We start from the raw sequence: 144,179 nt of genomic DNA on the forward strand, positions 1-144,179 counted from the left end.
TAAAGCTCAACCATATACAGTCATTCAAAAATAGCAACATAAACGTCGTCTTATAAAGAAAAACAAAATCATAAAAACAGATTTGCAGAATGAGTGGTGTCTGAGGACGACCCAGTAACTTATATGACTCCATGAACCCGTCGCCATATTCTCAATCCGTGACGTTGTAGATCAACGGAACAAAAACCATGATACCATTAAGTAAATAGACAACTAGTAAAATATGTACTTGATGAAATATTGTCGATTTTGTTACATGGACTGAAAGACCAGTGGCGGGGAGGGGGAGGGGTGGAAAGGGCTGCCCCACCTACATCGTCAGTCGGGACATAACGTTTCATAGAGTGATTTTCTCAAAATTAAAATGTATTTATTAGCACAACATTGCGTTTATATAGACATAGTATAGCCTAAGTATTGCCTAAGAATAAACGATTTGACGTCTAAACTTCAAATGGCTTTCTTTGGGAGGTCCCCCACATCCCCTACATGGGAGTCCGTTTGAATGCCCCAAGTACCGAACCTCCTCATGTATATAATCCTTGATTCGACCTCTGCCCCTTCCATAAAGGTTCATGCCTGTACCTAATCAGTCTGGAAAATTTTGAATTTAGCCCCTCCCCCACTCACCACTGTTGAAACCCTGCGCACGCCACTGGTACCACCTATCTATCAACACACAACCCCCTAAAAATGATTTAGGTATATGCATCTGATTTCATCTTCAAAGTTTGTTTACATAATCTACCGCATGTTTGAATTACTCTCACAAAATAACAATGGCAAATTTATTACTCCCTTTTTCTTGCTAAATTGTCTACACTGGTTTAGACTTGGACGAATGACTAACCCTAAAGAAAATAAAAAGCTTTCCGTCTGCATAGGGATTGGTTGCTGCAGACGCAACCAGCTGCTTCAAGAGAATACGAAAGTGATCCGGAATCTTGAGTTCACTGTGTTGATATTTAATTCTTATCGATGTCTGATAATAATCAATCAATCGATCGATCGATAATCGATCGATCGTTTGTCAAAACGAACACAACTGTGGCTTTGGACATTTCAAAGCGGAGGAAGTGTGTGAGCTTTAAAGCTGTTTGCTGTGTTTGGATTAATCTGTACGCTGTTTACTGTATACTTTTAACCAAGGTTCGATGAGTTTTCAGTGGCGTGACTATATTTCATAGTTCATACGTGCATGCATGCGTAGAATGTCTTTTCGTCCAACTTGACACAAACTCACTGAGTTGGTAATTAGCTCATTACGTGAATCCCCCGATGGCGTAACAACCTTCGCCTAGATTTCTTGTATGCAAATTAAGATTACACAAATTACACACACACACACACACACACACGCACACACATGTTTGTGTTTCATTCAGACCGAGGACCCCATTGTATTTTCCATTGTTCTAATCCACGTACCCTAACCTTAACAATACCCCATACAATAGAATTCTTCCGAGGACGTGGTGATTCTTTAGAAATCACAACCGAGGACCTGGAATTCTTTTGTTCAAGTCCTCGGTCGGATAAAAAACAAACGCACACGCACACGCACATACACACACACACATATATATATATATATGTATATACGGTATGTATATATGTATATATATATATATATATATACATATATATATATATATATACACACACACATATAAATATATTCACACACATATATATACACACACACACACATATATATATATATATAAATATATATATATATATATATATATATATATATATATATATACGAGCTAACGTCATACACGTTGTAAACATATAAAAGTTTTACTACGGATAAAGCAAAATCAAAGAGTTCTTTGCCTGTTAATGACATTGGCATACCACATTAACAACATATATATTATACCGTCTACATTTCTGCAGATGTTGCCTTAATTGGCCGGCGCCGACAGACAGGTTTTTTCGCAAACACATTCTCATTTGTTCTTTGATGTGTATACGTATAAATACGAGTCAAAACAGATTCATTCTTAAGCACGTAAAGTGATGGATTTTTTTTCTTTTTTTTTTGTAAATCATGTATTCATCTGTTTATAATTCTGTTCTATTGATGAAGCTTGCCGGAATAATACAATTATTCTGCCAAACATGAAAAACTAAAAGAGGTAAAAAAAAAAGAGACCGAAAAGAAGAAACAAACATCTCATTTTTATGAAAGCCTCACCTCTTAGCAAGTTCAGGGTCGTTTTGCATGTTACTTTTCATACTATAGCCTTCAGGGTGTAAATACGTCTGTTTTAAAAGTGGAGCATTAACTGCCTTAGGGGAGAATGTTTATTGTAATGTGTATTAGTTTACTCTGTAGGTTACCTTCGAAGAGTGTAATTATGCGACTCTACGGTGCATCAGCCTTCTAATTATATAAATTAAACTTCAGTGTTATATTTATATATAAAGACGTTACGGCATCTTAATTTACGAGGCTATAATTGTACAGGGTTTGATTGCAGACACGAGGTAAAGATAACCCTGCACTGAACGCTATATATAGGTTCGATCGAAAACTTACAATCGATTGAACTTTTACCTCTAAGAGTAACTATGAAAGGTCTTGACGAAATAGCAGTATATATTTATATATATATATATCCTATAAAAGAAACGCATGTTACAGTTGGTTAAATGTAGGTTCGGGTTAGAGCTAGTACAGACGATAAAAGGTAGGCCAAGGTCAGAACCCTCGTCACATCAATTCTAAGTCAACAGAATATGGGACGAAGTTGAAAATGTCTTTCTAAAGAAATTGATGATTATTATCGCAGTTTACGTCACCGTGAATTGTTAACTCTCATGACACTACACAATATATACTATACCAAATAGAAAAGGAGCCGAAGAATAAGATGTTGGCTAGAGATTTCAAAAACGTGGAACTATTTGCGTTAAATAGAATTAAGTGATCGAAAGTCATTTAATATAAGCAAAACTTCTCAATATATTATTATTGTTATTATTATTTGTCTTATTGACGAAATCAACGTTGCTGCTTATTTAAAGTAACATATAGGCCTAGTCCTACTTTTTGACCTGCGCTTGTTGACACGTGTAAACTATATATAACTTTTTGGCAGTTCTTTGTGCTTCATCGAAAACAATTTGTGTTTTTACAGGGAGGATTCGATGATAGACGACGATAAAAAAAAACTATCAAAAATGAGAGGACAGAATAATTAGTTATGTCTGCACGGGTCTTCCAGTTTAGTAGATACAATGGTGGTCCAGATGGGATATTGAAGATTTCGACTATTTTATGTCAAAATGTCTTCTTTTCTAAACTTTTCGAATTTCATTGTTTCCGCTTAATGTTGATATTACACCTATAGAAAAACAATGATTGTCGACGTTTCGACTAAAGATTCTTGTAAAAAACAAATGTGTCATCGCTTTATAAACGAATAACAAAATATTATACAAATAATGAATGGTTATGAGTGCAATAGTGCAAATATTTCATGAGTTGAAAGATGGAATTTTCCATTCAACGAGGCGCAGCCGAGTTGAATGGAACAAATTACATCTTTCAACTCATGAAATATTTGCACTATTGCACGAATGGAAACCATTCATTATTTGTTTTATACAACATATTATATTAAGATGGATAAAATGCACTCATGCAACAGATTGCTTTGAACCAACAGGTTTCTCTGCTCTCTTACCATTGAAAAAGTGCTACCAAAAAAGTATTGCCTAACCATGGTTCTATTTCATAGAGTGGAATAGAGCGGATTTTGCATGCAATCAACGAGCAATTGACCAATCAAATGCCCAGAATACAATTAGGTGTTGTATAAATGTAAATAAACCATATATTTTACCACGCTGTCAAATTGACCCCTCCAGATTATGAATCACAACTCCCCTCCCCTCCCCCTCCCCTCCCCTCATCTCACCGGGTCTAACTGCCACGTAAATATTTCCCCGAGGTTTAAACCATTTTCATTACGTATATTATTATCTGCATAGACTCAAGTTCACGATTATAATTATAACCTTCCTTTATGAATATAGTTTTCAGACTTACAGAAGTTTGAGCAACTATCATATATCTTATCTAGGGCAATATAAATGACCTTTGACGAGAGGGTCCTGGTTCTACGAAACAGCAACTATCAAGGACACTGCAGGAGGTGTCGCTTCGGGTTGGCCGGATTTCACAGTTCTTTCAAAACTTGTGATCTTTGACATCTAGGTCAAAAAGTAGAACGAAGGATATTGCTAATATGGCTATATCGACATTGTATTCGTAAAAAAAACATTGGCGAAAATGACAAAAATAAAATTCTCACTTCAAAAACGTGTAGTAAATGTCATCAAAAAAAGTATTCAATACTATTCATTGAAATTTTGAAGACAAAAAAACTGATATAAAAACAGCGAATTTAAGCAAAACGCACCGAAAAACCATTGTTCTTAAACATTCTCAAAAAGACCTTGACAGTGGAAGTATAATGAAACGCTTTACAATGGGATACTTATGGGTGATTTTTTTTTTAAATACAAAATTCGTCGTTTTATGAACCTTATATATATATATATAACCTACGCATGAGATATGTACATTGGCTGACTTACGGTCTCGACAGAACAAAACAAAATACTAACACGCACCGTATACCGAATTAATATTCAAGGATCACGAAACTTCGTATTTTTGCACATTCAGGGGAAAGAAAAGAACGTGCTGGCTAACAATACACGTAAGTACAGTCGATTATTCACGGAGCCAATGTGAATCCCTCTTCGTCGTTGATATATAGGCCTACCTGACATGTGGCAACTTATTCCCTTCGCCTTTCGCAATTCATGCGAAGCCTGATATCTCGTAACATGAGGAAACGACTGGTTGTCAAAGACCTGTCAATTCGGCTACGCGGCGATCTCTTTGATCATTGGCTTGAGCGACGCTGGTATTACACGCTCGATTGGTGCGTTCATACGTTTACGCCATTTTGCATTTTATGCCATCTTTAAAAGTGACGGCGTCAACAACACTATAGAAGGCGGGAAGATTCTTAAATCGTCCGTGACATTATAAACACGGCATTCATGCTCACGTGATAGGATATATAGGAGTGCCGTAGAACAAGCATAGCTGGTGACATAGCTGGAGACGCAATCTCGATGAATGAAGCCTGCTTCAGCACCTTGTCGGCACTTTTAAAAATGTCTTTGAAGTCTTAATTCGGAGCGCGAAGTCACCTGCTTGCGATATCAATTCTTTAGAGCCTATGCAAGTGAACCAGGCGTAATAAATATCACTGCGCTAAAGCACCAGCACGGTAACTTCATTTGTATTATAGATGATCCCCAATCCATATAAGAAAAGATTGTTGAGTTATTGACGTCATCATTGCGTCACCGTTCACCTTCTTAATAGTTTATATGTTGAATTGAGTGATTCATATCGTAATATTTTGCTGGTGCTTGTATGATGTTTAAACTAAAATAAGGTATGTGTAGGCCTATAGCCATAATGCCTTCGACTTATCCAAAATGTCTTGTCAATTTAGAAGGCGTTGACGGTTCTGTTAGGTCAATATTTTATAGCCCCCCCCCCCCCTCGCAGTTTTCACTCCAACCCACCCAACCCCTCACTCTTGTCGTTCCAACCATCACCCGTATACGTAGACTTACCTGTGTAAAGTCCAGTATAAAATTCAACTCAATGGGGCAAGTGTAATTCCTGTAATTAAGGTATATACATCTTGCTTTAAATACTGTAGAAACAAAATTCGTAGTAGGTAAAATGAAAGAAAATTAAACACGTAAAATGCAAAAACAGCTAACCAAAATATTTATTATCAAACATTTCTGGGTTTCCTTTTCTGTCAATTTTGTAATTTATTATTATTATCGTTTTTCCGACCATATAATCAGTTTCCCAATATTCAGAAACACGTCAGTTTTGTCTAAGGAAAACTCACTGGAGGGAAGTTGGCTGATACTTTTCATTTAAATCTATATCATACTTATTATTTGTCGTAGAATTGATATGCCAGGGTCCAAAATAATTGAAAGTTTTTGTTAGCGGGTCATTTTTCTGCATGTTCATTTTTTTTATTATGCTTAAGTATATAAAATATGTTTATAATTGGAATGGTCAGTTCGAGAACATACTATTGAGGATAACGTCAGATTCTCTGTTCCGCTAATTATTAATTTAGCTTTTCTTTTTGCTCTACATTCGTTTTAATGATCGCCGTCACAAATATAGTGTATTAAATGAAAGTGAACCATATACCTACATTGTATAGCTAACATTCTCCTTTTACGTCTTGATGGGCTATGCAGGCCAGGCCGGGCACAAGAGCCCCCCCCCCCTCCCACATGTAGACTATATCCGTTCCCCATCTGTGCCACCATAATTACCATAATGTTTATAACACAAACTTCACAAGTTGCAAAATAGCGTTTTGTAACCCTCCTTCAATTATTGGTGCCCCCTTCATAAGTCGTTGCTGCGCCTCCAACTCATTCAGCATTCCTGGCTATACGTACCATGTTTTATGTGATAAAATAGACTCTACAATTCAGCCAATCAGATTGATGGATGAACTTTCGATTTTGTAATGTTGTTCAGTTCGCATTACCTCACCTGCATGTGAAATAATAAACTACAAATGCATAACTTAATGGGCCCTACCGTATACTTTAGTGCCAGTGCACGCTCACGCTGGTGTAAAAATCAATATTGTCTCCCTCTCTTCCCCTCTCCCTCCCTCTCCCCGTCCCCCCGTCCCCCCCCCCGTATGTATTGTCCAGTCTTACAATATTTACCAAGAAAATACATCCGGTCGGATATTAATGACATTATCTTGTACCAAGTAGTATGTGACTCGATAATTTTGAAGATTTTTGCGGTTTTTCCAATAATGAACAAACAGTTTGTGACTCGGCCGCAAACAATCAAACTGAGGTCGCACTACTTAAACTCAGATAAAAGGCTTAAGTTCGTGTGCATCTTCAAATCACTTCCCCCCGTAAAATCACGTTTATTTCAAATTTTAGGACGTTGTTTCCAGAAGGCTCAGATTCAGGAATTGAAGAAATTATAAACAGTTCTTATTCAGTAAAATAAGGAAATGAATAATGGAAAATTGACTGGGAAATAGTTAGACAATGAAAAAGAGCTCAACTTCTCACTCTTTTCCATGTTAAAAATCCCTATTGTTAATTGTACTCAGGGGTAGGAGCCGGGGGGGGGGCATTGGGGAAACTTTCCACCCAATTTTTTCCAAAATAGCAAATGTGCCCTACTGCCAAATAAAATGTGCCCCTTTGATGAATAACTGTCTTTTGGATATCTTATTCTATACATGCTATTTTATATAATGGCATATCATATGTTTGTAGCACGGTTAACAACAATCTCAATAAATAGTATTGATAGCATACTAACACATAATATATATTTAAGTGATATGGCCGGTGTGCATCGGTTTATAGCATAACGAGTGGTGGTTGTGGAATGAGAAAGTGCCCCTCTGATGTTGTGCCCCCCACTTTTTGGAAGCTTCCTACCCCCCTGATTTTACTGCATGTCAGTTCTGCTTTCACAGCGCCCTGTGAATCAATTGTAAGTTGAAACAGGTCCATCACTGGGAGTCTCATCTCACTCGAGTCGCATTTTCTATTGACTTGACTTTACTCGAGTCAGCAACCTAAAATGACTTGACCAGACTTCTAGAGTCGTCAAACCAAAGTGATTTTACTTTGCTAGAGTCATCTCATGAAAATGACTTGATTTGAACCGGACTCGACCGTCACTTGACTCGAGTCAAGGTAAGGACTCGTTTGAAAACAAGGGACTCGAGTAAAGTGAAGATCAAGAATAGGAATCAAAGTTGGAGGAGATTTAGTAAAGTCAATCAAATTTGCAGATGATAAAGCAATTGTCAATATTACAGGTATTTAGAGTATAGTGCACGTCCACTTGAGAGGTTAACCGAAAAATAATCAGAAAATAGCACTAAAGCGACCTACTGTATTGACTCTATATGTGTCATTTAATGAGTCATCATCATCATTCTGTTTAATGTTTGGATGTTGAAGAGGACGATATAAACTACTGATGGTCTAAAATTCTTGACGATTGGAGGCGATTTCAGGCATTTTAGAAAATCTTGGGCGAAACGAGAAGATTCCACAGAGAGAGCTGGCAGATGGGTTGCGGAGCACTATGATAATTTCTGAGCTCTTCTAGCTCAAAATCTAAACAGTCATGTATTGGCAAAAGTTGAAAGTGCTGTGATAGCCCAAGCCATCAGCTATCATATGGTGGGTAGGACATGTCAGGTGAAAAACTTCTACCTATGCTCTAGAGGCCTTGGAAAGTTACAAGTTGAGTGTGTAAGCCAATGGGAGCATTGTATTTTGATGCGACACCTACAGAAAATAGTCTGCAAAGAATGGTAGATGCCATTAATGGAGCAGCAGAAAGGTTAAGAATGAGAATCAATGAAACCAAGACAAGGTGATGAGGATTACAAGGAGAGATGGAGCTTAGATGAATGTTTGGAAAGGCAATAGAACTAATGATGAAGTAGAGCATTTCAACTTGTACATGTGGAGTATATAAACGAAGAATGGAGATTGCAGTAAGGAGATTAGAACTAGAGTTGTTTTATGAGGGAAAGAAGGGGTACTATTGAGACAAAGTTGACTTGAGTCTGAGGAAATGCAATGTGTATGAAGGAACATTAAATCTGCGATATTTCTCAAATAGCGTTTTCTTAGCTGTTTGCGATAACTGTTCTTTCGCGTAAAAAATGGTAATTGGCTTAGACATACGTCACGTATCAATCAGATCAGCCAAAAATATCCCTATTGGTATCTCTTGGCGTTCCATAAATATCTGAAAGGACTTGATCACGCAATGTTTGCGCAAGGTAAGAAAACACAAAACAGTGTGTATATTGTACGGAGGCTTAGAAAGAACATTGAAAGAACAACTAAAGTAGCGCTGCTAAGCCGTAATTTCGACATATATGCGGTCTCTTTCATTTTCTTACAATGCTCTTTCTGGGCCACCGTAAACTAACCTAAACTTACTGTAGGTGGTACCGTACGTTGTTCGTAGACTAGGAAGCTGTACTGTAGTATTCGTCACACACCTAACACTAACAGTACATAGTTACACTGCAACCTAAGTCGAAACAGATACGCATTTTAAGTCAGCGACAAGAGAACAGAAAGAAGTTGACAAATAATTCCGAAGAACTACCGGGGAGAACTAACAAAAAGAGAGAAGGACAAAATATTGGTTCACACATCACTGACCTTTGTCTTAAAATGAAGTGGTATGGCCTAACCTAAGCCTTGTGCCTAGCCTGAATGTCTACTTGAACTTAGTGTCTTTCTAACTAAATGTCTTTATAACTTAGTATGGCTTAAGTACTGTAGGCTATTTTAACTTTAACTTAGTGTAACTATTTGCTACTGAAGAGTAACATGGGCCTAATGTTAGTTGTAAATGAAGTTAGCTAGCCTAGGCCCCTAACTTCGGATACATTGTGACCAAAGTATACATGACTTACGCCTACAACTTACAACTGTACAAAGTGTAACTTGTGTAACATGCATAGGGCTAAGTTAGGCTAAGTGTGGTGCTGTAGGGGACCTTCGCATGTCCCCTAAAGTTGCATGACATTACTAGGAACTGAAGTTGCCTTGTTAGTAAATTATAAACACTTTATCAATCGCAATTTAAAGCCTCCATGAAAACGGCCAAAATTGCCACACTGAAACAAGGAAACATTAAGTTTGTAATTTGTATCTTGAGGCACTTTGGATAACTATTCCATCCATTTAGTGGAATTGTACAGTAAACTCTGATGCATGTAGTTTTCCTTGCTTCAAGCAGTTTGACACCCAACCTTTGCAAGTATGATTCTTTCTATTTGTAGTGTAATCTGGTCAAACCATGACATAAAAAAACTAGGATAGAACTAAACCAGTGAGCAAAATTAGCAACATTGTCATCACAACTATCCTTCACAAGAACCTTAATGCCCTTACTATTGCAAATTTTCTGTATACCATCATATCATGGTAAAAGGTCTACACTACAGTAGCACTAACAGAATAGGTAATGCAAGAGCATACTAACATTAAAGGTCAATTCATTTTTTTTGGTCAAAATCTCAGTAAATCAGGTAGAATATTGGTCTCCCGATCAACAAACAAATTGGTAATACCTATTATTTGAGTCAAACTCTGTACAAATTGAAAAGAACAACTTGATTAAAGTCAGATTGTTTGAGATTAGAACCATGTGCGAGAGCTGCTGACTGGTGGTCAAACGGCTACAACAATTTCAATGTCGAGCGTAAACCAAGAAATTATCCTACTGTAACTTGTAATTAAAATTGAATGGGTAAAAACAAAATCAATAACCTTTGAAAGAAAGAAGTTGTATTCGTGGCCTACGTTTAAAGAAATTAATAAGTTATATTGTCACGATAGGAGTGTAAGCTCAGGAGTGTTAACACGTAGGAGTGTTAGCTCAGAAGTTAAAGCCGGTGCCTTTCAGTCATAAGGTCCCAAGTTCGAGTCACTCCAAGATTAATGTTTGTCGTCCAGTTTCAGAGTTGTTGACAATTGACAATTCATAATCATGGAATGTGAATCTAAGAGACTTATTTCTGTCAGCCGGCGGCTTTGATAAGTCAATGATGGCTTCTTCGCGAGTTCGCAGAAGGATCTAAAATCCATACCTAAATACATGCAATGCCTACAAGAATGTTAGTTATGAACTGAAGAAATGGAATGTACCATTATACATTAGGGTATTGTTGGGAGATCTTGTATGCTATGGAAATGATCAGCAATAACTTCTACCTTGGTTAGAATATCCCCTCTAGACCCTTACCTGTTTATATGTAACACATTTCTGTACTGCATGTTGCTGATAGAGCCACTACATTTTGAAAGTGCTTATAGTTATAAATTGCTGCAAAATGGATTTGACCTTGTTCAGAAGATCTCGGTGAGGGACAGGAATAATTGGACACCACAAAATTTGACATCAAGTTGGCAATCTTTGGGCAAAATCTATACATGAGAAGAAACTTTTTTAGTTTGGAAAGTTTTAAACTGAAGGAAACGTTTTGAACTGAAGGAAATAGAACTAACAACTTAAGGAAATAAAAAAAACTTTGAGGAAATTTATTCTGTGCAGAGTATTGCTCAATATTTGTACCGGTTGATGTTGTTTCTAACAATTTGCCAACATTTTAAACTCCTGATCAAGCTTGATGGTGCAAATTGTGATTTTATTTATTTTTTAAATACAGTTTAGTATTCATTATCATCACAAAAATCTTAGTGTTCCAGAGATTTCTTAAAAATGCATATTATTTCTGACACATTTTGCTTCTAGATAGATTTGCTTTTTGCACACTTGAAAAAAAGGACCACAAGTGTCAGTAATGAAATGAACTTGGTCTCACATTTTAGGTTTTGTCACAGGTCAACTTCATGCAGGAATTATAGAAATTTCATATCAATATGTTGGGGAGACACACTACTATTGTTCAATTTTATGCATTGAGCTATGATGCTTGTTTAAAGCCTCAATTTGAGTGCTACTGTCCAAGAACTGCTGACTGTCCCAGAACTTCCGACTTGACCCTAGGGGTCATTAAAAGGTTTTTTTCAGAAAGGTATGACATTACAGTACAGTACATGTGCATACATTGTCTCTGTTTTGTGACTAGGGATAGAAGCCACTCTCATTTTAAGAAATTTGATACAAAATACAAAATCTGACTTGACAGGAATTTGAACGTGTCAAATTTTTGACTAATCATGTCAATCATTTCAGCCATGTGTGTCCAGAGGAGTTAGGCTAGCACATAGGTTAGCCCTAGTGTGATAAAGTGTAGACATTGCTTGTTAACCCAACAGAATTCAACGTTCATGATGCATTGTCATTTGACTTTGTTATGAGCCTGAACAGTCTTTAAATAATGACGTCAAAGAAGTTATTTTACGGCACTAGGAAACCACATGTGCATCTGGGGGTGTCCCAATAGCTTAGGCCTATAACTTACACCTCACGTCAGGTGGCTATCCAATTTAGTTTTAGATTTTTTTTTAATACTTGGAAGACCATTTCAGATGAGAAAACCAAAGATTTTTCCTGGATGAAAGAACAAACCTTACTTATAGCTGGTCAGGGTTTGAACCCACAACCTTCGAGGTGTTCGGTTTCATTGCTTCTAATACCACAGACAGTATCTACTGGAACATTTTCCTGGATTTATGTTTGAACGTGTAATTTTCATGGGCTAACTTGTGTCACCTTCATACTTAGTTGTAACGAAGCAAACCTACTTGGGCAACAGACTTATGGGTAGAGAGAATCGTTATAACTACTCACTCCTTTAAGGTAGTGTTGTCATCAAGTGGTTTAGACAATGGACTTGCGACCTGAGTATTGCAGGTTGGAGTCCTGGCTAAGTCAGTACGTTGTTTCCTTGGGCAAGGCACTTACTCTCCTTTGAGACACTTCATTCTGCAGGTGTATAATTGGGAAATAACTTGTAAATACAGTTGGGTGCGCCGGTGTGCGGCTGCACCCTGGAGTGACCTGTGGAGTGATAAATAAATGTGTGCTGAGTTTGTGTCATAGTCTGGTCTATTGCATATCACATTTTGAACATACCTTGTAAATTTGGTAAAATCACTGCATTAATAACTACTTAAATGACTGATCTACTATCAATGATAAACAGGAAACAGTCTGTCAGAGAAATTGTGATATTACCTTCCAAGTTAATCAAAATAGCTGACTTTCAGAAAGCAGGAAATGTAGACAATTCATGCATGTTTCCTGGTTGGGTTTGTAGGTTTATGATGTGATATATTTGAGTTGATATGATTTGATGATTTTTTGACCAAATTAGACTGGGCTCTTCTCTCATGTTGTAAGTTTAAGTGAAGCTTCATCAGCAGAAGTCTTAATTTTAGTTGGCATGGGTTATTGACGGTTGTCTGACAATTTGTGGTTAACAAGATTGGATTTACATGGCAGCACTGTAATGTGCTTTGGGCAAACTAAGGTTATGTCCTAATTCTGTATAGGATCTGGTGTGTTAGACTTGTCATTCAGGATAGGCTAATTTACAAATACTATGAATTTGTATGAAATTATTTGGATGCAATTCTTCCATTTTCTCAATTCCTTCCAATTTTAATGGAAGTGTTTATTCCACATCTTTTTTGTTTTCACCTTGGGAAGAAACCTGCAAACACTGCCATATGTTAAAGAGTGTTAAAGTAAGAAATTAACATGTAACAGTGGGGCAAACTTGCTTTGAGGTCGGCTTAAAATATGCTGGAATAAAAAGTTGAGTGACCATTATTTTGACTTTCCTAGCATATTTTAGTGCAGAACTAGTGACCTGTAGTCAGTCAACAGTTTCTGTGAGCTGTGATATGTAGTTATATGTTAATCTGTCAATATTCTGGATAAGCTTCCTACCGTCTGTCACTCTCCCGTAAAAGATTGACTTCTTGACTAACATTTGATCTCACTTTTTGGTTCACAGATTTTCATGTTTGTAAAGAAACTTCTCTCAGTGGACTACGCCATGTATTCTGTTTTTCAAGGTGGGTTTTCTTTGAATGTATTCACAAGCTTAGCTATTTTAAATGTTTTGAGCTTTTCTGTATTGAATCATAAAATCAAATACCCTTTGATTTATATCCTCTTCTATTTTTATTCTCTTGTCAGTATTTGTCATGATAACAAATTGCATGTGTACTATTTTGTGTACACTCTCTCAGTGAAAGGTGGAAAATCGCTGTGACTGATTCCACCACGCTCCTCCCATGCAGCTTAATTTCTATATGTATCAAAAAGTCGTCACATAAACAGGGTGACTAAACAGTCATAGTGTACAGTACAGGGCAAAGTTTTAAAGATTATTTTCTGCTTGTGCCTTGAACAACCAGGGTGTACCTTTTGATTGTCCTTGCAGGGCATTTTGGGTTACAAGTCCAAACATAAAGTGTAACAAAGTTACAAAGACTGATCAATATGGTAAAGAGCACTGAAGGGAAGATGTGTTGGTATGGGGAATGTGACACCAGTTTAAGGCCTTTATAAACTCCTCTTTGGTTGGATCATAGGCCTACCAGTATTTTGTTTTGTATCAGTAACTTTAGAGTAACCGAGGGTGAAAACAATAATATATAAAAAGGTAAAATATAATCAAATTTGATGCAAAAAACTAGTCGTACACCTGATGACCTCCAAAGCTGATTTTTAATAGTTGTCTGAACGGGAAATTAATAAAATTGACTAAGTTGGGTACAGTGTACACACGGAGGGCTAGGCTTAATGTTACCCCTAATCACTGTGATTGTAGATTGATACAGCACTGATGTATTTTTATGTTTTAAATGAAAAGGAGTTGTAACTTTGACCAGTTTTCTTGAAATTTAGCTTAAAGAACAGGTAATGGATGAATCAAGCAAAATTACTGTACCTATTGTATTACTTAACAATGGGACTTATTCATTGTGTTGATTGCAATTATTTGCGTTAAGAAGAGGGAAGGGGGGGGGGGCACCATACTTTACAGCATCAAGTTAGCAATATCCTTAAATAAAAATGCTAATTCTATGGAAATTCCTTCATTTCCAATGTGCTTAAAAAAAAAAGTGTGCTATAAAAAAAAAAAAAATAAAAAATAATAACCATCTTTTCATGTTGTTTGTAGTATTACCAATTTTTTCGTTTCATAACTCAGGTGTTTTACTGTCAGAATGAAAGTGCTTTGTGAGTGGTATCACGAGTTAGAAGATGTGTTCCCCTTCTCCCCCAATTATTGTTTCATAATTTTGTTATATTTTCCTACAACAAAAGGATTTTTTTTAAATGCTTTAACTGGCCTTAACCTGGTTTGATTGTAGTTAAGAATAAATTTCAAACTATATACATAGGCTATGAACTTCAATTTGTTGAACAAATTATGATTTACAAGTAACAAACACAAAACAAAAACTGAAGGAAACCAACTGGATGGACAACCTTAGTTACTGAACCACTGTCCTTTAAGCAACCGCAGAGACGGAGTGAAATTGAGTTTTCATTTGTCGTAAATATTGTGGTTGTTTAAATCCAATTAATTTTTCTCTATCTTTTCAGGTATTCTCTTTCTATATCTCATGTGCCAGTGTCATGGAAGTAAGTACAAGTGACTCATGTAGTCTTAAAGTATATAATTTTCTTTTCTGGACATTTAACTCTCATTTATTAACCAAAAAAAAGGAGAAATTTTACATTTTACCGGTTCCTAGTAGGGCAAGTTTTTTCAAGAATGAAAGTTGTGTAGAACACAGATTGGCATTTTTGTCGTGGGAGGTGTTTTGGGGGAATTTTCATGGTTTTGCTGTCAGGTTACCACCATGCTAGGGGAAACCTTGAAATTTGTGACTTTGCAGCCTCTGGATTGGAAGCTAACCTTTGCTGTGGCTTACAATGGCCATGGTACCACTTAAAAACCTTGTTGTTATCCAAAAGACTGCATTGCCCTCAGTGGTTGACACATGATGATTTTTTGCTGGTCTGCTAGGGATTAGCATTTCATTATGAATGACCTTAAATAAAGAAGAACCTTGCATAAATCTTTTGCACATGCATGTATGTATATCAGGATGTTATTTTTAACTCCACGTCTCATGCAAATAGACATTACCGACTTAATATGTTGTTTTGATTGAGTAACTACGTGCTTGCACATTAGATGTATACTGTCTATATAGGAGCAAACTGTTACTCATTTTGCTGTAGTTTAGATCCCTGAGAGAATACACTTCTTTTTTCACTGAATCAATCCAAATCCATATCTCACCTGATGAAGGCTCATATTTTTAATCAAATTTTCAGGCTTATGGTTGACTTAGAATTTGACTGAAAAAGTCTTTTTTTTTTTTCTTTAAAAAATAAATTAACAGGAAAACTAAAGACCAGACACAGTAGAACTTTATGTAATGAAATGAAATTAGCAAATAGACTTGAATATCTAAAATAACCTTGACTTCATGTTTTGAGTGACGTGGCCTTGATGATTAAAGCTTCAAGTTGAAGCCAGTTTCAAGTAATTTAGATCATTAAATTGATTAATATAATCACTTAAGTTCTTATTCATGGTGAATTAGTAATTAGTAGGATTAGTTCAAGTTTAGTATTTCCCAAGAGTTAGGAAGCCAACAGAAGCTCATATTAAATCTTATCAGTGATCATTTTTTCTATTTTTACACAATGGTATATTTCTGTACATTTTTCACCTCCATCAATGATTCCATTTTTACTCCCTCTCATCCCTGCCCCATATCTTCGCAATAGCCTTGGTGCCGTTCCATTTTGCTCGCTCTGATCAGTCTAATACAGCAGTCTGTCCTTCCGTCTCTGTTAAATGTCTGTCTACCTAGGTCTGTTTTTAGTTTCGATTGGCCCGGAAGACTTTTTTACCTACGCAAGCAGTTTGCAGCAGATAATGAAGCAGTTTGTTTGTCTGTTCATTATTTTTCTGAATCTTTTCTTGCTTGACAGTTCTTAAATGTGGCGATGGCCAATTAAGTGAACCCTCAGGCTACATCTCCAGTCCAGGCTTTCCCAATCTTATCACAGCATCTGGAAACTGCAAGTGGAAAATACATCTTGGAACAACAGATTTCTTAACCATCAGGTAACTTAGATATAGTATTTCAATCCCAGGAAGAGTTTTTTTTTTCTTCTCACAGAACATACAATTTTAGACTTGCTTGTGGTAGACAATATGCCTGAGAGTAAATTAGTTTATGATGGCTTCAAAAATGTTAAAAGTTTACCCTAGCAATCAGTCCAAATCTGCAACGCAAATTGTAATTGCAGTCAAAGGGTTGACTGCGTCTGGAAAAAAATTAAATAGAAAATAAAATATAATTGTTTTTAAGATTGCGTTTCAAATGTTGTGAAGGCCGGTCATATTGAAAGTTGAAGAAGAGAGACATGTTTTTCCTCAACAGAGTTCACATTTACTGAATTTCGACATGCAAAATGGGGACTTGGGAAAGAGATGTAGTTGATTTAAAAAGGAAAATGTTGTCGCTCATTGCAGTTTAGAGATAAGTAAGACCAGTCTCAAAAGTGTACATAGCATGGCTTCATGATAAATATTAATTTGACAAAACTTTCCAGCAGAGCTGCTGCAGTCCAGTCCATCAGGTCTGAGTTAGATTCTCAGATCTCCAGGTCTTGAGTCAAGAGAACCTGAGTCCAAACCCTGTCAGAATCCAGCCAGTACTCACAATTAATGTTACTAGTTGTTCAATGATATTGGTACCTTGATTGGTTCATCAGCATTATACCATTCACTGTTCTTTTCGTTAAATCCTGTAGGGTCAAAAATGAAGACTACTCCCACCTGAGTTAACTATAAATATCTTCCAATGTCAAAAATGATGACATAACATTACAACATAGAAAAAAAAGCAATGTAAAATTATGTTATTATATGTTATTATACTCTGCATTACAATCATGCAGTGCCCTACATGGAAATGAAATTGATAAAAGTTAAAAGTTAGATCCATTTGTTACAGAGGTGCAGATAGAGTCAGGACTTGTAGTAAGTATTAAGTCAATACAGTCATGCCCAACGGGAAAGAATAACTGAGAGTATGCCCATTTGTTACGCATGTACATGCATCTTGCTAACAGTTATTAACCGATGTTTATTAAAGGGTGCCATCCAACCAAGCCCAAAATCAACAGAGGATGTCGTCATATCGGTACTATCTAGAAACATAGGATGTTGCAGTCTATGACTACAGATGGTTAGGGTACCATGAGTAGATCTCTAGCAGTATACATAAAATTGTTAGGGTACCATGAGTAGATCTCTAGCAGTATACATAAAATCATTAGGGTACCATGAGTAGATCTCTAGCAGTATACATAAAATCATTAGGGTACCATGAGTAGATCTCTAGCAGTATACATAAGATCGTTAGGGTACCATGAGTAGATCTCTAGCAGTATACATAAAATCGTTATGGTACCATGAGTAGATCTCTAGCAGTATACATAAAATTGTTAGGGTACCATGAGCAGATATCTAGCAGTATACATAAAATCATTAGGGTACCATGAGTAGATCTCTAGCAGTATACATAAGATCGTTAGGGTACCATGAGCAGATCTCTAGCAGTATACATAAAATCGTTAGGGTACCATGAGCAGATATCTAGCAGTATACATACAATCATTAGGGTACCATGAGTAGATCTCTAGCAGTATACATAAAATCATTAGGGTACCATGAGCAGATCTCTAGCAGTATACATAAAATCGTTAGGGTACCATCAGTAGATCTCTAGCAGTATACATAAAATCGTTAGGGTACCATGAGTTGATCTCTAGCAGTACATATATAAAATTTCGTCAGTAACTATTGCAGCAAAGATCATCTGTAACATATTCTTGAAATTTCAAATCAATCGAACTGTTTTAAGCATGCCAACCTGGTTTTTCCCGAAAAGAAATGTTTTTGTTCAGCAAAACTGCACGAGCAGAACCAACGCATGTTCGCATTCTTGTGAGTGATTCGTTTGGACTTGTCACTTTAATTCAGTGATACGTAAGCGATGCAGAACACTCCCATTAGGACCGATATGATAGCGCCCTCTGTCGAACCGCTCGAGACAGCAATTGACCCCATCGTCTTTCTTGTTAATGCTGGAGTTTGTTATCATCTTATTTTTCACTCACATTTATTTAAATTTTCCATGTTCAGTTTTGAGACTTTCGACTTTGCAAGTACTTCAACGCATTCCAGATTAGCAATCTATCCATCCCTTGGTGTCAATGATAGGACAGGGTACTCCGTATCTGACCCACCAACGTCACCCTATTTTAGTGCCTCACATGGTTCCACTATTGTCATCTCTCTGACACTGGAAGCGTCTGATGTTGGTTCCAAATTTAACTTGACCTATATTAGAGGTAAGAATAATAAAATATGTTATTTCATTGCTAATATTTTTCTCATCAAATTCCCCCCCCCCCCCCCCAATGAAAAAATAGAAAACAAATATAGAAAGAATAGAAAAAGGGAGAAACCTGTTGTGTAAGATAATCTTTAAAATACATTAGGTTTGCCATATTAGGACTTTATTCAAAGAGTGTGGTTAAACTCTGTTGCGACAAACTGAAAGTTATATTTTTGTATGCTTCATCTTCCAAAAAAACAGTTTCTGTCGACACCAAGACCCAAAAGTTTGCTAGCATCACTACTGTAATACTAAACGAAACAGTGATATTATTTTTAACTGTGCAATGAGTGTCAAGTAATCGCTGCCTGTTTGTGGAATCAACCAGTCATAATTTAGAGATATTCTCTGATATCATTCTTTCCAAAGGACCAAAGGATCTGTTACAGAGCTGTCCCAGCCACCAGTTTAAGTGTAGCAATGGCAAATGCATACTACCCAGCTGGGTGTGTAATGGAGAAAACGAATGTGAAGACGGCTCTGACGAGGCCCAGTGCAGTGTACCTTGTAAGTCATCATCAAATCTCTCTATGTCAGTAAGGTTAAGTATGAATGTTAAAGTCTTTGAATGTCAAAGAGATTGTAACGAAATCCAGAATAATGGAACACTTAAACTTATAAAAAGTCAAAGGATTTTCTTGCGTCCATGGATATGTCACTGTTTGTCTTAGTACAATGTTCATCCATGGATATGTCACTGTTTGACTTGGTACAATGTACGTCCATGGATATGTCAACGTTTGTCTTGGTACAATGTTCATCCATGGATATGTCAACGTTTGTCTTGGTACAATGTACGTCCATTTACATGTCAACGTTTGTCTTGGTACAATGTTCATCCATGGATATGTCAACGTTTGTCTTGGTACAATGTTCATCCATGGATATGTCAACGTTTGTCTTGGTACAATGTACGTCCATTTATATGTCAACGTTTGTCTTGGTACAATGTTCATCCATGGATATGTCAACGTTTGTCTTGGTACAATGTACGTCCATGGAAATGTCACTGTTTGCCTTGGTACAATGTTGATCTATGGATACGTCACTGTTTGTCTTGGTACAATGTGCATCCATGGACATGTCAACGTTTGACTTGGTACAATGTACGTCTATGGATACACTGTTTGACTTGGTACAATGTGCATCCATGGATATGTCACTGTTTGTCTTGGTACAATGTTCATCCATGGATATGTCAACGTTTGTCTTGGTACAATGTACGTCCATGGATATGTCAACGTTTGTCTTGGTACAATGTTCATCCATGGATATATCAACGTTTGTCTTGGTACAATGTGCATCCATGGACATGTCAACGTTTGACTTGGTACAATGTACGTCTATGGATACACTGTTTGACTTGGTACAATGTGCATCCATGGATATGTCACTGTTTGTCTTGGTACAATGTTCATCCATGGAAATGTCACTGTTTGTCTTGGTACAATGTTCATCCATTGATATGTCAATGCTTGACTTGGTACAATGTACATCCATTGATATGTCAATGCTTGACTTGGTACAATGTACATCCATGGATACATCACTGTTTGTCATGGTACAATGTGCATCCATGGATATGTCAACGTTTGTCTTGGTACAATGTTCATCCATGGATATGTCAACGTTTGTCTTGGTACAATGTACATCCATGGATACATCACTGTTTGTCATGGTACAATGTGCATCCATGGATATGTCACTGTTTGTCTTGGTACAATGTTCATCCATGGATATGTCAACGTTTGTCTTGGTACAATGTACGTCCATGGATATGTCAACGTTTGTCTTGGTACAATGGTCATCCATGGATATATCAACGTTTGTCTTGGTACAATGTGCATCCATGGACATGTCAACGTTTGACTTGGTACAATGTACGTCTATGGATACACTGTTTGACTTGGTACAATGTGCATCCATGGACATGTCACTGTTTGTCTTGGTACAATGTTCATCCATGGAAATGTCACTGTTTGTCTTGGTACAATGTTCATCCATTGATATGTCAATGCTTGACTTGGTACAATGTACATCCATTGATATGTCAATGCTTGACTTGGTACAATGTACATCCATGGATACATCACTGTTTGTCATGGTACAATGTTCATCCATGGATATGTCACTGTTTGTCTTGGTACAATGTACATCCATGGATACATCACTGTTTGTCATGGTACAATGTGCATCCATGGATATGTCAACGTTTGTCTTGGTACAATCCACATCCATGGATACGTCACAGTTTCTCTTGGTACATGTGTTCTTCAGAAAACTGTCATATTTTCATTCTTCCTGCTCTCTAGCTCCAACCCCTCATGAAGGGTCCTGTCCCAACCAACATTTTGCTTGCACATCCTCATCCACCGGGCACATGACTTGTTTCCAAGAAATACGGAAATGTGACGGCCACCAGGACTGCGAAAATGGAGACGATGAGGAGAGTTGTGCATCCGTTTGCCATTATCTCCTGGAAGGTACAGTCGGTTCATTTTCCTCTCCGAACTATCCGGGGAATTACTACAGTGACCTGGACTGTGAGTGGAGGATTTCGCTAGGGCAAGAGGGCATTGTGCAACTGAGGTTTGTTCAATTTGATCTGGAGTCCGGCTTCTACAGAGACTATGTAAAGGTTTTTGAAGACTATATCCAACCATCGACTGGAGCCTACGTCCGGGTATGTTGTCAGTTATTCAACTTATCTAACTTACACCTTTTCTTTTTGAATTTGTTTTTCCACAAATACTAGCTGACAGTAGTAAGCTATGCAAGTCAGTATGAAAAGAGTCTGTGGCCGTGTTACATTACGGATCAGACTCTGCATTCGCTGTTCAGCATTAAACTTGACTTTAAACCCCCGGGCCTTTGGATTTAGATCCCCTGCTCAGCATCAGATCCAGCGCATGCAATCACTGTTATTAACACACTACTATTATGTCAAATTATGGGCCTAAATAACAAATATAATTATTAAAGGTCACCACTGATCCCAGGTCAACGTAAAACTGTGTTGACAGAATTCATATCCACAGGATCACATCCACCCTCGATCCTGGTCTATATCGCTTGATTCAAATCGCGGGGTCCGATTCTCGTTTACATTATAAATTAGACACCTAGGGCTGGGCACAACACCATGCTTTGTGGTCTAATGTAAATGAGGCCTGTGACTCTTCAACACAACATGGTCAGATTGTGGGGTATTTCTGAATTATTCCAGTACTCTAGGAAAAGAAATGGCTTGATATAGGCCAGTGTTTATCCAGTCTTCACATGGATAGATTTCATTTGATCTACTTTAGGCTTTGTAATCCTGGAGATTAATAAGGAAACGGAACCAAGGTAGCCATCATAGAGTTTATAAACTTGTCTTACTATTAGGGAAAGTGTTCATATGACAAACGAGAGGCCAGCTAGGATATTTCTTCTTCTTCTTTCCCCCCCGCCCCCCATCTTCTGTATTGATTTCACTGAGTTAATATATTTTTACGAAAGTAGATAGTTATTAAGTACATAGTTTATAGTACTTACATAGTACATAGTTGTTAGGTCTCTGAATTTTCTCTTGAAGTTAAAAGTTGACTATTTTACCGTTTTGGCCTATCTAGCGTGAGATTGACACCTACTACGGCTCAATGCAGGACGTTTACAGTCCACCTACAGTAGTGGAAGCATCTGGTAGTTCATTGGTCGTTCAGTTCCATACGGACAACAACATTAACCGGGGAGGGTTCAACGCTACTTTCCAAAAGAAAGGTAACTAAAATATGTTAACTATCTTGAGAATAAGCTATTTCAGACAGGGAAATTCTTGCTGCAGCTTTGCTGAAATCCATGACAAGAAATTTCTATGATCTCATGTGTTTAGAATTTCTCATTTGTATTGTTTAATTATACATTAATTGTTTACAGAATGCATGCATTGTTTCCTTTGTCCTTGCTCAAAGTTGCAGTCACCTTTAAATGGTTAGTGTGGTGGGAGTCACCTGTAGGTGTAATTTGGAATACCCTAGCTTCCCACTTCTCAATCACAAAGAAAGTTAGAGTCTGAGAGATACCTCAGGTGTTGAAGGAGGCTTGTGAACAACATAGGAGAATAGTAGTGATCAATGTAAGTGTACTATTCATGGGAGGATGTGATTAACATAAATGTATTATACATATAAATGTATTATTCATGGGAGGATATTTTTTTTGCAGGATACTGTATTGATCATCAGAAGAGTTGTGGTGAGGATGACAACAACTGTTATGATGTGGACAGGGAGATGTGTGATGGTCGCTATGCCTGTCAAAGAGGCCAGGATGAAGTAGGGTGTGGTGAGTAGTGTAATGGTCATTGTCCATACTAGCATGGTGTCCTCTAGAGAGGAGGGTGGTGGCCAGGGGTGGGGTTGGGGATAGAACAGTGGGTAGAAGCCAGTATGTACTAGGGTGTGGTGAGTAGTGGTATGGTCATTGTCAATAGCATGGTGTACTCTAGAGAAGATGGTGGTTGCCAGGGGTTGGGGGTAGGGGAGTGGGGTAGAAACCAGGATGTAGTACTAGGGTGTGGTGAGTAGTGGTATGGTCATTGTCAATAGCATGGTGTACTCTAGAGAAGATGGTGGTTGCCAGGGGTTGGGGGTAGGGGAGTGGGGTAGAAACCAGGATGTAGTACTAGGGTGTGGTGAGTAGTGGTATGGTCATTGTCAATAGCATGGTGTCCTCTAGAGAGGAGGTTGGTGGTCAGGGGTTGGGGTAGGGGAGTGGGGTAAAAGCCAGGGATGATGTTGGATCTAGTGCATATCAGAAGTGGACATTATACTAGCATGTGACCTCTGTAGAGTAAGTTGTGGATTTGAAAAAAAGGATTTGTGTAGAGGCCAGGGATAAAGTATGATGCAGTGGCCTTTATAGTACCAGCATATTTCCTATGGAATTGTGGGTGTCAGAAATGGGCTGGGGTATGGTAGAGTGAGTGTGGGTAGAGGCCAGGGGTGAAGTAGACTGCAGTGAGTGTCGCAGTGATTAGATTGTAAATGTAAAGAGGTGGGTGTTGAAGATGGGGGGGGCTGGGGGAAGTTGGGGATGTGAGGCAGGGCGTGGTCCACAGTGGTAGAAGTCAGAGACAAAGTAGAATGCATGTAGTAAGTGGTCATGACAATACTAGCCATATGTCCTCTGGTGATGTGGATATCAAGGAGAGAGAGAGAGAGAGGGGTGTGTTGGTCTGGGTAGGAGGCAAAGAAAGTAGGATGCAGTGCATAATAGAAGTGACCATTAGAGTAGTAACATGAGTACGTAGGGGGTTGGGGGTGTAGACAGGACCAAATAGGATGCAGTGTGTAGAATTGGTCGCTACAGTGGTAGTATGTGCCCTATGGAGAGAATAGGGCAGGTGTGGTTGGCAGAAGACTGGTCTGGGTAGAGGCTAAGATGAGTAGAATAAGTGATTACAGTACAATAGTTGTGTATGTCTACAATGGTAAGGAGGGCATGGCTTTGAGAGATATCAGGGCTGAGTAAAATGGGTGAAGGGTAGGGGTGTCAGAGTGGGTGGGGAACAGTAAAGTGGGTGAATTAACATACTAGTATGTGCCCTCTGGAATGGCAGGGGGTGGGGGGGGGGCTGTGTAGAAGCCATGATGAAGTAAGACTGCACTACAGTACTAGATTATGGTTTACAAAGTAAAAGGGTTTGGATGTAAGAAAAGGTTTCTGGGTAGAGGCTACAATAAAGTAAAATGAGTAGTAGAAACATTACAATATTAGCTTGTGAAGACAGTATGATTGTATGAGAGTAGAGTGGGGAAGGGGAGGGATGGAGGATGTTGGAGAGCTCTGCTTTGAAGGCAGAATGAAGTGTGGTGAGTAGTATAAAATACCATTATCCAAGTACCATGTATCGAAGTATCATGTATGAAGTATAATCTTGATTTGTTTGGGTTCAGGTAACTGTTCTGCAGAGAAGATACCCTGTCAGGGATCAGGTAGGGACTGCTTCCTCCCTGAAGACAGATGTAATGGGTTCACCACATGCAGTCCTGGAGGTGAAGACGAACAGTTCTGCACCGCTGAAATCTGTGGAGAGGCTCATGGTCTATTTCTTTGTAAAGATGGTACTTGTATTCAAGAGAAATGGATGTGTGACGTTCAGGTCGACTGTGAAGATGGATCCGACGAGTCAGATTGTCGTAAGTGATATTTGTTATAAGTTTCAACCGTGAAAAAATGAGAAATGACTTTAACCTGCTACCGAGATCCTACTTTTAATGTGATGCACTTTGTCATCCTCTGTTTGGTGTACAAATGTTTAGGTTCACTATCCAGGGTCTTCCATGAAGACTGAGCCATGACCCACCATCCCCTCCCCCCCTCCCCCCCACCCAACTGCTTTGAATCCATGCTCAGGATGTATGAAAGCTATAGCTAAGACTATGCACCGGAAATATATATAAATCCATCTCTGCCGGCAATCCTCTAAAACCATAGATAAGTTTCTGGCTTCTGGAATAAAATGTCACTTTTGGGTCTTCCCCTTTGGGTTGAGGACCATCGTTGATGTAGAAACATTCAATGTGTCGGTAAGGTGATGATCAAGGCAGAAGGTGATAATTTAGTGAATGGATTTGAAGAGATGCAGAAAATAGATATTATTATTTAAAACATTGGAAAAGTGACAAGGGGGGCGGGCATGTATTTGAAACAAACAGTGAAACACCTTCCAGCTGATACTATGATACTATGATCCATATTGCAATGTCATCAAGTGTTTTGTGGTTAGCGTTACCTTTGACCTTTGATGTAGGTATGTGATGTAGAGCAGTGGCAGTTCTTGATCTCAAAGTGCATCTTTCAAAGGAAGAAAAGGACATGTTAAGCTGCCCTTCACTCAGTCGAATTAGTTGACAGCTGCTTTAGTCAACACATCAGTTCCAATGATGAACTATTCATTCTCTGGGACTTTCACTGGCTCAATCAGGGTAACTTCAAGTATCCATCGAGCCAGAGACGTCACTAATATTTAGCAGGGAGAGGTTAAAACTAGTAAATATGCCAGCGTATTTGAATCCAAATGATTTGCGGTCTCAGACAAAGAATGGTCAACTTCAATTTAATTTTTTGTGAAATTGTTTAATTCTTTGTGGAATTTCTACATGTTTGTAGGTTATTGTAAATGGTATGATTGCAAGTTACCCCTCAGTACTGAAGAGATGGAATCAGGAGTTGGGTGTATGATGAAATGAATAATCATACCACATGTCATGTATCGACTTCATTCTGCCAACCAAAGTGTGTAGTATCTGGAGAAACCATGGATTTTTGCAAGTTACATTTTGTCTTGCTGTAATTTGTGTATAATTTTAATTGCAACTAATTTCATTTGTATATTAGCAATATTCTATATTTGATTGTATTTTCCATATTTTGTATGCATATATTTTTATGTAGTTTCAAATTTGCATATTTAACATAAAAGCATCTGTTTGACTGCATACGTTGGAATCTTTTCATTTTGTCAGTTTAAAACTTTGTTTCGTCATTTGCAATGACGATTTTACAAATTATTCTTCTCTATCCAGCATCTACTGTCAAAGTAATCACAGCTGCCGTGATTGGTTCGTTGGTGTGCGGGATGCTCCTCGTTGCTGCCCTCAGTTGTACATGCAAGTTGTACCAGCTCCGTCAGGTCCGCAGAGACGGAGGACAGTCACCATCCAGATCGTCCTACTACATCTACGGGGGAGAAAATGACCAGAGGGAAGCACCCCCGTCCTACTCAGCCACTATGGCATCTCCTCATTATGGAGACCTTCAGAGGGCATTCGTGGAAGGAGTAAGGGGAGGCACGACTGTATCCCATGGGATCAACAGACGAAGGTCCCGCTTTCTCAGAATGCTCTCTCGTGGCAGTCAAGGAGAATTGAATGCAGCCGCTACCCCAGAGGCAGCCTCGAATAGAAACACTCCAGAGGGTGGGTCTCTCGAACAAGAAACTCATGACATACAAAACTCAGTCAACGTAGAGGGTAGATCCTCAGAAAGTTCCGACCCACAGAATACCCTGGAGACATCCAGCTTCACCACATCGGACACAGACTCGGAAACTACCCAAGAGGTGGTTCAACAAGCACACCTTGACCACCAAATACTGAATGCAGCTGCAAACATCCACAGGATTAGAGTAGTTAACAGGATACTTCAGCGGCAAGCAACAAGCAGAAGATCTCCTGACCACCCCCCCTCATCTGAGGGTCCTACCACATCATCAAGTAGCACCCCTGACACATCAGTGGATGGTACATCGGGTGGGTCCTCATCATTGGCAGTCACACCAGAGCTTTCATCAACATCCCAAGACCATGCTGGACATGGTCATCAGGGCACTCCAGACAGAGGGGAGATAACTCTACCATCATCATCAGCAGCAGCAGCAGCAGCGGTCTTCGTCACCCCTGATGAAGATGAGTTTCCTAGAGAGCACGATCCTGCCATCATCGTTGGTGTGCATAATCCAGAGGAAAATAGGGATGATGTACAACTACTAGATGACGTATGAGAGGTGGAGGAGGAAAAACAGTATAGAAAATCATGGTGTGCATAATCCAGAGGAAAATAGGGATGATGTACAACTACTAGATGACGTATGAGAGGTGGAGGAGGAGGAGGAGGAGGAGGAGGTGGAGGAGGAGGAAAAACAGTATAGAAAATCAGGAAATGGAAAGGGAGGAAAAGAAATACTGAGATAAATTTATAAGGAGAAGGTTCAATTTAAATTCTAGATTAAATCTTAGGTGTAATTTCAGTGTGAACTCAAAAACAAGCGAAGCAGGTGTATCAAATTGAGTTGACCGGGTGGGTAGATGGGGTACTGGGTGGGTAGGTGGAGTACTGGGTGGGTAGATGGGGTACTGGGTTGGTAGATGGGGTACTGGGTGGGTAGATGGGGTACTGGGTAGGTAGATGGGGTACTGGGTAGGTAGATGGGGTACTGGGTGAGTAGATTGGGTACTGGGTGGGTAGATTGGGATACTGGTGGGTAGATGGGGTGCTGGGTGGGTGGATGGGGTACTGGGTGGGTAGATGGGGTACTGGGTGGGTGGATGGGTACTAAGAACATCTCCATCACATAAATCAAAGATAATGGTGAGTGTGTTTCCTGTATTGGTGCCTTATTACATGTTTCAAACTGATGTTAGTTCTTACTGCGTCTGTCTTAACATTGGTATAACTTGCAGTGGAGTTTAGGATTATAGTTTTTCATTTGGTCACAATCTACACAATCTTCCCAGTATAACTCAAAATTAGATCAAAATTAATCTAACTTACCTAACCTTGTAGACTTTTCCACCAAATGAAGCTAACATGGAGAAAATAATATTGTCGCGCAAACACTTTCCATTTGGATGAAGTCATTGGGATTTTAATATGAAATAGCATCCAGCTTTTAGAAGATTTGGTCATAATTTAAGGCCTGATTTTAAGTAGATTGTTACTTTCTTCCAAATTATTACTTGATTTTGTAAAGCATTTTCATAAAGTCAAAGAATTATATGCATCTTCTGCCCAAATGACAAAGAGTGCTTTATCAACCTTTAAACTATTGCCAGCTCAGTATTAAAGCTGATAGCAATACCTTATGTCAGGAATGGTCACATGACACCATATCATCCAATCAGAGCCAAGAATGTAATATCATAGATCGAGCATGTCATTTAGAAGTAGCTCATGAAGAAACACTGTCATAGTTGTTTTGTGTTATTTTATCAAAAGTCCTGAATGGAATGCCCCTCCACCCCCCTTCTTTTTGGGTGGGCTTTGTGGTTGACACATTTGCTTAGGTCACAAATATTATTTAGTGGAAGGTAGTTACAGAATAGTTTATTTTGGTACAGGCACTTGTGACTAAATGTTATTACATGAATTTTTACGTAGCCATAAAACTTAATGAAAATGTGTCTGAAGCATCGAGAAAAGCCTAAACTCAATGAAATTGTTGTTGATTTATGTTTCTTGATGACGCATCAGGTTCTGATCATTAAGAAAGTTTCCTTCCTGTACCTCAAATAGTTGAACATTTTTCAAAGTGGGCCTATCAGCCAAGCCATTTTTCTGACTTAATCATTTATATGAGATGACACATTTACAAAACAAAATGTTTGAAAAACTAGAGTCGTAACTAGCCACCTTATTTTAAGTTTAAGTCTAGTCATCGTCAGTGATTTTACCATGGTAGAGTTGTTTGCAACGTTGTGGGTGTTGAAAAAGACACCTTTGTGGGGTAACATTTTGAAAAAAACACAAAAGACCTCAACTCTTTATAATGAAGAAATTGGTTATTGGTTGCTCTGAATTCTTTAAATGTTGTCTCTGTTATGCTCAGTGTGTGTTAATGTGCGTGTGTGGCGTGTGTGTGTGGTCTGGTGTACAATCCATTAACAAAGAAAGAGACGTGTTTTACATTCAGACTGAGGACCCCATTGCTTTAGCCAATTTTTCTATTTTCAAATCCACATACCCTTCCTGCAAAAATATTCCTTAATAATAGAATTCTACTAAGGACGAGGTGATTCTTTGCAAATGATGTCTAATTACTTGGCATTGATTTGTCATGAGTCAGAATACTAATCAAGTACATGCATACTCGCACATAACATGAGTAATGTTTTAAGCTGGTCACATATTTTCCAGACCCTCATATATAATTGTATTTCCTTTCAGTACTTTTATCCAACATCCAATCTGCACGCTGTGACATACCCATCACTTTATGTCTGCAATCCTCACCCCTCCCTGTCTCTCTCCCCTTACCCTTTCACCACTTTGTTCCTGCAGATTAAAGCAGTTAAAAGATGATGCTTATTAAATATATCCTTTGCTTTCATTAAATTTCGGTAGAGTTTCTTACATTGGGGACTTCCTTGAAATTTGGAAACTATTGAAATGTTAATTTATTCCCCCTTTTTTATTTGGCGTCTGTTTCTTTTGTTTGTTATTTTTGTTTTAAACTCATGTCTATTCATATATTTTTGATTACATGTCTGTCATTAGAAAAGGAGTGATTCATATTTATACAGAATTGATGATGTAATTAGGTTTAACGACAGTTCTATTCTTTTGATCAGTTTTATTTTCATATTTGTTCAGCATTTTTTTCCCCCTGTTCTATCGGTATTTGGTTGCAGAAGCTTTCTATACAAACTTTTTAAAGAAATTCATTTTAGGTGTTTGTAGATATATCCAATGGTGACAAAGAGATGTTACAATTTTTACAATTTTATGGATAATTTGAAAATATAATTATGCGGATGATTTATATAACATTTGTTCTTGTTATTAGTTTCAATGATGTGAAACTTAATGTTTGCTATCATGAAAGCATTTGTGTATGAGTCTGGGATGCCTTACTTGTAACATAATTTCTCATAATCATAATCCCTACTTTGTATACAGATGCCCTAAGCCAAGGTTAAAGAGCCCATTGTTTTAGTGAAGGTCAAAGGTAATTTGAGGTCAACAGAATATGAAAACTTTAGAAACATGATATCTCTTGAAGATGAAGAGTTGTATTGATTTCATGGTTGCATGTGGTTGCCCCATATTGAGTAGGTGAAGGCCATTGTTTTGTTGTGTAAATGTCAAAGATCATTTTAAGTCAAGGAGGTCAAAATGATTAAATATTGTATGAAACACAATATGTCAAGAATGCGAAGAAAACCCTTTTTCATCAAAACATGACCCTAATCATATTGCTATGTGGAGCTTCATCATCGAGAGGAATTCAGTACTTCTAGAAAGGCAATTTGTCATTCCCTATTTCATTTTTCTTTCTGGTAAATTCAGTTACAGCGCCCATTGACATGATTTTCACCAACCCTTAAAGGCATTGAAGACTCGCCCCAAACCATGTGCAGTCATCTGAAAAAGTTAACTTTCTGTCGCTTGCAAGTGACATTTTGTTCGTGTCGCTACAAAATGCAGGCAGTAATGGAACGTGATACCTTAATTGTTATCTTTAGCTGGACCTGAGATGTCCATCTCGAGTCTTCACACCCACACTTTGAAGTCAGCCTTATCACCCCTTGCTATCACCTCCACTAAAACTAAATGGATGTACGAATTTAAGTGTGTGTGATAGAGATTTTTGTGAAGAACTCACAAAACTTTAAATAGCCAAGAAACCCATTAAAACTGTTGAAAAGTTCCAAAGGTCAGGTTGCCCGATGGATATGGCAGCGCCGTATGCGGTCTTTTCTTACACATATAAATCCGGATGGCGTTCGATACCTTTTATTGCATAAGTACGTGAAAACTGTCATGTGTCGCACATACAACTATCATTACACTGGTGTAAGTTGTAGGTGACCTACCGGCACTGTTCCATACATTGTGTACCTGCAGTTAGCGTGTACTTGTACTTTCGTTACAACTGCAACAGCAAAATTGCCTACATTAGGTGGCGAAATAATTTGAGCTGAAAGGAGACGAATTATTCCATGAATTTTGAAATCCTCCCGTCGCACCGTTGTCCACGAAAAGACGATCTCACAACAAGAAGTTGCATATTTTGTATTATTTGAAACAGACTAGGCCTAACCTACAATAGTAACAGAAATTACTTGAAAATGGCAGAGACAGTAACGAAGACATATACTCTCGAAGAAGTTAGCGAACACAGAACTACCGGCTCTTCTTGGCTTGTCATTCATGATAGTGTTTATGATGTTACTAAATTCTTGGATGAGGTACGTATGATCAAAACGAACACAGGCCTATGCTTCTGAGCTTCAGCTCCTAGCTAAGTTATACGTTAAACTGAATAAAGGATAGGTTTCTCGGTAATCTATATTCTAACGTTACTTCAAATACTGCCTAACGTTACTTTCTTGTTCAGGGTCTATCACTAGACTGTAGGCCTATCCGCACCGTCCATTTCTCGAACTGAAAATAAGAATCTCAAATACATATTCATATGGTTGACTAGTTGAGACTAGTGGAACAGTTCAACACTAGCCTAGTAGTTGTTATTCAGAGTTTCACGTGTTGAGCAATCATCAGGCAACTGGTATGTAGTGCTTGTAGTTGTGGTAGTCTCAACTAGTCCCAACCTATATTCCGCTCTGTAAACTGGACATACCTGTAGAGCACTCTGCGCCAAGATAGTCGCAAACCAACCAAATTCATCTAGGCCTATATATATATATTATATAGCAATTGACGCACTTAAGAATTTGATCAACAGTATAGAGGAAAATCCAAATCACTCAACTGAATGTGTTTTTCAATTTCACATGTGTAGTTCGTCAGAAGTGTAATGATCTCAAAATATTTATTGTTCTGTGCCTACACAACACAAATAATCTGCCATTTCAAGTTCTTTCATACCTCAAAATTGACAGATTTGTCGATAAGCTTACTGTAAGTATACATCCATTGACTCTGAATGTTGTTTGCTATGCTCTGAGCCTCTATAAGCTCAGACAGGTCAGGTCCCAGAGAGCAGTGGTATCATGTTGAGGTAATTTTGGTTATTTTTAGGGAGTAAGATTACCAAATGCAAAATATACGTGCAAAACTGGGCGGAGGGTGTTAATAGCTTAAAAAAACACAATTTGATCAGCTCAAACCTGAAATGGATTCAAACTCAATGAAATATGTAACTGCTTTGCTGCAAAAAGTTTAGGTTGCCTGCTGTATCATTGCTAGTAATATTTGAAGGTGCGTCAATTATGAAGCCTTTATACATATATAAATATACTATAACAATATATATAAAGGCATATGCATATATTATAAAGAAAATCCATGTGTATTCCAAAAGTATCATAAGATACAATTCCTAATTTTGACAAACAAGAGAAATAGGCCTCAAACAGTAACGAATCATACAACAATAGTAACAGGAAGAAGATGTTAGTGCCCACCCCTCCTCCCCAAAAAAATTAGAAGAGAAAATGCCAGCACACAGTTTCATGCATATCAACTTGTTGGGGAACGTGATCGTTCATTTAAAAAGGGGTTAGGACTAGCGTTATAGAATAGGCACATATTTTCTCACTAAATTTTTAATGGGATACCACAAATGAGAATTGTACAAGTGGTTACTGTCTGTGAGTTGTGAAAACGATTAGAACTTACAATATGAGTTGATTATAATTTTGATACTTTATATCAATGCATGACTTAAAGTGAGATTTGACCTTCATTCTGGCTGTTTAAAAATATCAGTATCAAGCCGATATCGGGATTGGAATATCGGATATTGTATGCATGTATGTAGTATGTATAATATAATATATAATAATAATAAAGGAACTCGCGAAGACGCCTCATTGGCTATAATCAAAGCTGCAAGCTGACCGAAGTCAGTCTCTTAGATTCATATTTTTAACGTCCATGATTATGAATTGTCAACAACTCTGTGACTGGGCGACATACATTACATTACATCTTGGACTGACTCGAACCTCATAACTCGAAATCAAAACTGAGGCCAAAGAAATGGGTTTTTAGAACTGATTGATAAATTATCGCAAGTAAAAAGAAGTGGCTTTGTTGTGGCAAAGAAATGTTCTATATCGGTTGCCGTTATCGGCAATAGGGATAAATTTTACCGATATGCCGCCGATACTGCAGACATTGGCCGATATCGATATCGCAAACGATTATCGGCGCGACACAAGGTCACCTTCTCCGTCAGGTCAGATCCTTTTCTACCAACCTATAGTAGGCAGTTGTTTCAGATCATGAAGATACATATTGCAAAGATGGAGAATGTTTCTCTAATCTGCTCCCCTCCCCTCCCCCATCTCTCTCAATTCCATCTTCAAGAAAGAAAATAGAAAATAATTCAGAATGCATGTACTGTAGGGAACAAAGCAGCATTGTATGCGTTTAAGAAATGTTGTCAATATAATTTTACCATGAAAGAACCAATTGGCTTATTACTTTCAAACTTGTACAAAAGTCTTTTCTCAGTCATTTTTTCCAGCAGTTGTACAATCTGAGTAGTATACAGATAGACCAAAAGGGAATGTAGGTGTGTAGGGTTCACACAGTCTATGCGGTTGCTGTAGCAAACTCCTACAACTTTACAACTTAGTGTATTATTTAAGAAGCAGGTATAGTGTGACTTACTGTACATGTGTAGACCTGCATTACTCTCCTACCATCAACATTAACTGATTCTCTTCCTGTACCAAACCACTTCAAATTTATCTAAAGCTCCAAACTTGTTTCGAGAGTTACAGTATGCCTGCTAAAATAAGGTATTATATGGGTATCCACTACTACCCACAACCCAGCAAATCTTTGAACAATTACGATCATTGTCTCTGTGTCACTAATTATAGACTAATTATAACTTAGTGTATTATTTAAGAAGGAGGTACAGTGTGACATACATGTGTAGACCTGCATTACTCTCTTACCATCAACATTAACTGATTCTCTTCTTGTACCAAACCACTTCAAATTAATCTAAAGCTCCAAACTTGTTTCGAGAGTTACAGTATGCCTGCTAAAATAAGGTATTATATGGGTATCCACTACTACCCACAACCCAGCAAATCTTTGAACAATTATGATCATTGTCTCTGTTGCACTAATTATAGACTAATTATAACTTAGTGTATTATTTAAGAAGGAGGTACAGTGTGACATACATGTGTAGACCTGCATTACTGTCTTACCATCAACATTTACTGATTCTCTTCTTGTACCAAACCACTTCAAATTAATCTAAAGCTCCAAACTTGTTTCGAGAGTTACAGTATGCCTGCTAAAATAAGGTATTATATGGGTATCCACTACTATCCACAACCCAGCAAATCTTGAACAATTGTCTCTGTTGCACTAATCAAAGAGTAGACCTATGAGTAATAATAAAGCAACTGACCTTCAGTCTCCTTGCCCCTCCCTGTCAATGACTTTAGTGGACAATTCTTTGTGTGACAAAACTTGCAACATCACCATTTGAAATCATGTTCATCTTAATAGCTTGCCTAATGTATATCACAAAGAAAAGAATGAAGTCTGACAACAGCATTGTTGTTGACAGAAATTGTGAACAAAAAGTGCAGAAAATCAAATGTTTCAATAATATCAAATTAAAAAAATCAAATAAAAATAGGAACACATTTAAGTGTAAGAGGTCTGAAACATCAAACATATATATTAATTGTTTCACATATCTAGAAAATAACAGAACTGTTTGAAATTAGCACTAACTTAGTATTGGATAATATTTCACTGTACTGCACATAGCTTGCAGTACTTACGGTAAAATGTTTGGAGGCAGATACAGTATGTAGAACAAGAGGAATAACTTGATTAATTTCATTTGAGATCTATTGCATTCAGGTGTATATTACGTAGAGTTCTCCAAGCTATCATGTATGTAAGATGTACAATACAACTGGTATTGCATTAGAGTGTACAGTACGTAGAGCTGTGACGCGATGAACATATCAAACTTGCCCCAAGTCATTTTGCAGTATGATGTGATAGACACATTGAACTTGCCGCAAGTCTTTTTGCACATCATTCTACTGTACTTGTGATAACAAAAAATAATAATGACAATGTGGCAATGAAGTCATTTCAAAACTATAATGTTAGTCACTTTTGAGTTTAATGATAAACTGGTTGTTTTTTCTTTCAGCATCCCGGTGGAGAGGAGGTTATGCTTGAACAAGCAGGTAAGGATTGTCAGTAATTTAGAAATACTTGAAATATTTTTAAATAGTTACATTTTTAATAGAAAATGTATATTTTGTTTTATGTGTGTTCCTTGCTTTGGAAATATGACTTTTTCATATGATAACATGAGAATACAGTTTAACATTTAATTATCCTTTACTTTTGCGATTAAATCACAAACGAGCTCAGGATTCATTCACCTGTGATGTCCTTGGTATATGTTGTCTGAGCAGCCTGGGCGTATAGTACATTAACCTACAGTGTACAGGTGTGCTCTTGTTAGACAGTAGTGTTAGACAGTACTGTATGTATTACAGTATAAACCAGGATCCAGAGTACAAACTCAGGGTTGAAGTCCATGGGATGATTTATCTACAGTACATGGTGTTAATTGCTTTAAGTACCAACCCTGGTATCAGTGGTGAACATGACATGACATAATTATCAATCACAGCTCATGTTTAATCATTAAAATTACATGAATCAAAATCGAAGGAAATAATTGTTGCTACTGTTAAAGTCTGTAGAGATAAGAAACAGAGAAATGAATGAATAGATATACTGTACATAACAGTGAGTTTAGTTTGACCTGTTTGTATCTTGAAAAGTATAAAGTCTAAGGAACTGACAAATTTGATGAAGGAAATAAGGCTAAATATCAAACTTCAAACTAATGGATGGAGTTAAAAGAGTATATAACTGATAGTGCATGCATGCCTGTACAGTGTGGTGCTGAGACTTAGGAAAGGTGTGACCTTTGAACCCCATTCTTGTTAAATTTTATATCTGTGTGTACAGAAGTAACTGAGGTATATATACTAGTAAGTAGGGGGTGGGAGGGGGGAGGGGGGACAAGAAGTACTTGATGTTTCAGAAGGAGATAAAATTCTTTAATACATGGTTGGCAGTGGAACTATCAATATTATAGTACTGTAGCATACCCATGGCTATTGAACTCATTGGACAACTTTTTTTTGGGGGGGGGGGGGCATGGGGAGCAAAAAGTAAAGCTTAGGTTGAGATGCAGACAGCAATAGAAGCATAAAAATGTCATTGATAACAAGCTCAGCTTGTTTTTTTTTATGAAGGCTAGCAATGTGCTGGGCTTTTGTGATGTAATGGTGAGCAAGCATGCCGCTATTCAGCTACAATTTACACTGTCTTGGCTCTTAAAGTGGGGTACGCTTCACTGAGTACAACCAAGCACTGACAGTCTCACACTATTTGGAGGTCAGCTTTAAAGTGCCTATGTCACTCAATGATCTTTCACCTTGATATTAACTCACTTTATCTGAATGTCTTCACAACTACTAGACTTAGGGGTACAAGCACTTTACATGGTGTTTTGATTGTTATCTTCAAGAAAAATTTGCAAAGTTCTACGTAGAAATTGTCAACCAACACAATGGAATTTACAACACTGTGATAATTCTGACTATTGCTTTGCTGGATGTGTTCTGGGAGTTTTCTTTATCAAAGTTTTCATTACTTAACCATGCTGGATGGTTTTAATGAATTTCTGAGACTATCCTCTGAACATAGGATGACTTTTGACTTGACTGTGCTATGCATGATATCTTTTTGGAAATTGGAATGATGTAGACACCCCCCCCTGCCCCCACCCCTGTTTTATGAGTGAAACTATGTAGACTGCAGGCTGTCATATCCACTGCTATATTTAAAGCAGACAGGTGAAATTATGGTTTCCATGATGAGAGGACACTGCAAGTGAATAGTGGTCCCTGGTCCACAGGCTTGTCATTGGCACCACACCAATTGATTATTACCTCGGACCAGTTTTCATTTATTTCCATCTTATTTACACTCCTTTGTTGTAAAGAAAAATTGGTTCATATACTTAATTTTACTAAAATATCACTTAGCAACAAAGTTGAACATATCATAAAGCGTTGCTGTTTCCACTTGTTTGGGAAAGACAAACAAAGCTTGTGTCAGAGAATATTAAGAACCTCCTGTTGTATTTTTAAAGGAGCAGGTTTCTTTGTGTTCACCGTGCTCATTAACCTGTCTGTATTCTGTGCGTGTTTTTGTCCCTTCTGTTATTGTTACTTGTCATTTAGCCTTTGAAGAAGATTCTGCTAGGATCGAAACGTCAGGCCAACTTACTTTTACACATTCTCTTACACAGGCTCTCTAGTGGATAAGCAGTTTGCTAACAGTTTTATTTTATTTTGTATTTTTAAAGGGGTGGGCGGGTTAACAAGTTATGGTTAATCAGATGTCATTAAGAAGGTTATTAAAAGATTTGTGGTAGAGACTGCAAACTGTGAATATTCCCTCAATTTCAAAATTAATTCCTTTATGTTCTTAATGTTATTTGAATGTGACATACAGATACAGTGCTACTGATATTATAGTTACAGAGTTTCAACACGTACTAATTGGGTATAATTAACTCCTCTCTATCAACATCACTATATTTGCCTTAATTCCTTCCATGTAAATGTCACTAAGTAATCATTTGTGTTTTTCTTTTCATTTCTCGCCTCTAGGTGGTAATGCTTCAGAATCGTTTGAAGACGTAGGTCATTCGCAAGATGCCAGGGAGCTGATGAAGGACTACCTTATCGGAGAATTAGATGAAGTAAGTGTCTACTCAGCTAAGATCATTTTGAGACGGTCATTTCATTTTAAAGCAAACTTTTAACCATATTTTCACCAACGTTTTCCAACTGAGGGGACATTTTTTCCCCTGCATTTTACTGAAAGGTCAGTGTTAGTGTAAGACCAAGTCTTCCATGCTATGGGAACACCTTGAAGCAGCTTTCAGCGATGTCAATTCCTTAGCTAGAGTAATCAAGTTTTATTTAATTAAAGTTAAAACAAAGATGGACAAAAGTGATTGAAAATTTATGCATGGCAGCAGATGATGAATTAGTTACCAATTAAGGCTTCATTAAGTATTCCATTGTAAACATGAACAAACCAATCCCTAACTCTACACTCTTGTTTGGTAACTACTTCTGGTAGTTAACAATCACACAATTATGGCAATGTACTTTTTTGCCAAAGTTTTGAACCATTGGACAAGTTTTATAGTTCAAATGAAATCAGATTTCCAATTAACTTATGATTCCTCGGTTTGATATGATTAAGTTTTATCTTGTCCAATCTTACATGTTTTGTCATTGATGAATAGGACCCAAAACTTGCGACTAATATTATAAATGTTAATCATAAAATGTTGTTTTTGAAATAATCAACATTTGGAAAATATATACAAAATGCTGGTACTGTAGTGAGATAGTCAAAGAAATACATACTGTATGGGATTTTATTAGGGCAGCTGTTTGGAGTCATGAGTTCTGTCAGGTAAACCTTAGATACTGTCAGATACCAACCATGTTACCCAAACTAACATTTGCTTTTGTTTCAAATATGCAAGAACAATTGTAAACTTGCCAAAAAAAATCTGATTTTGTTAAATGTTACTATGAAAGGTTGGGTTTTGGCTATGAATATTGGGAATCAAATAGAAGTTTTAAACTCAGGTAAAGGATCAGCTGGTGTATTAAAAGCTCAAGAGATTGTCTTAGTTTGTTTTGTTGCTATTACAGTATATTAAGTAACACTTGGCAGGTGTAGTGAAATTTACTGACTTAATGCAAAAAGACTTCTTTTTAATCACAAGAACAGTTCGGCTCATACAAATCTAGAACTACCCCCTTTTAATACTGTCAAGTAATGCAATAATCCAGCACTACTACAGTTATATATATATAATGAACTGAATTGTCATTGCTTCACCCATGGACGTGTGCAAATGTCATTTTAACATAGATGTTTGTATCTTTTACAAACCACACAGGATTACCGTATCCATGTTTGGTACTTGGTAGGGATTCATATTTTACTTGTCTGTTATTTGATGCATGGTAAGATACTGAACTAACATCAAATATTATTATTTTTTTTTATGTTCCCCAGAAAGATAAAGTGAAATCAGCTAAAGTAAAGGTAAATATGACGCTCATTAAGGTTTCTCCGTTTCGCTTAGATTGTGTGTAAATGATTTTTAAATGATTTTGTATTTGACATTTTCGCTCTGGTTTTGTGCAGCATGGGTGGAACATCATGTTGAAATTTTATTTGAAAGGTTTTGCTTATGCTGTATCTTAATTTGCAAAAGAAAGGCAAATATGAAAGGGGAACGCATTTTCTTGTTATACAGAAGAAGAGGGATCACTTTAGTGACACTGTTAACAGGAGGGGGCAGGGGGAGGAGGGGGAGGGTAATCCTAACGGAGGTAATAATAAAGTCTATTAACTCTTGTAGCTGAACATGTATGGCAGTGTTAGGTTGTCGGTATCTACTGTTGCTGTGGTAACCTTTCATATCCATAACAACCAACTGATATTGTGTTTTGCTCTCATTTGTTTCAGAGAGCAGAAGAACTACCATCATCGTCAAATGACGGCGGGTGAGGAAACATTCATTTACTAATTACATCACATTTAAGTTTTCTACTGTTTGTTAGGTCATACACCACCCATGACCTTCACTACAGCACCTAACTCTAACATGGGAATCAAACCATGCTCATTTTATGTTTCATCCTTTAAACCACATGCATCACATTTATCCCCATTTTTTCTGCAATTAAAAGTCTTCATGCATTAATGAATTAAGCTGCATCTTGGTATTGCAACAATAATTAGACTGTTATGGTAGAATTAGGTTGTTGGTTTAACATATGACTGTTCACGTTGTTTATTTATAAAGTAAACAAATACGTGCTCCATCATTGTAGATGATATGATTTCATAACATGACTAAAACACACAAAAGCCAAAGTATGTATGAGAGTGCCTGGAACACACAGTATAATTCTGGTTGTGTTGTATGAAGTTTGAATTGTCCAATTGTTGATGCAATAGAAATCAAATTATGACATATGAAGGAACATAAGCAATGTTTACAACATGGTCGTGTCTACGTCATCTTTCAAATTGTCCAATTACGAAAGCAAAAAGCAAAACTTGAGTTCTGAATCGAAAGTTATGTAACTCTGCAGTATCCAACCACTGTAACAATTCATTGTTTTACTTCCAATTAGGCAGGAAGGACACATATGGTACTGTACCTACTACCATAGAAAGACAAACCAATATATATATCTGTGGGTATTAGATAATGCACAGAACACTTGAATGCTAAACACGATACTGAAACCCATTATCCCACACCCCTTCAAACCCAGCGTGCCTCCTTAAGTAAGTGCTTCGGTCAGGATTAGATATATTCCACCACTGAAGTTTGAATACCAGAGGACTGAACATACCCTACCATCCAAGATATGCTGGTAGTTGTGTCTTGCACAACAGGGTGAAGGTTTGAGATTGCGAGAAAAACTGTATATGATACGGAGGTCGTGAAGTTAACCAAATCCTAGGTATTATAGGGATGCGGTGAACCCAATCCTAGGTATGATAGGGAGGTTGTGAACCCAATCCTAGGTATGATATGGAGGTCGTGAACCCAATCCTAGGTATGATAGGGAGGTTGTGAACCCAATCCTAGGTATGATAGGGAGGTTGTGAACCCAATCCTAGGTATGATAGGGAGGTTGTGAACCCAATCCTAGGTATGATATGGAGGTCGTGAACCCAATCCTAGGTATGATAGGGAGGTTGTGAACCCAATCCTAGGTATGATAGGGAGGTTGTGAACCCAATCCTAGGTATGATAGGGAGGTTGTGAACCCAATCCTAGGTATGATATGGAGGTCGTGAACCCAATCCTAGGTATGATAGGGAGGTTGTGAACCCAATCCTAGGTATGATAGGGAGGTTGTGAACCCAATCCTAGGTATGATAGGGTGGTCGTGAACCCAATCCTAGGTATGATAGGGAGGTTGTGAACCCAATCCTAGGTATGATAGGGTGGTCGTGAACCCAATCCTAGGTATGATAGGGTGGTCGTGAACCCAATCCTAGGTATGATAGGGTGGTCGTGAACCCAATCCTAGGTATGATAGGGAGGTCGTGAACCCAATCCTAGGTATGATAGGGTGGTCGTGAACCCAATCCTAGGTATGATAGGGTGGTCGTGAACCCAATCCTAGGTATGATAGGGTGGTCGTGAACCCAATCCTAGGTATGATAGGGAGGTCGTGAACCCAATCCTAGGTATGATAGGGAGGTTGTGAACCCAATCCTAGGTATGATAGGGAGGTTGTGAACCCAATCCTAGGTATGATAGGGAGGTTGTGAACCCAATCCTAGGTATGATAGGGAGGTTGTGAACCCAATCCTAGGTATGATAGGGAGGTCGTGAACCCAATCCTAGGTATGATAGGGAGGTTGTGAACCCAATCCTAGGTATGATAGGGAGGTTGTGAACCCAATCCTAGGTATGATAGGGTGGTCGTGAACCCAATCGTAGGTATGATAGGGAGGTCGTGAACCCAATCCTAGGTATGATAGGGAGGTCGTGAACCCAATCCTAGGTATGATAGCGTGGTCCTGAACCCAATCCTAGGTATGATAGGGAGGTTGTGAACCCAATCCTAGGTATGATAGGGAGGTTGTGAACCCAATCCTAGGTATGATAGGGAGGTCGTGAACCCAATCCTAGGTATGATAGGGTGGTCGTGAACCCAATCCTAGGTATGATAGGGAGGTCGTGAACCCAATCCTAGGTATGATAGGGTGGTCGTGAACCCAATCCTAGGTATGATAGGGTGGTCGTGAACCCAATCGTAGGTATGATAGGTTGGTCGTGAACCCAATCCTAGGTATGATATGGAGGTTGTGAACCCAATCCTAGGTATGATAGGGAGGTTGTGAACCCAATCCTAGGTATGATAGGGAGGTTGTGAACCCAATCCTAGGTATGATAGGGAGGTTGTGAACCCAATCCTAGGTATGATAGGGAGGTTGTGAACCCAATCCTAGGTATGATAGGGAGGTTGTGAACCCAATCCTAGGTATGATAGGGAGGTCCTGAACCCAATCCTAGGTATGATAGGGAGGTCCTGAACCCAATCCTAGGTATGATAGGGTGGTCGTGAACCCAATCCTAGGTATGATAGGGAGGTCCTGAACCCAATCCTAGGTATGATAGGGAGGTCCTGAACCCAATCCTAGGTATGATAGGGTGGTCGTGAACCCAATCCTAGGTATGATAGGGAGGTCCTGAACCCAATCCTAGGTATGATAGGGAGGTTGTGAACCCAATCCTAGGTATGATAGGGAGGTCCTGAACCCAATCCTTTAGTTGGATGAGCGCATTAGTGCAAATAATATGTGATGGACAAACACCGATTGCATCAGTAACTGCTTTTTGAAATTCAAATAAAGTAACAACAATTCCAAAGTTTCATGTCTTCTGCAATGGAATGAGCTATTAATATCGGAGAGAATCAAATCAAAGTAATTACTAAATTGTAGATGAACCCTCACTTGGTATATCTAACATGCTGTCTTAGTTTACTAGAGGGCAGCCTCACTTTGAATACTAATCCTTGAGTCAATGCAGAAAAGGTGACTTGAAACAGCAGGTTGTATTTCAAACCAAAATCCACCTTCCCCTAGATCCAATTAAGGAACAGATTTTAAGTTTCCAGTTAGTAACACTTTTTTAATGTTTAATGTTTTTCTTTTTTATTCTTTAAGTTATTTTTCTTAATTTAATTAATTATTTTATTCTTTACTTTTTACTTTAATTAGCCTTAAAGATTTCATACCCTTGCAAATTACATGATGGGTAGGTGTGTTAGGTTCAGAAGAGGGATTCCTATTTGCTCTGGAAAGTTACAAAGATTGTAAGATTCCTATAACCATGCAGTCCAACTAGTGTAAAAAATACATTGCAACACACTACCAGTAACTTTATCTTAATTTATGAAGATAAATGTGTAGTGTGGGTTGGAATAATTGGATTCTTTCTAAATATGGCATGTCTGAATAATTGGTACACTTTTATTAAAAATTGTTTTAGTAGAGCAAGGCTTTTTCCAAAGACCAAAGCAAAAAAAGATGAAAATTAGGCATTTTAACGGTATTTCTAGTAGTGGTGCTGTTCACAGCGTAAAATATACTTGTGCATTGATATCTATTGTGCTTTTTGTAAATCAATGAGGCTTCAATAAAAATTGAAGAAAAGTGTGATCCTTGCCATAAATTGAATATTTCAAATGGTGTGATCCTGTCAGACTTTTTCCTTTGAACACTTAAAGAATCACCTAAATTAAGGGAGATATATTAGATTGGGGGGGGGGAGGAGGTGAAGGCCCAATTTAATGAGAAGTAATTTGCGTTCAGATATGCTACAATAGGCTCACTTCAACACCTTTAAGTTACATCTTCATCATGCTGTCAAAATTTTTGTGAACTTTTCTTGTTAGCATTTTCCCCTGATGACCCTCGTACTAACATTGCTTCCACTGTTCCTCTGTCCGTCCGTCCGTCCATCCGTCCATGTGCATCAGATTAAATGTTGTGGCAATTATGTCGTGATGAATCAAATGTGGTCTGGGAGTGATGTTTTTCTTCTTTTTGTTTACTTACAGTCAAAAGACTTCAAGCAAATCATGTTGCATCATGTAGGATGGGCTTCATTTTGACAGCATTTTTAGGGTATGGCTTACTGTAACTGCTTTCGTTTCTTAAGGATGGTTGTCAGTCACTGTAATAGCTATGTTTGAAATCTATCTAGGTTAGTACTTCCTAGGGAAATAGACTTGACAACCTACCAGCCTATCCTATGCTCCAACTACAGTAATGTTTCTCTCCGGCCCATGTAAAGAATGAATTGAAAAATCTGTGTGATTGGATCCAAAATTTTGAGTATGGTGTTTGCCTCTGATATGTCTTTAGTGTGACATTATTAAAAGGAAAGGGAGTTTTATAAGTTTGTGTGTGTGTGTGAGGGGGAGAGGAAGTGGGTGGGGGGAGGAAGTGGGGGGGTTGAGGCAGGTGTGGAGGAGGATGAGGAAGAATAGGCACTGCTAAATAATATAGAGGCTAAATTTGTCAAACTGGTGAGCCTCCAAGATATGACAAAACAGCTCACCTGAGCATGTTGTAAAGTATGGCAGTGAATATCTCTGTACGTGTAACGCAAGTTGACAACATTAGCCTGGCACCCAAATAAATAAAGGTTGACTGATATTATCTTAAAAGGTATGACCATCAAAGCATTGAAAACAGTCAGTGTGGTGTTGAGCGGGGGGGGGGGAATAGTTATAGATCCCTTTCAAGTTAGTATTTTCTTTAATTTTGATTTCATGTTTTTGTCCATTTTGTTTTGTAGTGCTCGTTCCTCTATGTCGCACTAATTGCACCAAGTACATAATGTAGGACTGCTTCTAGGATCCATTTTATTTTATTCATGGTCACCACCATGGGCATCACGGTCACCTTTTTTCAAGAAAGGCAGCAAGACTATTCTATAACTAGACTGATTTAAAATATATATCCTCTGTCTAGGCCTGCCTAGGACTATCCCATTGATGTACCATTTTCAAATGCTCCTAGGCCAAACAATCCCCTGACATACGTTCCTCTAACATCCCCATCCCATGTGCCTCTTTTCACCCTCCTCCTTTGACCTCGATCCTAATGTCACACCCTGTTTAACATTGTCTTTGGAAGCCTGTAATTCATCTCTGGCAATTCCATCCAACACACATACTACCACAATAATATCATTCAGCAGTTTAATACCACTGCAATGTTGATTCTGGCTTCTGCCCTCATCAATCTATGAATTTTCAGTGTTGGTTTCTGCTCTCAATACCTATGAATATTCAATGGTGTTCACTCATGAATATTCAATAGTAATTGTAATATACTCTATGACACTGCACTCTATGATACTTCACTGTATGGTTTATATGTACAACCATGTTGCATTCAATGCATGTTAGTTCTGTTTTGCCTCTGCCATTGGTTTTGCATTGTCTGGCAAATCACTACAGAAAAGTGACTGGGAAATTGTAAACAGTCTTATTAAGGAGCACAGAAATTGGTGGCTAGCGAGGTATTTCTCAGGATTGCCCCAAAAAAAAATTGGTAAAGAAAAAAGATAGTAGAAAACCTGACATTACATGATCAATAATAGTTATGCACATGTGTGTATTTATTCAGCATGCATCTGTGAAACTGGACGTATTTGTGTATCTTTGATATAATTACAAGTGTTCAAAGGGATGGTGACAGTAGAGGGATATAGATAAGTTTGGGAGGGGAGGTTAGAGATGGAGGGGGGGGAGGGGGCAAGAGATAGGTTGAAGAGAGAGACTTCCCTCCGTGGTTATGATAGGGAGCATCAATTTTCATAGTGGTGCATGTTTCCCAGAAGTAGCAGTCCTTCTGTGATTGCTTTATCAGTTATCAGTAACCTGCACATCATATCAATGTTGTTTGAGATTGCTTGCATTAATGGTTGATACATAACATACTGTATGGTCAATAGTTTGATAGTTGCATTCTGTAATTTGTATAAATTTGTAGTAACTTCTCCTTTGTGTATAGTGTGACATTTATATTTATTGAAGTTTCTTAAGATATAAAGGCGGTTGTTGGACTTGCCAGAAATGTATTTGAATTAGAAGGCTATGGTGATTACTTATAGCTGCATACTGCATTGAAAGGATGTACATATGTATTATGTAATGCCTGATGAGAAAACACCTTCAAACTGATTAGTTTTCCTTTGGAGATAAGATGTAGTCCATGTGTACATGTATTTTCCTGCCATGCAATGTTCCAGTAATGGTAATAATGATAGAAATGGTCCTTTCAATTCTTGTAAATTAGGTTAACTAGACTATGATTAGATTCATCTTTGACACAAAGAAAACGAAGAACAAAGGAATTGACCACAAATATCAAGCGACAGACACATTCACAGTGTAATACCCTAATGCATTTATAGAAACACAATTTTCTTCAGGATTGAGTTGATGTTATGTTTGAATGAATAATGTGTAAGTGCCTGAATTTTGTTGGAACTTGGTGCAAATATTGCACAAGCATTGTAGATGGCTTCCCTTGTTAATTTATTGAGATGGAAACAGGCAAATGGACAGACAGACAGACGGATATCCTGTCAGTTACACTGAGAGTCACACAGACAGACACTCACACATTCACACAGTTAGTCAAATGAACTGACAGTTGTAGAATGATACATACAGCTATTTTGAATTCCATTTATTGTAATTTTGCTCTTGTAAGCTATTTAGTGTAGGACCATTGAATGATAAATACTTTATGGCGACAGTAAAGATGATTGAAGTCTACAATTAGTGGATTTTGCTGGTAAGATACAACACACACAGACACACACACACACATGTATAAACTGCATTAACAATATTTACATCTCAACTTAAGTTGCTATATATTACACAGACAAATCCAAAACATTTTTTTCTATGGGTAGTGCACTCATTACAATAAAAGATGTTCAATACATAAAGAAAATTCATGAAATATTCCCCTCCCCCAGAGATATATAGCTAGACCAAGGCTGATTTGCATATAAAAATTGGGCTGAAGTTACTCATGGAGTAAGCTATTCATCAAGTATGTAATATAATGCCAACACTTGAAACAATTTCTATTTTTGATTTCTTTCTTGTTTTTATTCCCTTTCTTTCACAGTGCTTTTTGGAACTGGATTGTACCAGGAATTATCGCGCTAGGTGTCGCCTTAGGTTATCGTTACTTCTTTGCAACATCCAACTGACGTCTCTCTTCTGTAAGAACATTCCAACCGCAGGTTCAGTTTTGATACAGTTTTTGAGTGGAGACAAACAAATTCAACATTAATGAATACAATTAATTGAAATCATTAGGAATATCTTTGGGCATTGAACAGATGTTAAACTTGATTTAATTTTAATGCCAGATGCTTAGCTTAATTGTTGCATCACCACTGTAACCATGACGATGCTAGAGGGAGGGGTTAACGAAAAAATTGTTGTGTATTGACGATGAATTTGAACTCAAGTGAATTGAAAGGACCAAGAAGAACTTTTCTGAATTTCAAGGTGGGGTATGGGACACAACACCATCCCCTTTCCCGATGGTAAAATACTGGAATTGACCCATTATAGTAATATCTAATAAATTTGGTTTTTCAGATTTGATCATTTTTCAAATTAAAGAAAGTAGTAATAGTTTTACTGTGTTATTTTAAAGTTAACTGCTACATGATAATTTCAGAATATATCAAGGGATGTTAAGTAATAAACTAATGAGGAGTGGTCTCTGTAAAATGTCTAGACATATATTGGTTGCTATGTGACGTGATATACCAATATGCACTACCATCATGTGTGATATTTTAATGTTGGCAAAACCTAGACAACAGGAGTATTAACAGTGATCATGCATAAATAATCATTTATAAACCAGAGACAGAAAGAGGTAAACTTTTGTGTTAGAGATGGAATTTTTGTAGCTTTGCTTTTTAAGCAGGTCTTGATGGTGAATTTGAGGTATAATGTAAACTTATGACCCTGTAAGAATCTACTACCAACTAATACTAAAAGCCCCAATTATAACAGACTATTTACAGAACATAATTTGGTTACCCTATATAAACGTAACAGGTCTGAATATGTCATCCATAGGCAAAATACAACCCACCAAAACTTGCTTGCAAACATTGCAACTGCTTCTTGTCCTTTGAATCGATAATGTAGAGTACAAAGATGTTTCCGGATTTAAAATGTTGTAAACTTACAGATTAACTTGCAGTGTGGGATGAGGGCTATGTGTCAACAACAGTTAATAATTCGCTTAGCCCAACCAAGGCTTTAACCAATAATTTAAGATTTCTGGTAGTTCTATTGTAATTGATGATTGGACACTGGTTTGTAATATGTTAGTCGTATTCCTCTAGCTTCTGCTTTTACTTTTGCAAGACTGATTTCAAACGTGACAATGATCATGTTAAGACGAGCTTTCCAACTACTTACAGACAGTGATAACAGAACCATGAGAAACATTTCTGTTTGATCAAATAATTAATTTGAAGCAGTTTTGGAGGTATGATAATTTGTAAATGAATACAGTAAGAAAGGGGCGAGGTAGATCAAACTGTGGTTGGCCCACTCTTTAAATAGTCGACCGATAGATTCTCTTGGAGTATTTGATCATTAACTTTGTATTATGAATAGCATATAAAGGGTCTGTTTATTATGCAGGTTTCCCTGTATCCCCAGAGACCTACCTTATGACATGTACTCAACTACCTGCATATATTTTGTCTGTTTTATTAACATCTCTGCATTCGCTTTCAAATATGGCAGCACAAGTTCTGCAGACTTTAGAACTGCAGATAAACTCATGCACAAATAAATTACTGGGTTTCTATTCTAACTTGTTGAAGTAGATCTAACAGAGTTGAACTAGATCTGTGGTATACTATGAGAAACTTTGATGCTTTGGGAAGTAGTGGGCCTGATGGAGTCTGGTTAACAATATTTACTATTGTAATGGTCATATAAACAATAATAAGAAATTTGGAAAGACTTGTCCCTTGACAAATGTTGTATTCATGGCATAGAAAAAATAAAAAGGTTTTCTGAAACTAATATGATATATTGTATCCAGATTGGGACTGTTGAATGTCAAACTGTTTTTATCCTAAAAAAAATATTGTTGTTGTGTACAGTGCAGGGTTCTCACCGTCAAGACAAATACGCATAACTTCTAGCTATTTATTGCTGTAGCAGCACAACAGTTATAATAATCTGGCAACCATAAATGGGTAAGATGAACCCCCTTCCCAATATCATCTTCCAAGCACCAGCTGTGATTGTTTGGAGTCGACTCTCAACTGGAGCATAAAGCTGGTCTCAAGTTATCGAAGGGTGTGGTAAGTACCGTGTTGCCTGGAGATGCTGGTGTTTTAATTTTCAGCCACACGGAAGCAGGTGGATTATTACGGCTGTAGACACTGAGTTTGGTAACAATTAGCAATTAATCTCAGACTCATTATGTTAACTCTGTTCAATAGTCAGAGGTTATAAAGTACATGCAGTGAAGATGTTTGCAAGACCAACCAGATTTAATACACAAAAAGGAAAATAATGAATGTTGAACTGTTTATACCAGCAACACCACCGCCACCATTTATTAGCAATGTAGATCCTTCACAACTCTTGAATGTAATATTTAAGTATCTCTTCACCATAAGAAGGCAAAATTATAATGTATCAATAATGAAATAAAATTGCAAAAACATTTCTGTGGATTGGAATGCTCTTTGACTCAATGGAATCAAAATAATAAAGTCCACTCCATTCTTCAACAAAGATGTTGACGGAGGGAAAATTCCTGTGAATCAGTTTGTATCTTGTTTGCATAGATAAACAGTATGGGGCAGAGAAGACACCCAAAAATGGTCTCATTGCCTTTAGAAACTTATCATACATTACAGCTGATATTTGTTTAAATATTGATATACAAATAGACTTGAATAAAGAAAGAAGCCTATTGGAAATGCCTTTGTAATCACTTAGCTATTTGGGTTAATTAAATTCTAACAAAATCCTAAAAGTTACCAAATGAAGGGAAAAATGAATTCGTTATTGAACAAGAAAATGTAATGAAGTATCAACAAATTGTCAATTATAAATAGTACAGATACATGGAAGCCTCAATGATAATATTAAATTTCAACTTGAAAAGCACCTCTCGTTGTGTGATCGTTGTCCGAATACATAGAACCTATATGTTCGTTGTGTGACCCCCCCAACCCCAATAACTTAGAACTGATGCTCAGGAATGCACAAAAACTATTAAACCTTTATGTTACATTTAGAGTCATTTGCTTTTGTACATGTTGTTAATTGATCAAAGCAAGCAATGAAATAATTTTGTAGTGTTCTTTTTGGGCTGAAAAATAAAATTTAATATTAAAACTTTTCCCTGATATTAAAACGATGCAATATGAATATGACAGAAAGCATTGACCTGAGTACTCGACATTTGGATTTTTCAAAGACAAAACTTACTTTTCACTCAATAATACATTACTAGGTAAACTGGTCTGTTGATATCGTAACTAACATGAGTAAAAACATGCAGTGAAAGTACGAAAATATATTTGTAAAATGGAATATTTTAATGAGAGTGTTGAGAATTGATCAAATATGCCCAATATGTTAACTAATTGTTAATTAATTTACTGATTTAGAATAAAAACTACTGTCAAACCCAACTGTAATTTCGGATTTTACTTGGTATGAAGACTCTGAAACGATTGCCAATGAATAACAATCTTACATGTTACACTGATGCATAATTATGAGAGTTGCATGACCACTATAAACTTTTAACATCTTATTGGGAGTTGCCAAAGATAGCATTACACTGCATCAAGTCCATATCATATGCTGATATCAAGTACAATAGGTCATCTGTATCCTATTGAAGTGATGTTTCTGACAGTCTCATTTGACTTTTACATAGTATCCAGCCTCTTTTACTCAGCCTATCCTCCACCAATCTGATGGCATGCCTTTGTAAATATATTGAAATAAATGAGGGTCCAGCTGGACTAAAGAATCAAAACTAGACAAGGAGCTGGGACTTGAGGGCTCTCCAGCATTGTCTCAATAGAGGGCGCTATCAGATGTGTTCTGACCTAAATGATATGTATTGTTCTTTGAACCATCTCTGAAGTGACATTATTACCAATATTAATGGTCTTTCATGGGCACTAAAGAGAGTAGACAAGGTGTGCTTTACACATGCACCTGTGTTACTATGAACATTTGCTAATATTCAAACTCATGTTGTATTACCTCTGCACACACCTTTAATATGTTCTGTTCACACGCTTTAGTCACCTCAATATATATCAATGCCCTATTGTGTAACCCTTAGGTCATCATCACACTATTTCTTTAACTGAGGCTGTTTCTTGTACAGACATCCCGACACGATCTTATTGTAACAGACACATTGTATGTGCAATGTCGCCCTCTCTGCTCTATACTGAGCTGAAGAGGTGACGAGATTCTGTGAACTTCAGTTTTACCGTTTGACCACTGAAGAACCGATACATACTGCCAGTGTCATTTGGAAATGTGATACATTATACTCAACCCACCCACTTGGTAAACATACTACTGCCCTGATGTAATTAGTCCCAATGGACATTATATCCACAGCCAGAGTTTATTCATCATGACATGGCCACACTGGATGCATCACCATCATTCTGGGTAGTTTTGGTTCACTAGCAAACATATGATGGGTATCATCTTTTGTTTTTGGAATCAGAGTGATGATACCATCAGTTGTCAAATACCAAAATGTTGTCATGAGATCTGCATCTCCATGGATTGCCTTCTTGTTTCCATTGATCATGTGATGATCTTGGATGACTACTGGTTTATGCCAAGCATTGCCTTATTGATGACTACTGGTTTATGCCAAGCATTGCCTTGTTGATGACTACTGGTTTATGCCAAGCATTGCCTTATTGATGACTACTGGTTTATGCCAAGCATTGCCTTATTGATGACTACTGGTTTATGCCAAGCATTGCCTTATTGATGACTACTGGTTTATGCCAAGCATTGCCTTATTGATGACTACTGGTTTATGCCAAGCATTGCCTTATTGATGACTACTGGTTTATGCCAAGCATTGCCTTGTTGATGACTACTGGTTTATGCCAAGCATTGCCTTATTGATGACTACCAGTATATACCAAGCATTGCCTTATTGATGACTACTGGTTTATGCCAAGCATTGCCTTATTGATGACTACCAGTATATACCAAGCATTGCCTTGTTGATGACTACTGGTTTATGCCAAGCATTGCCTTATTGATGACTACTGGTTTATGCCAAGCATTGCCTTATTGATGACTACTGGTTTATGCCAAGCATTGCCTTATTGATGACTACTGGTTTATGCCAAGCATTGCCTTATTGATGACTACTGGTTTATGCCAAGCATTGCCTTATTGATGACTACCAGTATATACCAAGCATTGCCTTATTGATGACTACTGGTTTATACCAAGCATTGCCTTATTGATGACTACTGGTTTATGCCAAGCATTGCCTTATTGATGACTACTGGTTTATGCCAAGCATTGCCTTATTGATGACTACTGGTTTATGCCAAGCATTGCCTTATTGATGACTACTGGTTTATGCCAAGCATTGCCTTATTGATGACTACCAGTATATACCAAGCATTGCCTTATTGATGACTACCAGTATATACCAAGCATTGCCTTATTGATGACTACTGGTTTATGCCAAGCATTGCCTTATTGATGACTACTGGTTTATGCCAAGCATTGCCTTATTGATGACTACTGGTTTATGCCAAGCATTGCCTTATTGATGACTACCAGTATATACCAAGCATTGCCTTGTTGATGACTACTGGTTTATACCAAGCATTGCCTTATTGATGACTACTGGTTTATGCCAAGCATTGCCTTATTGATGACTACCAGTATATACCAAGCATTGCCTTGTTGATGACTACTGGTTTATGCCAAGCATTGCCTTATTGATGACTACTGGTTTATGCCAAGCATTGCCTTATTGATGACTACTGGTTTATGCCAAGCATTGCCTTATTGATGACTACTGGTTTATGCCAAGCATTGCCTTATTGATGACTACCAGTATATACCAAGCATTGCCTTATTGATGACTACCAGTATATACCAAGCATTGCCTTATTGATGACTACTGGTTTATGCCAAGCATTGCCTTATTGATGACTACCGGTATATACCAAGCATTGCCTTATTGATGACTACCGGTATATACCAAGCATTGCCTTATTGATGACTACCGGTATATACCAAGCATTGCCTTATTGATGACTACCGGTATATACCAAGCATTGCCTTATTGATGACTACCAGTATATACCAAGCATTGCCTTATTGATGACTACTGGTTTATACCAAGCATTGCCTTATTGATGACTACCAGTATATACCAAGCATTGCCTTATTGATGACTACTGGTTTATGCCAAGCCTTGCCTTATTGATGACTACCGGTATATACCAAGCATTGCCTTATTGATGACTACCGGTATATACCAAGCATTGCCTTATTGATGACTACCAGTATATACCAAGCATTGCCTTATTGATGACTACTGGTTTATACCAAGCATTGCCTTATTGATGACTACCAGTATATACCAAGCATTGCCTTATTGATGACTACTGGTTTATGCCAAGCCTTGCCTTATTGATGACTACCGGTATATACCAAGCATTGCCTTATTGATGACTACCGGTATATACCAAGCATTGCCTTATTGATGACTACCAGTATATACCAAGCATTGCCTTATTGATGACTACTGGTTTATGCCAAGCATTGCCTTATTGATGACTACTGGTTTATGCCAAGCCTTGCCTTATTGATGACTACCAGTATATACCAAGCATTGCCTTATTGATGACTACCAGTATATACCAAGCATTGCCTTATTGATGACTACTGGTTTATGCCAAGCATTGCCTTATTGATGACTACTGGTATATACCAAGCATTGCCTTATTGATGACTACTGGTTTATGCCAAGCATTGCCTTATTGATGACTACTGGTTTATGCCAAGCCTTGCCTTATTGATGACTACCAGTATATACCAAGCATTGCCTTATTGATGACTACCAGTATATACCAAGCATTGCCTTATTGATGACTACTGGTTTATGCCAAGCATTGCCTTATTGATGACTACCAGTATATACCAAGCATTGCCTTATTGATGACTACCAGTATATACCAAGCATTGCCTTATTGATGACTACTGGTTTATGCCAAGCATTGCCTTATTGATGACTACCAGTATATACCAAGCATTGCCTTATTGATGACTACTGGTTTATGCCAAGCATTGCCTTATTGATGACTACTGGTTTATGCCAAGCCTTGCCTTGTTGATGACTACCAGTATATACCAAGCCCTTTATGATAAGTGTTCAGAAAATCATGATGCAGGCCACTTCAAGTCCCCATCCTTGAAACAATGGAAGACTCCACTCAATGACACTGTAGAGTAGCAATTTCAGTCCTTCACAAGGTTTTGAGCCAAGAACCTAATTGTTGTGGTGTGGTGTGGTTAATCACTTCTAAACACTATGCCATACATTCATCTCACAGTTACTATTGATAACTGTGAGTAGCAAATATTCTTGAGGTATTAATCATCTGTTTGAAACTAACCTTCTAGACAAACAACAGATTATTTTTTGTTTTGTTTTTGCATATTAGGCAGACTACTTCTTATAAAGACAAATCAGCTACTCATAGTATGGTGATAATTAAATTCTTATTATGTACAGTAGCCTCTACTACTACATTTTAACCAAATTTTTATCTCTTTACTCTTACCTTACAAATATAAGCATGGATGTAGAATACAAGAATGCCCTGTAACATTATCAAGAACTTGCAATCCCATAAAGCATCGTTAGAATGAAAGAAAAGACACAAGAAAGCCAGCATGCCGTGAAACCTTCAATCACAGGAAATGAGTTTAAATCTAATAGTTTTTAAGAAAGAAATATAGAAAGTGGTATCATGAAAAGACCATAGAAAAAGTTGTATTATTGAAAAGAATTGTAGAGAAATGCCTCATAAAAATATTAGAAATAAATATTAATTGCTACCAAAATTCCAGATTAAAGTGAGATGTTTTCTCTCATGAATATTCAGTTGAGATGAAATTTGTCTCTCATGAATATTAATTTAATGTTGATCACATGTCTTTCTTTTCCTCAGACAAGCTCATTTCCATTTCTGCTGCTTTCTGCATGAGGAATAAAAGTGAAAAAGAAATTTAAGAGGTTAAATATTAATTTTTTAAAAATTTTCTAATCGCATCTACCTTTATGCGTGGACTGATAGCTGAGATGACCATTTTACTTTCATGACTGAATGTGATAGACTTTAATGTGGAGGCTTCACTGTAACCAACGCACATGAAGTTGCAGCTATCATTGTGGGTAAACTGTAACCATTGACAGGAAATTGAGTTTGTATTTCTAGGTAAAGTAGGGTAGTGATCTGTGTAAAGCCACAGTTAATACCAGCTGCTGCCAATCATAGATTGATAAAAAAGACAGTCTGGAATTATATAAGAAAACATTGCAATGTCCTTACTTCAGACAAACTTATAAACATCATTGACTGTCCAAACAGAGGTTGATTCCCCACTCAGGACATCCTGAGACATGTGGCCGACATACCACAGGATGTCCATCTATGTCTTTACCTGGTAGATGAGTCTTGAGCACAGATTTGTAGTATTAGTACAAGTCTAACCTGAGTACTAGTATAAGTGTAAGTTCACTTTAAGTATGAGTACCAATATGAGTACACGTGTACAACACTCTTGAATTTGTTCTTTTGATTACTGCTGAAAATGTCCCAAGCAAGAAGACGAGTACAGATCCGCAAGTCGGAGGAGGATTACAACAATGCTAGAATAAAAATACAGACTCACTACAGGTCTGCCAGAGCATGTTACTTTTATAAAAGACAAGAAAGTATTTTACCTTTTGGTTTAGGGCATGTCTGGACTGGTACTCCTCCTTGGCAAGCTCTTCCTCCATCCAGTCTGGTAAGTCAGGGATAAGGATGGCTATGGCTGCCTTAATAGCCAGGAAGACATGCTGGAGGGAGAAGAGGCAGGGAAAGTAAAGCAACCACACCCTGTAAAGATTATATGAATTAAACATGACAAGTTTCAGGAAACTTGTGAGGGCAAACTTTTTATGAAACATCTTTAATCTTGTTATTAAAAGACAGCTTTTTTTGCTCACTCTCAACAACTTTTGGCAAAGTTTGTGATATGTTGTTTATCAATGACAGAATGAGCACACCTGATTTGTAATTTCTCTCAGCACTTTTTGACAAAAGAAGGCTTGATATACCATAGAATGTCATTCAAGTAAATCACACAGACATGGTTTCAAATGAGCCACTGCATGGCTTCCTAACCTGCAATATTGCAGTATTATGCAGGATTTACAGGTTTTCAATGAAGTTTAGGTTTTAGCATTTAATAAAGAGCACTTGATGGAACTTGATAAAAAGCTCAAAGCAAGAAAATAAATCACACACAATTTGACTAGGTCATGAATTAATTCAAACTCAATTTGGAAATTTGGAAATGATCATGGAGTGCACAGCAGTGATCCTAACAGGATTTATACTACTACTACTACTACACCTGTCAATAATACTTGGCTTATTAATGCTTGCCGTGCTAGACAAAGGGAGGTACTTTACCTCTCTTTCAACAAAAGGTTGAGTGGATTTAATGATGAGATGTACTTCACATTTTAAGCAGAGGTACAGGGAATTGTACATAAAAGTTCAATCTCCAATGTTGTAATTATATAAGTCATGGTCCATACCTCTACAGCCACAAATAGTAAAATAAACTTTGCTGTACTGAGATGGGATACTAGTTCCTGGACCTCAGGTGACATGGCCAGTAAAGCAACATTGGTCAAGACAGCGATGATGCCCATTATTTCAAATGTCACCTACAAATGAGAATGGTATATGGAATGCAAATTATTATTATTATCCACAAAAAAAAAAAATTTAAAAAAATCACCAAATTCATGTGTGAGCATCAGAGTGAACTATGCCGATAGGAATCACACTAATGCATTTTGATTTCATGTAATACATATATATCAATCCATATGTAGTCATGTAAATACCACACTAATTAAATTTATTTATTCTCAATGGTTTCCTTAGAAGGGGGACTTAAGGCACACCAGGTTCATTTTGATATGTTAATAGATTGTTAAAAACACTGCTAGCAGTTCAGGTGGTATTTCTGTACCACTTTTTTAATTTTTAAGAAATTACCCTTTAACCAGCTGAGGTTGATTAATTAGAGTGGCTGGACTATGTAATCTAAGCAACAGAGCATTCTGTCAGTTCCGTAAATGCAACACCAAACTCAATCTGGAAAACAAGACATGCTAGCCTCAAAGAAACATCTATTCAGTACATTACAAGTATGTCAAAAACAAAACGGTGTTGGATGTCATACAATGGTGCTCTGTTGTTCACATGAAGTTAAGGGAACATGTTTTGGGTGAGTTACTAGAATTGATAAAACAATGGATTAATTAACATTTACATCAACACTGAGGAGTAAACATAAATATAGCAGTAGAGGAACATTCCAGATGAAAAGCATATTTTAAACGTCTATGATCTTGAATTTGTTTTTTTTAAAAGCTACAGTATTGATACAAGCTCTCTAAATTGTTCTTTTTCTTGAACACTACACTCGAGTTAATGTCATCATTTAACGTTGAATATGTAGTTTCAAATTAGTCAAATATATTTTGGACCGTACCACCATGTGAGTAACTGACGGTTATGGCTACAACCTCTGGCATAAGATGACTTCACAATGCCTGACTGAATGAAGAAGACCCAAACATGTCTAGACTGTTGTTTGTACTCCTGGCACCTGCATACTGAACAACTGATGAATGCACACGGAAAGACAGTCTTTGTTTTAACGACATTTGTTTGTTGAGGTCACTCGCAACAAGTTGTGTCCATGAACTGCACACAGCAGCACCTTTACCACCTACTGGATCCAATGTGACTTTAAAACTGGCTAAATATCGATCAGTTGTAGTCGGAAGGAACAACTCACTCCCCGGGTCACCCATGATTATATTAATATTTCTCTATTGGTTCCACATTCAGTCGGGTAGGGTGCAAACCGCTTTGCAATTACCTTCACTTCTTCTTTTTCTTTTATTCTGCATATCTCAGAAACAGAAAAATAGATGACAACACCTTACACCTAAAAAAAATATAATAATCATACAAAAATAAAAGTTAATAATAATTCTCACCTGCCAAGTTCCTATATCAGCCATTGCTTGTCCAAACGGTCTCCTGCAAACTTTGGTAAGTTTAAAGGCGTCACTCTTTACTTCTATCACGTTGTTCAGTAAGGCAAATACAGCAGCCAGTGGGTAAACTGCTGAAAAGAGGAAGACATAGCCAAACTGCAGGAACAGCTCCAGATAGTCGTCAAAGGTTCCCTGTCAACAAATGAGAATTAGTCAAACATGTCACCATTTAAGAATCATCAGGTTAGGACGTATGTAGTTTAATGCAGAAATCTCTGTTTGTGGGTATAAACTAAAATACCCTGGAAAGAGTAACTTACACTTCATTATTGTTCTGCAGTTGGTAATATATGTAAATCAAATGGAGGTGGTCATTAAATATGCAAATTAGCTACCAAAAAACAGTTGTAAGATGAATAATGGAAAATTTAACATGGCAGAAGATTGCACAACACAGTAATGTACTGATCAACCATCTGTAGTAACCACCTAGGCTGTGAAGTCAGGGCCCAGAAATAGCCCCAGCAATGCCAATTGGCAATGACCAGGAACTGGAGGCAGGGCCCAGTTCGACCACCACTGGGCTCTGAAAAAACAAGGGGCAGAAGTAGATTGCAGGCCCTGTTGCAAACGGGAGGATCGAGAAGCAGATGGTCCCATCCCTTGCATGATTGCAATATTGGCTATATAGGCTGCTATCAGGTACAATTCAAACTGCAGACCCAGATATCCCATATGGGACAGGCAGACCAATATTCCATATGGGACAGGTAGCTCCTCTCGGCTGCCTACTCAATCTGCTTATGGTGAAAGAACAAACAGGAACCTTGGATCCTAATAAAGATATCACCAACAATTTCTGAATACCAAGTCTCGAGTGTCACCGGGAGAGGTGGGTGCTGAAAGGAGGCTCTAGATATGGTAACTAGAGGGTGCAGTTGTTGTGAATTGCAGGTCACTAACATGGCTAATTTAGTTCAAGAAGAAAAAAAAAAACGAAATTCTCCATATTGCAGTCTCTTACTGGATAAACATCCATCTTGCCCTGTTCTTCTGCGATTTGTTTGTTGCTGGCATCTTCCAAATTTGCGTTCTCTTCATCAGTTTTCTTGGATAGCGCTGCATCTCCATTCAGTTCCTTGTGACCTCTCCAGAACCTCAGCACCAGGTAAGGTAGAGCCGTCTCCAGGAATTGCTCGATGAATTGTTGGACGATGAGAAGTGTTCCGAGATACTGTTGAGTCAAAAGCAAGAACGGAAACAAATCTTTTTAAGAGCAGTCATTAAAATATTCTGTATTGCTCCCTGAATGTTAGCATGATATCGTCACTAATGACTGTGAAAAATTGTATGACAATACATTGCTCCACTAAGTTTAGTACAATAACATCGATAATATATCATAAAAGTATTTCTTGATATTTTCTACAAATGAGCTGCTGTTTCAGAGTATTAAAATGACAAATAACATATTTTAACTGTGGTGGAAGTGATCTGATTTTTTGGGGCGACGGGGGAGGGAGAGGGAGGGTAGGGGGAGGGAGGGGTGCAGTGGTTAAAGGGGAGGAGGATATATCATTCCACAGCATTTTGTGCTGGATTGAATCTTTGCATGACTCTGACTGGGAAATCCCTCAATCTAACTAAAAGGTCTATGAATGTGGTTATACTTTCATTGTTCTATTATACTCATGCTTTAAGCTTCAAACCTCATACCAGAAACTTTGTAAAGTTTTCAATGGAAAAACTCAAGAAGTTCAAATGTCTCTTCTTCATTGTTCATGGTAAAATTTTGGTGCACGCCTAAGGGTAACATATCAAAAGTCTTCAAGGTAAATTATCTATCCTCTGTATGCTGTCACCACCTAGGTTGTGACAGAGTTATCTCTGTATGCTGTAACCACCTAGGTTGCGACAGAGTTATAACTCTGTATGCTACAACCACCTAGGTTGTGACAGAGTTAATTATGTATGCTACAACCACCTAGGTTGTTACAGAGTTAACTCTGTATGCTTTAACCACCTAGGTTGTGACAGAGTTAACTCTGTATGCTACAACCACCTAGGTTGTGACAGAGATAAGTCTGTATGCTACAACCACCTAGCTTGTGACAGAGTTAGCTCTGTATGCTGAACCACCTAGGTTGTGACAGAGTTAACTCTGTATGCTACAACCACCTAGGTTGTGACAGAGTTAATTATGTATGCTACAACCACCTAGGTTGTTACAGAGTTAACTCTGTATGCTTTAACCACCTAGGTTGTGACAGAGTTAATTATGTATGCTACAACCACCTAGGTTGTTACAGAGTTAACTCTGTATGCTTTAACCACCTAGGTTGTGACAGAGTTAACTCTGTATGCTACAACCACCTAGGTTGTGACAGAGATAAGTCTGTATGCTACAACCACCTAGCTTGTGACAGAGTTAGCTCTGTATGCTGAACCACCTAGGTTGTGACAGAGTTAACTCTGTATGCTACAACCACCTAGGTTGTGACAGAGTTAACTCTGTATGCTGCCACTAACTAGCTTGTGACAGAGTTAACTCTGTATGCTGCAACCACCTAGCTTGTGACAGAGTTAACTCCGTATGCTGAACCACCTAGCTTGTGACAGAGATAAGTCTGTATGCTGCAACCACCTAGCTTGTGACAGAGTTAACTCTGTATGCTGAACCACCTAGCTTGTGACAGAGTTATCTCTGTATGCTTCAATCACCTACAGTAGCTTGTGGCAGAGTTAACTCTGTATGCTGTAACCACCTAGGTTGTTACAGAGTTAACTCTGTATGCTTTAACCACCTAGGTTGTGACAGAGTTAATTATGTATGCTACAACCACCTAGGTTGTGACAGAGTTATCTCTGTATGCTGTAACCACCTAGGTTGTGACAGAGTTAATTATGTATGCTTCAACCACCTAGGTTGTGACAGAGTTAACTCTGTATGCTACAACCACCTAGCTTGTGACAGAGTCAACTTCAATTACAGCTTTTAAGCGAGATTCAAAGGTATCCCTATATTCTATGTAGTTTTGCTCACTATTTCAAATGACCTTTGACTTCCATAGATAACTAATATGATTCTTCTACACAATAAGATGCATTAGATTGCAAGTTGAACCAACATGTACTTAAAAGTGTTTACAAGGCAATGCTCGTACTGTGAATTTCTTGCCAGTATATGACTCTCTATTTCACTTTGAACAAGCATGTAGTTCAACTATAGATCAAAAGAACTAAACATTCATCCAAGGTTGCTCTGTTGTCATTTATGAAGTTAAATGAATACTGTATGTAACCTATAGTAACCGATAGTAACCTATCATAATGGGGGTATAAACTGGATGTGTCAGAAGGCGGCCATAGCTTTCGATTAGAATAGAATTCATCCTGATAGCCTCAGGAGAATCTTACGCAGATTTGAGTAGAAAAATAATAATATATAGACCCTCGCAATTTCAAACCTCTCTATTTTGTTATTACTATTTTTTTTTCGAATGATATCACTACGCTTGTAGTCTAAAGGGAAGAATACCAACTCCTTTTCTCTCATCATGCTACAACATACCATGTACATTGTATAACATACTAAATAACTTCCCATTCAACTTGGATATGTGTAGGCTACTGTACCTTGATAGACCACTGAACGTGAACAATGTAATTATAGATCGATCAACTGTCCAAGTGTATCGGTCATAAGTACCGAGCTTCCAGCCGGTAATTGTTATTTTAAAAGCTGAGCTCCCTATCTGCTTCAAGATCACATCAAAATAGCCAAGTATATAACTTCCTATACCAGTGCTGCCAAGTCACCCGCTTTGGGCGGGTGTCACCCGCATTTTCGGGTCGTCTCCCGCTCACCCGCCCACCTGTCCGAAGCTCCCGCATTTTCCAAAAAAACTCCCGCATTTTGAAGAATCTCCCGCATTGTAGGCCCACAGAGTTTTTCCTGTGAAAGTGTATCATTGCTAGCGTGAAATACATTTCATCACACCAAAATGCGAATTATCTCAGGATCGGAAATTACTGAAAGCCGATCGTGCTAAATATGCCCGGCTGAAAGCAACGTTACATATACGATTCGTGAAAAATAATACCGTTACGACAGAGACAATTTTCACCCGCCTAAAAAAATCTGACCTTGGCATCTCTGCTATACACGATGTTAATACGAATTCAATAAGTTATATATTATTTTCTTGTTAGTCTATGTAAAGCCCATGGAATTATAACCATTGATGGTAAAATGTCCATAGTCTAACCAGGGAGTTTTTATTTCATTTCATTTCTTTTATTTCTATATAACAACTCCCTGCATACACTATCCTATACCTACACCTATAAACTCTCCTATACCAATTATAAAATAGCCACATGTTTATCTTCCAGGTCACTGCAGGTGTGACAGGGAATAGTGTCCGGGCGTCTCACGGGCACTATTCCACGGGAATTGTGTCCGTAGGACAACTTTCTCGGGGGGAATTGTGTCCGGCGGACAGTATTATCTGTCCGGACGGACACTATTAACTAGGAAAAAACGTCCGTGTGTGGTGATTTTCTGTCCGCGTGGACAGGATGAGAGAATAGCACGGATAAATGTGTCCTACAAGCTCTTCTGTATGGAAACGTAGTGCAAAAACAACAGGACAGCAAGGCTTCTTTGGAGTATGCCTTTTCATCTTAATTGCATTTCTTAATGGCAGGATTTATTGAGGAACTTTAGACCAATTTCGCTACATGATGAACGGCTGAAATATATGGTCATTAATGATTTCTTGCATGATACTATTTGGACAGACACAAATAAATGGAAATATCAATTTAATTTAAAATTTATTGCAAATTTAATTCTCCTTCATTTTCTCTGCTGCATAAGATAAATACATTTCTAAACAATGACAAAAGTGCTGCAAGACTCGTGCAACATCCTACGTCTATTGTGACATAGAACAACTGTATCTGTTTCTTTATTTTTAGTACAAGCTGTTTCAAATACTTTGTTTTATAAAAATCATCCAATTTCCCTTCTACTTTTAATACTAATGCTTGACAACCATTGACAATAACAGATAGCCTCACATCTAGTAACTTTTGAAATCTTGGGGATCTCAAGACAAAATGACATTCACATGGGAAAAAAGGTTACATAAATCAAAGTAAACCATGCTTTGGCGTCCACAGTTGTAGCCTAGCAGTATTTGTTGGTCAGGCAATCAATTAAAGGTAGACTATTGTTAATCCAATTATTGACAGGCTGTGAATGTTAACTATGGTGAAAATACTTGGGAATTCCTTTTCATGTGATATATTTTAAGATTGGGCAATGCCTAGCTGGTTGGAAATGGTACTTTGGAAGCAAAATAAAATCATATGGTATAGGAGCAGAGGGTTTGTGTAGGGTGTTTTCGTGTGTTCATGACATGTCAACCATCGAATCATGATATATTGCCTGCAGTCAGGCAGTGCATAATTCATTAGAAGGTATTTCCAAACGAATATCTCACCATGCACAACTGGTATTGATAAACACCAAAAACGTTTGTTGCTACGATGTATTGTTAATGGGCATAAAGGCCTCTAAGCTATATCAATTATTTTCAACAAAAATCAGCTGAAAGTTATGTTGCATTGGCTTCAAATATGCCAGATACTAAAATATGGTCACCTATGGTCAAAATTATTAAACTGTTTTTGTACCACCTGTAGGAAATTTACCTCACTGGGACATTCTGTCCTTTTGCATGTTCTTTTAAAATGTCTGAGAAAAATTTGGAGATTATAAAGACCTCAAGGAAAGTACTTCTTGATGTCACAATACAACTTTGTGGCCAATACAGACTACCTTCAAATGACATGCTGCTGGTCACACTAAGTATCAGGCTTAACATAAATACTGGGAAAGGAGGCTGTGTAAGAACCAGTTCTACTACACTCAGATTGTTTAGTGTTAGTCAAAGTATCTCAATGACTATTGTTCAAATGTTGGGGAAAAAAATCTATTAGGGCTAATTGGGAAATGCAAGCTGAAGCCAGTAAAATCATATTTGTACACAATTCACACAACTTAGTATCAGTTAACATTTCTCTTGCTTTTGTCTACATATTTGGCCCACCTTTTCCTTTGACATTAAATAAATATTCTTTGCACTAAAAGTTTGGTCTTGACACAGTCAACAGTATAATCACCTGAATCCTTTACTGGGGAGCATCCAAGGCCAGTCAACACTGAAAATAAAAATACACATACATACACATACATACATATACATATATACACACATATACACACACATACATATACACACATATATATATACAAAACGTACAAGTGCAGCTGTCTACAATAAATGATCCAGATTACCATTTTGTAAATAAAATAGCAGCAAGATAAATAAAACAATTATACTATCTATACACATTAATTCTGAATTTTGGTGTTATTGCTTTGTTTCTCAGATTATACCTAGTAGTTTCTCGAAGTAGAGAGTTAAGTTCGGTATGCAAAGAATGTCTGTCATTTCTCTGTATGCAATTTACACTTCTAATGAACTCATTTTTAGCAGCATTGTTTACAGTACTCATAAGAAAGTTAAAATCTATATTAAAAATTCTAGAACAATACTTTAAAAAAAAATTCTCTTATTATCTTTAATTAGTAAAAAGTGATACCAAGCAGAAACAGCATATATTAGGTGTGGTAAGATATTGGCAGTAAAAACTCTTTTGCTTACATCAACATGAAAATATGGAACTATATACGATAGAGTTGAGACTTTGAAGTACACCCGTTTAAGTATTCTGCTTATATGACCAGTGAAACTTAGTTTGTCATCAATACAAACACCTAGATATACTGTATGATGAGTGCGTTCTACTTCTGCATCTTTAATTGAGATTTTAGTTAACTTACATGATACAAGACCTTTTCTACGAAAACGCTTATTCAGTTGCAACAACTACATAATGCATCACAGATAAAGAAACTATATCCCAGTTGTTACTTGCCTTGATATACTTGAATGGCATATGAGGACAGCTGTCAAGTAGCATGTATGCATAAACCAGACTGTGGTTTCTATGATCCAACATGAGTATCCTTTCATATGAATGGGACATACTGACACACTTGATCTTTAGTAATACAGCAAGAAGTGACAAACAGTATATTCACAATGACAGATGCTGACACAAATGACCACTGATAGCCTGCTTGTACTCACTCAATGTGATACATACTACAGTAAATATGAGATTTCTTCCAGCTTCCTCATCTTGAGATATCAAGTTTTAAAGGTTTACAAAATTTGACCACTGTTAATCTCCACAATAACAAAGGCCTCTTTTAGCCATGTGGTATACTTACAGACTAAATATGATATCTGTTCAGCTTCCTTTCTTGAACTTATAATTTTTACAAGGTTTTCACAACTTGAACCCTGTTTACCCTTTGACATCCACCTCAAAAATATAGGATATAATCAATTAAAAAAAAACCGGATTTCCGTAAAAATACGGAAGACTTACATCCCTGTCAATATGATTCACATACATGCCAAATCTTATATTTTCCAAGCTTCCCTTCTAGAGATAGCGTGTTTGAAGCCAGGTGTCATACCGCACACACAAGTATTAACGCATAGGTTTATTAAATCAGCAAACAAATTAAGCATTGATATTGAGATGACGCAATATGACAAATCATTTTTTTCTAACCCATACCGTCACGACTCTAAGTTTATGCTTAGAACTAACAATGAATGTATGCTATATCAAGTGAGCTGGCTTCCCTCATCTTGGAAAGATAATTGTTCTGCTTGTTTTAGCCAGTTTTCTGTTAATTAGTACCTATTCGTGTGACCAAAGCAAAGCATAGCAGAACAGAATTTAAAAAATTAGATGGTGAATGTAAAAATTCCATTTACCTGAAGAAAGACGAACTAACTGCCATTTACTGTCCTGGATGTGACACATGAGTTTATAGATTACAACTACCAATAGCACAACTTAATTTCTACGTGTGGTAAAATATATGCTTGTTATGTGAGACTTTTGTTAGAATTTTGTCACCTTAGAGTCCTTTGAACTTCACAATCAACAAAAACAATCCCAGGATTTACTTATACCATCATTCTGACTGGAGTTCTCTGGGAACATTGCTCTTGATTCAACCTTACAATGCCATTACTAAATGCATTATAAGATAATAGAAATACTAATTCTATTCATTATACTAATTGTGTGCACATTTTCCTCCTTGCCAGGGGGAGAAAAACAGACCCTTTGATATATATGGAGGGGGTGGAAGTGTGTGTGTGAGGGGGGGGGGGTTTATGAATTGAATTGAAACCAATCTAGTGTGGTTTGAACAGAGGGAATGTGTGAATTAAATATTGCTTAATATAAGGACACTTATTGCCGGTTCCAAAAAGTGCTATCTGACGGCATTTATGCTTTGTTTTTCTTGTTGCTTGCTGTTTTTAATCTATCTTGCACATATAAACATACTTAAACTTTAAGCGGGATTTTTTTTTCTGGAATTGTCTATCAGTGGGGGTGGGGGGACAAACAATAACGATATGCACGAAAGAAAGAAACCTTTTTATCATAAATTATCAAGTTCTTGTCTTAACCACTGGTTGTTATACTCAAACACCTGATTATCTCCAACCTCATCATATTCAGCTTGGATAGCCTCCCTTCATATCCTGGTGAAATGCTCTGATCACCCTTGGCACCAACCTATACCTATACATAAAAGTTTAAAATTATTGACTGAATAGAGAAGTTAATAAGTAACCACATTCAAGCTGAAAAAATGCATGTTTACACCACATATCATATTGAAGGTGGTACAAGGTGGTAGAGATGGTCCACAGCATGAGAGACAAGAACGTCATTGAGGTAACTCAGCCTGCAAAAAAAAAGGACGCATGAATAGTAAGCATTGCTTCAAAGTTACAGAAATTAAATAGAAAGTACATATTACTGTGAAAACATGATTTCAGCAATCATTACGAATGGGTACTTCAAATTAATGTATGTTGCAGCATTCGGTAATAACAAGATGAAGCATTCAGACTAGCAATATTGTTTATTGCCACAAATACAGATCTGATCCTCCATGAGCATGCGAGCATTCAGACTAGCAAGTTGATCACCTCATTTGTGGGGTCTGCTTGATCCTCCTTAAGCATGCGATTATTCAGAGTATAGCAACTTGAATCCCCAAGTGTGGGATCTGATCCTCCTTGAGCATGCGAGCATTCAGATATACAGTATGGCAAGTTGATAGCCTATTGAAGTCTGTACGCATTCCTGTGTATTGTATCAAGGCAAGGTTAGGGTGAGATCTGATCAAGTGTGACCTATGTGCAGCACTAAGGTCACGTCTCGACGTAAGTCAGTGTTATATTCAAATTTTCTGGCAGGACGGGCCAACAGTTCAAGCACTCAATCACAGAAAGTAAAATTCATGACAAGGCAAGGCTTAGGGCGATAAACTTACAAACAATGATATGACCAGAAGGACTGGATCCCATTTTTCAATAAGAAGTTCCTTTAAATGCAGTGCTTAACCATTGAAAGTATACATATCATTACTATATAGCACAACAAAAGTTTGCAACAAGTAGCGAAACATCTCAAAGCGTTGGCCGAGCGATGATGATAGGTAACAGGTAGAGCACCTTTATCATTAATATTAATCAATATTTGTTTCTGCTTGAATTTTGAGAGTTGCTTAAGCACTACAAAATTTTGCTTGTAACTGCCAATGTATACCACCGAGGTTGGTATCAGTAACTGCATGATTATGGAGTGCATATAATCCCACTTTAATAAAATATTTAACACTTACTGTACTTCAAACTTTTTTAGTTTCTTCAATTGGTCATACAACTGCTTTGTGGAACTTGAAGAAAAACTGTTGCAAACAGATCTCTGTTGAATCAAAGCAAAGAACACAATCATAGCACACTGGAAACTTACTTAACCATGAATTGTAAAAATAGGCCTGGGGGGGGGGGGAGTCTTAAAAAACAAATTTCCAGAGGACAAGAAATTCGGGCAAAAGTCCTGAAAATTCGGGCAGCCTAAGAGGAGAAACTATATATATATATATATATATATATATATATATAAATATGCAGTAGCTTGCCCAAATCTTTTTCAAATTTTTGCCCGACAATTCATTGATTTTCTTTATTTAGCATCATGATGCCCGAATATTTCTGTGTAACACCACCGTAAGCACAGCTCACCTGGGCTACCATGCTTTTTGAGCGATCAATTTTTTTTCTAACTAGTCAACTGTATACTTGGACATCTCCGACATGAGTGTATATAAGAAACATTTTCTTTTTGATGGAATGGATGGTGGGGGGGGGGGGAGTGCCTACAAACCTAGAAATACAGGTTTATCATATTCTTTGTTACATTTTATACTGTTTTGTGAGACAAATTGCAGTCTCACCCGACACAGCGACATTATCCCGCCTACGTGTCGTTGAACAATGTATGTTTTTCTGGAGGTAGCTGAGTACTGTGTTAAAATAATAAATACGGTAACTAAATATGAGCTTAAAAAATATACTGTCCTATTTTTCCTCTTCAAAGTGATGTAACCATTTTTTCTTCTTCTAATTTGCCAAATTATTGGGGAAGTGTAAATTTCTAAAATGTGAGATTATAAAATAAAGAATGTTTATATGCAACTTGCAAGGCCTCAGATGTGCCGTTTCCGGCAATCTGAGAGGCTTTTTTTGCCAACAATTTTCTTGTACGCTACGCGCCAACCGATGGTGGCGCTCTGCTTAGATAGTGTCACGGGAACTTTCGGGCACAAAACTCTCTGCCCCCCAAAACTGAAATGGTCCCGTACGCCTATGACCTCGGCCCACAACATTAGGCTTCTGTACTAAATGTGGTACAATTACATATCATATATGCGATCGTTCCAAGCTTCTGAAATATTATGTTTAGGAAGGTGCGTTAGTGTAGGGACAGGTTAGAGGGGAGTGAGGTAACTTTGGCATTTTTTGACTTCAAATGACCTTTATGACCTCCGACAAAATCAAACAGTTTCTTTTACTCAATGTTATGCACTATCTTACCAAGTACGAGATCTGCCCAAGCTTCCAATATTAAGATACCATGTTTACAAGGTTTCACAATTTGACCCGAATGACCTTTGACCTCAAACAATACAATACGCTTCTTGTACTCAACAATGTACTCTTTTGCACAAACTATGGGATCAATCTAAGCTTCGATTTTTACAATGTGGGCGGTACAAAGACACGCACACACACGCCAGCCATGAATGAATAGGTTACGATTATTATCAAAGCCAGGAAAGCTGCTCTTCAGAAGTTGAACATTAAATTGCAGAGTTTCAAACTGACATCACATAAAATTATCTTCTCAAAACTAAAACAAATGAAATTTAATTTCTGAAAACAATTGTCAGGAAACTGAAGTTTTCTTTTAATTAACTTATTTCCGTCTTTATTATTGTTGGCAATAATGGTTAAATTGTTAGGCCATTAAGTCGAAACTGATTTATTGTGTGAAGACAGCTACAGCACTTTACCCTCACATAAGCCAGCAAATACTCAGAACTGATTAAGTTGCTGATTATTTTTAAGGAAATTCTGGAGGAATCATGCCAATCCTCCTACTCCCCCCACCCCCCCCCCCCTCCAAAAAAAAAACTGCAAAGAAATCTTACTTGTGCAAAATTCTTTAAGTAAAATTGAATTGAATTTCTTCTTCTGAGGAATGCCTGTGGTACTGTTAATAAGTGTGTACAGTACTTTCTCATTCACAGCCTTCACTTCATACGGCCCAATTAGCCAAGAGTTCTCGAGCTTCCCTCCTCTTCGGGCATCCTTTCTAGCATTCCGTACCAGAACACTGGCACCAACTTCGAAGCTCTGAATAAAATAAAATCCAGCAGATATACGTAAACATCATAATACAATGCATATGTTGCCATTCATTTAATTACAACTTCAATGTACAACATAGCATTATATAATTACCTTTTTTGGTGCCTATTATCCAAATTCTTTTTTTGCCGTTCTTGGGCTTTGCCAATATTTTCTTTCACAACACCTTTGATTATGTCCCGCGACTGTGACATGAGTTGAAAAACCCTCTCCTGCTGTGCATCGCTGCAGTCTGTAGTAGGAGCTTCTGGTTGGACAATGGAGTCTTCCATGTCGACTGGTCGCAATGGCTCTCTGGATATATGAAGATAAATTAACATTCAATTATTCACAACACTTTGTTGACTGAAGAATAAATAAATTTTTATATATTTTATTTTCACTATTAAGACCATTGAACCAGATATTTGAGTCACATATCACATACTCAAACCAGCACAAATATAAAACCCTTATATATATTCTGTGCTGTTATAGGTCCAACTTGCATACCAGTCAATTATGATAAATATATAGTATATGAAAAACAAAACCAATGTCAGTGGCATTAATTGCATGTATCTTTTGAATTTAATGGGCATGTATTTACAGTTTAATGAATGTTCATATTTTGTACTTGCTGCAGAGTGTACCATATACAGGGTTAATATTTATTTGTTTAGATATTATAACTTAAATTGGGTTATTGATGGTCCTCTATTTAGCGTTTTTTCCCAGGACCTGGGATGTGTCAAATTAGATTTTATCGTACAGAGGACTGGTGTAGCTATGCAAGATTTGTCCAAACTCTCTTATCCCTGATTGCTTTTTCTCTGTATATGGCCTTAGCAAATGTAAATATCTATTCAGCAATGGCAGGTTTAAATTATTACAAACCTTCCAAACATCACAGCAAAAGGTGAAAGACCTATTGAACCATGTTTGGCTGTATGGTACCCCATGAGAATTGAAGACAGCATTTCATCTCAGTCATGTTGGTTTTCATTGACAACCTTGATGAGTGACCTTTGCAGAGTTTGGTTGAATCTTTCATCAAGCCCATTGGTCTGTGGGTGGTAGCTAGAGGATTCTCTGTGGTCTACCCCTATCATGTCAAACAGGGACTTGTTCAGAGCATTAAAAAATTCTCCTCTCTGGTCTGAGATGACAATTTTCATGCACCCAAATCTAAATAAATGGAAACATTTAAATAACTATTGTTAAAGTATTGATTACGAGTAATGTAATGAACTACTGGCATCTGCAGAATGGCTACATGGTTTAATCAGGAAATCATTTCAGCACTGATTTAAAAACAAAAGTAAGTTAAAAGCACTGACCATATCCCACTAACATTTCATTGACATTAACTTAAGAAACAACTTCTATAAATTCCTGTAACCATTTGGCCGCTTTCTGGGTCACAGTTAAAACAGTGCAAATGCAGGTCTGCATAACTAATTCCATGTAAAGTAGAAACAAAAGTAGATGGATATTTACCTGGCCATGGTTTCAAACAGAAAGTTTGCAACAGTTTTTGCTGTTTTGTTTCTGTACAGCAACAGCCTCTGGCCATTTTGAAAAATAGTCACATAGGGTTTATATGATGTACTTATTTCCATTGATGGTCTCTGGAAGGGGTCCAATCATATCCACACCCATCTAAAAAAAGAAGTAAAATGGCATTCAGAACCATACACAATCTAATCATACGAACTGATGTTCAAGTGATTTATATCTGAGTTTTGTAAAGTGCTAAACATTCAATTGTTTTTTTATTTTTTATTGTAACTCACACTGGAAGACTCTGTTACCAATTTTTTTCTTCATTACCAAACCTATTACTTACTGACTTGTCAAACCCAACTGTTATATGGAAGTCCAATGGGAAATCTCTGAAGTGAGATGCAAGTCACATGCAGTGATATAGCTCACAATCTAGATGGTAATTGTCACTAGGGACTATCATAGGCCTGGTAACCATTTTCATCACCTTTGAATGTGGGGTGGGGGGGGGGGACAGATGTATAAGTACCTGGATGAGTGATTGATAGTTAGTCAGAAAATTGCCTTGGAATCTGTCAGTGAGATGACAGGGTTACACCTAACTGATGTAGGAAGCATACATTGGTACAACCTATACTTTGGTATCTATATATTGTAAGCATTTAGAAATGTTACAAATTAATCTTTGAATGGAATTTGCAGAATTTTTTATATTAATGACAGAAATTCACACTGTAGAGTTACAGTATGGAAGGAAAGACTTCTTGGTTATTAACCAAGTAGCAAATTTTACTTAAATAGATGTTGAAATAAGCATATGGGTTCATTGGGGATGAATTTTGGACAAAAGGCTATATGGCTCTGTTGGTACTTTAGTTATGAACTGCATATGAATGTACGTACTTAGGACATTTTCTCGGATACTTCTTTATGACAACAATTCAACTACTGAACTCTGTTATGTTCATGTGTCATTCTTACTTCATATCACAATTCAGTTTTCTTTTCATTTTGAAATTCATATCAGATAATTATGAAGTCCTATGTAAAGGTTTTCCTGTTGCTTTAATTATACGCAGCTAAAAAAAAATACCAAAATGTGTTCTTAGCGAAATTTGTGTTTATGGCTGCAGTACATGAAAATTCCCGACAGTACTGCGAGCCATTAAGTCTACTGAATGTACCACCATCATGATCATCTTTAATATATGCTTAGTAAATTATAACTTTAAGAACAAATGAATGAGCTAGATCTTTCATTCTCTGGACAATCTCCACACATGCTCCTTATACTCTTGCACTGGCCAACAAAGGGATGCAAACTTTAAGCATCGGTTGATAACTTGATATGCATATGGTGAATGACTTTGCAGTTACAATCATGCAAACAAATATTGCTTTTAGATGACAAAAAAAAAGTGATTTAGTGATAACTATGCTGCTTGTGAACAGTATTTTCGACCCAGGCCTAGCATTAATAAGCTGAACGCATAAGGTGGTCCATATGTATTCCATTAACATGTAAGGCCTATGAGCTAGGATAGGTATTTGAAAAAAAACATGTTACACAACTTCCATTGCAGATTCCATCAAAATCAGGTGTACATGTGCCTCCTGCTGAAATGCAGATGAAAATAATACTTAGGTGGTGAAATTGTCACCACTCGTGTCCTACAAGGACTCTTACAGAAATTGAAATGAACCTGATATTTCTATTGATTTAGCCACCTTCTCAGATCCCTTTCTTTCAAATTAGGGTCTTATACCAAAATACTCCTATCATTTGGTCAAATAAGTTCATGATAACATGTGGGATAAAAACGAAAGCAAATTGTTGTGCATTTTTATTTGCTTTTTTTTCAATTGTTTCTCTCCACAACCAGCTATCCTCCTGAATAGAAATTTATTCACCCACCCTCAAATTTGTCAAAGAGATTACACTAGGCCTATATTAGTTTTTTTAGGTCCATTCTGGTCACTATTCTAGCAATACTACAGTATATCACCAAGCAGTGTCTACATGTGATAATACATTGCAAATTTAATATAAATGATATAAACTTGGTCCATGGAGCTACTGTATAATCCCAGGTTTATAGCTCCATGGTTTAACCTGCACTAATTTAATTGCAACATTGTTTTGTGCATATATTAACAACCTTAATTACTGTGGAAGAATGTTTAATGAATATTCATACCATAACCATGTACATGTTTGCATAATTAAAATATCACCAGCAAAGAGGCCCATTAAACTTATTAAAAATTATTAGCCAACACAGCTAACCTTCTGACAATGAAGTGATGGGCAGGTGGCCAACTGATTACCTATTGCATATATTTGACCTGCTGCAGTGTCTGTGCACATCCCGGCACCAATAAATTAAAAAAATATGGGAAAACCTCTAAAAAGAAAGAGATAATAAAGTAACACTTATTACTTTAATTGATCCTCCAAATGGACAAGACAGGGACCCCCCCTCTCCCTTGCTACCTTGTGTTTTAACTAGTAAGGGGACTAATCCCAGGACATATCTTTCAGAAAATCTGAAAAGTCCTATCCTGAAGATTTCTTTGTTTTTAACCTAGCAATTCCAAACACATAATCATTATTGAAATTAAAAGCTTGTATACTCATGGTAGCATGGGTACACAATACACATCTGATATGTAACTGACAGCTGATCTGGGAGTTTTGGCAGCTACCAGAGTAACAAAAATTATACCAAATAGGCTTTATTTCAGAGATTGCCAATCGGAGTGGCTTGAATTTGAATAAAGCAAATTATTTGCAAATAGGGTTACCTCTCGAAGTCCTACACCTAGGCTACAGTAGGCTAGCCTATAGTAGCCTAATACTATTCGTGTCTTGCCGAATAATTATGCATTACGATATTCTCTACCACTAATAAAGTTTTGACTTTTCAGTTCTACTCTTAGTCTTAGGTGATTACAAATAATAAAATATACATATAATCTGCAAGGCCCAAATGGCCAATGCACTTAGTTCAAGTTATATGCATATCTATGGAATCATTTTCTTCAGTGGAAATAATTCCTAAAAGTTTTATACAAATAAACAAATAATACACTTACCGCCAAACCCTTCTTGTAAGCTTTAATTTTGTGGGCTTTGGCCAAGGGCCTATCTTCGTTGCCATGTGGGCCGACGTAAACTAGATCGGCATCTCCCGTCAGTCTAAAACTCTTCGATCTTCCCCTTATCGATCTTTCTAGATTTATCGTAGACTTTTCAGGGTACAGTCCTGACGAAAGATATTTTCCAATGATAATGTAGGCCTACTCGTCATCGGTATCCAGGTCAGGAGAAGTCATCTTGTAATATCAGATCGGGCTAAGTAAGTTAACGGTCTCAACTATTAATGCAATTACTGTGCGTGCATATATGCAGCTACTAAGAAATTTTGGGCCTGCGACATGTAACGACGTAGACGGCACATTCGGCTTACTTCACTGAGTAAATAGCAGTATACATTTTACAGTAGAATGCAAATACGCATGTCACACCTATAACGTAGAGCGGGAGATTTCCACATTTCCCGCGTACTGAATAAAATATATTGACTCTGACCAGGGAGTTTTTCCATAACAACTCCCTGCTCTGACCCCGGATTTGACCTCCATGCTCCGGATGGCGGGGAACTATCACCGCCGCGTATCGGTTAAAATACATTTACCTTCGACCTACATGGTTGATCTTTCTCCAACGTTTAGAAATTCCGACCTTCCAAACAACTACCCTAATGGTAGTAACGATTGATAAGCAGCAGCGTCAGACAGACATGACTAACTAGTTCGGAAGATAAGTTTAACATTCATAATGCAGCCTTCTGACAGTCGACGATCGAAATAGAGCGGACAGCGTCCCTCTGGAGTGTAGTCTCCATGATAATAATAACATTTTGCCGCCTCTTCCCACAACAGTCGACACTCGAAGTATTAGTTATACTTTAACCAAGTTTTGAGGGTGATGCTGACCGATATATAACATTGTCAACCTGGTCTTCGCTAGTAAATTACCTCCTTTTAAGTAATAAGGGAACGTAGATAGGGCCAGAAATGTTTGTCACTCAACAGAACCACGTTAAAGCTCTTTGAAGAGAACCCGGACACTTTCCACGGTGGCGTAGAAAGCAAGGGAAAGTGTCCCTGAGACACTATTCACGCAAATGAGACACTATTTCCTAGTAATAAGTGTCCTACGGACGCCCGGACCCTCATTACTGCCACACAGGCACCGGTCTTTTCAATTGTTGCATCAAGGTCAACAAAGTCATGAGAAGGTCTGCAATGCTCTGCTGATTTTTGACAATTACAACGACCAAAGCAAACGATATCGTGAAGATCAAGCCTGCAGAAAGTATAGGTCCTACACACATACAGTATATATATATACACATGTATGCTATTGTACTCCTGTATAACTGATACTAAACAACCCCTCCCTGTGGATACAATTGCTTCACACAATATGGAAGATTGAAGAGTTATAAACAGCATTGAGTCAGTTGTAACAACTACTGGATTTAAAATATCAAACAGGAAATTTACTTCAAAATGCAGCTAGTTGTGTCATCAGTGTGTAGCAAGTACTCTTGTGCCAGATCGTCCAGTCACATTTTTGTGAGAGAGATATTAAGTTGTATTTCTTTGAGAAGAGGGTTGAAATCTCTGTGTTTCCATGGAAACAAGCATCTCCCAGGACTTGTTAGCAGTGATGTGCTGAAGAAAGGATCAATTCAACCAACTACTATTCAGAGATGCTGTATGTCGAGTTCTGATGAGGGATGCTCAGAGTCTAACTTGGTAGGAGAACCTTCACTTTAAGATACTTTAATATAAATCATATCTATATATCAACTGAACACGGTTCATGTTAAATGAAATTGCCTGCCCGGTTCACTTAATTAAATTCCTGCCTCTGAACAGTTGGGAATTTCTCGGAACTGTGACTGCAGGCAGCTGCATTAAATGAATGCATCACTCGGGTGTCATGTAACTTTGAATCCTTCCTCTCTGTATATAAGACTTTTAAACCTTACACTGGAAGTATTTTGGAATTTAAGCTTCAAACTAAGGTAGCTGTTTTCAATGCTCTTTGAAGGTCTCAAAACTGCTGTGGACCTGACCATGGATCTATACACGAAATAGCTGACACAAATAGAAATAGCTATACATGAAATAACTATACACGAAATAGCTCCATGACCTGACTCATTGATGGAATAACTTCAACCAACGTTGTCTTTATGTTGTTGTTCTGAATCAATTAATCTGTTTGTTATAGGTGTACAGTATCTGTATAAGTCTATGACAATATGATGGCAGACTACATAGCAACCAATAATGTTCCTGTGAAACACTGAAAGCAAACAGTTTAATAGTTGGTCACAGCTGAACAGATTATAGTTGTTCATGTCCCAGAAGAAATGCAATGTTTGTTAGACTCTCAGAAATGTTTAACACAAGCTTGAATTGGCAGTAAACCTGCACAAACTTTTACAAATTTCTGCAATTTTGTGACCCTGCCTATACATGGGAGTCTCAAAGTAATTTACATACTATAGGCCAATTTACTTGGTATCACTTTAAACAGTTCTGTTGCGGTAGTGTGACTTTATGCAGTAACAAGCCATGAAAACATATTTGGGGTGTAGGCTTTGATTATTACCGGCTAGCAAACTTTCTAGTATTAGGCTGATTGGTTAGTATGTTAGCTTTGTATTCTAGGCTTTGTATTTTAGGAGTGTAGGCTCAGTGGTTGACGCCGGTGCCTTCCAATCATAAGGTCCCGAGTTCGAGTCACTCCAAGATTAATGCATGTCGTCCAGTTACAGAGTTGTTAACAATTGCCAATTTATAATCATGGACGTTAAATAGAAATTCAGAACCTGACTTCGGTCAGCTTGCGGCTTTAAAAAGCCAATGAGGCTTCTTCGCGAGTTCCTGCTCGTAGGAGGATCTAAAATACATATACATACACCCTTACATACATTCTTGAATTTGTAGCACTATCTATTGTAGGCTATTTAGCACCTGGTGCTAAAGTTAGACTAATTAGGCTGACCTACAAACAGACAAGGCCTAAACAGGGAATAATTTATCCGGTGTTCCATAGGCCCATGCTATGCAATAAGGGAAAATTGCAGTGTAAGTGCAAAATGAACAAACTATAATATTAAAGTAAGATTCACTGGCACATTTCTTTCAGTTAAGAAGTGTTACAAGTTCTCATTAAACACACTGTCTGCAACTTGCAACTAGCAATATCAAAATATGTGGTAACCATGGTAACTGATCTCAAAAGCCAAATGCCAATTTCAATTTAGTGATATATGTCAAAATCAGTCCCAGGGCTGATATGATTCATGTTTGGTATGGCAATACCCAGCTGTGTGACAGTGGCTTAATTATATATTGAAGGCTTTCAAACTGAAATGTCAAAGGTCAAACAAAGCCCAGAAAGTGACTTTTTGATATGAATACAATGAGGTTATGTTGCATATAGACAATGTAGATGTACTTACAATGTAGAATCAGCTAGGTCAAAGTTTAAAGAGGTAAAAGGACCAGTGAAGAGATAATTTGAATGAGGTGCATGAACTTTAAACATGCTATTATGTAGCCTGTAATCAACTGCTTACAAACCCATTGTTTGAAGAGGCACAAGGACATTCCAGTGAAGAGATAATTTGAATGAGGTGCATGAACTTTAAACATGCTATTATGTAGCCTGTAATCAACTGCTTACAAACCCATTGTTTGAAGAGGTACAAGGACGTTCCAGAGAAGAGATAATTTGAATGAGGTGCATGAACTTTGAACATGCCATTATGTAGCCTGTAATCAACTGCTTACAAACCCATTGTTTGAAGAGGCACAAGGACGTTCCAGAGAAGAGATAATTTGAATGAGGTGCATGAACTTTAAACATGCTATTATGTAGCCTGTAATCAACTGCTTACAAACCCATTGTTTGAAGAGGTACAAGGACGTTCCAGAGAAGAGATAATTTGAATGAGGTGCATGAACTTTGAACATGCCATTATGTAGCCTGTAATCAACTGCTTACAAACCCATTGTTTGAAGAGGCACAAGGACGTTCCAGAGAAGAGATAATTTGAATGAGGTGCATGAACTTTAAACATGCTATTATGTAGCCTGTAATCAACTGCTTACAAACCCATTGTTTGAAGAGGTACAAGGACGTTCCAGAGAAGAGATAATTTGAATGAGGTGCATGAACTTTGAACATGCCATTATGTAGCCTGTAATCAACTGCTTACAAACCCATTGTTTGAAGAGGTACAAGGACGTTCCAGAGAAGAGATAATTTGAATGAGGTGCATGAACTTTAAACATGCTATTATGTAGCCTGTAATCAACTGCTTACAAACCCATTGTTTGAAGAGGTACAAGGACGTTCCAGTGAAGAGATAATTTGAATGAGGTGCATGACCTTTAAACATGCCATTATGTAGCCTGTAATCAACTGCTTACAAACCCAGTGTTTGAAGAGGTACAAGGACGTTCCAGTGAAGAGATAATTTGAATGAGGTGCATGACCTTTAAACATGCTATTATGTAGCCTGTAATCAACTGCTTACAAACCCATTGTTTGAAGAGGTACAAGGGCGTTCCAGAAAAGAGATAATTTGAATGAGGTGCATGACCTTTAAACATGCTATTATGTAGCCTGTAATCAACTGCTTACAAACCCATTGTTTGAAGAGGTACAAGGACGTTCCAGAGAAGAGATAATTTGAATGAGGTGCATGACCTTTAAACATGCTATTATGTAGCCTGTAATCAATTGCTTACAAACCCATTGTTTGAAGAGGTACAAGGACGTTCCAGTGAAGACATTATTTGAATGAGGTGCATGAACTTTAAACATGCTATTATGTAGCCTGTAATCAACTGCTTACAAACCCATTGTTTGAAGAGGTACAAGGACGTTCCAGTGAAGACATTATTTGAATGAGGTGCATGAACTTTAAACATGCTATTATGTAGCCTGTAATCAACTGCTTACAAACTCAGTGTTTGTGAAGCGATAAGGAGAGTCCATGGATTGCACTCTTCTCTATTTCGTTCTTGTTTGTTTGCTCAAGATATTTTTCTGGCTAAATCCTTGCTTACCATTGGAACCTAAACCTCTAATTTCATTTCATTTCTTCAAAACAGCTATCGTACCCTCTGACAAGAGGTGAGACCGTCTCGTATCTACAGACCACTCTGGATATACAAAATCCGGAGAAATTACTGAGCAGAGATAGAGCAGAATTTCTTCAAAGACTGATACAACAGGTGAAACAGAAGACGCCTTTCACCAGCATGACATTCCTATCCTCCCAAGAGGGTCCTCACCTCCCCTCCCTGAGTCAGTGCAAAGATGCGATGATGTTGGCTCAAGGAGGGAACTGCATGGTCATCAACACATTTGTGAAAGCGGTCCTAGAAAACCTCGGTTTCAAGACGCACCAGATTCCCGGCAGTGCCTATCGTTGGCGGGATCCTTTAAGGGATCACCACCTTGCAGTGGTCGTTAGGGATCTCACCCAGACAGGATCCACACATCTGGTAGATATTGGAAACCAGTTCCATCTTTGTGCTCCTGTCTCACTGGATTTTAGAAGAGCTTCTTCCACTTATAAGAACAGAAATATTTTGTACAAGTATTTTCAGGTCAGTAACGGTATCATACAGTTTTGCCAGGAAATACAACAACCTGGAACCAAACCTGGAAACTCTCAACTAATATATTATGAAGATGACAAATGGTGGGAAGTATTGATAACTTTACGAACAATGGAAGAAAAGAATCTCTCAGACGCCTTAAAATTAAACATTGATGTTCTCGAAGCTCAGAAAGTTACCGGCGTTTTTAACGACTTACTACTAGTGGGATATTATAAAGATCTGTGGGTTAACATGAAGCTGAAGAAGTGTATGACAATGACTTCTGATGGCAGGGTTGAGATCACAAAGATTGCAGATAACGATCACCTTACTGAAATGGTATTAAAATATTTCCCTCAATTCTCACTTGAACAAATTCGGAATACCATTAACAACATCGATAATAGTAGCACATAAAGAGAAACCATGCTAATCAAATAATACCTGAAATGGATATAATTCCAACAGACAGAATGTGACAATGTCAAAATTGCTTGTCTTAACTCCTAAATATGGTCGTTTGAAGGTGACTGTTACCAAATGAAGCAATCCTTGTTTCAAGGAAATATTGAACATTCCCCGTTTTTTGTTTTCGACTTTGGCATATTTAGTTCACTTTCCTTTGGTAAATGTTGATTGTCCCTATTATTTTCCTTGTTTAGATTGAGTTGTGAATGTTTTTCTTATAAGAATCCTAGCTTCTTTCGTCAAGTAATGGTTACATTTATTGGACTGAAAGAAAGGCATGTGTTGTGAGGTCTGTGCATTCTATGCAAGGAATGTACATCGAAAGTTTAATTGATTATGTAAACCTTAGGAATGTGTGAATACATTTATACAACATACGTAGTTAAGTTTAATTGTGTAAACCTTAGGAATAATACATTTCTACAATGTACATAGGTTACGTTTAATTGATTGTGTAAACCTTACGAATAATACATTTATACAACGTACGTAGTTAAGTTTAATTGATTGTGTAAACCTTACGAATAATACATTTATGATACAAAATACGTAGTTAAGTTTAATTGATTGTGTAAACCTTAGGGATAAAACATTTTACAACATACTTGGTTAAGTTTAAATGATTGTGTAAACCTTAGGAATAATACACTTATACAATGTACGTATTTAAGTGTAATTGATTGTGTAAACCTTAGGAATAATACAATTATACAACGTACGTAGTTAAGTTTAACTGATTGTGCACACCTAGGAATGTGTTAATACAAATTAAGTGTAACATAATCGCTACGCCGTGCAAGCTCCTCTTTGGCAGTACAGCTTTCATTGAGTTAGTTCTATTCACTCCGCCAAACAAGAAGGGTGTCTCTCTTCACTACACATGTTGCCTATCTTTTCATTATCTGTCAACGCCGTTCTACTTTGCCAAATTTTACATTGCCATTCTGTTCTGCCTGTGCCTGCTTCCACATGGATTTTACATGCAATGAATACATCTATGCAGTTTTATCTCTCTCTCGCTTATTGAACTTACATTCCGTCAATCCGTTTACCTGGAGGATGTTATAGTTCATTTGGATGTTCTCGAGTTGGACCAATTTCAAACCACGCTCTTCCGAAAACCAAACTAGCCGCGCCAACTCTCTCAGCTACTTCACTCTATTGCAAGCGATCGAAATGAATGTGTGTTAATGTAATGTATCTTTTGATTATAGTTCAACAACAGAACAAATTCTCCTTTCTCCTCTATTCTTTTATGTTTGTGACTGTCGGTTAATCTCAAGTGGTTGAATCCCTCCTATAGATAGCTAGCAGTCTCGTAACACATGTTCCAACCATTCACAATGATGTAAAATCTCCAACTACAGTATTCATAAGTGATTCTGTGCATAACGAAAAGGGGGGGGGGGACCCGTAAGATATTATCATTAAATGTCTCATCTTATGTTCTTGTTTATTTCTCAATGTACCACCAGTGTTGTTCATGGATGACGTATGTCATTCAATGACCGCAAATAACAGTGATAGTTGCTCAAAAAATTTGGAAAGCATTTTGAACCAGAAAGCCAGCAGGCTTAGTGAGCCTAGTTAAGACCTAGCCTGATAGTTTATACTGTATATGGAATCACCTAATGGATAAAGTACTGTAACTACTAACTGATGCAAATCTGTCCTTAAATAAGTACCAGAACATAAGACAAGAGTTCCAGATAACTTGATCATTGCAAAGGTATTACTCTTCCGCAATGATTGATTGGTTGATGACTAATAACAGTCATTAGTGGAAGTGGGGGAAATCCCTCTCAGCCACTTAATAGAGGAAAGGTCAAATCCTGACACAGAAAAGCCATTCATCATAGATGTGGCTGAGTTGAAAGCTTACAAGGTTTCCAGACTTTGACCTCTGCTGACTTCAAATAACCTTTAATTAGCATCATATTTGGGCAAATATTTGGACGATATTTGTCACTAAATGTACTTGTTGAAATAGTAAGCAGCGATTAGGGCAACTGTTATGGGATAAGGTCATATGTTCTGTTTCAAAATGAATCCCTGAGGACTTTAATATTGAGAATTCAGAACAGTTTTAAGATATTGTGCAGTAATTTCTGGCTAAACTTACATACAAATGACATCTTAAACGGGCGTCTTAAACCTGTAACAATGAAGCATGGTGAGAGCATGGATGTATACCAAGATAGTGAAAGCAATGAAATATTACCCTGACATTGGTTTAAACTTTCAGGAATTACTAATTAGGTTCTTAAAAGTGCAAATCATGCTCAATTTCATAATAATAATATCATTTAAGGTCTGACAAAGTATGTGCGTTTCTGTACACCATGTCCTTGTACAAAATGTCATACTGAAACCCAAAGCTTATAACTGACCACTCCCTAACTAAGAAGAAAGGTTTTCAGGGAATTGTTTCTGCTAGCCTTTAAACAACCATTGACTTGTAGCAAATTAGAAGTCTAAACTTGAAATAAAAATTATCCAGCAACAGTGCTTTTAAGGTTTCTACACTTGCCCTTGCTGACTTCAAATGACCCTTGACCTTCACCATGAATAACTGGGCTCTTTTATTCATTATAGGAAATTTGTATGCCAATGTGACGTCTGATGAAACTGAAATCTTATGCTGTCATGTTTAAAATTTCCAGAGTGTAACCTCTACTGAACCCAAATGACCTGTACCCTCCACCAACAAGCAATAGATTTGGGTTAGGGTAAAGGTAACACAACTAATGCATATAGTACAGGCAAGTTAACACAGTTTTAATGATATTATTAGCAAGAACAAAAAAGTAATCACAGTTAGTTCACATGGCGTACGCAATGCCTAGCAAATTTACCATCCATCAACACTATAGTTGAAAAGGCTGTTGTTTTTCGCAGGCCATTCGGCTTGGTCCTGACGAAAGTTTTTCTGTATATTAATTCAAGTTTATACATCATAGTAGCTAGGTCAATACACACCAATCTTCTTAATTTTGGTGTAAATCTAATTATGACCAAACTTGGCAATGATAATCAGCCAATAGTGGGTAAAAAGATAGGGGATGGTAATAATAGGTCAGAGGTCATATGAAGGAAGGTTTTAGCAGGCAAAGGGAGGAATGCTAAAAACATATGTGTCGAGGAATGCTACAAACATGTGTCTCAGCTACAAGATTTTGTTCAGCAAACTTGATTAAAGCAGTTTAGTCATGTGTGAAGTGAATTAATTATATCTATCATATGAAACAATGCTCTTCTTTTCTTACCAAGGAGCAATTTTTCAATTATCATATACATTTATTTTCTCCCCCTTATAACTGTTACTGGAGGACTATTTTAATAAGCTTTTGAGGGAGATCTCTAATTCCCGTCTTCGCCAGCCTCTGTGTACTTTGACCATTATGGCTTAATAGGTTGTTACTTCTTATCACTACTAAGTAAACAAGATCTACTTATCATGAATTTATTACAATATATATTAGTTTATTACATTAAAAGTAACCGGTACCAAGGACAAAGGACTGTTCTCTTAGATACATTCAAAGATTACTTCTGTGCTTCCAACATACATTTCTCATACCTGAATGTAGGCCTAGCCTACAGTAGTACATGTACTGCGGCAATTACATCATCTTTGTTATTTTTCTTTTCTTTTCTTTATCCCTAAAAAGCCAGCACCTTAACTTACAGTCAACTTAAGCTGGTTAGTCCGTTTATAGCCGCGTGGTACCACAAATAGGTGCCTTGTTATTTAACTGTCACACTTGGTAAAGACTCTTTCAGTTCTGAATATTTGAATTGTGTCAATATGTAAACACCAAAGTCTGTAGTTTATAAAACAAATATTCTCTGTTGTGTATGACACAGTGTAGGTAAGGCCAAGACCATGCTCCCGCTCCCAGTGCAACTGGAGGGGGTCAAAAGTCACCCATATCACAGCACTACACAATAGTTCTTCAGGGCAATGTTTATTCAGGGAGTTGTTCCATAACAACTCCCTGGTTTATTGCACCACTTGTTGTTCATATTATCATGTATTGGACAGTAACTTAGCTAACAGCTGCCACAGTAGCTGCCCATCATGGACTTCACACCTCTAGTCTGATTGAAAGTTAACCCTATTTATCCAAGGTCAAGACAGAACAAAAAATTACAGTGAAGCAATTCAGCCTGAACTATAACTCATTTCACAGCACCTTGACCGTTCCACCCTGCAGGGTGAGGATACTCCAGTGCTGCTGAATGCTATCCATGGATGGATGACCGATTAGATGGCCATTCAATATTAACACACAGTGAAGAGGCATAAAGAACAGGTCACCACAGAATAGCAACCTGTGTGTGTCTCTCCTAGTCATATATTACTGAGTATAGTGACCGGTTCTTATTATCAATACACTCCTTTGTTGGAAGTCATATGGTTTTTACATATATGTACCATTGACAGACCAGAGTGCAAGAGGCCAGGCCAGAGTGCAAACCTTCTTATACAGGATTTTATGGAAACTATAGAGAAATTACTGCTGAAGGAATACAGTCAAAATGGCAAACTTGAGCTTACTTTCAACTGCGTACAGATTATTTTCAAAAACTCGGATTAATTTAGGCAGCAGTGCACTGTTTCTGCCTCGCTCACTCTCCAACATGGTGAGACTTTCATTGGCTCTTATTCATTTCATTTAGAGTTTTGCTTTTTTGGAAACTATTAATAGCTTAAGACAGTTTGGAATACTAACAATTGTAAGTATTCCAAACTGTCTTCCAATCTCATCTTTCTCTGTCGTGACAGTGTAGGTAAGGCCAGGACCATGCTCCCACCCGCATGTAATATGTTTAAATCTCCCAGGGCAACAAGAGGGGATCAAAGCTAGGTCACCCATATCACAGTACTACACAATAGTACTTCAGTGCAATGTTTATTGCACAACTTGTTGTTCATATTATCATGTATTGGTCTGTAACTTAGCTAACAGCTACCACAGTTAGCTATGTTAACTAAGGGAAGTGTATTGTAGCTTGTTTGTCAGACAATCTTTGCACAACTGGAAAATGTTAACAACTACCTGAAAAAAATATATTAAAGCTGACAAGATGTTTCAAGCAAGACTACCTAGGCTAAGATACTGCTAAGATACTACAAATTTCATTGTAGTGTTGAAGTAAGTACTATTGAAGCAAACTACAAACTTTAATGTAGTGTTGAAGTACTATTGAAGCAAACTACACACTTTCCTTGTAGTGCTGAAGTAAACTCTATTGAAGCAAACTACAAACTTTAATGTAGTGTTGAAGTAAGTACTATTAAAGCAAACTACAAACTTTCATTGTAGTGTTGAAGTAATTACTACCGAAGCAAAATACAAACTTTAATGTAGTGTTGAAGTACTATTGAAGCAAACTACAAACTTTCATTGTACTGTAGTGTTGAAGTAATTTATATTCAACTTGCACAAAAAGCATCAGTTTACTTTTATGGTATCTTTACTACTTCAAAAGATGATGTTTATAATATGAATACTCTCTCATTATTTGGTGTTGCCCATCATGGACAGAACAAAAAATTACAGTGAAGCAATTCAAACTTTATTCTCTGTCACTGTGCATCTAGGACTTAACATTAATGATGTAATAAATAAATCAATCAATAAATAAATCAATTCAAAAACAGATGGTTATATTACTTTATAATTGTGAGTCTATGAGAGAATTAATTCACTAGACAGCCTAACTGGCAAAATACTTGGCAAAAATATATGTACAATCTTTACAGTTTTGAAATATACCTAATAGCCAAATCCCATATATATATATATATATATATATATATATATATATATATATATATATATGTCTTTACACTTTTAAACCAGTAAGTCAAAAAGTTCTTATATCATGAAATAGGTTATAGCAACTTTGTGATTCCAATTAAAAGCTATCATGTTTGAAAACAATATAATAATAGGCTATCATGCTTCCGGTATTTATGTACTGTAGCTATGCAAACCACATGTGTACTTTTCTTATTTTATGAATTGTAAAACTACAGTGAATGCTCTTTGTTTTAATGTTGCAAAGACCTCTTGAAAATCTGAGCCAACGTTTTGTGTTGCAATCATGATGCAATCCTGATGAATCCTGACATTTGGTAACCCTATCTTACAAATTTTTGACCCATCAGAACAGGAAAAAAAAAAATCATGAACAATAGTCATACCCCCTATAATCATGGTATTTCACACACCGTCTCCTGCCTTTCCCCATCTCCCTGCCCCCTGGCTTCTCCCTGCCCCCCTTGCTTCCCCCTCCCCAGGTTAACTAACCACTGACCTAGCTTTGTAAGGCAAATGATCATCTCTATATTACAAAGCAAACTAGCACATCTGACAAACGTAAAACGGGCATAAACACTTTCATCGAGAGATATTTCATTCATAATAAAAGTTTCTTTCTGGTTTCTTAATTGTTCTTTACAGGCCGTGACCTATCCTCTCACAAAACATGAAGCCCTCTCTTTCCTGGAAGTCAAATTGGAAATACCAAACCCTGAAAAGTTGGCAACAGAAGACCGGCAACTATTTCTGAATACTTTTGTGGAGCAAATGAAATACAAGCTACCATTCACCAATATACCAGAGTTTACATCAGAAGGGAACATAAATGTCTTAAGCATACATGAGTTCAAGAAGGCAGTAGTGACCATGAAAGGAACAAGTTGCATAGGTCTAAATGCCTTTGCACAAGCTGTACTCAACCACTTCAACTTTAGAAGCTTAGGTGTTTGGTCCAGTGTGTATCGGTGGAGAAACTATATCGAAGACAACCACCTGGCAATCTTAGTCCACGACTTGACCCATCCCGGAAGCAAGCACTTGATTGACGTTGGCAGCCGTTATTTCTTGAGTCCGATATGTTTCAATTTCACTAGAGTCTCGCCGACTTACACAATCAGAAATATACCGTACAAATTCTTTAATGCCAGTCCAGGCGTGATCCATTTTTGCACAAAGGTAAAACAGCCAAAGACGTCTCCTGGGGAAGCCCGTCTTATTTACTATGAGGACGAGGATTGCTGGGAAGTACTCACAGTTTTCAGGACCACAAAATTATCACATTTTCCTGATATTCTAAAAGGCTACCATGAAGTCGTATCCAATCCTGACCTTTTGTCCAAAGCATTTCAGTTGTTTTTATTGGTGGGATACCCAAACAGACTGATGGTGAACATTACACAGAGCCGATGTACAACAATCACCGAAGATGGACACAAAGATGTGACAATGATTGAAACCAAAGAACATTTCATGGAGACTGTCTTCAAGTATTTCCCACAATATACTGAGGAAGAGATTAATAACGCTGCCAAACGTTACTTTAGATAACACGATGAACTGAAGCTAAAGATCAACCTCACACATAGCTATGGTCTATTAGTATATGTTCTCCAAGTAAATGTTTAATGTTGATATAGTCGTTATAATTCTCCAAATTTTTAACTACAGCAACTTCTGAAACTTGGCATGGTATGCATTCAGTCATGGGCATCAATTTTCTGCTCAAAGTGAGGGAAGTGGGTGGGGGGAACAGGGAGTCTGACTGACGTGCTTGTGGATGGATCCACGTGCAGGTGAGCACAATTACGATCCAAATGGAATTTTTTCTGCCCCACATCAAAAGGCTTTCAAAGTTCCCCACAGCATGTTGATGCTAGGCCTATAACTGTACATTACAATGCAAACCTAACCAGATCAGCACAAGTATAGGTAGCCGTGTCTATCTCAGTCACAACTTATTCAAACCAGAGAGGGGTGGGGTAACCGCCCCCTCCCCCCACCCCTCATCCAACAAACAGAATAAGCTAACACTTTTGAGATCAGTCTAACCAGTTTGATAAACAGCTGCTCCCTGGTCTAACAAAACAAAGATAAAAAATGGTTGAGGTTATTGGAAAGATGCTCTCATGTAAGCTAGGCCAAGTAAGCATGGTTTTCCTGTACAGTTGGTATTAATTACCCCTCTCTGTGAATGAGTGTGTAATTGAAATATCAAGGAAACAAAGAGTTGAAATGTTCGTAACAGTAGCTGTAGCTGTAATGTGTTTTAAATTTAGCACTCTGTGCAATATAGCCAAGATAACTAACAAACACCAATTATATTGTAGGCATATCAAGGCATCTTTTACCCTAATAATTGCAACCACCCCCCCCCCCCCCACATTAAAAAGGTTGTAATACCAGGGCAATTGAAACCTTTTTTGCAATCTTGGAGTAAATAATCTAATAAATAATATGTTATGCTAATGCATCACAAATCTTTGTCCATTCTTTATCTTCATCCTCTCCCATTGTCCTCTTAATGTTTTTATGTGGTCTGATGAAATCAGTTGATTCCTGGTATGTATAGATCACAATGACCCCAGCCTAAGGCTCATGACCAGCCTGGACTATAACTCATTTCACAGCACCTTGACCTTTCCACCCAGTGTGAGGATACTCCAGTGCTGCTGAATAATAGCACACTGGCAGGACGCTGTCCATGGATGGATGACTGATTAGTTGGCAATTCAATAATGCACTTAGTACAGGCTTTAGTACAGGCCTAAGTACAGGCCTTAGTACAGAATAGCAATCTGTGTGTGTCTCTCCTAGTCATATATTACTGAGTACAGTACCAGTATTATTATCAATACATTCCTTTGTTGGAAGTCATTTGTTGTTTACATGTTTTGACAGACCAGAGTGCAAGAGGCCAGGCTAGAGTGCAAACCTTCTTATACAGGATTTGATGGATATTATAGAGAAATTACTGTTGAAGAAATATAGTCAAAATGGCAAACTTGAGCTTACTTTCAACTGCGTACAGATTATTTTCAAAAACTCGGAACAATTTAGGCAGCAGTGCACTGTTTCTGCCTCGCTCACTCTCCAACATGGTGAGACTTTCATTGGCTCTTGAAACATGTATTTCATTTCGGTTTGTTTTTTGGAAGCTATTGCAAGTATTCCAAACTGTCTTCCGATCTCAAGAAGGCCATTTAGGCTATGCAGCTAGGTCAGGACAGAGCCCATAGCCTACTGTGACATCATATAGGCTCCGGTGGCTTGAAATTGTCAGGTTTGGGCAGAGCTGTTCAAGGATAACTCAAGGCAGGAACTATTTACTTATTTAGTTTAATAATTTAAATAATATATAGAATTTAATAAATTATTTAAATAGTTTAATATAAATATGTGGTAGATTGTTAAAATGGGGATGGCTATAATTCTAATATATGTAAGTGCTATACCTTTTGTAAGTCTAGCCTGTTGGACTTTATTTGTCATGCTTTGATGAATAAAGCAAAACGTTACCAAAGTGGACCCAGGGGAGAGGGATGGCCCTTCCTACGTTCCCCTTCTGAAACTTTTTGGGTACGTACGAATTAGCTGCAAACTCAAAACAAGGTGCATAGTGCAACACTTCGCCACACCTGACATGAGGGTGGGGGTGGATATTTCTCACTTTTTTTTATTGAAAGATTGAAAAGACTAATCTATACCATCTGGCAGCAACATTTGGAGGGAATGAGGGAGACATTTCAGTACTACTTGTATTAATACAAAACATTATCACCAATTACTCTAATGACAATTGAGAATACAATGTTGACAAGGTAATTTTATTAATAAACTGCAAGTATGCATGAAATTGGTTCAAAAGATTCAATCATCTCACTTCTTTATCTTCTTCTGACAGGCAAATGAGACCTACCCACTGTCGAAAACAGAAGCCGTTTCGTATCTTGAGCAAACCTTGAAGATCACAAAATGGGAGAGCCTTTTGAGGGAAAATCCCCTATCCTTTCTTGGGTTCATGTTGAGTCAAATAAAGTTATGTGCACCTTACACTAATCTAACATTTTTCTCTAAGGATGGTATCAAAAACCCAACTTTGGAAGAGGGTAAACATTTCATGTTTACTAAACAAGGTGGAAATTGCTTCATAATTAACCCTTTCATAGAGGCAGTGTTAAGGCGCTTAGGACTACAGACGTACTGCGTACCTGCCAGCATATTTCATTGGGGGAGCGTTCGCTTCTTTGGTCACGTCGGGATCGTCGTCCGAAACCTCACCCAGACGGATCAACTTTACGTTCTGGATCCTGGTAATCCCTATCTGACCACTGAAGCTGTCCCCATCGACTTTGACCGTTCTTCGCCTTCCTACGGCACACCAATCTTCTGCTACAAGTGCTTTATGGTAAGCCCGGGCTTTGTGCATATGTGCAAGAGAGTTGACCTTTCCGATATAACCAAACTGACTGACCGCTGTCATTTCTTTGTCGAAGATGATCAATACTGGAAAGTATTATTCACTTACAACATATTTGAACCTCAAAGTGCTCCATATTTTGTCAAAGTGAATCAGACATTTTGCGATGATGCCAGTGTATTTCCAGAAGTACACAATGATTTACTGCTGCTGGGATACCCAGACGGTGTGATGGTCAATATAACAAGACAACAGTGTCTCACTGTAGATAAGTATGGGAAAACGCACGTAACCAAGATCACGGACACATCTCAACTACTTACCACAATCAGGCGGTATTTTCCTCAATATTCAGTAGAAAGAATAGAAATGGCAATGAAAAACCTTGAAAATAAAAATTGACCAACCATAATATTACGTACATTTTTAATTTCTATTTTGATATAATCTTTATATGCTGTGAGTGGAGGCATAGGCAGCGATCAGGTTTGGAATCGACTTTAAGAGTTACCTGAAGAAATATCCACTATACATCAATATAAGAGTCACACTGTCAATAATCTCCCTGAAGGAGTGTCAAGTCATGGGACAAACTAAACGTGTTCAGTTCCCTCCACCTGGCTTCGGAATTCAGGCTTTCAACCGGCTATAAAATACAACTGGAGTTTGCTGTTTGCTAGTAGAAAAAAGAGCACTTGCATCTTGCTGCTGGCAGTAGAATGTGAACATCAATATCAATGGAATTCAGAACTTGATTTTTAGCATGTCAATTATTCAAGCACTTGAAGCAAGTGGCTTTACAAACTCCCTCTAGTATATACACATTGCATGTTTTTCCCAGTGGGCCTCATAAATAGGGTTTTGATTCCTTCTAGTGGGCCACAGACAATGTGCAGCCCGCCCATTACCCACCCGTGTATCAGATCTTACAAATAATGCAGAACAACTTTGTTAGTTAACTTTCCTGCAACATTGGGTATTTTGTTGAAAACTTCCAAGAGCTTACAAATACTGTCGCTGTGAAAGAGACTCCAAGAACATTTTTAAATGGAGCTGTCCAAGCTTGACATCTTTAGACTGTCTCCTTTGTTCGCAGAGAGAGACAGACAGACAGAGAGACATACAGACAGACAGAGAGACAGACAGGCAACTATTGCTGGGACGTCTGTAACAGTTATTAGTTGGGTTACCTTCAGTGGCGTCACCAGACTTTTCAGTCTGGGGGGGCACAGGGGGGGCACCAGCATTTGATGGGGGGGCACTTAGGTGGATACGGATCAACGTGCTGGGGAGGGGTCTAAGGGGAGGGGGTGCCCCTCCAGGCGCGGCGGAACGGGAAAATTATTGGGGGGGGACTAATGTGTAGAGACTATCTAAGCGGAGCGCCACCATCGGTTGGCGCGGAGCGTACAAGAAAATTTTGGGTTTTTCAAACCCCCAGATGGCCGGAAACGACACTTCCCGAGTGTTTTATGCTGCGAATACCTAGCCCTAAAATATGGGTCTCAAGCCTGCAATTTCTCAGATTGCAAGCCCCCCGGTTCCGCCGCCGCTGCCCCCCCCCTCCCCTTTGGAAAATTTTCGCATACGGAGGATGGGCTAGATGCAAAATGCTGCCACATTTGATGCTAAATTCGATCTGAAGATATCTCCAGAAATTGCTCTTTTTGAGGTAATGATTTTAACAAGGCGCAGAATTTTGCAAAGGATATGAACCACATGCTGTCGATATTATGCCTAACCCTATCAATAGAAGCTACATTTGTTGAATTAATGTGTGCATGACCCCGACTCCTTTCTTGTCCTTCTCGTTTTCGCACATTATCTATTAAGATGTAACAGGTTCCAGCATCGTTATTGGCTCCTATCAGGGATCTCACCATGCAATCCAAAGTTTGATCACACATTGAGTATGGCTCAGTATGCAGGTGTGAACATTCGCCATTTGTTCCTACAAGCATCTGACCTCAAATGACCTCTGCACCCCTTACACAACAGGGTTAATATATGGGTCCACAAATATAGGCAAGTATGGTGCCTGCGGACCCTCACATTCTCACATTTCGTCAGCTCCTAACCTGTCAACCTCAGACCAAGGCAACATATTGCAGTACCCTCCCTTGTATATATATGGACTTGTATATCCGCTGGTATGGCGTGAGCACTGACACATTCAATGTAAATATCGACACCTGTTGTGATGGCGCGGGTTACGACTTCGATACCCGACGTTCAAGGATAAACTTGTTAATTTTTTCGCAGCTCATTTGAAGAAAATACGAATTACTGTGCTTCTTTGTCCTTATGTAAAACCAACTCAGATGATGGGAGTTGAATATAACAAAATATATATATATTTTTTTACCAACCCAAATCTCAGATGGGGGGGCACCCGGGGGGGCACTAGGTTTTCCAGGGGGGCACGTGCCCCCCCTGGCCCCCCCTTGGCGACGCCACTGGTTACCTTGTGCACCCACAATGCTCAAACTCTCAACACTTGTGTTCTTGTTAACGAGTCATATTAAAGGACTACTCTTTGTGTGAAGGGTAACTTTGTTTTCCCAAATTATATTCTTATGGATTGGTGTACTGTATAAATCTCATGTTAACTCGGAGTTTATCAGACAGTTATAATAAAATTTGCACAGGTCTGGTTAATGGGAATACGAATATGACTACGCAAATCTGAACTGCAAGTGAGCAACCGCTCCCAACTACTGCTGCCCCCCCCCCCGCACCCCACCCACCTAAATTCACAAGAATGTACTTGCAATAAACATTACCAGCTTATGTAAAATGAAAGACACCTTAAGGAGACGCTATCTCATTTCTGGTGTTAGTCTGTAGTAATGCCTCAACCTGGGAACCATGGACTTTAGGGACAAATTAAAGGGGTTTGGGGATTTTATGTGAGGGTGGGGGGTTGGATTGGGGGAAGGAGGGATTGTGTGTGAAAGTGGCCACAAGTTTTCACCATTATAACAGTGAACACAAAATTTGTTTGAGAGAGAACCATGGACTGCTTCTCAAGCTTGAGTAAATTATAATTTAGGATTTGTGGTGAAAGTGAAAGACTTCCTTTAGTCAATATAGAAACCAGCCTGTTAGACAATATTCTTGGTTTATTTGGCAAGCTATTGGAGTCGATTAAAGCACAATAAAGATGTTGATGTCTCTGACTCCTGGTTAGGAGAGGAGTCGTTCACTAAGTTCTTACCTTCTTGAGTCTTCCCATGTCTTGCATGTAAAACGCGATGTAGAACAAACACATGAAACAATTAGCAAAGTCAAACTGAAGAGAGAAAGAGAAATAAAACAAGTTAGAGATATAAACAAGAGCCCCATGGGCACTATGATTCCTTGCTTAGTGGAATATTAAAGTGCTGTATGTCAACATCCAATATCATAATATTTATACCCACATGTACCAGCTATTAACCAACAACTGTATTCCAAGTTTGGATACAATTAGATTTTAAGGTGGAGTTATCACAATTTTAAAATTTGACCACTCCCCAAAAAATTTGGTCTGATAAAATTTTGCGCCCAAACAAAAGTGGCTCAAAAATATATTTGACCCAAAATTTTGAACCCCCAAAATGTGGGCCCAAATGGTCCTAAAAATATTGGGCACCACAGATTTGGGTCAAAAGAATGTATCCCAAGATTTGAGGTGGAAATGAAAACTTGGGCCTCTTTTGAGGAAAAGATAAAGGAAAAGCAAGAAAACAGAACAAAAACACAGAAACTTACCACAACCAACTTCAGGATAAGGCTGTTTTCATAATCGGATTGCAGCCGATGGTTTTCTGTACAGGATTGAGAGAGTAAAGACTAAAATTCAGAAAATTCAACAGAGGTTTCGTAATAATCTCCTTCAAACATATAATACATTCTAATTCACAAAGGAAACCCCTCAGTCTAAGAGATCAACAGTTCTACTTATAATTTTCATGTTTTATCTTCAATTTTTCATACTGTAATGGATTTTACTTTTACTAGATGTAAATTAAATTACTATGTTACATTTCATAATACAATTCTTATACACCACAATCCTCCAAAATTACTTCACTTTGAAACAAAGGTATGAAAACTCTTCATAATCACATTCATTAATCTCAATATTATGCACAAAATCAAGATATGACCTAAATGAGTTAACTTTCTGGTGTCTTTGGACTTGCTTTTCTCTAAATCACCCTCATTACCAACTCTTCACATGTGACCATAATGGATGTGTGGCACCTTAATTACTGGGCCATCATAATAATATGTAATTAAGAGAATATCTTATGATAAAAGACAGGCCATCTATAGAAAAGGATGGTAATTTTACAACAAATACTGATTTTATTGCTTATAGTATTCATTCATCTAGTCGGACAGGGTCATTTCATAATGATCTCTGGAAACTTAAAAGCAACTGGTCATGCTTTATAATAATATACCACTTCTCATTTAATAACCATCTACAAAACTAAACAAATATAAAACTTCAGTTTTATTACCTCTTTTTTCAAACATTTATGAGATATGCTTTTCTTTTTTGTTGTGCATCCCTCTCCCTAATCAATATATAACAAAGGTTACCATGACAACCAATTTTCATAAAGAAACATTTTGTAAGGAAAGTTATATGATTTCCAGTATAAATCCCTTGTGCTATTGCATTTAAAAAATAAATATAATTGCAGTAAAATGACAAAGCTATGTGATCACTGCATGAACTTAAAATGATATGATATAAAGGGTGTAGCAAACAAAATGGCTGACTACTGCATGGCAACGAAGCAGACATTCAAACCACAGCAAACAACACAAAACAAAAGAAGAAGATTGGTTTTGCATGCAGTGAGCTTGGCTGATAAAATCTAATATGCAGATTTACTATGTAGTATGTGAGTAAGAGCGATTTAAAACATGTGATGCCTGTTGTATGAAATGTGTCAAGAAGTAAGAAGAGCTGTGATAAATTAATTGAAGCAATACATAATTATAAATGACAAACGAAGCACTTTAAGAAAATTATTGTTCACACAAATAACTTGTATAAGGATAGTAACTTGCAAGAGCATTTACTTTCTTCTTTGATTCCTAACGAGGGTGGGAGAGGGGTGACAGGTGGGTGGGTGGCAGGGGAGGGGTCTGGATGGTGGGGATTAAACAGCAAGACTGATGTAAAATATTTGAAATTTAACCTGAGAACTACCAGAATACATTTTGAATCTTCAGAATTAATGGTAAATTTTCTGAAACTTAAGAGAATTTATAAAAAGAATACATACAACAGGACACCTTAAATAACTCTCTCCAAACTTAGAATGATAAAACTTTGTGCCATAACAATACTTAGACACCAGGCATGCAAACTAAAAGTAGACATGGACTTAGACATTCCACATGAATCATAAAATATTAATTTATAGATATGCACATTCAATACTGACACTTAACTGAAGTTTTGCTATCAATCAGCCTCACTAGTTTGTGAAAGGTTTTATTCATCAATTCTGTACTTAATATTTAATCCAACCCTATGATGAATACCCTATCAGTGGCGTAGGAAGTTACTTTTGAGTGGGGGGGCTGAAGACTGATGGCCGGCCTGGGGGAGGGGTCTAAGGGGAGGGGGTGTCCCCCTCCCCTTTGGATTTTTTTTGCATTTCCAGGTGGCCTCAGATGCAATTTGGTGCAATATAGCACACTTCAACACCCACTCCATTTTGTAAACTTAATTTTGTATTTTCACCTGGCCTTAGATGCAATTTGGTGCTCCAAATGAGATTTTTTTCTCATTTGGAAATGAAAAAGGGGTTTTTTGACTTGCGAAGTGGGGGGGCGGAATGATACTTCCGCCCCTCCACATTTTTCACTGGGGGGCTGGCGCCCCCCCCAGCCCCCCCGGTTCCTACGCCCTTGTACCCTATTAACTACCAACTACGCTAGTTTAAAGAAAACTGCTTTTTGACATTTTTCACTCACAGAGTAGTTTTACTCGATGAGTCATTTATTTATATCTAATTTGATATTTTGGAATAATTTGGTGAATTAGAACCTGTGAGCAATTTCTACACAAACAAATTTCAAATCTAGAAACTAGATTTCTGTCTGTAATATTAATCCTTTTAAGCCTTGAACAAATGGGATGCCGTTAGATAAACTTTCAAGATACAGAAGGTTTTTCAACTTTTTGATCCATCTCATTTTTCAGGTTTTCCCTTATTATACAGTATACACCTCCTACATACAGTTCCAATTGTAGGGTCACAAAGTTTTACTTTAAGCTGAACAATTTCAGATCCTGAACTCTGTTGAAACCTGATAACTATTGTAAAATTTGAGAATGGAAAATTGAGTTAAAACAAAAGTTTCACAACATACCTTACTTATTCCTAAACCACAAATTTATGATTCGAGCAAAAATTCATTCACAGATATTTTGAATCGTTCCGTCTCAATTTCAAATTTAGAAAAATTGTCTCACATCCAGGTTACCTTTAAATTCTTGACAGTTATTAATTTGCATATCAATTGATGTTATTCATTCGATCCTATTGGACAATTAACAAGAAGATAATAGAATCAGATGCTTTATGGCAAAGCAAAACCATTCTATCAAACACACACACCAACATACCCTAACACTGCTGCTCTCACTGGCTTGTGTATATCTCTCAGCCTGTGAAAAATATAATTGGCAAGTTTTCTTGGTTTTCATTGGAAATACTTTGAATTTCTTATTTTGCAAAACTTCAGTTGCAGGAAAGGGAGGTGCACTACTGCTAAAATAAAATGTGATATTTCATGAAATTCCTCCTTAAAGTTGACTGCCCTGAAAAATAATTTCTAAGAAAAGTCACTCAAAGATTGAGCCTGGGTGTGATAACCAAACAACTTTAACTGATCCACTCTCCGCCGCAGTCCCATTTCATCGAGACTGTGATCGTGATGATGTTACGTCTTATGTGTATCGCGAGTCCCTTGGAAAGAGAATACATCTACACATGATCATTAGCCACAAGACAGAGTAGCTGACAACAGAGTGGAAAGGGAGTATATACTACAGATGGTCTTAATAGCCAAAAGACTGAGCTGCTTGAACCCCCCTTAAAGGTACAGTCTACATCATTTTAATATCTAGTGTCTGTGGTATCTTTCTTTGAAGCACAGACTTGTGAACTTGTGACATGTCCTTTAATAACATTTTTCTGACGACTGATCAAATCCACCTAGAAAAGTTAAAAATCTCCTAGCCTCACCAGATATCCCAAAATCTGAAAAGAAATCGACAATTTTGAAGGAAAGAATGGTCACAATGGGATCAATCAATTCTTGTCTTTGATTTTCTTGATACTTCCAATGCTTTTCTTCTCATTCAAAACTCTATTCTTATATTTTGATCCCACAGATGGCTACAAAATAATTTGGCAGTTTAGAATCCATAGGAAGAAATGTTTGGAAAACTTTCTAGTAATTTTATCCTGATGAAATACTGCCTCTAATATAGCTTTGTAGTAAAAAAAACCCATCTTTTCTATCCAAAATTGTTGTTTTCTGTTTCAATTTTCAATTCAGCAGACAATGATATGTGAGTGAGCTTTTAGCGTGTGATTTTGCAGACACTTACCCCAGTCATTGAGATGAGCCGCTACTTTACGATAAAAGGAATTCATGACAATGATGACAATGGCATAGACGGAGCTTGGAAGGAGCATCACCATTCGGCCAAGAGACGATTCGATATCAAATCGAGTCTTGAGCCAATCTTCAAACCAAAAGCTTGCAAGCATGACAAAAAACGCAACAACGAGGAATACCAAGATAATCGGCCAGGAGACTCCGAACATCTTCAGTTGACGGGTGGACTTCGGGGAAGATGGCTCCCTCCGCTGCGTGACAGGGTTGATGGTGATCTGTCCGACAAACTCGGGTCTGGCTTCCTCAAACTTGACTGCGCCGTAGGTGCCCCAGTTGAAGGCCATGGCGTTGCAGTGTCGTTTCCACATCTCCAGAAAGACTGTGGTCCATATGAGGTTGAAAATGGCAAAAAAGGCATACATGTATCCCAGACGATAAATGAATGTATCCACCAGGAAGTAGACCAGACCAATGGTGGCAGGCAGTATCAGTCCAACGGTGTAAAAACCCAGGAACGAGAAGTAGATAGCCACGGCCTCACCAAAATACTTACGGATTGCCTCTGTAAACAAAAAAATAGAACACAATCTTTATAACTTCAAAAGGACAATACTGCATGACCCATACAAAGGCATGACATCATTGAATAGGTAAGAAACTTCAACATTAGAATAAACAAATGACTTTATGCATGACACACACAAAAGCATCGTTGCATAGGTAAGAAACTTTCCACATTAGGATAAACAATGACTTTATGCATGACCCATATATAGGCATCATTGTATAGGTAAGAAACTGTCCACATTAGAATAAACAAATGACATTATGCATGACACATACAAAGGCATGACATCATTGTATAGGTAAGAAACTTTACACATTAGAATACACAAATGACTTTATGCATGACCCATACAAAGGCATGACATCATTGTATATGTAAGAAACTTCCACATTGGCATAAACGACTTTATGCATGACCCATACAAAGATATCATTGTATAGGAAAGAAACTTTACACATTAGAATACACAAATGACTTTATGCATGACCCATGCAAATGCATCATTGTATCTAGGTAAGAAACTTTACACAAAGACATGACATGCCTAATTACAACTGATAATGGTAATAATATCATTAAGAAGCCTTCCTAGACTCTCTTGTTTCAGGCACAACTTACAACTGGCCATTACGTATTAAATGATAGGTGATGAGAAATTTGAAGCCTACTGTATGTTGTGGATTTGTGTCTGCCTGTAGCCACAGCTGGATGCAAAGGAAACTTCTGATAGAAGGAAGACTTGCCTGGCATCACACTTATATCGGTATACTCATCGTTATGCTATAGTTTGTAAACAATTTTCCATTTCTTTCAAAGAACTCAAGACTCACCAATAGGCTGGGTGGCAAAGGAACCAAGGTTGGAATACCATCCTCTAATCAGGTTTTTGAGTTCATCCTCTTCGTGTAAGGGATACACCTCCTCAATGATCTTCTTACTAAGGCATCTCGGAACTGACAAAACATGAAACACAAAATAACGCTGAAGTTAGTTAAGGGTAAGACAGTATAATCACCACTGTTCTAGTGCTCTGAAACTTGATTGTGTTTGCAATATATATACATATATGTTTATTTATAATATGGAATCAGGACCAAGTCTTGCTACTTAAGGTTTCAATCACTACAGTGACCTTCAGGCAAGAGATTCCCTAAAACCTGAAAAACTCTCTTTCTAACAACCTCACGGCTTTCTCCGTCCTTGGTTCAGTTCTATGTCTGCATTTGGACACACAATTGCTTCCTTTGTTGAGTGTGTTTTCTTTCTGCGAGTGAGCGGTGCTAATCGCAAGTTTTTCTTCTAGGCACAAGTTGCACTACGCAGCAATCTTTTTGTTGGTGCTGGTGTTTTTCAAGATTGACCATGTTATTGAGAAATCTTGCTTGTTCTCTTTGAGGTCCCAGACAAACTTACATAATTCAGTTTCATTTGTGCAGATTTTGTTGCAGACAGATTTGGTGTTTGCCACCAGGAAATCCATCTAAGTGATGAAAATGCAACAAACCAGGGACAGACTGACAGTGATCTGAGCCCTCAGGCAAACATGGTCATTGTGCCTTACTTTCACCAGTGGCATACCAGTACCAAGAAAGTGAGGTCATGCAGTCCACACTCCCCCCCCCCTCCCTCCTATGACAAAATGTAAAGATTAAGCCAACTTCTGAATGCAGCCAATCTTACGTGGGTTAGTCCCTCAATAGTGGTACACAAGCCTAGTAAAATAACAGATTCCATAAGGAGGCTATGGAGACTATAGTGGCCCCCCATTGCTCTGGTTTCTCGGGCACTGTTGATTTACTGACCGGTCAGTCCACCCCTGTGAACAACTATTAAAGTACATCAGTACCACTCCTTAGTATGCTAGAAACACAGTAAATGGTCAGGTAACCTAGGATCAAATGATGACACTTTACTTTGTGTCTCCTTTAAAGCATCATTTTCACAATGTAGCCCACATATCATGTGTCAATTGAGCAATTGCATATTATCTTGGGATAATATGAAAATTACTGCAAGCAATAAACTTTTAGGAACATTCAAGAAGGTGTGACCTTTAAACTCAATTTGAAATAAGCTCTCATTTGAAATTCTCTAAATAACTTATTCCATGCTGTATTCCACATAAATGCCTCTTCCTTGGCACTGCAATACATAATTCATCATCATGTTTTTACAAATATCTCAGCCACTAGTTATTTCACAACCAAATACCATAATCAAGCAATTGCATATTAAATCTACACACAAAAACTCACAAAACCATTTATAGCACCGTACTGCACAATTAATACTAAAATAAAGACAAATACTTTCTAAATATGCATCTGATATTTTGTCAAAAGATTGACATAAATTTCCAAAAATTTGTTTAATTTCCCTTTAAAATAATTTAAAGTAGAAAATATTATTACAATGCAATTATCAAGTCAAAAGATAGTGTAAAACAATGAGACAAGCCCCCCACTTATAATACTAAATGGTTCTACTGCAGTGAGATGTCATCAATTGTTACGTCTGATTATGTAATACACTTTTACAGCGTGTCCTTACCATACATTGCTCAAAACCTGCTGGTTTCTATTTCATACACACAGCATCATATAGATTTACAGACAGTGTTGCTTGTGAGCATACATTACATTGATACCGGATATGGACTGAGAATACAACTGATCTGCTTCAGTCATCAATATATACCGAAATATGCTAGAGAGACAAATATGCAAATCAGTCTCTCATATGTAACTGTGGGGGCTTCTTTTTTTTTTATAATCTCAAAGCAACAATAAAAATATAAATTTTACATGCAACCTTGTTGCTGCATGAATTGCCCCAGGACATTTGCAGCCTGGGCACTTTCTATCTTGTACAAATGTAAATATTTCAACAAAACGGAACCAGCTGGTGAAGGTATAAATCCAAGCGTGAAGTATCTAAATATGACCATTAAAAGACTCACTGATTCTTTGTTCTTTGTAAAGGCTGATATCGGTTCCTGGGATCTGTTCTGCCTCTTGGCTGCGTATGTGCATGAGGTGGTAGTAAATGATGCGTTGCTTCTCATTGCTCGTCAGGAAGCTTGTAGCTTTAACAGGAGAAATGGTGACAGTTGGAGACAATAAATATATGGACCATACATTCTCATTAACTACTGAAGGGAGATTAAATACAAAATAAAAGCAAATAAATACTTGTAAAATGACAACAGAATCAAAATGTTTTGCTTTTGCAGTCAAGCGATCATAGACACACAGTTAACTCTAACATGCACTTAGTAGTTATGTGCAGAGTTATCACTGGTTTAAATGAGATGTATAAGGTTCATCAAAAAGAAAGGTTTGATCAATTTGGATCTCCAAGCCACGCCCTAATCAACGAAAGGCCTTTCATATGTCAGTCTTCTCTTATTCCACAAAAGTCGCAGTCTCTAAAATCACTGAGAATTCCTTTGAGGAATCTCTGATTGGCACTTCTGGGCAGACTACCAGCACATTCCCTAATTCACACATACTGTAACTAGTGACATACTGTAGTTGAGCTATTAGTTGGTTTGTACCACTCATAGATTAGCATATAGTTTCTTCATTAGATCAGGTGAACTAGTTTTCAGTACACGATATTTTACACCACAATATGATCCATAAATTACATTGATTTTCTCTGGTACTGTATTCTTTTAAAATGAATGAAACTCTACACGCCATGATGGTTTAATTGCGCTAACAATACTATACATGCTGAATTAGCCTTGACTGTGATTGATTTCTACATTAATCCACTGAACCTGTACAACTGGATGGAACATGAAACCATTCAGAGTCTTTATAGTAACAGGCTACATAACAAACAAATACAAAATATCAATACACACCTGTGTTTACATATCCACTTCATTGATCAATTTTCCAGGTTAAACAATTGATTATCACACCTTCTTTGCTGTGAACTTATTAAGCCTATTTACATCATATGAAAAGTAGTTTATGTTGTTCAGATTCTTTTGTGAGTAATTTGATTTGAAAAGAAACAGGTTTTATTTTACATTGATGAATAGCCACAGACAAGGGTTGCACTGTAGCTAGTTCTGACTTAGTGGTGGCACTAGGACGATGGTCGTGGGAGTCATAAAGTAATGGTAATTTCAGAGGATGATAACCCAAACAACATCACATCTTGCATAAATAAATTGCAACTTCTCCTCTTTGAACACTACATAGCAGAGACCAGAACCATGACTTGGTTAAAAATCAAAATTAAGCTCCATCAGTGTTCTTTGAAAATGTTAATTTGCACCATCATGCCCTGTGAATGATCTTTAGATTATTTTTAATTATAATTATTTTTATAAACTTCTAAATTTTACGTAATAAACATGTAGCATGTGTCTGATGCAATGCCGCGCGCAGCTGAGTGCTATGTAGCGAGTAGAACATGTGGAATGTGATTCAATCTTAATGCAGTATGCTCGGTACCCAACTATTCTTGACATTAGTAAATCGGATGCAACAAATTCATGTATTTTTCCCCTCCCCTTTACTCTTTCCCTCTGCTTTCTTCCTTTCCAATATTAGCTGATGTAATATTAGGTAGATACTGAAGTAATGTTTTTGAGAAATTTGATGTTAATTTGTTCATATTTGATAATATGATGTACTGATCCAGATGTACTGAATCAGATGTACGGATTAACATCTTATATTAAATCATTCTGCGTTGTTTGAATTTGGCATGACAAGGATTTGCAATGCCTGTTAACTTACTCATATATGCGCAATCAAAGTCACCTTAACTGCTGCGCTGCATCCACACATGTGCCATGCCTTTGTCCAATAAATTACGTCAAGACCTGCTGTATTACAAAACTACTGTGAACACATAGCTACACACAAAATGCAAACACAAATTTATTTTAAAGCAGTCTACATAGTGCTTAAAGAGTGAACATTGCATGTTTTATAGCGAATTCATTCTATTTTATTGGCTAATGTAAGGTTCCCACATATGGATCCTTCAGTTGGAACGACTGCACCAGGTAGCTTCAATGAACTGCTTAAATTAGAACAGGTTCCACGGTTCCTTGACAACCCATTAAATCTAGATCACCTATTGATTTTACCAATTTGCTACATGTGCAGCCCAAAGGCCTCTGAAGAGGGATGAAAAGTTCAGCTCTCCTTCACAGAGAGTAATTACCATTGGTGTTTCTGCTCAACTTCCTCATAGGAAATAGAGCTATGACTCATACAATGCACACACATAGCATTCCTGCCTGTGTACATACTACTTCATTATTACGATTCAAGATATGTACATAGATGAAACTTATCACAATTAACAACACCTCCATGCCTGTGCATCCTCTTCTAGAAGTTCAATCAAAATCCTTCATTCCTATATAATCATTTATGCAACAATTGTGGGTTATAACTGTGTAAAGTTTTCAAAAAGCAAAAACATTTAAGAATTACATCCAATCTGCCTGTTGAAAACATTTGCATTCATCAGAACAAGTAGGCACTACCTTAGTACTTTACTCATACATTTGCATTCAGCAAAACAAGCAGGCACTTGCTTAGTACTTTATGCATACAAACCATCTGAGGTATTACTTTTGACCATACTATTCATGATTACTGAGGTGTGAGATGTCTATATAAAGACCTTTTGTGTGGATTAAACTCTGAAGTCAATTTACAATACCAAACACAGCTACTATTTATTTATTATATTAACACTTTCTTTATTCAAGGGTAACTTGGTAAGTCATAGTTTATCCTCCCCAAGGCCCTTGCTTACAAATCTGGATAAAAAATTGGCATAAAAAAACAAATTTTCTGTCTATAAATTTACTTCCACACTAAGACCTTTGGATACTATTCATAATGAAATTCTACTTCTGTTATTGTGCAAGTTTAGGACTTCATTTAACAGAAGATTAATACTACCAAAGGAAGTGAAACCCAACTTGACTGAGTCTATTCTCAGTTTTCAACCATGAGATGAGTGTAGAGAGATAAACACAGACTGAATAAAACAACCCATTTCTCTACATCATGTAATACAATTGATACAATGACAGAATGTTTTAATTGGTTAAATGATTGGAAGAGTAATTAAATATGAAGATATTCCATTATACTTACATTCACAATCAAACTGTGTCCTGACTGCACGATCAAAGTCTCTGATAGACCCATCTATACATTTCTTCCTCAGGGCCATGCTCTCTGCACCTTCGAGGAGCCTCTCATACTCTGCAGCGATGTACAGGTGACGATCCTCAATTCCAGTGGCACCGCTGGACCATACCTCAAGGCCTGCACCCCCATCGGTTGGTGAAGCCTAGAAGAAGATACAAATTACCTCTGGATTACTCAGACTGACTTTTAAATGTGATTCCAAAGGACATTTTAAACCACATATATGAAAATACTCTTGCATATGATGACCAAACATGCTCTGACAAAACATGCTCTGGCCAAACATGACCAAACATGATGACCAAACCTTTTTCTGAATCAATCCACAATCTGACATTCTCCCTATTTTTGGCATTCACATTTTCACTATTTGGAAACTGATATTAAGCTTCTTTATCTGTGCATAAAGGCTCATACTGTTCAATTTAAGTAACCAGAAAATGGAAACGTTTACTGGTTCGGATGCCTAAACATATTCATAGTGTGGTAAGCCATACATGTTAATATTCATGAACTAATCCACACCAAAATGAAGAGGGATTATGTATTGACTAATGCCGCAACATATAAAAGAAGGTACCAGGGATCAGTCATCATGTTTGCCAAAGTCTATTTAGTGACATGTATAAAAACAGATACATGAATGCTTATTAATGAAGTCAAATGTTATGATCTCATAAGCATGTATCTATATATACTTACATTGTATTTTCCAAGTACATGTAAAAAGCTAATTAGACATACTATGTCAGAGATATGTGATTAAGAATGTTTTGGTCACTGATTAATATTCATGATATGCACACAATAAACAACACAGATGATTGTTGATTCTTATATCATACAATCACAAATATAAAAAAAAACTTATATACATACGTTTCCAAAGAACCCTTTTAAGGTATCTGCAATAAAAAGATATTACCACTCGTGTTCATGGACCTATCTAGTATCTTAAGTTCATAAATCATCCACAACTCCAATCAAACATAAGAAAATTCTTATCAAAGGAGCTGTTCTGCAATAGGCCAGCCAAGAGCTATGTATGCATTTACTTTAAATACCTCAATTAGCTGTAGAAGCCACTCCTTGGTGTCTTTAGCAATGTCTTGTGGAAGTTCAATGATGCACAATGGTTCTGGGTGGCACTGGCTGGTATCTTGTCCCAAATGGATGGACTCCATACTGCCATAAAATGTTATAACAAATGATCAAAAACTCATCTGAAAGCAAACAGGTTCAATGTTACTTGCCATAACCAGTAAGGCATGTTGGAGGGGCCTGCCACATATCCCTTTCAAAGCCTCCGCCATCACTCTTATGAGCGATAAAAATCATTTGAAGTGAGGAAAGAGGATTAAACGCAACAGGGAGAAGGGAGACGGAAGGAGATTGAGGGGGGGGGGACAAGCTATTTGGAAATCCACACTACACAATACCTCTTACAAAATTTCACATGGAAAATAGACCCAAACCAAGAGCGTACGGAACTGTTAACATATTTCATAAATTTCTTTCAATTTAATGCATTTTCAAACGAAACATTTATCTGATAGGAAAGAACTCACAAAACACAGATCTCTTGCAACAATTTTTTGATCATGAAGAAAACTCCTTGGCCTTTTGTACCTCATTGTCATTAACAGGCCATTCACATTGGCATTTTTAATCAGGTGAAGCATTCTAGATCAACCCTGCTTGGTGCCAGGAGTGTCACCCTACTGGCAGAATACTGAAATGGCTTGTGAAATACTGAAATTTTCTAAATATTTCACTGATATGGAATTTTCTACTATTTTGTAAGGTAATTACACAAATTTAGCAAGAGAAGAAACTTGTATGTCAGGATACAGAGTTTCATTTCCAACTTGATAGCTACTTCATAATGTTGCAGATAAATCTGAGCAAACTTAATTAAATTGACACATGGCAGAACTTGCTAAGCACTATTTTAACTAGATAGATGTATGAGTTCCTGTAGTTAGCCCAATAACGGAGGCCTTTATGCTTTGGACTACTCCTACTTCAGTTGTCATCCAACCTCTGCTGATCAATTTATCCCCCAAAAAGAATTGTATAAGCCAGAATAAAGTGTCTTCTTTTGAGTTGAACTCAGTTTTACAGACAGGTCAATAAGTATGAATCATTGGTACTTGATAGGCCGACCCTTTTAAGTTTAAGTCCTCTTAGTCTTCTTGAACCTTCCATTGGGTATGTATGCCTTTAACTGTTTCCATGTGGTGAATTTAGAAATTTACTTTTGAATGCATCAAGAAGAGTTTCTATAAGAAGTTTACCTGATTTAATTGATTTATGGATAAGGAAAAGGGCTCAGGAAATTTCCCACCTGTGAATATGTATCCAAAAACAACCTGGTAATTAGTCATTTTTACTGATATGTCTCTGTGTCACTATGTAACGTTACAAATAGGCCTACTCCTTATTTAACCACAATCGGGTACATAAGCATGAGTGCATCGCTTATGTTAATGATGATCCAGTAGAGAAGCACCAGTGCATTGCTTATTTAACCAATGTGAAGAGTGCCATAATTATTGAACTGTGATATGCCTAAGGTAAGTAAGCATTAGTGCAATGCTACTTCAGTTCTTGAACCGACAATCGGGTAAATATGCAAGAGCGTCATAGGCCTAGGGTGAATAGCTTCCTGAATCACTTTATAAACTATAACTAAGGCTAAGTTTGAACCTCTATCCCAACAACTAGTACTTGGACCTCCTCCTACCACTATCAGTTCTACTTCTAGTTTAACGTTATGCTCCAGCCGCTACAAAATACAATCTTCTCTCGTCTGTTACTTAGTGTAATCCAACGTAGCCTAAGCATGTATGTAAGGCCAACATTTTTGTCCACGTTACCTACGTTAGGAATAAAAGTTACTTTCCCTGATTTGCTAAACAATCGCTTTCGTGCTATAACCCAAGAATAGATAAAACTGTCGGTACTAACCTATGCAGTTTCTTGTGCCGACAATATAAACAGATGGACCACCATGTAACTGTAGACCGCTAAATTTTAAGTAAAGCCACCTGTACGCCGTGACTTAGGAAGTTTGCAACCTGTTAATTGGAAACGCTGTACATCCACACCTATCACTTTGCATTCCGTCTGACAGTAGAACGAGTGGGTTCCGTGGTTCATTCATATAAGTCAATGCACCTATTATATGCTGGTACAGTCCTTAACTTTTAGTTTTCTGTGTAGTTGTGTACTGTTAATTTTGTTAATTTTTGCTCTGTTATGTTAGGCGAAAAAAAATCGGTTTCACCAAATTGACAACAAACTGGAAAGTGGATATTTTATCTATCTACAGCTAGCACAGCAGGTTTAGATAGAAATGGGCGGAACATGGAAAGCTTTGGTGCCCTGTAATAACTATTTTGTAATCATTACACATCCCTGCACCCTCGGTATAACATGTGGTAGCTTATGAATATTGATATCACCATAGCGATTTGAACACGTTCCATAGAACACGCTGTCGATTATTCAATTATTTATTTGAAGCCCTCATATATCATGTGCCGAAATAGCTCAGTTGGGAGAGCGTCAGACTGAAGATCTGAAGGTCCCTGGTTCAAATTCTCCGGAGAACTCGCATGAGTTCTGAACTTTCCCGGGTTTCGGCATTCCTTTTCTTTTATTTCAATCACCACACGAAAACAGAGCAATTTTCTTTTTCCTTTCCATTCAGTCACTTTGAAGTATCCACATTCTCATAATTAGTAGATGGAATAAAATAAGGGAAAATGTAACATATGGATTGGCTGATTATCTATAACGTTTAGATATTTCTATTAAATAGTCATTTGTCATAAACTTATTTCATGGGCTTAGGAAAATTTTAAACATGGGAAGGTGGGGGGGGGGGGCTGAGATCATCCGCGTAGCCAGGGCTTTATCATGGGGTGTGTGTTCCAGGTTGTAATGACCTTAGCGCATCTGGTGGTTTCAGGGCAATATTGTGGGCATTAGAATGAAGTATTAAACCATCTTCAAATGGCATTGGATGCGCACTAAACAGTCCACAAAAATCACCATTTTGCTACCATTTTATATTTATCAAAATAAAATAAAACTGTTAGCAAACTGCTTATCCACTAGAGAGCCTGTGTAGGAGAATGTGTAAAAGTATGTTGGCCTGACGTTTCGATCCTAGCAGGATCTTCTTCAAAGGCTAAGTGCCATTTAGCCTTTGAAGAAGATCCGGCTAGGAACGAAACGTCAGGCCAACTTACTTTTACACATTTTATATTTATAATAGCCGAATTCAGACTAACGGTCAGTCTTTGAGTGTGCGCGAATCGCGCCTTCAAATAACACTTTATAAGAAATTTTAGTAATGTTTGACTTCATTTACATTGAAAAAGTTATCCATTATATTTAACCCCCCCCCCTTATTTCTATCGTCTCCTTTCTTTCCTTTCTTTTCATTTTTTCGACCCACTAATGGGATGGATTTGGACCCCTTCCCCCCCCCCCCTTGGCTACACGCCTAGCTGAGATCGAAGGCCTCACCAAATCGCAAAGTGCCAAGAGGGACTGCGTGAGAGAGCTTTTAAACCAGTCTTCGGCAGGGGGTGTGAGATCTATTATGATTAGGATGGTCGTCGTGGGGGAGGGGTCGAAGTGAAGGGGTCCCCCTACCCTCTGGGAAAGTTGGTCTTTTGGAAGGGGACTTAGATACAAAATGGTGCAACCGTTATCATCTACTTACATATATTTATGTACTGAAATTTACTAATATTTGTAACAGGATGCTGACGGCGATAGGGGAGGAGGCACAATGCTCCCCTATTTCCGTCAGTCGGAGGGGGAGGACTATGAAAACCTAAAATCACTTCGGATAAATAAAGGGTAGATCATTCAACTAAAATTCTCCAATCAGTGCACTATATTTTGCGTAAGTGTATTCACCCATTAAAAGAAAAGATATGAAAAAAGGTTACAGCGAGCGAAGCCACCCAAGGTTTTTCCGAATCATATTTTAGGGAAAATATAAAGAGTAAGAATATTAAGTATATGGATGTAGGCTCCTTTGTGTGCTTCTGTGACCAAAGTAAAGTGTGCAATAGAAACGATGATTTGTACAGCCCACGGAGCGCGCGAAATTTTTATGACCTGACTAAAGTCAAACAACGAAGAAAAGGAATAGGTCTTTTTGTCTTCTGTTAAAATGACGATACTTGCTTTAATCAATTGAGCAACACACAAGTTTATACCATAATCCGAAGGATGGTTTGAATTTCTCTCATACGCGTTATTTGTTCATGTAAATTTGCAAATATCAGCAGAGATTACACATCTGACAGCTTTTATCTCCAACATTGCACCCAAAACCCACCCATACAGTAAACATAGCACCTCAAATCATGAAGCTTACAATATCTCACATAGACCATATATACAGACTTCGATAATCACATACATACATGGGCGGCGATCCGTTCTTAAGAGTGGGGGGGATATGACCTTGTTGACTATCTAAGCGTAGCGCCACCATAGTTGGCGCGAAGCGTACAAGAAAATTTTGGGATTTACAAACCCTCTAGATGGTCGGAAACGGCACTTCCCGAGGTTTCCAAGCGGCATATACCCAACTTTAAAATAGGGATATCATGTCCGAAATATCTCATAATCAGGATCCAAAATCCTTCTTTTTCTTTAATTTCGGGTGTTATTTTGGGGAAATTGCCCCTGTCAATCTGGTTTCAGGCGCTACGTTAGAATGTTCGAGAGCTCTTTTATATTATTCGATGAAGAAAATGGCCTCATGCAGGCTATTATAGGCCTATATACATGCAATACACAATTACACATAGTTACATTCCTAGGTACCGATTGCTAGGGCATCCAGGTGACACGTGTATTAAGCATTACCCTGGTAACATGAGATTCTCAGCGGTTCGAGGGAACATGTACGTGTGTAGGCCATATAGGGCCTATATGAATACTATGAGGGTGCATATATGTACTATATCAATACCGTGGGCGCAATAATACATTTTGTTGTTAAAGGGCCAATGAAGCCTAGAGTCAACTATTCTTGCTTTATAACGGCGGTTTATTTGAAAAGATCGCACTGCGTTTATGGTAGGCGAGAAATGAAGCTAAAAAAGAGTCGTACATTCACGATGATGCATATAAAGGCATGAAAATATTCTTATCCCTGGCATTTGGTGGGGGGGATATGGTGTATTACATCCCCTCCACCCATTTTCATGGGGGGGATATATCCCCCCTTCCCCCCCAGGATCGCCGCCCATGCATACATATGTATATGTAAGCAGGGAGTTGTTATGTAAGGTTATAAATCCGCGCGCTTGAAAAAGAGTTTATGTTTGTAATTATAGAAAAAGTTCAAAATATGATGATTATTTCGAAGCCTCTTTGTATACATGTTGAAACATTTTCACCCTCAAATTATTGGGGGGGGGGTGGGGCTGAAAATTATCTCACCGCAGTCAAGTTATTGGGCCTCAACCCTAGCCCCCCCCCCCCCCGCCTGATTTCTAAACCTTTGCATTCCAAGATAGTTTCTCTTCTTCCGTGTAAAGCTGTTACATCCACTACGTAGCTATGACATTAAAACACTACTTGTTTAACAGAACTACACATAACAGACTGGCAGAAAGGTTATTCCAATCCCTTACAGTGTTCGGCAATTAACCACATTTATAACAACTGGTCCTAGCAAATGACAGAAGTGCATATCATGAATAATTCGAGTCTTACAAATAGGTTCCGAAGAGTCTGCAGGGACAGTTACCTGACCAGAAACACTTTTAGTAAAGAGGATCAGCCTACTATGCTTGCAACGCTCGGTCAGCAGGGCTAGGTCTAGTCTATAAGAAGGGACGTCATAGATCCAGATTTACAATAATTAGGAAATAAACCTAGCAGATCTCCTCTGGATACTTTCCCGTTTATCCTGTAAGCTATCTGGTGGATCTCAGACATAACTAGAGTACTCCAGTACTGGCCTACAGGGACCTTTGTAGACAGACAGACGTCTCTAGAACAAAGAATCAAATTTCTGAGTATACCCAGAAACAACGATTCAGTTCCCTTTATTACAGATACTTAGAGCCGTATATCTAAATATACAGATCTGCAGATACTCTGAATATGCCGCCCCCAATTGAGATCATGTGTAATAGAAACACCCATATATTTAATACAGTCAACTTTGGTTAGATAGACTTCGATTTCGGCATACTTGAAAGAAATCAGTTTTTTTCCCTGGTAATTGTCATTATGTTACATTTAGTAGGCTGGAATCTCATGCCCCAAATTTAGACCAATGTCCTAAGTTTGTCAATTTTTTGGTGATTAAGTTAACATTACAGTATCTGAAAGAGGAAACTGAACATTACAAGAATACTGTTGCAAAATTGCCAACCAGTTTCAATTTTTGGTGAACTTGTAGTGGTCCAATGAGCTGTTATATTTGTTTGCTGTTTGAGTGCTTGCTGAACTGAAGAGGCATCTACATCTCATCAGTTGGAATATCAGAATGAATTTGTCCTGTCATTTTTATTTCAGATCAATGTTTGTGTTCAAATTTGAGTCAAATACTTTATTTTAATGTTAGACAAATAAACCAGCAGGCTTAGTGATTCATTGCCTTATAAGTTTATATATGGGTTCACCTGATTGATAGGGCAACTGAGGAAAATGTGTCCAAAAGTAGAGTACAAGAACATCAGAACATGTTCCAGATAACTTGACCATTGCAAAGGTACTAGCCTTCTGAAAGTTGATGACAGGTCATTAGTGGCAGTGGAAAACCCTTTCAGCCACATAACAGAGCAACAGTCAAATCCTGTGACAGTTATAGACATAGAAATGCCATTCATCAATGAATAGGTGTGAGTTTGAGAGGTTTACAAGGGTACCAGACTTGAACTGCTATTTTGACCATCACAGAAAACATCAAGTCTCTCAGGGGATTCAATCAAAGAAATCTTTAAAATTTAGAGTGATAATCATCCAAGTAGGACATGGTTAAATTACTTTATTGCTAAACCTGTCACTTTGTCTCTTAAATTTGGCTTGCTCGGCAGATACATGCATACTTGGCACAGAACTGCAACACCAAAATCCAATATATTTTATTGAAATTAGATCTACATAAACCAGTAACGAAAACTACATAAGAATTCAAACAAACACAAAAAACATGAAATAATTCTTTAATTGTTTTTCTTCTTTTTATTTCATTATTTTGGGCTTTACATTCACAGATTCACTGTTCTCACTTCCTTGGCTTAGCATTTGCAGCTGCCTCAGCCTTTTCTGCAGCCTTCTTCTTCCTGATTCCGAACAGCCTTGCGTTAGCTCGTGCCATCCTCATGTCATTAAAGACGCTGGTCTTCTTCTCCTCTTCTGTCACTGCCCTGGCCTTTTCTGGCTTGTAGATTTGTTTGATTGGCATCACCTTTCCTTCGAGTTGGGTAGCCATCTTCAATTCTGCCTCCTGCATCAAACAAACAAACCACATCATGAATTATTTCTTTGTCAAAAGTTTAGTTTTTTAAAATTTGAAACAAAATATATTATGCCTAATGCCAAATACCAATGACCCCTCATACCATGGTGTCACATCTACCATATTCCCATTTTGAGAAATTTCAACAGCGCAATGCAGACGTAAAAACAGAATAGGAAATACTCTCTAGTTTTACAACACTGTTGAAATAACGAAGTAGAATTGAGGGGCATTTTGCATCATTTAGGTGATTAAGTTTACCAAATCTAGCAAGTATTTCTCAAATGAGATTGCAATTGATCAAACTAATGAACTCTTATAAATATTTTGCACAAATATGGTATAAATATTGCACAAATATTGCAAAATGTTAGTTGTCTAGTTTTGCATAATTGTAGTTTTGAAGTCTCTGAACTTTGTCCCTTATGAAATAATATGGTTCCCTGTGTACAAAACTTGCAATACACCTGTGCACTTGTATAGCAATTTGAACATTTTGCATAGTATTTGCGATGCTGGATAAATAATTCCCTGCAAATGAAGGTTATTGAGTGAGTATCCAATTTGATATGCTCGTTAACTTGTCCTGGCTGACAACTTGCGAATATGTCAAAATCTGAGACTCTTACTTTACTTTTTCTTACTTGTTATCTAAAATGAATCTTGACCATTGAAGCTAACAACTACATTGATATGAGTCTTTTATATGCAAAAACATCTAAAACTTTGTTCCCTTTTGACATCTGTTCACAAGTAGCTTATTTTATTTGCAGCAAAATCTCTCCCTACCTCCTACTTTGCATGTAAGAAAGAAAGAGGACTGATGTTGTACTTGCTACTTTCATTTCTCTTATTTCTCTTAATTTCCAGTTTTCTGCGGGAGAAATGCTTACCCATTCATTTGGATTTCTTACAAACATAACTTTTGACCTGTTTGCTATTTTAATACAGAAATGCTTACAAAACATGGCAAATTGTAGGTTTTTTATGATTTGAACATCTAATTGGACATTTCCCTGCATAAACCTTAATAGGTAACAGCATTTAAGTTTGGACCATCTAACAAGAAGTTAAAATACAAAGGAAACATTCTAAATAGTTAGATACAAATACATACCTCACTGTCGCCCTCCTTAGGCTTGCCTGGCTTTCGTGGGAAGAGGATCAACCTAGACTTGTATTCCTTAAGGCGCTGCACATTTGCTTGTAAGCCCTCAACTGACAGGTTCCTGCGTCTGTGGTCCACAGAGATACCGATGGTACGTGCATGCTTCTTGGAGATTCCTGCAGACTATTGAATAATAGAACACAAATGGTTTGCCGATCACTACATGTCAAATGAAATCTTGTATTCATGCTTTCACTATAAAAATGGACATAGGGCACACTCAATGCCAATTTTCCATGACAAATGATATTCTTTTTTTCTTTCTAGTTTCATCATTAGGGTAGTTTTCTTTTCTTTCTACAATATGTTTCTATAATGACATTATACTGGCATGGGTTTCAGTGTCAACAATGTTGACCTTGAAAATGTGAACGAATAAAAGAAGGAAAAGTAAAACATTTCACTTCCTAGCAGCACCACTGACATCAAAATATTGACAAAATGGCAGCTCCCTGACATGAACTTTAATATTTCCTAAACAATGTTAAAACTTCCTTATATATTCTGTGCAGTTGTTTATCAAAGAGACATGTGATCACAGAGACCTATATATATGCAGCCTTCCCATATAAATCAGTTTTATATATACGTGACTAGTGACAAACGAAAATCGAATCCAAATCGGGCCGATTATTGCATAATCGGAACATAATCAGAATCGGTAAAAAATTACGTGGCATACCAGAGATGTCATACCAATTATTCAAAAACTTATGGAAGGTGAAAATATCAACTGATGTTCAAGGTTTGTTCTTTTACTACAAAACTTTAAAGAAAGACACCCTCTACAAATAAAAGACATTGAATTACAAATTAGTGCATCAAATACTGCACTACGGAGCATTTGATGCCTAAACATCACCTATACTCAGCTAGTCAACATAGGCCTTATATATCCAGCACATTCGTTAATACACGAAATTGGTATTGTTACCATGATGCTTACTGTGCCGAGAAATATAAAGTCACTTACCACGAGGTAAGCAAAATCGGAGACCCTGGCAGCCTAATTTGATGAAATTACATTGTGAAAGACGCATAGAGGGTGCTCTGGTTTGAATCAATTTTTTAGCTAACTCAAGTGGAGAGACATCTAGGAAGATACGAACATGGTCACTCACTCTATGCTAAATAAGAGTGACAGGATGCAAATGGACATTTGAATAATGATATTACCTTAAGCTCTGCCAGACTGAATCCCCTTCCAGCCCTAATTTTTGTGTGGTACTTGAAGGTTGGGCACCTGACGATTGGTCGAAGAAGTCCACCAACTGGTTTGGGGGCAATCTTTCGTGCTTTGATGACTCTAGTACGTCTTCTGCGCTTCTTTCGCATCGGCTGGTTGAACCATGTTTTTACATGAGTTAGGTAACCCTTACTGTAGTGGGCATTGGGTATTTGCCCATTTCCTAAGCGAGTCATCTTGAAACCTATTAAGAAAAAATAAGGAAAGGTTGAATGAATTCTGTACAAACTTACCTAACAGGTTTTCATGAACCAAGGATGTAATTAAGGTTCTTGGGGATGAATTAAGATTCTTTCTTTCAGTTGAAAAACTCTATCAAGTGGTAACATTAAAATTGGTCACAAAAATAATTTAATTTTAACTGGACTTCTTTCTATTCCACATTCATAAGTACATGTTGAAGATACGAACTAGCCTAGGCATGTGTATTCATGATATAATATCAAAATCATGTATGAAAATATGAAGCACATGCTAGCCTACTTGAAAACTGTCTACTAGATACACAGGCATTGGACCCAAAATGATTCAAACAAACCCTTGTATTATTGGCACCTCTATAGGGTTAAGCTTCATGCAGTTATAATACACATCTGTTGTTGTCTAGCATACTGTACATGTCATGGTCACTGCTATTGGCATTGTAAGTAAGATAGGCCTAGCCTAAGCTAGTTCATATAATTGCAAGAACTTTGTTCTACATAGTTTGAAAATTCTCATGGTCATATTGTATATAATGTTCACGAACTGGTTCAATGAAATTGAATTTCACATTGTATCAAAGTTAAGAATACAATTTTAACACCTAACCTACACAACCTGCGTATATAGCCTGTAATATCAGTGTGTGCAGGGATGTGATTTTGCGAGACAAGTTCTACAACAGTGTGAGTCAGTCCGAATGTTGTCAGAAAATGACAGCAAGAGGACGGTTCTAAGTCTAAAATGTTGCCTATGTTACTAGAACTCCATCTTAAACATTTTCTTTTTAGTGAAATAATGAATTTGAAACTGATTCAAGTGATTCAAGGAGATATAAATCTTCGTCAAATAACTACCATGTAAAGGGTACTGGTTTCCAAAAAAAGAGGGCGCTAAAGTAAGATGCAAAGTTTAATTTAAATTTGTAAAAAGAAATATATTCCAAGATTAACTGTTGTATTAATCTCAATTTATTAATTTTACTACTAATAAAAATAATTTTGTATATTTTAAGTCTCATATAGTGTTTTATAATATCAATTTAATCTGATACCATTTTTCCTCGAGTAAACAAAATGGCAGCCTCCATGAAACAGACGTGAAATGACATGGAATTAAATGTATGTAGCATACTCTAGATCCATCGTAAAGAAGACGCAATGTCGGCTACTTTTACTTCCAGTTTGAGACGGAGATTACCTCTGGGAAAGGAAAAGCATATTTATGCGTCCCGTTTCCGATTCCTAATGGTTGATGCTAAGTGGGTGAGCTAGTCTGTTGTTGTTAGTACTAGTGACAGTGGTACTGTTATGTTAGCCTAGCCTAGGCTAATCTTGACAATGATAGTGGTATTCTGACTCAGGCTAATTTAGTATTACTTAGCAGTATGAAACTATTACCATAGCCTACAGTAACTGTAACAATTGGCCAAAGTTTATCAAAGTCGTTGTGAATCAGAAAGAAATGTGTATATCAGAAAGAAAAGGGGGAAAAAACAGGCTAGCCTAGTCCTAAATAATTGAATACAGCTGATCACTGGCAAACAGTTCTAATTCCAACAGCTGACTCAGTTGAAAATATAAACAGCGAATCCGGATGTATTTCTTTTCAGGAGCCCGAGCTATCGTCTGATACAGTAAAGAAGGTTGAAACCTATTGGCTGCGTAATCTGAAGCACAAAACTGAAAAGTTGCACATGCAGAAGAAGGTATGTAAAATGTCATTAAACTAAGATGCTTAAAATTTATCATCAGATACCTCTGTCTGGTCATGTATTCCAGTTACTATCAGATTTCAAATTGTTAAACAAATGTTTAATATTACATTGCATTATATACCATATCATCTTATCCTCGGGATTAAGTGTTTGTATTTCTGTTAAATATGAAACTATAGGCTCACTCTTGATGCACTACCTTTTCAATTTTGTCAATCAGATTTCAAAGGAAAAGTTTTACATTTTGTCAATGTTCCCGTATCCATCTGGTCGCCTTCACATGGGACATGTCAGAGTCTACACAATAAGTGATACCATCGCTCACTATCATCGAATGAAGGGCAAGGAGGTAAGCCTAAAAGGCATTGATCGACTTTTGTAATGAATATTTGATTTTGAATAGATTAAGCTATGCATGGAATGAACCATGAGGGAAATGCAACAGAAATATATAAAAACCTTGTTGCTCATAATTTAATTGTTAAGTCTTTTTATTAATGGATAAGCATACTGTATAAGAAAGTGATTAAAGTCTTAATGTGTAGGACGGAGAACTGTCACATTTATTTCTGGGACATTTTTTTTCTATTTTCAGGTAATCATTTTTTCCAACAAAATTGTGTGTTTATGGTCTACATGTCATGTTGTTGATTTTCAGAATAAAAGAATGAGATGGTTCATTAAAGAATCACATACTTTCTAATCCAGTTTGCCTCTGAAGAAGATCCTGCTAACATTGAAATGTCAGGCCCTCGAACTTTATACATTTACCTACACAGACTTTTTGCAGTACAGTAGATAAGCAGTTTGTTACCAGTGAGCAATGTTTTTTTTTGTTTTTTTGGCAGGTCTTACATCCAATGGGATGGGATGCTTTTGGACTTCCAGCTGAAAATGCTGCCATTGAAAGAAACTTGAGACCAGATGATTGGACTTACAGGTGAGGAAATCAATGGTATTTAAATACCTGCAAAGATAGTTGGAATGATAAATGGTATCATAAATAGTTCAAATGTGGCAAATGTTTTACACCACTCTGGGATATGACAACACTGTATAAGGAACAAATGTACAATAATAAATGTACAATAACTGATTGCATTTTGGTTGGGATACTGTGTTGTAGCAATTTCAAGCAGCTACATTAGTACTATGAATCAGTACTAATTGAGACAAATTTGACCAGTTGTATTGCTGTGGTCACATAGCTACTGTACACTGTTTTGACTATGGGAAGGCTGAAGGTGAATTTTGTCAACTGTGACATCCTCCCATTCCTAGACTGGAAAACTTACTCGCTTGATATTGTTAATGCTGTTACTTTTCTTCTGTTTTCATTACAGCAACATATCCTACATGAGAAAGCAACTGAAAGATCTTGCAACAACTTTCAATTGGGAGAGGGTAAGTAATTATCTTAAAAATAACAGTTTGTGAATTCTTTATTGTACAGCCACCATGACATAAACAGATTATCTCACCAACAGAACATGTTATCAATCTTTTTAGCTTCACAAGCTCTGATTATACTATTTTTAAATCTCACACTTCCATCTTCCCTATATTAAGAATCATTTCTCTTCTTAATAGGAAGTAACAACATGTTCTCCAGAGTACTATCGTTGGACTCAATTCATCTTTCTTCAACTCTTCCGGTCTGGTCTGGCCTACCAGAAGGAGGCCACAGTCAACTGGGACCCTGTTGACCAGACCGTCCTAGCCAATGAACAGGTAGCCATTTAGTTATGTCATTTCTATCAAACCTTTTTTTGGAATACTGATTGCATTTGATCAATTTAAGAAATCCAATCATTTGTGGATATCTAATTAGAGAGAAAATTCACTGAAATTTGACAAAATTGGTTCCTGATGTGCTCTGGGCACATTATTATTTAATCACATTACAGCTTATATGAATGATGAGACAAATTACAAACAACGTTGATTATTTGAAAATGAAATAAATGGGCTTACGTACTTCAAAGTACATTATGGCATCTGGACAACTGGTTCACGGGTAGTTAGCCCTGCTTGTATACTTGACTCCATTCTGAAGTAAGGTGTAAACTTTAAAGTAATGTTCATTGGGTCTCACATTTTACCCTCAGATTGAGGAAGATACTAAGCTAAAATTACTCTTGGAGAGTTACAAAAAACAGGGGTAGGGGACAGATGCTTTACCTCACAAAACTTTGTCTACAAGATATTTGTGAACTGAATGTAAATGTGAAATGCAGTTGTATCTGATGTGAGTAGCAAACCTGGATTATCTGGACTTCTGTTATCCAAACTCTGTGTAATATGGTCTTGAAATCCATCCCATATTATATGTAACACTGCTCATGCATTGATCACAAGAGGGTAAATAGGGTGGTAAATAGTACATGCATTTTACTTAAGGTGCACATTATAATATGCACAGTTCACTATAGAACTTAACAAAATACAATATAGCATTTGGAAGTGAAATATCTGCATTCTTCATATCAGAAGACAGCCTCTGGTCATAACTTGGCCGGTTAGTCCAGGCTTTTGTTGTAATGCGATACTTTCATTAAATTGTCAGGATTTTGTTTTTGACAATCATGATAATTTATTAATACTTTTGTTAATCTTCCTGGTGAGATCAAGTCCAAGAGATTTATCATGATTGTTGGTCAACTTACCTTTCTTTTTACAGGTAGACGAAGAAGGCTGCTCTTGGCGTTCAGGTGCCAAAGTTCAACAGAAACTGTTGAAGCAGTGGTTCTTGAAGATGACTCATTTTTCAAAGGTACTATCAGATAATTATCTATTATATGTAGGGTTTTAGAAGTATTTGTGCATTAGTGTTTAGAAGTGACTGTGATAAACGAGCATTGTACCTACAGTCATGATTACAAAGGATGTATTTAGAAGCATTTAAAGTATGAAATTGTTGTTTCTGTAGCAGGTAATGTGATAATGTGTCACTGTTGTGCTTAGTTCAATATAAAGTGAACATGGATAAATTTATCAAGAATACAACAATTTTGTCCACTTCTTGGTATGGTGACAAATATGCCATTGTATGAGAATTCTTTAATGTTTGCTTTGCTTCTGAGGAATAATTTAATAGATCCTTTAAAACAAATTTATTTTCATACTGTTCAGGGTCTACAGGATGGCTTGGAAAATCTCCCTGATTGGCCAAACTCTATCAAATCTATGCAAAGAAACTGGATTGGTGATTGCTCAGGGTGTCTCTTGGATTTCAAATTGAAGGTGAGGGTCAGAAGAATAAATTATGTACAATTTAGAGAAGTTTGATCATGTTGGTCATTATTTATGAAATTATTCCAATGATTTTTTTTACTTTTATGATTTATTCTATTTTGAAAGATGTACTTGTTGGGGACTTGCAGGAGGGGGGGGGGGGGGGTGGGGGTAGAGTCTGGTATAAGTTGGCTGCATGGTGAAATTGACAATGTATCTTCAGGTCAAATCAAAAGAACTGAGATAGCAAAACAATCAAGATTTCCTGAAATTTAAGCTCATGGAATCAATTATCTATTAAGCCTGCCACGTAAATCTACTTTAAAGTATTTCTCGTTCTCAATGTTCGGAAAAGTAAATTAAAACATCTTCATTTATTTCCCATGTTATGTTTCTTCTAATGTTTAACCTGTACATTTAACACTATTCTCACTAATTTAGACTAGCATCCCAGGAGTGGATCCAGTCTTAAGGGTCCACACTCTTCATCCTGATCTCATCTACGGTGCAGCTTACATCGTTCTCTCTCCGACTCACACCCTCTTAAAGAAACCAGAGTTTATAAACCAGCTTGATCCGATAGCTCAAGAGAAGGTACTTTCAGACTCAAACCAGCTCGGTGAGGAACTCTTCCTTATAGTTGTTTTCATATTAAAGTCGCCGGTTGTGTGTATATTGTGCCTTTGTGCTGCCCAACTGAATTTTCCATCATCCATTTAGTTTTCTCATGAAGTAACCTACACTGTATGAAGTACACTGAATTTTCTTCTTGCCTGAAACAGTTGAGCAGTTTGGTAGTTAAACCTTACCACTAGATTAGTGTTGAGAGAATAATTATTACAATATCCCATGGCAAAATGCTATGCTATGCAGAATGGGCAAATTCTTATGCAAATACAAATATGTAACAGATTTTATACACTGAAATGTACTAATTACATTAGTTTATGAGAAAAATAAAGTATAAACTAGACAAATGTTACAAAAACCCTAAACAAATTATTCCCTTGTTTGATATTGATATTATAATAGGTCTAGGTATATCTACTATAGAATTGTTCTTATTTTCAGCTATTGCTTTCCTTGATGTTCTATTCCTGGGTCTGATTGCTAAGAATATGAGTGATTTCAAATTTATAACTGACTTGTTTAATAAGGAGAGATCCAGTCAACCTTGTACTACAGAAGGTTACCATACATTATCTTAAGAGAGGATAACAAGTTTTCACAGCCTGGGAATGGGAGGGGGATGTCTAATGTGAGGGATTCCCCCCTCCTTTTGTTTGAAAAATTGACTTTGAAGAGTACCAATTGGTACTTTGAATGCTGGTAAGATCTATCTCAGATCAGGATGGTTGTAGGATTGTCAATATTGACAATTTTAATTTCTGTGCTCAAATTGGTATAGCCAAATGGCCATATCACAGTTGAGAAAGTTGTTCCACTGTGCTGATGTCAACTTTGTTTGACCAATCTAGAAATCTAGATTTGTTGTAAAAGTTTGTTGACTTGACTCTCACATAAGACTGAGGGAAGAGGACATATCTGGACTTCTACTGTGATAACCCTACTGGATTTATCCCCAAATTTCATGTTAGTTTCACATGAAATTTTAGTTTTTGCTTGTTTGATTGGGGTCATCATATTTGTTATTACTTAAATCGTTTACTTTGTTACTATCTTCAGACATAAATCTCAACATCTATGCAGAAAACCCGTTCTCCGGGAAGATGGTTCCTCTCCTTGTTTCAAGCTTTGTCCAGTTTGAAGAGAATGTAGAAATGCATGTTGGGATACCATCTTCATCACCAGACGACCTTGCATTTGCTGAACGTCATCAACTTCACTTTGAGAATGTCCTGGAAAAAAAAGAATCAGGACAGAATCTTGGATTTCTTGTGAACTCAGGAAAGGTACTTCATTCTCCTATCTGGGCAAGGGTTGCGGGTGGATGGTGTGGCAAGTGGCAGGTGGATGCTGTGGCAGGGATTCTTGTCTAGCCATTTCAAGTACATATTATATTGCTGTACAGCAAAACCCATTGACTACTATAAATGGTTGTTAACTCCCTCACTTTACCATGATAACTGTGTACATCTTGTTTACTTGAATGGACTGGTTGGATGGCTCAATCCTCGACTTCAGGTGACTTCACTTTAAACCTTATTACTCCTATTGAAAGATGCTAAATATGTTAAATAATATTTTCAATCTCATACAACAACTTCCTTCAGATGAGGGTAACTAAATTCATAGCAGTTAATATTGTATAGACTCAAATTGTAACACCACCACTCTCTATAAGGAAAAGTCATTATACCGTTGTTAGAGTTATTACATCCAACATGGTTAAACTGACAGCTTCCTGTGTCATAACGACTGTCTTCACTGTGTTACCATCCTCCCTCCTCCCTCCTCCCAGGATTCTGGTTGTTGGTCTGTGATGCATTACTGCTGTCCTCAGTGAGACAGGGGTTTTATGGATCATGGTAGTAATGTATTACTGCTGTCCTCTGTGAGACATATCATGGTAATGATACAATATAAATGATTGGCATGTGATCAAAGTATCAGGACCAAATATAGAGAGAGGTTGGCCTAGTCTGTAGAGTCTACCAGAGTACCTTGAGCTGCAACAATCTATGTTTTTCCCTTCAAATTCATTTTACGTTGTGTTTGTTTGTATATATTCAAACTGTGTTTTTTGTTTTGTATTTCTGTAAGTTCTCAGGAATGTCCCGAGAAGAGGCAAAGGACGCTGTGATGCAGGACGCTAAGGACCAGGGTTTCGGAGGTCAACAAACAAGCCCAAGGCAGTATGATTGGTTAATATCAAGACAAAGATATTGGGGTACTCCTATACCCATTATACACTGTAACCAGTGTAAGGTAAGCGGGATTCATCTAGAGTAGGGGTTCTCAATAGGCAATTGGCAGGTCAAATCCAGCTTGAGAGAGATTTCAGTCTGGCACACAAAGGAAGTTAGGCCCACAGTCTTGCATTAATTGGGTCCATGGACCCTTAGCTGGCCTTTTTAGGGTCCACATACCTCATTAGTGCAACCCCGTGGGCCTATTTACTTTCGAAAAGAAGGTAGCCCAAAAGTCTTGTTCTAATGGGGTACATTGACCCTTCAAGGCCCAAGTCTTGAGTACCCAACCTGCCTGTCCTTCACTTTACTCCACATAGGTAAAGTGTGGTTCCGATTTTGTCGTGCCCTTTGCTCCAACCTATGGTTTATCTCTAGCCCTCACAGAAAGTCAATTGAGATCCCAGTGATACGTTCACTTCTCAGTTTCAGTTTCTTCTGGCACATCCTCCCAGAAAGGTTGATAGAGTCTTGTTTACAACAAAAGCACATCAACAAAATTGCAGATTCACTTAACTTTTAGGAATAGATTGTATTCTTTTGTCGACATGCCTTTCCATAGTTTTACAGCATGATGGACTTGTTGCCGATATTTTCCTTTCTATTTCATTTGTGTAGGTAGTTCCAGTGCCAGACGATGACCTCCCAGTCGTGCTGCCTAAGTTAGACTCATTGTCTAGCAAGGGTCTTTCACCACTCACAGAGGTTAAAGACTGGTACAATGTGAGATGTCCCAAGTGCAATAATCCAGCGGTCCGGGAAACAGACACTATGGATACATTTGTCGATTCAGCTTGGTATTTTCTCCGATATACAGATGCTAACAATAGCCAGGAAATATTTTCAAAGAAGGAAGTTGATTGGTTGATGCCAGTTGACCTTTACATAGGAGGAAAGGAACATGGTGAGTGATTGGTCAAGGTGTAAACATTAGCTGTGTGGTCAATTTAATATATGTGTAAGAGTTAGCTGTGTGTATAATAAAGGTATAATTATTAGCTGTGTGTTTGAACAGTCTGTGTGTGACAGTTCGATGAGTGATTGATCAAGGTGTAAACATTAGCTGGGTGTTTGTTCAATGTGTGTGTAAGAGTTAGCTGTGTGTATCATAACTAGGTATAATTATTAGCTGTGTGTTTGATCAGTCTGTGTGTGACAGTTCGATGGGTGTATGATAAAGGTATAAACATCAGCTGGGTGATTGTTCAAAGTGTGTTTAAAAGTTAGCTGGGTGTTTCATTAAGGTGTAAATATTAGTTGGGTGTTCAATTTTGTATGTCTAGGAGTTAGATGATTGTTTGATCAAGGTGTGAACATAAGCTGGTGTTTTGATTGAATTATTTTGAAAGTGTTCGATAAGTGTTTCATCAGGGTATAAAAGTTAGCTGTGAGTTTCATCAACGTGTTAAAGTCAACTTTGAGTTTCATCAAGGTGTAAAAGTTAGCAGAATGCTTGGTGTAATACTTCTCTGTGTATATGTTGTGTGTAAAAGTAAGTTGGCCTGACGTTTCGATCCTAGCAGGATCTTTGACTGTGTATATGTTGGATAAATTTGTAGAGAGAACAATTGAGCTTGGATGATGACAAAGGAGTAACAGTCATCTGATACTGAGTTGCCAAATACAACCATGAGCATTTTTACAACTTACAGGTTTAGTGTTTTCTTTATCAAAAAGTGGACTGACAAATTGAATTTGGTGTTTCTAATAATACTAAAACAACACAATAGTAAATGCTAGCCACTGTTATAGATCGTGGTCTTGCGGAGACCCACTTAGAAGGACCGACCATGTTGACAATCGTAATTCATTTGATAATTTTCATTGACATTTACAGCTATTTTGCATCTGCTGTATGCAAGATTTATCAACCATTTTCTACATGAGAAAGGTATGGTAGCTTGTAAGGAACCATTCAAACGTCTTCTTGTGCAGGGTCTTGTTATGGGACAGAGTTATAAGACTGTGACTACTGGAAAATACCTTCCAAAAGATGAAGTTGATTTCAGTGGTGAGTTAATTGCTTTCATGTCTTTTTTTTGTGTGTAGTTCTGTCGGTTTCCCACTTCCCAATTAAGCCAAGAGCACGAATTGAGAAACGCACAAGTTGCTGTAAAAGCTGGAAATATTTATCCATGTACTAGATGACAAGTTCTGTGCATTGCAGGTGGTTCTTGTAATGACGTTGCAGTACCCGTTAACCATTACATTTGGGTTAACATTGATTTATTTATTTTGTTTTTGGCTTCATTGTTTCTTCCCTTATTGTAGGCTCTGAACCAGTATCTCTGTCGACAGGAGAGAAGTTAGAGATAAAATGGGACAAGATGAGCAAATCCAAATATAATGGAGTAGACCCAGAGGAAAGCATAGCAGAGTATGGAGTAGATACGGTGAGGCTATTCATTCTCAGTGGTATACCACCAGAACATAACATGCCATGGAATGTCGAAGGTGAGTAATCAGCAACCCATTACACCCCCCATCCCCTCCCCCTCCTCCCACCTCATCCCCCTCCCCCACCTCATCCTCAATATGGTAGTCGGGTTTTGAATAAAGATAGAGAAGATGTCATAAATTTTATCATTGTTAGCTGTGTGGATGTTTATTCCCAAATGACCTTTGACATGTCCACATTATTGTTACAATCTCATTATCAGCTCTCGCTGTTATCATTCTCCAGCTATTCCCGGTGTGATTCGATGGAAGAAGAGGTTGTGGAGCTTGGTGACCAACTTCAGAGAAGTTAAATCGAGATGGAAGAACGAAGTGGCATGTGGAGATATGGACAAAGAAGAGACGGAAATAAAGAAACAATTAAACTATACCATTAAGGAGGTCAGTAGTTCTAGCTTCATGATTCCTTTAAGAAGATCGATTCAGGCATGATGAGAGGGGGAATTGGGGGAGGGGGAGGATACAATCCCAGGGAACATGGTCTATTAGGGGGCCTGAGTAAAATATGGAAGAAATAGTCATTCATTCTCATTTTCTTAATATAATGATGGCAAAATGACATCAAGAAGGAGCCCAGTGACATATCTTTCCCAGGGGCTCGACCGGGCTTTCAACACCATTGGCTAGATGTGTTTCATAAAGTTGTATGCAATATCCCAGCAGAATCACTTAAATTACTAATGAAGTGAACTCTGCTGTTTAAAGTTACTGCTGTCAGTCATCAATGTTGTTACGAGTCACAAGACTCATGTTTCTAAATTTCAGAAATGAAGTTTCTCTGTTTCTCATCTGGCAACATTTTTCATTTACCATATCTTGCGATTGCATTCAAGTTACCTCTGCAGTGTTCTGTAAGAACTCTATTTACTATTCTCATCAGTGTTGTAACAAGTCATGACTCAAGTCACAAAATTACATAAACTTGTTACAACTGTAGTTCTCATCCAACAAGAATACACTTAGCTTCATATTCATATGCTACATCCCCAAATGCATTCTAGTTACAAGTTCACAGTGTTCTGTAAGAATTCTCTTTAATGAACACATCAGTGTTGTTACAAGTCACAAAATTCCAGAAATGAAGTGACTGGATTAAGTTTGTGCAGTTTTCTTCCCGTATGGACAATACAGTGACTGAGTGGGGAAAAATGAATGGCAATATATCTACAGATAACTCAGGTATGATTGTAAGATTTGTTTGTTTGATGATACTCTCTCTGTTCATTTTCATCCATCTCTTCTTCTCTCAGGTATCTCATCAATTTGAAGAGGATTTTATGCTCAGCGTTGCCATCACCCGCCTCATGACGTTCACCAATTTCTTGAAAGGTTGTTCTGAAGACGTGGTGGCTGAAAGTCCTGTTTATGAGAAAGCTTTGCGCAATTTGTGTACAATGGTGGCGCCCATGGCACCTTTGATGGCATCTGAAATGTGGCAGGGAATGAACATTGGAAATGACCATCAAGCTGTGATGTCATTGGTGAGTAAAGTGATCCTCACCTCACAGTTGCTACCAGCATCTTTTAAACACTGTTTTGAATTGAGGTATAATACATTTTTATTAGTGGATATTTAGCTTTCCTCACATCATGTCAACAGCATGTAAACACATTAATGTTAACCGTGGGATTGGTCACTCAGGACAGTAATTGTAATACCTATTAGCTGGCAAGGTTCTTGCTTGTCCTGATGGTTTCTTACCCAATGGTACATGAAGAATTCCTCCTGTTTGCATTCCAATACCCTCCCCCTCACCTCTATTCCCCTCTCCCTCAACTTTTTTCTCCATCTCCCTCACCTTTATTCTCCATCCCCCTCTCCATTCCCCTCACTTCTTCTCCTCCTCTCCCACTCCATTCCCTTCCCCCACTCCATTCCCCTCCCAATTTCCATTCTATACTTTCCCTCTCCGTTCCCCTCCTTCTCTCCACTCCCCTCAACATTCCCTCCCTCTCACCAACCCCTCCCTCTCCATTCCCCTCCCCCTCTCCATTCCCCTTACCTTCTTCCCTCTCACTCTCCATTCCCCTTCCCCTCTCCATTCCCCTCCCCCTCTCCATTCCCCTCCCCCTCTCCATTCCCCTCCCCCTCTCCATTCCCCTTACCTTCTTCCCTCTCACTCTCCATTCCCCTCCCCCTCTCCATTCCCCTCCCCCTCTCCATTCCCCTTACCTTCTTCCCTCTCACTCTCCATTCCCCTCCCCCTCTCCATTCCCCTCCCCCTCTCCATTCCCCTCTCCATTCCCCTCCCCCTCTCCATTCCCCTCTCCATTCCCCTCCCCCTCTCCATTCCCCTCTCCATTCCCCTCTCCATTCCCCTCCCCCTCTCCATTCCCCTCTCCATTCCCCTCCCCCTCTCCATTCCCCTCCCCCTCCATTCACCCATCTTCACCATTTCTCTCCATTTGATTTCTTATTTTTGTTACAACACAGAATGAAGATGTTTTTGAACAGACTTGGCCAACCCTGGAGGAAGAAGATACAGAAGAAGATGTTGTACATGTCATGCTGACAGTCAAGGTATGTTCTTACCCTTTACTCAAGTTTACATACTGATAGTTTAATGTGTCAAATCTTTTGTGTACTGTACATTTGTAAACCTTTGCTTTAAATTCATATTCGTAGCATGTTCACAGAAATCACTGTAGTTATTAACTCAATATTTCACTCTATGGGTATTTATCATTTATATCCATGAGCATATAGCCAGTCTTAATGTTTGTGCTTGTAAATTTTAGGGTCTGGGTAATGGGAGGGGTGGATTGAATGCATCTGACTACAACATGGAGCAATGATTTAAGAAGAATGCCATTTAATTTACATAAATATATCTTAATTTACATAATTATATCTTAATTTATATAAGTATATCTGAATTTCAATTGGGTGGTATGGGGGAGGGAGGGAGAGAGAGAGGGGGTTTGACTCCACTAGCACCCTGTGGCAATGCCACAGTTACATGCACATCATAACATTGTATTCGTGTCTTTTTCTACAGGTTAATAACAAAACTGTGGGAACAGTCAAACTGCAGAAAGAGTTACTGGCAAATGAAAATCAGCTAAAAGACTTCATCCTGGAGACATCAGTTGGGAAAGAACATCTGAAGGAGCACGCCATCAAAAGAACAATTATCGCATCTAGGGTTCCATTAGTCAATTTCTTGGTGGAAAGCAGCTAACAAAGATTGACTGAATATTTCATATTGACAGGCTTAGTTCTCCTCCCAGCAAGAGAAATTTTGACTTGATCATTCTTCAGGTCTTGTTTAGCAGACAACTGGAAAAACTGGCATCTTGCTGATACTAGTTCAAAGATATTAGGTGTTTGTATTTTAGGTCAAATGAGTGGTAGCTGCCATGGTAATGGAATTTAACCTACGTTACCTAACCAGTAGGACCCATAGAAAACTCCCATGTTGCTTGCCTTACTTAGACCCTCTTTGCATGAATTCCTATGATCAACTTGAGCTAAACTGACATGATACCCATGTCTCGTGATTTGCTTGCCTTACTGAGTGTCTTTACAGTCTCAGAATCTTTTTGTTGGGCTAATGAAAATGAACATATGTTATATGAGCAGTCCAGCTCAGCATGCCTTACTAAGACTGTCTTTGTGGCTCTACACCCCCCCCCCACCCTCACTTTTGGTCTATTGAACATTTGTTGCATCTGCAGTAGGGACCAAGATAGTTCTCCATTTTGCTTATAGTTGCTTGTTGGGCTAATGGAACTTAATAAACTCATTATTTGAGTAGCAGCAGATTTCTGTTATTTTCACTTTCAGTCACCTTGCATTTTACAAGATGCATATATTTCCAACAAGCCTGTTGCCTGCTCTTATTACAACATGGTTGTGAGAAATCAACAATCAGTGTTTTTATTGCACTTGTAACAATATTTGGGAGGTTATCTGTATGTGTTTGGTAGAAATAGCTGCAAAAAAACCCATCAAAACCATTTTAGTTTAACTTTATTTATATGTTTTTTACACAAGCTTGTTTGTTATCAAAGGAAAGCACTTCCATCATTTTAATGAAGGTATTCAACTAAAACGTAAATGTCTTATGGGCAGAACACAGCTGGACAATAAATAAAAAAATATAAACATTTTGAAGATATGTTAATTAGTTATTCCTTGCATATGTTTTGACTTTAATATTACATCTTTGTTATGTAATATGCAAATTTACAGGTAGACATACAAATATAGATTTACAGTTACTCCCAATATGAAATATTGAAGCAAATATATACTATAATCCAACCATATACCTGTATATCAGAATCAAAATCAGTGAAAAAATGCCAAATATTAAACAATTGACATACTCAACATAGAAATCAATTTTCAACAAATGGTTTCAACTTTAACAATAGAGTGCTTGTTCTCAATTGTAATTATTTTTGCTAATGAACAAAGAACATTGTTCATGAATTTCCTTCAAAATAATTTCATACAGAATTTCAAGGATGTTTTCACCATGTGATCAAATGACATATATCGTTGATATATAAATAAAATGTGATGTCTTTACAGCCTCATGTTTTCAATCTCGACAATCTAACCCTGTTTTTTGATACTAGTGTACCTGTAGTACATAATCACACAGACATGATGATGTACTTTGTCCCAAGAATTTTGTTCAAAAAGAGTGCAGGGATAGGGATCAGTATGTTTGTGTGTATAATAGAATGTATAATAGGGCTTAAAAGGTGACCAGTGTGGTTAAGTTTCCCTTTAATGTGTGCCATAAAATGTTGTCATATTTACCAGGGAGTTGTTATGGAACAACTCCCTGTATTAACTCCAATTTTTTATAAAACATTAAATATGTTATGTTATTAAATTTGTTATGTACAACACAATTCTTTGTATGATCTTGTTGTCTGAGGAAATAACATTTCCCATTGCCCCTCAATGTTTGTGCCTCCCCACCCCCTCCCATGCCCTTCCCCCAATGCAACCCTCTTCCATCATGCTTGGAGGAAGGTATTGACGATGAAAATGGTTTACTTTATTTCCTGCAAATTAACATTTGAAAGGTTATAAATTATATCAGTTAGCTTTTCCCTGTTTTGACATAAGTAGTATAGGAGTTGGATGGCCTGTAGAAATCTTGGTTTGATACTCCTCAACCTCAGCAATAGTCCTTCCAAAAAGTATGCTTCTAAGAATTCAGTCCTTCCAAACAGTATGTTTCTAAGAATTCAGCTTAGGGATGAAGTTCTTCCACCATATCTAGGTGATGCTGATCCACAACGTGGAATTCTTCTATAACTGCCTTTGCTGCTGCTTCTTCTACATGATCGACATGAAATGTTTCAACTAACGAATTGCTCAACGATTCCGCAAAGGCATTGCAATTGTTCTCTTGAGCTTCAATGGAGTCTCCATGAACTTTGACCTGGTGTCTCAGTAAATGATGTTTCCTTGGGAAGCGGTTATTGCACTTTGAACAAGCAAATCGCTGTCCCTGAGTGGTGTGTGCTTGGTAATGTATTTTGCAAGGAACCTCCGACGTGAACCTGAAAGTGCACCCCTTGAACGGGCACGGATAGGGTCTGTCCAAAGAGTGGACTTTGACATGTTTCCTCAGAGAGGAATACATATTACCACAGATGTGGCAGAGGTGAGATTGTTTTGGATGGATTCTGTAATGTTTATTCAGTGCTTGTGTGTCACCTGACTGGAAGCTACAGAGAGAACATTTGATTTTACCGTACGATGCATTCAGATGGTCCTTTTTATGACTCCACAGTAGATGCCAGCTCCTGAACGATCTCCCACACTCTTCGCACAGAAACCTCTTCACGTTCAGATGCTTATCTGTATGAGCTTGAAGCTTGCTGTGCGTCGCAAATTGCTTGGAACAGTAAAGACAAGGCAGTCCGATTACGGCGCCACCAGTGGTGAGAGTCTTCTCTCGCACCCGTCTAGACCTTCTCTCTTTGTCTTTTATCTTTTGCTCTAAAAGCTTTGACCTGTACTCCTGGAAGGAAGTAATACCTGGCTCTGTGACACCAGAGATTGTCTTTATTCGCACACTTTTCATCTTCTCAGATGAACACCTGTCCATGATTTCGGACTGGTGAGAGTCCATCATGTGTACAATGAGGCGATCCAAACAGTACTTTTCAAAAGCTTCACAATACAAACAGATGTAGACTTCCCGTAAGTACCTAATGTTCTTCCCTGAGCTCTCTTTCATTCCAACTTGAAAAAGGAAATCTTTCTCATACTTTGTTACATCCACAGAACTGTCCAGGATTGAGGAAAACCTTCGTTCCTCCAGGGAGACACCATCTCCTTTCTCACCGGTGAAATTGTTCACCTCCGAATGAATCATTTCTTGCGTCTCATTTTGGGTACATGCTGTCTCTTGCAGGTTGTGTTGCATACTAATTGCATCCCTCCCCTGAAGGTTGTCATTCATCCCTTGAGCACATATTATTATGACCTTCCTGTGTCCGTCACGGGCAGTCGATGAAGCCACTGCCGTCGATGCAAATCTCTTAATCTGCGTAAGAGCCGTTGAACTTAACACTGGATTTCTTTTAGGGAGGCAACTTTCAGGAGGTTTAAAAGAAGCCGGAAAATGTGAATATAAAGCAGACTTTTGTGTCTCGTCTTTATCACTCCCTTCAACACAACTTTCATCACTTCTAATTAAAACGTTTCCAATGTTAGATATGTTCTCCATGCCATTGTACTTACAACTCTCAAGGACAGGTAAGGTCTGGTTTACAGATTGAGCGGGATCAGAGGGGTTCCCCTTTAAGCAATGTTCCCTGCCTTCGGTAGCCCTCTCCTTTCCTGTACAAACAAACGGACTAATCTTCGATTCTGAAGAGGTCGATGTAGATGCATCTCTATCGCATGATAAAATAATATGTTCTGGAGCTCCCATATCTTTGCTATGAAGGTTAACAGCTTCGTCCAAGCCTTGCTGGGTAACACTATGTGGCTTGGAAGAGAGGCAAGAAACTTCATCCAGGTTATCTGGTAGGATCTCCTCAGAGGTTAAAGTCTGCACATTATGGAAGTAGAGGTAGTGGTGATGAATGGATTCTTGTGAAAGTTCCTTTGTCTTGCATAACAGACAAAAATATATCCCATTCCAAGTGTCATCTGACATGAAAGGAAAAGAGATCACATATCAGGTGAAATATAATACATATATTTTATTTGAAAAACTAATTTATACAGGAGAACAGTGAGTGAGTAACCAAGTAAGTTTCCTTACGAGATATTTTGTGCCGCAGAAAATCCCCAGCCTCGTTACAAGCAATGTCGCATAGTCCACAGACGAAAATATCTAACTTGGTCTGCTGCACGCTGCTGAGTGGAGTAGTCTCATCAAGACCCTGTTCTGTAGTTTCCTTACTGCCTTCATTCATCTTTTACTTGTCACTTTGAATCTAAATGAAGAAATTGAAAAGAGTAATTCACAGTCAATATTATTTGAAACAAATTTCATGAAGAACAACACTGTAACTGTAAACCTGCAAAGAAAAGTCATATTTTATTTGCTCATGAGAAAATTACACAAAGCAAACACAGATTTACATGCCAAACCTTTTCAAGTAAAGGATTAGAAAGATAATAATACCCCATCAGCCAGGAACTGATCTTAAAGTGGAAGTAACATAAAACAAATGTGAAATCTGAGCATTTGTTGCATTTGTTTATTGGGATGTGGTCACATCCTGTATTAATCCAACCTCATGCAGTTTCAACACATCCCTACATCAATACTTGTTTCTAGTATTCTACTTCGACTGACCATGAATGATACAGTATATATCATGTAATGTTGCATTCAAAATCATTCAAGATCAAGTATGGTTTCTCTGGTTCAATACGCTTGGATATCAGTTGTGGCAGGGTTATCAAGCAATATTTATACATAATATGTATACGTCCATTGGTGAATCCCATATGCCCTTTTACTAATATCAGAAATTTCTGTTTGTTGGGGAGCTGGTTGCGGAAGTAAATTGTAGCGAATCTGGTGCCTACACAAAGTTTGGGCATATGTCCATGGCAATACATCTCCACTCAAATTGCGGTGAAATAATCAAGTTAAAGGAAAGTTACAATAGCTTAGCAAACCTTTATCTCATTCTGTTAAGCAAGCGGTCAAATGGATTTTGCGTCTGAAATCTACATTTCTACACTCTTTTGACATAAGTCGGTAGCAGCATACTGGTTACCGTGATTGGGATCGAACGGTGCAAAGTTACTACGTTTGGGAACGATAATGAAATTACACGTTCAGACCTATTGAGCGCAGAAAGCGCATAAACAAAATCATCGCTGATGCATCAAGAAGTTGCCATCGCATGAAAAACTCGCATGAACAGCGATCGCAGCACCAAAATCAATCGCAGCATAAAAACAATCATGTTACAAAACTCATTCTCAGCAGGAAAATAATCGTGTTATCGTAAACGATCATAGCATCAAAAATGTTCTTCCATATTTTGAAAAGTTCCATTTAGATCAAAATATTTCATAAATATAATTTATCTCAAAATATTTCCAAGCTATCTCCAAACAATGTTACTGTTAGGTGTCTTAAATGGAAATTTCTATATAAAATATGACATTGATATTAAAACAGACATCATAAATTTAATATGGTCAATTTATAACTGTAAACTTTGAATACAAGTTGGGATTTTGTTCCTTACGGTTATCTCTATCACAATTAAGTCATTTTATGATGACTTTCGGATGTACACCGTTTTTTCAACCTCACACAGATTATTTATTAGCAAAACCATTGCGTTTAGAGCTATAGACCTAATGTAAAGTCTAGCTACTATGCCTCGGAATGCACCTTTTTATGTTTTTTTCTTCTTTTTCTGAGGATGATCCCCGAGCCCCCTTGTGGGAGTCGGCTTCAAATTTCATATAATCATTGGTTCGCCTACGGCCCTTCCTCAAATGTTTATAGGCCCCTATCTAAATCAGGGTGGAATGTTGAATTCTCCTGCCCCACCTAAACATGAAATCCTGTGCACGCCACCGGGGAATAGTTAACCCTGCGGCAATGCCCGATTACATGCTCATCACTATATATGTCTACCTCTACAATTTAATAACAAAACGTTGCAAAGAAATGTGGAACTACCATTCAATTTCTTTGGGAACTAAAACTGTGAGAGCCGCGGTCGAAATACAAAGATAGCCCTACTTGCAAATGCAAATTAGTTAAAAGACTACATATCATTAAGATGCCCATTGGGAAAGAATAGCTGGTTGAAACGACAGCTGATTCAACTAGGGTACGTGTACACCTTCACACTTGATATAGGATTCTATCCCAGTTTGCCTATTATTTCCGTGGTTTACATGTATACGTAATGTACTATGCGGTTAATGTTCATATTAACAGTACAAACTGAAGCCTCGCGATTTGGTGTTGCGTATTCGTGAACTCGAGGGTACCGCATTATAATAAAGATGATATCGTCGGCAACTTTTAATCACTTATCTTGCCTTTGAAAGCAGACCTCCTACCTTTGATGCGCATATTTGATTGCTTATTGTACAGAAAATAGCAAAGAAATTCGAATGACCTTGCGGCTCTGAATAGGAATTAGAATTTGAAAATAGTCAGGTAGCACCATGATACTTGATACTGATAGAGCAGAATATTCTGCTCTATGGGTGGCACCAGGCCTAACCTAGACCTAGCTACTGCAGTAGCGCAGAGTGAAGGCTGAGAAGCCTTTGCTACTTCCGGTGGGTTGGTTTTTCAACATTCATAAACATTACTGGTAATCCATGGCATTCAGTTCATGGATACTAGAAATCATCTTTGTTTTTTGTTCAACATGTTTTCTTTTATACCGCAGTTAGTTAGTAGGCCTAACGTACTAAGTTATAGTAGGTACTAGCAGTAGTAGTAGGCTAGTACTGGCCTAGTTTAGTAACTTGGAAGTAATCAATATGGCCCTAAGGTAAGGGGCCTGGTCAAGGTCAGAACAGTTTTTACTATGACTAACTTGTCAGAGTGAACTACTAGGCTGGGCCTGTGACCAGATATTGATGTAATGTTACCAAATCCTTGAACCTACACCTTGATGGTACAGGCTTGTTCTGACAGTCTTCACAATCACAGCATGCATATGCCTAGGCCTAAATCAGAAAAAAAAAATCAGCATGTTGACAGAACTGATGTTTTTATGGACACAAATCTTTCAGGTTTCCCCAAACCTCAAATGTTGATCTGCATTATATATCTTTTCTGTTTTGTCAATTGTTTATGTAGATTTATTTCCGATCTTCTGAGATTTTTGACAAACATCTATCCACACTTCACACAACTTCTTTTGGAGCCCATCCACCTATACTAGGTGATTTAATGTGTGCTCAGATGTATAACTCAAGAGACCAAGTTTGGACAGCCTTTGTATGGTGTTTGCTTTTCTTCAAACCAGGAGACTAACACTACTGTGGCTTATATTCCTTGATTTAAAACTACTATTAGCCCTGCAATATAGTTATTTGTTTAAAACAAACTTAACCTAGTAAATGGTTTACAGTGTAGTATCAAGTCAAGGCCTTCTCACACAACTTTTACAAAATTTAACCCCTTGTGATTGGTAACTTGCCACACCCAAGCAACCAAGTGTGCACAATTCAAAAAAGTTGCTCCCATGCAGGGCATTACAGAGCATCACATCAAAGTAGGCTATATGCCAGATTTTTCTTTCTTTTCCCATCTTTTTGGAACCACCTTATGAGGAGAAACAAATCCAGTCATCACCATTAACAAATTTGATAAGAGTTCAATGCCTTTAAAGGCATTGCATCATAATTATGATGAACAATTTTTGGGTGTTACTAAAACGAATGACAATTGCGTTACACATAACGAATGACAATATGTTGTACACACTAAAAAATTGCGTTGACTAAAACGAATGACAGTAATGACAGAACAGACATTTGCTTCAACCGGATATCACAGTTCAGACTTCGTGGGCATCTAGATCTAGTAAAGTACGGACAAGATAAAAACGCACCTTATAGTAAGCGAAATTGTAAGTCTGATTTAAAAAAAAAAATTTAACGTCATTTTTCCGATATTAATTGTTAGAAACTAACAATACTATAATCTTGAAACGGCTTCAGATATATTTCTATATAAATCTACAGAGGTAAAAAGCACAGCACTCAAGCGCATTCTCACACACAAACTTTCCCCGTAGTTTCTATCCGTAAATTACACCAAAACCCTGCAACCACGTAACATGCGATTTCCTCAAATCATTTTTGCGCAGAAAACCAATAACCGCATTTACTCCTCTCCGTTAATCATTCTATCTCCACTCAACACTTTCCTTCGTTGTCCTTCGTTGTCATTCGTTGTCATTCGCTGTCATTCGCTGTCATTCGCAAAGGATAATTAACCCTGTACAAAGTCAATTGTCATTCGCTGTCATTCGTTTTAGTTTGTCCCCAATTTTTCCATATGTACCTGTACATACAAGATCCATTTGGGAGGTAGCATGTTTTACATGTTCCTTCATATACTAGACTGAAGGTTTGAGTCAGTCTAAAGATGTAATCACACAGTCACAAGTGTTTAAGGTTTTAACCTTTTACCGTTGCATATTTTATTTTTTTTGGTCAATATATTGAAAAGAATACACAATGTATGAGATTGTTCAGGTATTTGAATAATATTTATCCTCTGTGCATTTTATGTGATTGTTACCCATGAACAAACGTTTGCATCCTTTGCCAAAATCATTAAAACAATCAAATGCTTTTGTCATATATCATTGCTATTTATCATATATGTCTAAGTTTTCCTGTCTATCAGCTCACCATATTTTGTTGTTGTTCTAGCTTTCCTTTTATATTTTATTTCCTCTTCTAAACAAAGTGAAGAATATTTGATCTTATCTTCCACCTACACTCAGAGAACTATGACCTAGGTGTGTCCAAACAAAATGTTGACTTTTAGTGATATGTTACCTAGGTGTACACATCTAGACTCAATATTTAATCTTCCTCATTTAGCTGATGATAGACACTCTGTGACAACATTGTTGACCTTCAGATACCATCAAGTTAAGAAGAATTGTTTTGAAAGCCCTTTCCCAACTTTTGAAGTACATATCTGTACTGTCAGGAAGTAACAGTTACATGAACTGTGTACCAATTACTTTTGATATTCACAAGAGATTTGAACTCTTTTCTTGAGTTGAATTTTATATGTATGCACCTGTTTATCTTTCAGCTTCCCCACCCCCTTCCCCCCACATCATTCCCTTCCTCTCCCTCATGCACATATATGACTATAAAATAATCCATTATTAATCAATACTGTGATGCAACAGATGTTTTTATACTTGACTTGTAATGAGCCCATACTCATACATGTATTTGTTGTGTACTATGTAACCCCCCACCCCTCCCCTTCCCCTAATGAAGTTTTCAACATACTCAGGGCATGTTGAAAATCTATTGTATTGCAGATACTAGTTCAAGGCCAACTGCTGGTACTCTGACTTAGAGCCTTGTACTCAAACTCTTACTCATAACAAGGGGAATTCTACCTGTACTTGTAATCTGTGTTTTTCCTATTTCCAGTTTTAAGTTTGTTTAGTACCTCAAGAAAGACTCTCAATTATGTAGGCCCCAGTTATATCCTGAAACCATAAGATCATTAAAATTTTGAAATATAATATTTTACCTCTTCACATGAAAATTTCCACGTAAGTGCATTAATTACAGGACAGTGATTACACAACCTAAATGAAACATTTCAATTCATGCAGACAACCTAACAGGCAACTGAAAAAAAGGTTAACACAATTAGAAGGACTTGTATCGATTTCCAACTAGATGTACCCTGTATGGACAAAAACAATCAGAGCATAACAAGCTGTCACTTATGCACTTATTTCTGTAATAACTTAAAAGTTGTTTAAATATCTCTGACAAATTTCACATTAGAAAATTCTCTTTGTCTTGTTAGGCGTATACATGCATTACCGTTGATGTCATGATGTATAGCAGGGCTCTGTGTCAAAAAGTCCTTCATTTCATCAAACTGAAAAATTAGTTTTGACATTGATAGAGATAAGAAGATTAGAGAGCAGTAGGTTTGTTTTTGATGGGTGATGTTTGCTCACCTTGTTCTTAACAGCAATTTGTTATTCCAAGTTTATGATTTATGATGGCTGTATGTCATTTATCTTTTACTTCCTTTTACTAGAATGACTGAGTATAGATTAGCACATCTTAATTCTTGTAAGAGTCTGTTATATTAATTGTATTTGCTGTTGAAACCTCAATTGAGTAGTTAAGATTATCAAATTGACTGATGTGTAATTATGTCCTATGGTTGTGGCTACATATGAACTCATCAAGTGAGGGTTTGATAGATGTTTTGTGCTTTAAATTTGGTTTTTACAGTAGTTTCAACATTTTAGGTTATCCAGGCCCTGAAATTCAGGCTATTAACTGGCTGTAAAACACCATTAGATTTCAGTAGAAAGCAAAATGCACTGGAACTTTTTTTGCCATTAGATATTAAGAACAATAACACACAATAACTTGGGTAACATTCATCTGTACAAACTTGGCATGATTTCTGTACCAAACTTAAGCCCAATTTCACTGTTTACTATCAGCAAGTTGAAGTGTGCTATTGAAGTAATATGTTTGCTGCAGTTCAGGCAAATGAATGCCAGTGTGAAATTAATTTAAGCCGTTTACATTTCTTCGGGAAGAAACTGAAAATCTAAGCCTGTGATCACTATTTTCAAATGAACTCTTCTTTTGAAGTATGAAATCAAGCAGCCATGTGTTTTTGTGTTTGTCAAAGAAATAACAATACATAATTCAGAATGATAGTTTGGAAAACCATATTATTCTCCCAAACACTACACCATTATAATAAAGTTATCTCAACTGAAAAGCATGGTAAATTTCCTCCAATTAACACACTCCAAAGTTCATGAGCTTGTTAATCAATTTGGCAGTCATGGGCTAAAATGATGTGCAAAAGTCAATTATTTTGAAATTTTCTGCTTGCTTGACCTCTTTTGGATGTGCTTAAATAACTATATGACAAACTGTCTGTGCAAGTGTATGCATTGATTAAAATCAGATTCATGAATCATTTCTTCATTATTCTTAACTTAATTGGTGGAACAAATCTGTGGAGATTTTGTCATATAACAGTCAAAATACATTTTCTGAATGTGTTTAATTCTTTTATCAGAGTTATTCATGCAGTCTAAAGCTCAAGTAATGTTTGTTTTGAATTTATGATTTTTTTCTGTCTCCACTTCCCTGTATATTGCACAATTTTATATTTTTATGATAATCTTTACCTCAGGATTTATTTTCCTTTGCAGAGTACATTTTTACATCATTCCACAGGGCAGATTGCACAACTTGTGGAATTGCTGAAAATGGGAAACAGAGGGAACATTCATCTTCTGCTGTGGAAGATTCAGGGCAATGCAAGTCCAAAGTCAGTGGCAGGTGCGTACAGTAGCTAGGAATTTGCCAAGGGAGGGGTGAACCTGTAGGCAAACTACCGGAGCCGTAGATACGGCATTGCAAACTATCTAAGCGTAGCGCCACCATGGATTGGGGCGAAGCGTACAAAAAAAATTCCTCCCAGATCTCTGGAAATGGCACTTCCCAGGCCTGGTGAGTTGCATATTAGCATTTTCTCTTTTGAAATTACTAGCGATATCAAGAATACATACAATAAAAAATATGCTCAAGGGGGGGCTACACGCCTGGTTAGTAGCCTGAAACACTCGTCATTCCTAAGTTTTTTATCTGACTACAGCCCATCTGTATAGGCTCATGGCCTAAAACAAATCAGTCCAGGGAAACTTTGAATAACCCCCACCCCCCTCACTAGTGACAGTAGTAATTATGTGACTATTTGAAAAGAGCAAAGCATACATGTCCACAAGGTTTCCCATTACGCCTCATTACATTTAATTAAAGAAAAACAACTTACAAATCCATGGAAATCCTTGAGCCGATTAAAGTTACATGGAAATTCATCTAATTGTTTCACATTACAGAATGTTCCTGATTGGATCCTGTATTGGGCGTCTAACTTCAGGAGGTGTCATGAAACAACTGATTAACGAGGTAAAAATATGAAATGATCAGTTCTTGGTTTCACAGTTTATCATCAAGCAATCGTCGTTTCACTGATTTTTTTTTTTTTTTTTTTTTTTAGAGGGGGGGGGGGGGAAGTGCGATTGGAATTAGGAAATTATGAATCTGAGTTTGTCCTTATCTAACCATGAAACAAGATATAGATACCAATTTATAGCCTTGGCATTATTGTTGAACATATATTGGTACATGTAGGAGTTTCTTAGGGCAATGTTAAACCTTGACAAAGGCTTGAAGAATATCCCTTTGAGGTGTTAGCAAGTATTGTTTTAAAATGATTAGAGAAGCCGGCATGCGAATCTACTGCAAAAACAAGTGGCAAAAAGGACTTTCACACCTGTGGCAGTCCCCACCAAAGAATAAGTTATGAAAATGTTGGCAGTCTCTTACCAAAGCTTTTGCGAGTATCACAGCAGGAAGGAGTGATGATGTTTGACCTCGAGTTTACTGTCCACTCCCGACCCTCAACCTCAAACGTCAAGTGGTTGGTCAATCACGGAGGGCCTAAGGTTACGACCTGCCAGATATCACTGCCCGCTATCATATGAGGCTGACATTCTCTGGAGAGTCGCAAACAAACAAGGCAGATTGTCCATTTTGGATCGCTCCCTGATAGGCTCGCTGGTTCTTAGCACTCTTTGCATTCTTTCACGAACGGTTATTATTGGTTCCGTGACTTATCATCCAATTCGCAGTGAATTGACGGGAGCCTTGACCTGGCAGAGGGTCCTTATGGTTCTCTTTAGTGACCCATCGACGTGTTTAGCTTTGCAAGGAGCCATTTTTATGGGATGTGACATGCTCCATACTTCCCGCTGGTGTGGGAGGAAAACGTTTAACGCCAGTCTCAAAGTTCTTGCAAAAATTTTCTGAATCTTTCCAAGAGTTTCGTAATGAGCATGTCAGCCGGAGTATTTAAAACATTTCATTTGTTTCCATTATAAAGGGATACCAAAGTTACATTACTTAACAGCTGATCCCTGTTACAAACCCCATTTGAAGCTATTAGTAACAGACGCACCCCGTGGCGCTTCGACTCACGTAAGTTTTGACGTATTTACTACTGCTTCCCGGCATCCAATGATAGATACTGTAAACATATATATGTATATTTGCTACTTGAGTCATATGGCACAACAATTGTGTCTAAAGTTGATATTTCCAACTGTTTATACATTTTTTAGTCCCTTTTTGTCTTTCTTGTCTGCAGTTTCTTAGATGAATATATGCACTTTATATCAGACAAATCAAACTTGTGTGGATTTTATGTTAAGTCAAGTCTCTTTGTTCTGCTTAAGAATTCAGTATGCTAGTTTGATTAATGACATACATATAGTCAATACTGTATTGGATTATTATAACCAAAAGGTGTGTCCTTTATACTACGTTTAACATAATAAAGGTTAGGTTAGGTTTTCTCATGAATTATTTATGAATAAGTAGGAAGTCGATCCCCTCCTGTAAATTTGTAGAAAGTTGGGATTTGACCTGTAGAAATCAAGCAATCCAGTAGCACGTGTCATGAGGAAGAAGACAATTATAAATTGACCAATAGAAAAATAATCAATGAGTTTGGAGCGGGTGGGATGGGGGTGGGTGGGACCTTGATGGGTCGTGGGAGTGGGAATGACCGGTATGGCAAAAAGAAAAATTGATAG

The 144,179-nt window shown here is 37.6% G+C and overlaps 10 protein-coding genes across 14 annotated transcripts; 6 read left to right on the plus strand and 4 right to left on the minus strand.

Moving 5' to 3' along the window:
• Positions 1-9,129: 9,129 nt before the first annotated feature.
• Positions 9,130-30,399, plus strand: LOC139958875 (low-density lipoprotein receptor-related protein 12-like). The gene is made up of 11 exons (XM_071956284.1): positions 9,130-9,344; positions 13,599-13,659; positions 15,203-15,241; positions 16,610-16,745; positions 18,834-19,042; positions 19,459-19,596; positions 21,402-21,772; positions 22,704-22,851; positions 23,296-23,415; positions 25,029-25,271; positions 26,661-30,399. The coding sequence occupies exons 2-11, from the start codon at positions 13,605-13,607 to the stop codon at positions 27,635-27,637; spliced, it is 2,436 nt and encodes an 811-aa protein (XP_071812385.1). The 5' UTR covers positions 9,130-9,344; positions 13,599-13,604; the 3' UTR covers positions 27,638-30,399.
• Positions 30,400-31,401: 1,002 nt separating this feature from the next.
• LOC139958916 (cytochrome b5-like) lies at positions 31,402-49,352 on the plus strand. Of its 2 annotated transcripts, XM_071956370.1 has the most exons (7): positions 31,402-31,823; positions 35,741-35,777; positions 38,292-38,383; positions 39,727-39,756; positions 40,183-40,220; positions 44,313-44,379; positions 47,413-49,352. In XM_071956370.1, exons 1-6 carry the CDS (start codon positions 31,704-31,706, stop codon positions 44,347-44,349), a joined length of 354 nt encoding a protein of 117 aa, XP_071812471.1. In that variant the 5' UTR covers positions 31,402-31,703; the 3' UTR covers positions 44,350-44,379; positions 47,413-49,352. The 2 variants fall into 2 exon arrangements, with proteins under 2 accessions (XP_071812471.1, XP_071812466.1); XM_071956365.1 differs by lacking the exon at positions 44,313-44,379 and having other exon boundaries at positions 31,404-31,823.
• Positions 49,353-49,857: 505 nt separating this feature from the next.
• LOC139958882 (anoctamin-10-like) lies at positions 49,858-109,291 on the minus strand. Of its 3 annotated transcripts, XM_071956314.1 has the most exons (14): positions 108,906-109,291; positions 108,233-108,282; positions 107,000-107,120; positions 105,879-106,077; positions 102,695-102,820; positions 100,566-100,688; positions 99,157-99,729; positions 95,280-95,335; positions 94,744-94,818; positions 59,693-59,902; positions 58,669-58,860; positions 57,187-57,318; positions 56,323-56,439; positions 49,858-55,574 (listed from the first exon to the last, which is right to left on the minus strand). In XM_071956314.1, exons 3-14 carry the CDS (start codon positions 107,117-107,119, stop codon positions 55,524-55,526), a joined length of 1,974 nt encoding a protein of 657 aa, XP_071812415.1. In that variant the 5' UTR covers position 107,120; positions 108,233-108,282; positions 108,906-109,291; the 3' UTR covers positions 49,858-55,523. The 3 variants fall into 3 exon arrangements, with proteins under 3 accessions (XP_071812415.1, XP_071812406.1, XP_071812397.1); XM_071956305.1 differs by lacking the exon at positions 108,233-108,282 and having other exon boundaries at positions 107,000-107,158; XM_071956296.1 differs by lacking the exon at positions 108,233-108,282 and having other exon boundaries at positions 108,906-109,290.
• Positions 65,085-75,889, minus strand: LOC139958929 (uncharacterized). The gene is made up of 7 exons (XM_071956382.1): positions 75,204-75,889; positions 72,102-72,263; positions 71,499-71,789; positions 70,716-70,916; positions 70,403-70,607; positions 68,531-68,613; positions 65,085-67,585 (listed from the first exon to the last, which is right to left on the minus strand). The coding sequence occupies exons 3-5, from the start codon at positions 71,579-71,581 to the stop codon at positions 70,523-70,525; spliced, it is 369 nt and encodes a 122-aa protein (XP_071812483.1). The 5' UTR covers positions 71,582-71,789; positions 72,102-72,263; positions 75,204-75,889; the 3' UTR covers positions 65,085-67,585; positions 68,531-68,613; positions 70,403-70,522.
• LOC139958898 (uncharacterized) lies at positions 76,442-82,428 on the plus strand. Its single transcript, XM_071956327.1, has 2 exons — positions 76,442-76,934; positions 80,316-82,428. Exons 1-2 carry the CDS (start codon positions 76,686-76,688, stop codon positions 81,225-81,227), a joined length of 1,161 nt encoding a protein of 386 aa, XP_071812428.1. The 5' UTR covers positions 76,442-76,685; the 3' UTR covers positions 81,228-82,428.
• LOC139958911 (uncharacterized) lies at positions 85,307-88,874 on the plus strand. The gene is made up of 2 exons (XM_071956352.1): positions 85,307-85,925; positions 87,752-88,874. Exons 1-2 carry the CDS (start codon positions 85,821-85,823, stop codon positions 88,655-88,657), a joined length of 1,011 nt encoding a protein of 336 aa, XP_071812453.1. The 5' UTR covers positions 85,307-85,820; the 3' UTR covers positions 88,658-88,874.
• Positions 89,976-92,689, plus strand: LOC139958902 (uncharacterized). Its single transcript, XM_071956340.1, has 2 exons — positions 89,976-90,207; positions 91,011-92,689. The coding sequence occupies exons 1-2, from the start codon at positions 90,103-90,105 to the stop codon at positions 91,926-91,928; spliced, it is 1,023 nt and encodes a 340-aa protein (XP_071812441.1). The 5' UTR covers positions 89,976-90,102; the 3' UTR covers positions 91,929-92,689.
• Positions 109,292-114,147: 4,856 nt separating the features above from the next.
• LOC139958937 (large ribosomal subunit protein eL13-like) lies at positions 114,148-117,999 on the minus strand. The gene is made up of 4 exons (XM_071956393.1): positions 117,920-117,999; positions 116,792-117,045; positions 115,565-115,738; positions 114,148-114,435 (listed from the first exon to the last, which is right to left on the minus strand). Exons 2-4 carry the CDS (start codon positions 117,035-117,037, stop codon positions 114,214-114,216), a joined length of 642 nt encoding a protein of 213 aa, XP_071812494.1. The 5' UTR covers positions 117,038-117,045; positions 117,920-117,999; the 3' UTR covers positions 114,148-114,213.
• A 116-nt stretch (positions 118,000-118,115) lies between these two features.
• Positions 118,116-131,162, plus strand: LOC139958945 (leucine--tRNA ligase, mitochondrial-like). Of its 2 annotated transcripts, none has more exons than XM_071956404.1 (18): positions 118,116-118,327; positions 118,675-118,770; positions 119,000-119,128; positions 119,628-119,719; positions 120,123-120,183; positions 120,370-120,510; positions 121,460-121,552; positions 121,912-122,022; positions 122,455-122,632; positions 123,700-123,926; positions 124,738-124,902; positions 125,502-125,787; positions 126,721-126,894; positions 127,155-127,337; positions 127,567-127,721; positions 128,591-128,821; positions 129,775-129,861; positions 130,340-131,162. In XM_071956404.1, exons 1-18 carry the CDS (start codon positions 118,223-118,225, stop codon positions 130,520-130,522), a joined length of 2,697 nt encoding a protein of 898 aa, XP_071812505.1. In that variant the 5' UTR covers positions 118,116-118,222; the 3' UTR covers positions 130,523-131,162. The 2 variants fall into 2 exon arrangements, with proteins under 2 accessions (XP_071812505.1, XP_071812511.1); XM_071956410.1 differs by having other exon boundaries at positions 118,183-118,323.
• Positions 131,163-131,316: 154 nt separating this feature from the next.
• LOC139958958 (uncharacterized) lies at positions 131,317-135,610 on the minus strand. The gene is made up of 3 exons (XM_071956423.1): positions 135,457-135,610; positions 134,588-134,762; positions 131,317-134,472 (listed from the first exon to the last, which is right to left on the minus strand). The coding sequence occupies exons 2-3, from the start codon at positions 134,739-134,741 to the stop codon at positions 132,557-132,559; spliced, it is 2,070 nt and encodes a 689-aa protein (XP_071812524.1). The 5' UTR covers positions 134,742-134,762; positions 135,457-135,610; the 3' UTR covers positions 131,317-132,556.
• Positions 135,611-144,179: the final 8,569 nt, after the last annotated feature.

Source organism: Apostichopus japonicus, chromosome 3 (assembly GCF_037975245.1).
Source record: "Apostichopus japonicus isolate 1M-3 chromosome 3, ASM3797524v1, whole genome shotgun sequence".
Lineage (NCBI taxonomy): Eukaryota > Metazoa > Echinodermata > Holothuroidea > Aspidochirotida > Stichopodidae > Apostichopus > Apostichopus japonicus.

Coding starts and splice junctions, on each gene's coding strand:
- LOC139958875 (XM_071956284.1), top strand. CDS start 13,605: ATGTTTGTAAAGAAACTTCTCTCAGTGGACTACGCCATGTATTCTGTT. Junction 13,660..15,202: donor CATGTATTCTGTTTTTCAAG/GTGGGTTTTCTT, acceptor CTATCTTTTCAG/GTATTCTCTTTCTATATCTC. Junction 16,746..18,833: donor ACAGATTTCTTAACCATCAG/GTAACTTAGATA, acceptor TTCCATGTTCAG/TTTTGAGACTTTCGACTTTG.
- LOC139958916 (XM_071956365.1), top strand. CDS start 31,704: ATGGCAGAGACAGTAACGAAGACATATACTCTCGAAGAAGTTAGCGAA. Junction 38,384..39,726: donor TTATCGGAGAATTAGATGAA/GTAAGTGTCTAC, acceptor TATGTTCCCCAG/AAAGATAAAGTGAAATCAGC. Junction 40,221..47,412: donor TCATCGTCAAATGACGGCGG/GTGAGGAAACAT, acceptor TTTCTTTCACAG/TGCTTTTTGGAACTGGATTG.
- LOC139958929 (XM_071956382.1), bottom strand. CDS start 71,581: ATGCTGTCTTCAATTCTCATGGGGTACCATACAGCCAAACATGGTTCA. Junction 70,917..71,498: donor TTTGCTGTGATGTTTGGAAG/GTTTGTAATAAT, acceptor TCATATATCCAG/AGAGCCATTGCGACCAGTCG. Junction 70,608..70,715: donor GATAATAGGCACCAAAAAAG/GTAATTATATAA, acceptor TATTTTATTCAG/AGCTTCGAAGTTGGTGCCAG.
- LOC139958898 (XM_071956327.1), top strand. CDS start 76,686: ATGCAGCTAGTTGTGTCATCAGTGTGTAGCAAGTACTCTTGTGCCAGA. Junction 76,935..80,315: donor GATGCTCAGAGTCTAACTTG/GTAGGAGAACCT, acceptor TCTTCAAAACAG/CTATCGTACCCTCTGACAAG.
- LOC139958911 (XM_071956352.1), top strand. CDS start 85,821: ATGGCAAACTTGAGCTTACTTTCAACTGCGTACAGATTATTTTCAAAA. Junction 85,926..87,751: donor CTCGCTCACTCTCCAACATG/GTGAGACTTTCA, acceptor TGTTCTTTACAG/GCCGTGACCTATCCTCTCAC.
- LOC139958902 (XM_071956340.1), top strand. CDS start 90,103: ATGGCAAACTTGAGCTTACTTTCAACTGCGTACAGATTATTTTCAAAA. Junction 90,208..91,010: donor CTCGCTCACTCTCCAACATG/GTGAGACTTTCA, acceptor TTCTTCTGACAG/GCAAATGAGACCTACCCACT.
- LOC139958882 (XM_071956305.1), bottom strand. CDS start 107,119: ATGGAGTCCATCCATTTGGGACAAGATACCAGCCAGTGCCACCCAGAA. Junction 106,078..106,999: donor GGCTTCTACAGCTAATTGAG/GTATTTAAAGTA, acceptor ATCTTCTTCTAG/GCTTCACCAACCGATGGGGG. Junction 57,319..58,668: donor CTGATATAGGAACTTGGCAG/GTGAGAATTATT, acceptor TCTCATTTGTAG/GTGACATTTGAAATAATGGG.
- LOC139958937 (XM_071956393.1), bottom strand. CDS start 117,037: ATGACTCGCTTAGGAAATGGGCAAATACCCAATGCCCACTACAGTAAG. Junction 115,739..116,791: donor TCAGTCTGGCAGAGCTTAAG/GTAATATCATTA, acceptor ATTATTCAATAG/TCTGCAGGAATCTCCAAGAA. Junction 114,436..115,564: donor CTAAGGAGGGCGACAGTGAG/GTATGTATTTGT, acceptor TGTTTGATGCAG/GAGGCAGAATTGAAGATGGC.
- LOC139958945 (XM_071956404.1), top strand. CDS start 118,223: ATGTCGGCTACTTTTACTTCCAGTTTGAGACGGAGATTACCTCTGGGA. Junction 119,129..119,627: donor ATCGAATGAAGGGCAAGGAG/GTAAGCCTAAAA, acceptor TTTTTTTGGCAG/GTCTTACATCCAATGGGATG. Junction 123,927..124,737: donor TTCTTGTGAACTCAGGAAAG/GTACTTCATTCT, acceptor TATTTCTGTAAG/TTCTCAGGAATGTCCCGAGA.
- LOC139958958 (XM_071956423.1), bottom strand. CDS start 134,741: ATGAATGAAGGCAGTAAGGAAACTACAGAACAGGGTCTTGATGAGACT. Junction 134,473..134,587: donor TCTGCGGCACAAAATATCTC/GTAAGGAAACTT, acceptor CTTTCATGTCAG/ATGACACTTGGAATGGGATA.